At 40.0% G+C, this 121,073-nt stretch overlaps 3 protein-coding genes and 1 long non-coding RNA gene across 6 annotated transcripts in view; all 4 read right to left on the minus strand.

Annotated features, from left to right (window-relative positions):
* The window catches only part of LOC131678974 (protein yellow-like), a 342,660-nt gene extending 321,833 nt beyond the window's left edge, over window positions 1-20,827 (minus strand). Inside the window, exon 1 of the mRNA XM_058959470.1 lies at window positions 20,718-20,827. The gene's annotated coding sequence lies outside the window, so the exon portion shown is untranslated. The remainder of the gene's footprint in view (window positions 1-20,717) is intronic.
* The window catches only part of LOC131678975 (protein yellow-like), a 58,539-nt gene extending 37,682 nt beyond the window's left edge, over window positions 1-20,857 (minus strand). The window contains exon 1 of the mRNA XM_058959472.1: window positions 20,718-20,857. The gene's annotated coding sequence lies outside the window, so the exon portion shown is untranslated. The remainder of the gene's footprint in view (window positions 1-20,717) is intronic.
* A 25,058-nt stretch (window positions 20,858-45,915) lies between these two features.
* Window positions 45,916-58,204, minus strand: LOC131678979 (uncharacterized). The gene is made up of 2 exons (XR_009303778.1): window positions 53,572-58,204; window positions 45,916-53,040 (listed from the first exon to the last, which is right to left on the minus strand). It is a non-coding gene; the product is annotated as an uncharacterized LOC131678979 (long non-coding RNA).
* Window positions 58,205-64,285: 6,081 nt separating this feature from the next.
* LOC131678976 (BUB3-interacting and GLEBS motif-containing protein ZNF207-like) lies at window positions 64,286-106,628 on the minus strand. Of its 3 annotated transcripts, XR_009303777.1 has the most exons (8): window positions 106,333-106,627; window positions 105,829-106,148; window positions 105,484-105,715; window positions 105,010-105,415; window positions 88,045-88,203; window positions 87,703-87,841; window positions 85,403-85,666; window positions 64,386-64,523 (listed from the first exon to the last, which is right to left on the minus strand). XR_009303777.1 is itself a non-coding variant. In XM_058959474.1 (7 exons), exons 1-7 carry the CDS (start codon window positions 106,371-106,373, stop codon window positions 64,429-64,431), a joined length of 1,392 nt encoding a protein of 463 aa, XP_058815457.1. In that variant the 5' UTR covers window positions 106,374-106,627; the 3' UTR covers window positions 64,286-64,428. The 3 variants fall into 3 exon arrangements, 2 of the variants coding, with proteins under 2 accessions (XP_058815457.1, XP_058815458.1); XM_058959474.1 differs by lacking the exon at window positions 85,403-85,666 and having other exon boundaries at window positions 64,286-64,523; XM_058959475.1 differs by lacking the exons at window positions 85,403-85,666; window positions 88,045-88,203 and having other exon boundaries at window positions 64,286-64,523; window positions 106,333-106,628.
* Between the last annotated feature and the right edge of the window lie 14,445 nt (window positions 106,629-121,073).

The raw sequence follows: 121,073 nt of genomic DNA on the forward strand, positions 1-121,073 counted from the left end.
ATCCCTTCAAATTTGTGGAGATTTGATCCCCTTCGCCATGCTTCATACACACCACTGAAAATAACCAAATTCACACCAGAACAATTGAAGTCATTGTTGCCATAAAATAACAAAAAATACTGTCAAAAATGAACGCTTCATCGTACAGAAACTTAACTGTAATTGTTTACTACAGTATACGTAGCAACCATGCATCCCACATTTGACGTTCCTCAACCATAATAACGACATTGCACAGAGATTTGGGGAATTCGTTAAAAAATCTTGTGAGAGATGCGTAATATGTAGTAACAAAAATAGTAATATGTAATCACAACAATTTAATCAATACCACAATACATTTATAACATTGAATGGGGTTAGGTACCTATTTTTGTCCTATTAGGGAGAATACCACATTATTTCATTATTATTTTATTATTTCAGCTTCTTTGCTTTGTTATTAGGAGCCATTTTTTATTTCGATTATAGAGGTTTTAGCCTTAAGGTCATTCGCCTCTTATTAAGAGCCAATATAATAACAAAATTGTCTTGAGAATGGTGAATATCTTCTGTTTGAGCGCAGCAAAAACTCTAATCGAGTACCCCAATTATCGCAACACCATTTGAGCCAATGCGTTGAGCAAAGATGGCAGAAGCTGCTCTAACCAAAGGCTTCAGATGGGTAGGATGATAATAGAAAAAGGGTAAAAATAGGCTTACTACCCTACATGCTCTTTTAAACACGTTTTCAAAAAATAATCAAGTGTCCCCAAATTAGGGATCGAGTCTCCACTAATCAAAGAATTTTCCAGTTTTTTGTTGTTTTCCAAAAATGCTGATAGCTCATGTCCAGTATAATATTTCCATGTAATTTTTTTATGATTATCAGTCAACCCTAGAAACAATATAAAACTACAAAAAATACATAGTTTTTGTATCATTCCACGGAGTAGTATTTAAAAATAAAAAAGGGGATCAAGTCTCCTCAGTCTCCCCTACTGTTACTAGTTCCACAAGACGGGCAACTCCAGTCTGTCTCCGAGACTGCTCCAGTAACATTTGCGCACGTGAAATGATACCAGTTGTCGCAGGAGTCACATTGGACGATTCTGCTATTATCCCGTTCATTGCACAGGGAGCAGTGATTATTTCGTGTGGACCGGCGAACTTTGTTTATCACGTTGGCACTCGCGGCGCCGGCTTCCCTGTATATTGCTTCCTGATCCCGTGTTAAGTACAGGAACATTCATAGCAGTGTTGAAAGAGAGTGCAAGTACTCGTTCAGGTTGCGTGTTGATGGCTGCTGCATCGGTGTTAACAGCAACGGTATTAGCAATGGCGACGGTACCCTTTGTCTGAGTCGTCAGCTTAGCGGTTTTTACCTTTTTATTGGATTTTGTGTTGGACTGTTTGCCCGGCATCTTCTCAGCTCCAATAAGAGAATTTTATAATGTTACGCACGCTGCAACAACAAGAAATAATCCAATTTTATCAATCCTTAATTTATTTAGATTATAAAATTCCTAGGAAATAAATAAGTAGATGTAAGTTGTAGCTTTTAGATTATAAATTATAATGCTTACTCTTAGCATTTCTTATTGTCGTGCAACGCTTCTTATAGCCTTTACATATGTTCATACGTTGCAGCTGTTATAGTTCATGGAATCTAGTGGTAGATATGCTTAGGTGAGATGACTATGCCTACTGTGATAATTACTCACCTAATGGTAGTTCTCTCAAACGTTCGTATAAAGCGCAATGAGGAGTTTCAAGCTCTATCAATTCTAAATAAGCGAAATACTTCGTACCTTAAATTATGCATGTGCTGATTATATACAGCAACCCGCCACCTGTCCGTACTATTGTTCTTCCGTACTATGTATTTAGCTACTATTTCAATTTAGGTTAAGGTGTAGTTTTAATTAATATTATAATCAATATAATCAGTTTAATTTTCTTCAAATTAATCTCACCTAGATATTTTAATTAGATTTAAGAGCTGAAATAATCAATAGGAAACTCTAAATTTTAACTATTTAATGGAAAAGAAGGTGGGACGCCTATCTATCACTTCGCACGATATAATACTGTTCACCTTTTCTTCTCTGTGGCTTGCACTCGATCGATATAAGCTAGGTAGGTCACCTTCACCATCGCTTACGATCCCTCGGCTGGTGCACCCTCAGTACACTATCGGTGTCACTCTATGGACGGGGCAAATGGGGCTCGTCGGTCGGTGTAGCGTCATCAACAAGTAAGAAAACGGTGGTTCCTGAAGCCTACACCTGTTACGGACCAGCAAAGTAAATTTGGTGAGATCAATCTAATTTATAAATAATTTGTATTATCCAATTAGTTGAATATCATATAAATCACTTCAAACCCACATGCCATTTTCCTTTCCTACTAATCAATTCTAACATCCGTAATATCTATGGAGATTGCGTGGGTTCCCCGCATCTTCTTAAGTAGGTATTCAACTAACATATCCTTCCCTTTGGCGATCGTAAGGACATGACCAGGTGTGCAGTGAACTATACTATTGTATAAAAAGATTTCACTGTATCAGCCACCCATGATGAGTGCGGTCGTTTTTGCTATGCTATGCTATGCTAGAATTCCGGCTCCTTTACGGTTGAACTTTACTGGGTTCCGGTAACCATCCGATACCCTTAAGCGGCGCAAAGCCGCTAAGGATCCGCCGGGCGAGGTGGTCATCGACCCGCCGTCGGAAGCAAGCGAATCTGTGATCCACTCGTTTACCCGGCTCACTCAAACATAGGGGTTATCCCTACCGCTCAGTCGGACAGCACGCCCAAAAGCGATGTGACGTAGCCACATTGGGTGGTGGAAACAAAATAAAATTGGCAACGCTAGCAAAATCTAAACACAAATGAACACTCCGAATGAACCTATCGTCAATTGACATTTCGACGAGTTTTGATTCGAGCCAATAATATGGGCCCCTTAAGAGTGTCCCGAAAAACTATACTGTAGGTGAGCCATTCTTTACACCATGTATTAGTACGACCCCATTTTAAAACAATTCACAAAGTATACTGTACTTAAAGATTTTAGTAGGGAAGCACTATTGTATGTAACAGAAGTTGTTTATTTTTTTATCGCGCTGGAGAGAATATTTCGAGACGTCACGAGTCTCGGCACTTGTAATGAAAACGTTTCATCAAACCTGGCAACACTCATGAAATCACTTACCATACATATCTTTGAAGAACAATGTCATAATATTCGCAATTAGATAATAGAGCGTTTTCTAACGTTCCGTTTGTGAATTTATCAACTATACAAAAAAGGGCTTATTTTCCTGATAGTCGTTCAATGGTACTGTAGAGGTTCGGTGAATCAATTAAAATATGCATTCATCACGTTCTTGTTAACTTGCTCATTTTTGTAAGCAATATAAGAAATGAGAAAAGGTAAATATATAAACAAATAGTTTTTCATTCCTATTATTGTAATTTTTTTACTGCCAATAACAATACTGCCCTTGCGAGTACGCATGAGGGCATAGCTAAAGAAGTATGTTTGTTTACTTTGCACGATAGGTAGCCGGTGACATGTTCGATTGGTAGATTTTGCCTCATTCTGTGTGAGCCTATAACTAAACAACGCCTTTGGGAAAAGGGAGTTACCCAAGTAGCAAATCGCAACTAGTTTTAATATAGATATTCTATTATTCGGGATAATAGAATGTAGCCATCGTCCTAACTCTCTATTGCTCGGAGATGTCCGCCAACTTTCTAGCGTCTGAAATTCTTCACTCCATTCGGTATAGATTCGAAATACAGTAGGATTCCGTTTTTGGCAACAATTTTATTTTTTTCAGTTGCCGAACCGGAACCGGAACCGTGCCAAAAATGGAACCTTATTTTTTAAGTTTGTTTTTTAAGTTTAAATTTTCAATTTAGGACTTCAAAAATGTTTCAAGGATTTTTAATCATATGTGAAATTAAATGAGATGAAAGAAAAAATAAGCAAATTCAATTTTATTCATGATTTTATCAAATTCAGGCGTCGTACAGTGGGGCAAGCTTTCGACGCTCAAAACCTCTACCGCCCTGGGTAGAGGATCCTGGAGGATTAGTGTCTTTAGCAAAGCATCGTAGATGGAAATGATCATTATTTTAACAACTTTGGTTTTAATCTAGATAAGTAGAAATTGCTCTAGATCAGTTCTATCTTTTGATAGAAGTGTTCTATCAAAAAACTTTCTTCGGCAAAGTTGTTTGTTTTGATATTTCTAACACATGTACTGAAGACATTTATACTTTATAACCTATATAGATGGCGCTACATGACATTTAAAAAAATACTCGAGAAAATGAATTTTAACATTTGTTTGTGAAAAATATATCTAGAAATAAATGTTTTATTCCTAAATCTTCGAAAATATACAATACTAAAAATGCATAAAAGAGTGATAAATGTTATCACGACATTTTAAAGTTGTTTTCATCAAAAATATTAAAAAATATGTTCCACAAAATTTGTAATAACCCACGAAGCGGCAGATGGCGGCAACTGGAATTTTGTTTGTGACTAGTAGAAAGCTTTAACTTTATAACCACGAAGAGAAAAAAGTGGAGCAAGGTGGCCTTTTGCAGACAAATGAAATGAGGAAAAAAATATAATTCAAGTTAAATAGTTCTTACTTCGCTAGAGAAATTTTGAGAAAACTAAAATGTATGCAAATATTTTCTTGTTTTCGAATTCAAATATAATATTTCGAACTGAGAATAAATTTATCAAGTAATTTATAAAGTAAGCTTATTTAAATCACTGCTGTGTCTAGTCTTTTCTGCAGTTTTCCGAATTGTAGTTCAGTCACAAGGCTGTGCTTATTCTTTGCAAGAAACGTTTATCTGTCAGATGTCAAAATAATGCTCATTTTCATCCAAGATACTTTTCCGAAGACACAAATCCTTCAGGATACATATACCCAGGGCGCTAGAGGATTTGAGCGTCGAAAGTAGCATTCTGACCACTGTGTCGTCCTGTAGAATTCTCACAATCTTCGAGCACTTTTCGAGTGCAATTCCCCTCATTACGAATATGTAAAATAGCATTTAAATCGAATCGCTTTTCTTCGGCCCACTGAACGTCAAAACTTGAACAATTCACTGAATGGTAGTGTTGATTTCGCTCCTGGGGCTGTTATGTCTTCTTTCTGAAAATTATTGAACAATTTTGTTTAAAAAACACAGCTCTTTTAAAAAATTAATAAATTTATTGCTTCTCCATAACTATCCCATCTTGATCTTTCAAATGGAATTGATAGATTGAAAATCGAACTTCAATGCTTGAAGATATTTAGGTTCGAAGAAAACCATTTTTGTTGTAAAAATCACTTGCAACTTGTCCATATTATAGGGGAAAGTCGTCGGTTGCCGGCACCCCTATGTAGTTTTTGACAGAAACCAGATATGGACATTCTGATAAATATTATTTGTGTTATATATTAGCGCGATCTTTTTGTGCCGATTTCTGAAGCAGACTCGAATGTTCTCTTCTACAACCAATATATTTTTTGAACAAGTGAAACTCTACTCAAAAGTTTATTTGATGATTTGCTTAGTGTTACAGAAAGAAGTAAATCGATCGAAAAAGTATGCGCATTAAATATTTACGATGTGAATTTATTCTATTTTGTGATTCAACGTTCTTTTGATCAGTTTTCAAAAAGGTTACTAAAATCGGTTGTCGGCACCCATTTTTTTGTGGCAAATGCTCTCAATAACCTAATCAATATGGGTATTTTGGAACGGGCTTTACGAATAGATACCAGAGATCGATCTTTGGCACCATTCTGAAAACCAGGAAGGCGACTTCCGGTTTAGCGTTTTACATTTACATGAAGAAAGCCCACCTGGTCGTGTTTTCACCGTTAGGTAGCACCGTATATACCAGATTGTCACGACCCGATAATTTGGTGGGGGGCTCGGGGTTACCCTGATGTCCCCCTCCCGTTTTGACTGACTTCTATCTGATCTGTCTGAAGCTCTGGTAAAAACTGGAGTGCCTGAAACTAACTCAATGGCAGTGAATGCGATCCGTCAGTGCATTAGCAGTGCGTAATATTCGCACTAGTTTTTCACATACACATATTGTGGTTCAGATGAAGAATGATGTTCATAATGCCTTTGATGGGTATTGAACTGAATAAATTTCCTTTTCCCTTTGAATCGTGATGATCATCATTCATATTCTTCCATTTTTAGTTAATTTTTTTAAGGTTCCGACAACCGACCACATTTTTCAAAATGGTAAACAGTTATCATTTTACTAAATTGTTAATAACTTTTTTTAAGTTGACAAATGAAATTAAATTCTTCGATAAATTATTAGCTAAGGCCTCTAGCTTTCTATTGGTATGCTTATTCCCATATATTGTTCAATTGGAGTAATGTTGTGAGCCAAAAACAAAAGTGTTCCGACAACCGAACACGTTCCCCTACATAAATAATGCATCTCTACACTTATTGTAATGATTAAATAAAACACGTATAGTGTAAAATATAGGTAACCCTTAAATACATAACACTATTTTAAAACAACATTGCGAAAAACATCTCAAAATTATCACAGTAATGTATTGAAGCTATGAGACAATTTTCACAATATTTAAAAAATTGATTTGCGCCTTCGAGGGTTAATATGACTCTCATGTTTGGAAATGAAGTCAAATGTGATATAAATTGATACAAAAAAATATCTTTTGCACATTTCTAAAAGACTTGTTATGACCAACAAAAATGTTGCCAAAATCGGAGTGTGCCAAAAAGGGAGCATGCCAAAAACGGAATCTTACTGTACTACAACAAAAGTAAAGTTAAATCAGTTTACGTAAAACAGTTTTACATTGATAACAATACTGTCAGATTTAGGGTGAATTCGAACATAAATCTCACACAATTCTGTGAAATTTGTGGTTATGGGTAAATTTCAGTAGAGATCGACTTAAAATCATCACAAAGTTCGTTCGGCTTTGCTTCAGCGGTTATGCTAACACGAGGAGCGGCTCAAGTTCCTAGAAATATATTTTAAGCACTCCGATGGAACGAAACCTCCACTATTGATTGCAATGTTAATCGCAATCTCAATTTTAATTCTAACCAGCAAACGCTAGGAGCACTTTTTTGCCGGTACATAAAAATGCAGCTCAAGGCACTGCTTTGCTGGCTGCATAAAATGATCACCACACCTGTTGGATCAACTCGCAAATGTATTAATGTATGTAGAATGCGTAAGCGGATTTGTCATTGTTCGCGATGACTTCATTTCGAAATTCTCATAGGTAGGTAGGTATTCAAAATATTTCAAAGACCGCAAAAGGAATAATTATAAAACCTGTTGTTTGCTTTCAAGTATGGCGCTGCACTGACCACCGAGCGAGGTAACATTTCGTAAGGAAAGAAAACTCAACAACCCAAAACCGGCTGCCGCCTCTCGATGATGACGAATATTGAATTTGACAATAATTAACATATGTTTATCGAACGTTGCAACGTTAGTGACAATGAGGTAATATGTAATGTGATTAAGTTGAGTAATTTCAGATATTGAAATTTTGTTCTGAATGCTTTACCCAAATAGGTCCTCAAAAGAACGAAATGCTTAAAAACTCAATCAAAACATGCGAGTGGGAGTAGCTATGGAATCAGTCGAATAATTGAAGTGAAAACAATAGCGTTCATCTATTATTCAAAAGAGTCTGATACAAATAATTTGAATTTCGTGCCAGTCCATGGTAATAACTATCGATTGCCTGAACGACCTAGTTCTATTTTGGAAAGCTTTACAAAATATAATCAATTGAGTTCTCCAATCAACAGAAAAACATTTCAACTTCTTGCGAACTTCAATGAACACTTACACTTTCAAAGGGCGCGAGAACCTGCCCGGTAAGAGTTTTTTTTTATTTCTCCGTTCGATCCTGCCCAAAACATAAGACGAGATGATAAAAAATAAAAGCAAACCAGCCTGCCGGAGGCCAGCCACAGCGCGTACGGTCGATTTCAATTTGAATCTTAAATTCGAACCAATCAGACGGCGGCGGGAGAAACAGGTTTCCCTGCGAGCTTGTAGTCATTGAATAGTTCAGCCGAGGAGAGCTCGTGGAAATTATGATTACATTGACTGACTGGCAAAACTGAACAAAGGGGGACGGGTGTGGTGGAGGGGAAATTGCTATCCAATTCATTCACCACCAGTAGGTAACCAATTCATCGCAAGCGCGTGGCTTCATCGTCGTCGTTGTGGCAAAAAGCTGGTGGTTCAAGGGATTGACCTAACACGGCGGACAGGTGAGGTTGCTGTTGGGGGCTGGCAGGTAAATATCGATGCAAACTATACGGATTTTCCCGGATATTTACGGATCTAGATCGACGAAGTAACGACACACTTTGGACTTAATTTTTTGCACCTACTCTGCAAGTTGCATTCTATTGTTTACAATCAAACGACAACAAACCATAATCAAAAATTGAATAATATCCGATAAAAAGCGTCATTAATTATTATACTGCATTTAGGAAAAAATGTAACAAAAAAGAAAAAAAATCCATCATGTCCAATTTAAGGTACGGTACGACTTCGGCTCCCTTGTGCCATTCAGCACTACAACTTCTTAGGCGCTTTAGCCCCCTGTCCAGTGTCATTCAGCACCGAAACTCCTTTAAGCCTTTTGGGTCCCTTCTCGTGGCATTTAGCACCACTTTCTCGTTGAGTCATTCCGTTCCCGACTTGTTCGCGAACTGCTCGGTCTATTGTCCGACGGTGGACCTAGCCTACTCCAACGGAGAATTCCCCGGTGGGAAAAGTTTTTCGAAACCGAGCCAATCAGCCAGGTGGCGGGGTCAGCTCAGCGATTTCGGTAGACCAGAACGTCCGGTTCGCTGTTGCCCTGCCGTGCTGCAACTGATGATCTCTCGTCGCAGTCTACTCAGTCTAGTTCTCGGCGTTGAATCTAACTGAAACCGATTCTTCTTTTGTTTTTGCTATTGTTCTCTTGGGCCAACCGGTATGGTGCCGTTCCGGCTATGCCAGGTTCAGTGTGGAATCCGCATTGCTGAAGCCTTCCCGGCGGCCATACCCGGTGCTCTGTCGCGGCCTACTTGACTAGTCCCCGGCGGTGAATCTAGCCTACTCCGGCGGAGAGTTTCCGAGATACCGATAACTGCTTTCTTGTGGCATTTAGCTCCCAGCTTTATCGAGATCTATTCGAATGCATTCCGGCCGTGAAACTATTCTACTTTAACAAAGAGTTTCCTGGCGGCGGGATTCCTCTCGGCACCGATGTTTGTTTCGTAAACGTATTAGCTCGCAGCGTTGTCACGATATAGTCGGATAGTCCACGGCGGTGAATCTATGAATTCTCCGGCGGTGGATTTGCCCCGATACCAATGCCCGCTTTCGTGAGCCGTTAAGCTCCCCGCTTTGTTCCGATGTACTCGATCTAGTCCCCATCGGTAGATTTAGTTTACTCAACGGGCCAGCCAGTAGGTTCCGCGGTATGTCTGGCGACTCCGGATTCAGCGTAGCTTTCAATTCGCTAGCGCCCCAACGACCTGCTGCTAGCTATTTTACGCGATCTACTCAATCTAGTCCCCGACGGTAGATCTTGCTTGTTCACGAGCTACCCGGTAGGGTGTGATGGTCAGCCCGGTGATTTCGGTGTATCGCGTGCTATTCAACTGGTTCCCGGCGGTGGAGTCTACACTGGCTGAGAGTTCCCCGGCGGCAGAATTTCTCCTGAAACTTGAGTTGTGGTTTAACGGCGGCTTTCTAGCCGACTTTATTGGGCCATTCGTCACTTTCTCTGCAACTCAGTGAGTATAGTCGTAACCACTCTGTTGACAGCATCTCAGTTTACCTTCCTTTTACCGCGTTGTCTTAATCTTGTTGCCACTTAGCCAAATAGTCCGCTCTGACCGTTTTTCTTGCAATTCGTGTATTCCTTCGCTGGTAGCATCCCACGTCCTCAGCCAGAGTGATGCAGGTGGGAATCATCCCGGCAATGAAGCATACGACAACGTTCTGTACGCGCTCGCGACACGAAACGACACGTCCGGTTCCGCGTTGAATTCATCGCAGCAGCTCAGACCGGTACGCAATACCTCAATATTGAGGATGAGACACACGTCAGGAGATGTTTCGTGCTGCATCTTGCTCCACCGAAGCTTGTAATGTTTTTATGACGCTTAGAGCAGATTTGTTTTCTTTCCGGACATCACGTTGAACCTTATCAAATGAATAACGATGTTCGAGGTCCTAATAGTTTTCTTATATCTGCTGCCCGAACTTACGACTGGCCGCTAGCAGCTGGGCAAAGCAATATTGAGACTTGGCATTCTATTTATATAGGATGGCGCTAAAGCTGAGTACTTTGGTTGAAGACTATTAGGCGTTTTAATGTGTTAGGTACCTGTTGTATTGTCATTGTGTTGTTTGAGTGTGAAATAAATTATAAATTAAATTGACCCCCACCGGAACACGTTACAAGCTCGACATAATCCTAGCCAATGCGTTAGTTGGCCTCACAGCCCTCTCACAAACAAAGTCGACGTGGGTGTTGAAATTTTCCCGATCGTCGACCATCACACACACCCAGGTGCTTCAGCGGACGTATCGATAGAATTGAGTGTCCACCGACGCTGATCACGACACAGGTTGCTGACCCGAACTGCCTCCGTTTTGTCTTCCCGTGCTCGCGAGACTGTGCGGATGGCGTCCACCGTCGAGATACCTTTCCGGAATCCGAAATGTCTCTGTGAAAGTCCGTTCTCACTTTCAGTGTAGTTTGTCAGCCTTTTGAGGATGACCCTCTCCAAAAGTTTACCTAGAGAATCCAGTAGGTATATAGGCGGATACGATGCTGGATATCTTGGTGACTTCCCTGATTTTACCAGCAACACCAGCTTCTGAATCTTCCATCTATCCGGGAAGCAGCCAGCGTCTAGGCATTTCTGTATCGCACAGTGCACTGTCTTGAACATGTTCGGAAATGCCAGGATCGCGATCTACAAAGCCACGTTGGGTATATCGTCCGGACCGGGAGCTTTCTTCTCAGCTCTTTTGCCACAATAAGGAGTTCGTATTTGCAGACTAGACTTTCACCAACATTTCCACCGTCTGCATCAACGAGCGGTGTAAACAGCCACGCGGTTTGATGGACCTTTGATCTTAGCCATCACGACACGGTAAGTATTGCCTCTAAGTTTAGCGTCTACTTCTGTGGTGTATGTCCAAAATTCCTACAGCTCATATCATCGACGTTTTGTTGATAGAAAATTCCAGCCGTTTCCCCTAGGATTTGGTTTACAGTGCTAATAAAATTAACAAAAAGGCAAACGTAGATCAGATGATGCTTCAGAGTAAAAATTACCTGGGGGTTCTAACTTCCTTGACCTGATTCAAAGTCTGTACTAACAGGTTGTCGTGCTCAACAAAATTACAAATTACAATGATGAAAAGTTGCATAATTTGTTGTTTTAAGATAACTTGAAATTTTTCGGGCAGCAATTCGCGAGAATTTGCAATTTAGGAAAAATTAAATAACTCCGGCATTTTTTGACCGACCTACTGGAGCTATAAAGCTGGGTTCTCTGTAGGGCTCCCTTTCAGAATCACTCACTACAACTGCAGACGACACGGAAGAGGTCACTCACTCAAACGCTACCCAAGGCCAACAGCAGCGAACCCTGATTATGATTGTGATATTGAGTGTACGATTCAGAGACTTCACGATTGCGTGTGAATTGAGGTTTATTTGTTCGCGTTTGAGACTGCGTTGATCATAATGTAAGTGTAATAGCGTTCACCAAAACAAAGGGGTATTTTTGTGTTTTCGAAATCTTGTGCGTAGTTGTGCCTGGATGATCGCAATTGCATGTTCGCCTTTGTGTATCGTGGCGAACGGTTCGAGCGTATGTTAACGTGTTCGATCGCGGGGGCTTTTGTTTGTCGCATGTGCTAGCGTATATGTAACTTAGCGTGTATAAATTCGATTTTATAACCGTGTGACCATTCGCGTATTCCCGTGTGTTCTCGAATGATCGCGCGGACTGTGAATCTGATGCTTAGTTTTTAGTGTGCGGTTCTGCTGGTACAAGAATATTCACGTGTGTTTATGAATGATCGCGCGGATGGGATACTTAATTTTAACTTAATCATGTCGCCATAGAACGTGCTGTCTAGCCGATATGAGCTTTATTTTTTTATTGGTCGCAATATTTGCGCTGTCACGGTCAATATGACTGTTGACAACATAAACAAGGAATACGTCTATTGCATATTTGCCGCATAATGAGCCATTCCCTTTCGATGATTTCAAAAGGGTTGTATCGTTTTGTAGCAGAAATTTGGTTTCCCCTTATAACCGACAGTGATACAAATGCCCACCACATATTTTGTGGCAGCTCAGATATCAATTTAATCCTGCGGCACTCGCGCCGTTGTATTTAGTGCAACACCTTCAGAAACGCTAGCGAAATCTTCTTTCAGCACCAGCGGCTGCTCATTCGGTGAGTCATTCACGCGAGTTCCGGAGCGTAAAGAGGCACAAAATTGATGGAATACTTAATGTAGGAACTCACCCAAAATTTGCATGAGCTGGCAGAGAAGAAGTGTTAGGTGTAACTCTCTGCTCTGACGGTATTACGCATGGGTTGGCAAACTGGCTCATACGAAACGAGTTCAAACCACCGCTATCTGATCATGAGTACATCGTCACATATCTTAATCCTGAATCTATGAACCGGAACTTTTACGAGGAGGGCTTGGCGACTAGGGTTCATGGGTGGCTTCCGAAGATTGAATCTCTAAGTTATTTGGATTAGATCGTAGATAAAATAAACTCACCCATAGTTGCCGCATACCAAGAAGCTTGTCCGCTTCGAATTATGCGTGCTTCTAGAGGAACACCTTGGTGGAATACCGAACTTCTTCGACTTAAAAGGTTATGTAGAAGAGCATGGAATCGCTGACGCAGGGACGGGTCGGTGGCATATAAGTTGGCTCACAAAGCATACAGAAATGCACTTCGATCCTCTGAGCGAAATGGTTGAAAAAGCCTCTGCACTGACTTCCAATGAGTTCTATTCAGGTAGTTCTGATTCTTGGGTATTTGCTCGTAAATTGTAACAACCGAATCGATCAAATAGGCGATTGTTGGCTCCGTATAAGTCTCCGGGAAGATTCATTCCGGTTCTACTTCAAAGAGGATATGAACACTTCAAGCATATTTTGAAAAAGTTCTTACTTGTAGTCTTGCAACATTAGCGTGGCGGGTAGAACTCATTCCCAAAGGTGGTCCCGCTATTTTCGAGGAGGCAAAGAGCTTTAGATCGATCAGTCTGACCTCCTTACTTCTCAAATCAGTGGAAAGTTTAATCGACCACTACAATCGAGATGTTATCTTGGGCGAGCTGCATGCAATATGCATATCTGCAGCGGAAGTCTACTATCACCCTGTTACACAATGCTGTTTATAACATTGAAAAAAATTAAAGGGTTGTGTACAGGACACGACCACGGTGACATTAAAAATATAGCTTTTTTCAAGAGCGTGCAAATGAATTTTATCTACCACACATATCGACACACGTTCTTGTTCACTCGCCTGTTTTTATATGTTACAATTTGCTATATACCCTCCCCATTAAAACATAATTTATTGAAGGTCTTTTAACGGTAATCTATTAATTAATCAAGTATCTCACTAGGTGATTGGCATTATTTGGCTGATCCATCTAGTAAAAATAGGCTGGTCTGTCCAGAAAATATATTCAAAAGAAAAGTTCCATATTGAGAGCTGTGATGAGGAAACCCACGCCCGCCAACGGAAATATACAGATTCTCCATAAAATATGAAATTTCATTTTCCATTTAAATTTTCAATAATGTACTAATGAACTTAAGTAAACAATCTTAAGTTTAAGTATTTCTTAATCGATTAGTGGTGGAAAAATGAAATTATTTGATAAATTACATTGTTATGCAACGTTCGCACTACCAGTTAAAACGGGTTTTTATGCCATCTTGGTGACATTTTTCTTGTTGCTAATTATTAAAACGTGTTATAACTCTGTAGTGTAAACATTGTATTATTAAACCAATTCTGCAGCGTTTTATGTTATATAGGTGTTTTATGTGGTAATAGGACTGACATAATTATATCTTCAGTACAGCGGTTTGTTTCATAATTTGAAACAGATTTATTTTAAAATTTTAATTAGTATACCCAACCGTTCTATTTGTTGTATACTTTAAAACGCAATTAGAACTGTGTTTTAAATACTTAGGGTAGGACAGATATTCTGACTGGATAAACTGGGAAAACAATTTTAAGTCCAGTAACGCTTAAGACATGGCTTGAATTTGAATCGAAAAAGAACACCCGCTTAAACTGCTGCTGGGACGGTAAGTTCTGTTTTAAAATTTTCCGTTGTGTGCTGTACGAAACAAAAGTGTTTGAAATTAGAAAACAAAAAGTTCTGCTGGGAATGTGATTGTTTCCGATGCAATTTCACTCAGATTTTTCACGCAGGGGATAAAGGCCGTGTAAATGAAAACCGCGTAAATTTAAAAAAAAAACGCGTTAATGAAAACCGCGTAAATTTCAAAATCCGCGTAAAAAACCTGAGAGTACTCTCCTATATAAAATACTACGCTGCTGAACAGTGCAATAACTAGAGAAGCACGTTTTCAGATGCCTTACTGATAAAAAACATATAACCGAAATATGAAAATCAATAGGCTCTTTACCCTACGCAGCTACAAAGCGCCGTAAACATGGATTAACAAGTTACAACGCACACGCATGCATAAAAATAAATATATTTTTTTCAAACGCAACAGTCTTAAGCAGCACACACCGTATTGAATTAAATCCAAACCACCCCGCCCACCCACTTTGCAGATCATTCTGTGACACCGTGCTGGTACCCGAAAAATCCGCACACGACCACCGCTGCCGAAAATGCATAGCGTCTACCGCTTATTGTAGTTCCCAGACGCTGCAGCCATGATCTTACCCGTTCGACATAAGAACAAAAACTGATTCAAACGGGTACGCGTCACCTCTATTTATAAACTAACCGTATATGGTTTAGTCACTTAGGTGCGAGTGTGTGCAAATGCCAACGTTACCGAAAATCGATAGCGCTTATTGCATCGCCCGGAGACGACGTTGCTCGTGTGGGATAAGAGCAACGACTGATTTAAACGGACATGCGTTGCTTCTATTTATGACTTTTCGTGTTTCATTGAGCAACTAAGCTGCCCTCTTTTGACGGCTGTGTCTGAGAAATCTGCGTCACGAATGGTATTTTTCCCGTTTTTCGTGAACTTTTTAATTTTACCGATTTCCAAAAGTCTACTTTTATTGGGGAGATATTAAATTATTACCAATATTTAAGTTAGGTGTTTCTGAATCGGTTGGTGTATGAATGATTAAAATCCATCTAGTAATTTCGGAGTTATAAGCGTGCAAACCTTACATAGTTTCGTTACATGGGAGATAGTTTAGATTTTAGAATGACACCTAGCCCCAGATAGTGGAGTAAGACATTTTTAATGTCAAAAATTAAATTAAGTATGATGCAAAAAGCCTTATGTGTTGGACTATCAGTTAATCCAAATAAAACATCAATAGTGCTTTTCATGCAACGAAGGACTACAACCGGAGCTCATCTGTTGCAATACTTTGACTCTGAAATTATCGTCGCCGATCAAATTAAGTACGTTGGAGTAATTCTTGATTCAAAACTTAATTGGACAGCTCACATCGATTTCAGAATCAAGACAGCTTGCATGGCCTTCGGCCAATGTAGATATCCTGTGAGCAAATTTTGGGGACTTAAACCCAAGTGCATTCAGATGATATACACAACAATTGTTAGATCAATTTTGGCATACGGGTGCCTTGTTTGGTGGCAGAAGGGAGAAGTCACGCCAATTTAATCAATGTTAAGCCATCTTCAGACGATGGTCTTGATAGCGATGACTGATGCGTTCTCGACAACACCAACTGCTGCTCTAAAGACACTCTTGAACAGAGAACCGCTATAAGTGTTTCTGAAACAAGAAGTACTTTCTTGAGCATACCGTCTTAAGGTTACTGGGCCATGGAACAGTAACCCAATAGATCGTGCAACTAGCCATATAAGACTGTGGCCCCAAATGGTTACTAGGGATGATACTGATGATATACTTGCTCCCACCGACCTTACACTCACCTGTAGTTTTCCTTTTAAAACTGTCATTGTCAGAATTCCATCTCGCTAGGAATGGCTGTCTGGCTGGACGGAACGACAGCTTGAAGAATACGTAGTTTGTTATAGTGAGGGTTCTTTGTTGGAGAGTCGAGTCGGTGCTGGTGACCATTGTCGTGGAATGAGATTAGACTAATCTCATTCACTTGATAGATACTGTACCGTATTCCAAGCAGAAATCTTCGCGACTCTGTGTGGCGTACAATCTGAACTTCAAGAGAAAATTTGCGGTAAAAGAAACTACTTTTGCTCTGACTGTCAGGCCCCTCTCTAAAACACTTAGTTCGGCAGATTCAAGATAGCAATCGCATGTCGAACACTTACCATTTCAAATGCTATTTACCTTTTATGGGTACCCGGTCACTTCGGTATTACTGGAAATTAATGGGCAGATGAATTGACAAGAGCTGAAGCTGCCACTGACTTCGTTGGTCCAGAACCAGTTCTACCATTGTCGATAAGTTGGATGAAGCACAAGATTCGTTCTTGGGCTGCAACCGAACATGCCAACCATATTGACGTAACAAAAACTTTTCTGTCGGATGTGAGTCCTAAATGTCAAAGAATTTGCTGCATTTTTCCAAGCATAATTACAGTATTCTAGTCAGGGCACTAACTGGACATTGCAAACTCAATTAACACATAGCTACTATTCAGCGTGCTGAGTGTTATTCGTGTCATCTTTGTGAATCCGATTACGGAACTTCTTATCGTTTGATATGTAATTGCCCTGCAGTAATGCAATTGTGTATTTGGATTTTTAGTTCTCCATACATAAATCATGTCTTAGTTTTTAGTGCTTACTATCGAGACATCACTCGGTATAAGCCAGTTGTTTAACGACGCAAGACGTGTGACTTTTTGGATTTTAGTGTTTAACTAGCGCCAATTTGGTGCTGGTTTGGACTTCTCTAACTAGCATTAAGTTGGTGTTAGTTACTGACGAGGAGAATCCGAAACATTACAAAAAAACATACTTTATGTTGGGTCTTATGCAGTGCAGTAAAATTTCATTTCATTCAATCGAAACTGAATGAACGCAGTCAATCAGTCGTCTACGGTAGCATTCATATTCATTTAACGCATCAGTTGCTGTTGATCTGAAGCTCGGTTCATGATTCTTCACTCACCGTCGCTTTCAAATGAGTCGCAATTCATAGCCAACCTCCTTCGTTTGATCCTCTCAAATGAATAGATCCGCTTTCAATTTACCCAGTGAGCACCAGTCAAATGAAATCCGGGTAAACCTAAGACAAGAAGAGACAACTGGCTTCGTATTTTTGGTTATCTTGCCATTCTGGTGCCAGATGACATTTGAGTGCATCAAGCTAGCGAGGTTGGCAGCGCAGCCAATTTCTATGCCATATTTACATATGTTGCTATAATACACATAATAATGGTCGTTTTGTTAACACACATTTCGTCAAAATTTATCTGGTACTAATCAATCCAACATTTTTATCCCATACTACATGTTTCTAGCAAAATTGGCCAGCATAACAGCCTATTAATCAGAATCAAATTTGCAACAAAAATATAATAGAGATGAACGTACTACCAAATACGTTTTTCATTGCAACCAGTTCCAACAAGCTGTTATTACTAGATTCATTATTTTTCGACTGAAATCTGCGAATTTAAGAAATTTTGAGAAATAAATATGGTAGACGCACTATGCTACCATAATTGTACGAAGCTGTCAAATTCATTGCTAAAAGCAAATATGTAATTCATTGTATTGCTAGTGTATTTTCGTATCCCCAGCAGTAAGGTCAATATCGAAGTTACCAATATCATTATGAATCTCAAAGCGAAAACGAGTATGCGGAGAGAATAATGAAAACGCTCTGCTACATGCTTGCTTTGTCCTAGCCCGTTGTCTCATTTTCGATTTCGCAAAGTGCTAGTGGTATGGAAAGAAGCTTCGTTCTTTCGTCAGTTTCGCCTGATTTCGGCAAACGAAAAAAAACATTTTCCGACTCTGTTCCAGATACATTTTGGAGAAATGTGAGTTAATAAAACGGTCATTATTATGTGTATTATAGCAACATATCTAAATATGACAAAGAAATTGGCTGCACTGCTAACCTCGCTAGTTGCGTACACTCATCTGTCAACAATTATTCAGCAGGGTACAAGAAAGGCAAGAAAACTAAGAATACAGAGACAACTGCTCCAAGATGAAGAGAAATAAATGTTCGGAATATTTGTCATTTTTGAGTGTATTTGTTTTATACTTGTAAAATTAAGCATGGCCGCCGGGCCTCTGGTAGTAAACATAATCATCCGGACGAGCATCTCGATTCTTTGGCGCACGATGAAAATAGAGAAAAGGCAAGGTTTCACCTCGGATCTTCCGATTCGATTACTTAGGGACACTTTTTATCTCGAAACTACTAATAAAAATAATTATTACCAAACCAAAACTAAACTTATATTAACAGAAAAGCCCATTACGTCATTTGTTTATTCTTTTCTTTTTCATATCATCCCGATTTATCAGCTTCATCGAAAAAAATGACAACCTCACTCATATAGAGAAAAAATGTTCCTACCTGTATCCGTCTTGAGTTGTCTCGTCTTATCATAGCCTTTACCCTATAAGTATTTATTATCTTGGTTGGAGTTATTTTTATGTCAGTTAACGACACTGAATCCCTTTGGATAAAGACTCGACACGTCAATTGTTTGTTTACCATTTATCTGTCAGTGTTATTCCAATCGAGCACGACACTTGTCAATGGCCCTCGTTCCAGAAGAATTCGAAGCGATTTTCTTCGGATTGAGGGCTTTTGGCTGGTCTCGTGCTCAATTGGAATGGCACTTACTGATAAATAATAAGAATAAGATAGAGTTGGCGAGTCTTTATCCAGAGGGATTCAGTGTCTTTAAAGTCAGTGAGTGTTCATTCATATTCATTTGTGAGTGGGTAATTGGAATGGTTCACTTTCATTAGGGACCATCCATAAATGACGTAGCATTATATGGGGGAGGGGGGAGTTTTGTATTTTGTGATGATGTGTAACGACAGGGGGTAGGGGGTTGTCATTCTACGTAGCTTTTTTAAAGGGGAATAAGGGTTGACCTGATGTCACGACAATCTTACCCGTTTCATCTAACTAACATCGTTTTTGATTTTTTTTATATTTTTTACGGGGACAACGAGGGGGGGGGGTGAGTGTTACCGTCAAGCTATGTAATTACAAGGGGGTATTAGAAGTTTGTGACGAAATGCTATGATGGGGGAGGGGGTGTTAAAAATCAATCAAAAAATGTTACGTCATTTATGGATCATCCCTTAGCTGAGACCGTGCTAATGCAGGGTAGGTTTTCAATAGAAACTAATCAAGCAAAAACGTCAAATGACCAGAACCTGTTATTCAATTGACAGTGAACTCTGAGTCACTCAAACGAAGACGGCAGCAGAACTCAACTGATATAGTTGTGGTATGCTTACAGTGAAAGATTCGCAGTTTCACTTGAAACGAATATTTTCGTTTGAAATTGATATTTTACCGCACTGGTCTTATGCACACAAATTTGGTGTTATCCAAAATTATTTTCATTTGGGAATTTTGCAATTAAAAACGGTTATGAAACTATGTTTAGGGACAAAAGAAAAATATTTTACAAGAATTGGTTTTTTTTTAAAAAAGAAACAAAAAATATGTTCCGATTTTGTCAATATCCCCGTCTTGTCAGCCTACAATACACCTAAAGGGGCTGATAAAAACGAGTCTTCACTGTATTGTATTAGAATCCGCTTTTCGAAAGCCGTTTCTGAACCACATCAATTACATTCACCAGACAGAGCGGCACGACGGTGGCCCTGCGCTGGTACCAACCAAATAACTAGGAAGAGATCCATTTCCTTTCTATGATGCCTCACTTTAAAACAATTTGCAATACGTTCAGCGCTCCGCGCAAACGCTCAATTTGGTTTTCGTTCGATCGTTAAGCGATCAAGCTTTGGAGGACAAAAACGCTGCACTGCCCTCGCGAATTTGGTATGCAGTACTTATTCTTTATTATCATGAACTGCAATTATCGCGTTCCACTCTTTCAGATTAAATAGGAAGCTACAGTGCTTATTTAAAGTTTTCATTTTTGTTGTGCTTTTATCGTTCTACCTTTCACATGATCGAATGAAAGTACGACGTCTATTCATGTTCATTTATTAATTGAATTCACCTGGATCCACATTTTAGCATTATCTACTTAACTGTAGTGGTTACGTAAGTGAAACCTTCAGTTGTTGGTTATTGTTGTAAACGCTAATAATTTAAGCGACTGTACAGGCACGAAACACCAATGACCAGCCCGGCACATGATCGCACAAACCAAAGTGTTCTCATCATACACAAATCTGCCATGAAATTTCTCCCCATTCCGCTACATTATATAGGAGTTTGCGGTTCGTTTGGATTTCCACTTATCACCTACCTGAGACCCGTGGACTTGAACGAGCTGACGATCGACTGGCTTCGATAGCCCGAAGACAGAGTGAAGAGCAGACCGTCGTCAAACAATAAAGTATCGATGTAGGAACATAGTATGTAGGTATACATACACACTGCGACACGATCCGGCCCGGAATGTGTTTACAACTGCTTAAACAAATCACTATTTATGTTGAACGGTGTGTACTTTGGGCCGGATTACACCGATGCAAATGGCTGCTGTTTATTGTGCCAACTGTTTATGTAGTAACTGTACGTACTGCTTCACTGCGATGACGACCCGTGAATGGAAACTATTTTACATCGTGTGAAGCAAAACAATAAACACGTCACAAAGACCGTACGCCGAAACACTGGGAAAACCGGGTAGAACCAACCGGACTCCCGTGGGTTTAATACTAATGAACTAACTACATACACCGTTTACGCGTACATCAAATTGTTAGTTTATTCACTATGCTCTTATTGAGCGGTTCGGGTAACTACGCAAATGACCTGTTCGCGATGAGTGCAAGACGACGAATGAAATCACTGGAATGGAAAGTATTTTGTTTTCCGATTTGCCTCCTCTCGCATCATCACTCCTTATCACTGTGTTGTGTCTTTCTCTTGTCCCCCACGCGGCGGCGGAACACGCTGTGCCGGAATGTGAAGTTATTCGCAATGTTTTGGAGTGTGCTTTTCGATCCGGTTTCGTTTGTTTTGAATATTTATCTAGCGCCTCCATCGGGTGGAAACCGAGAAGACGCTTCGTTTTTCTCAATAGCGATAAAAACAGATTGAGTCACCTATGGCTGTTTTCGATATGTCAGTTGATTTTTCCATTTTTTTAGGTTCGTTTATTTGATAAATCACGTTTGCGTTAGCTTGAAGATGTCAATTTCTGTGTCAAATTTTAATTTCTCAATACTAGGAAAAAAATTAAAATATTTTTATATTGAATTTAAGAAGCTATTCTTAAGCTAGGTATACATCACGAGCCGGATTTCCAATAGTTAAGATCTGGTAGAACAATGCTCGCGCATGCCCAGATAATATGTTCGACGTCGTGATAATTTATTATTTTCTCGTCTTTGATATTACATCAGACTACTCTTAACTTAGCTTAGTTGACCGCCCGTGAGTTTCCCGTGATTGATCAAAGTCTGCTGAAATTGCATATTGAACCAATTGTATAATACTTGGGAGTAGTACATCATATTCAACGTGCAACCTAAAGAGACTAATGCTGTTTTCGGTATTAGAATCGAGTCGCCCTAGGTTCGCTCTAATGTTTACAATATCCATGCAAAAGTGACAGTTCCAAGCGAACCTAGAGCGACTCTGATCTAAAAACGAAATCAGCATAAGATAATAGTATGGTCAATAACGGCCACGCCAATGCAGGTCAATTTTGGGATGGGAAGGAATGTTAGTTCAACACTTGTGACTTTTATGACTGAGGAATTCTCTGCATCATCCACAAGTGTCGCACGATAGGATTGGTCTTAGTAGGTAGTGAGATGAATCGGGATATATCTTGGTAGATATTGCAGAAACATTTTGCATCAAAGTTTTCAGGTGTGCGAACTTCAGTAGAAATATGAATGCCGTTCGAATAGGCATTTTAATAATTATTCTTCCGCGGCCAAAACCTCAAAAAATTATTTTTGAAATGTTGATATTTTCTATTTTTCCTAAATTTCTCATGTATTGAATGATGTATGTTCAAAATTTTATGATCATTAGATAAGAACACGATTTTCATCAGTTTAAACGTAGCAAAGTCTGGACTTTTTAATGATTTTCATTTCCGAAACCACAATTGCTCTGTTCACTTCAAATGCATGTTGCTCTTTTAATTTTGGTTCGATTTTAGCACAACTAGTTTCATTGTGTAGAGGAACGAAAGAACTTGGTTAGCGATTAGAATATATTCGGTAAATTTGCTTGCAACTATGACTTTTTCGTTTAAATATGTTTGAGGTGGTCAGATCAAAAATACTTACTACTGTACTCTGCACAAATTTCGGAACGGTCACATAGTATTCATTTTTTATGATATTGCTGACATTGCTGAAAATTAACGGAAAATCTATCATGAAAACGGGATAATAGGGATAATAAGAAAGGTTCAATGACAAGGACAATGGCAAAATGCATTTAATATTTTTTGACATCAAAAATGAGCTCAGCACCTCAAAATTAGCTTAAATTGTGATTTTCAGCCAAAAAAATTTGAGGTTTTGTCCGACTTTTGTTTGAAGATGCGCCACTGTGGGGCGTTACATAAAAGGACAAAGCCGCGTGGAATATAATAGAGACTATATGATTTTAGTAATATGTACGCAAGTCGCTTGCAATCAATTTCCGATAATTCAAAACGAGCAATTTGAACTCCGAACAGCAGACCATCGGGAGTATTGCTTCTTATTAACACTTCAATGATCATTTCCAAAGTTTGCAGTACAAAGCAAGCGTACAAAAAGTATAAAAGATATCCCAAATGAATATGAAGAAATTCACTGCGAAATGTTAATGACAAGTTGGCATCTCCATTCTCCCTATCATACACGTTTCCATAATTGAGTTAAATGCCAAATTGCAAACGACATGCTTATTATGCGTAATAAATATAATAAAGACAACGACAAGGGCTCTTGATCCATCGGATAAACTAAAGATAAACTCGTTTATCTTTTAAAATATCTTGAGAACTCGCACATTTCAGAATTTTTTTGTTATGAGCATTTTGATTTGAAATGGCGTTAAGAATCATATTCAAAAATAAAATTGTACTTTTGACTGCAAATAGTATGAATTATAAAAATTTGTCAAAAGTTGTTAAGAAAACTTTTTTATTAGAAGCTTCTCCATTATCCAAATACACTGAAAAAGCTTCTTTTATGTCTGTAAAACGATAAACATTCGACTTTTGACAATTTATGATGGGGTAACGCGAATAACTTTTAAAAAGGACATAATTACATGAATTAATTGTTTTTGTTGGAGCAAAATTCCAAATATCTCGAAAGCTGTCGCATTTTGGAAGATATTTGTTAAATGCATTTTGATTTAAAATGATACTAAGAATTATATTCTGTAATAAAATTACAGTTTTGTATGTCAATTAGTATGAAATTTAAAACACATGTATAAAGTTGTTAGAAAAACTTTTTTGCTGATAATTTCTCCATCATGAAATTACATTCAAAATGTTTCTTTTCGCTTTAGATTTTTGTTGACAAAATATAAAAAATTAGAAAAAATGGGTTTTTTGCAATTTGAATTTTTATCATAAATTTTTGATTTTGTGAAAAATGACACAACATTTTTTTCAGTGTATATTTTTTTCGTGCAGAAACATTCATTACCTGTATTTGGTTCTCAGATAGTTTTACTGTATAAAATAGTGTAATCGAACAAAAAAAATGAAATTATTGCGCGTAGAAACGTCTACGCCCTTTTGAAAAATTGCTCTTGTATAAGAATATTGAAATTGCCAGAAAAAATCATGGAGATTCATAAACCGAACACAAATGTAAAGTTTCGTTCGAATCGACGATGATCATATTTTGCGGTCGTCCAGTTTCTCATGGAATCCCTCTAATGGTTACGAATCAAATCAAAGTAGTAAACAATGCTGTTATGAAAGACACGGGTAATCAATACGGGCATTGAAATATAATACAGAAATGATGACTACTAAAAGGCTACTAAATTAATAGAGCATTTACGGCCAGAGTTATTGAAGTTTACTCGCCAGTTACTAGCAGTTCGTATGCTGAGCAGGTGAATATGGTAACAATTACAACTAAGAAAATTCGAAGTTTAAGGTTCAATTGAGAACGCCTCATTAAGCGGCCATTTTGAAAAACGAAAAATGTAGTTTTCTCTCACACCCTTGGGAAAATCTTCACGTAAATGAATCAATGTATTCGGGGCATTGGTGGAGTATTACTGATTCATTTTCATGAAGATTTTTCAAACGATGTGAGAAAAAACTGCTTTTTTCGTTTTCCAGGATGGCCACTTTTTCAAGCTTTCTCAGTAGAACCTTGACATCCACTTGACACTACCGACTTTCGTTGCTGAAACTGCCGTAAAATATATCAGTTGTTAGTTAGCCCACTAATTTACTAATCCAGTTATCAATAGCAAAAAGTTATATTCCTTGAGACATCACCTAATTACCGAACTTTGAAAACCTCGAAGTTTGTTTACTTTCCTGCCGAAAATTTCCTTGTTCTTTTCGTAATTACTCATTGCCATAGATACGACGCAAAGATCGACGTTGTTGCTTTTTCGCAAAGCTTCGCTTCCGTTTATTATTGAGCTGTCACTCTGACGGTGAACCGGGTTCATCGAGGGGTCGCATTTAGATGTTACATTGGAAACATCGGACCACATCTATCTAGAGTTTATCTTTGGAGCTTTATTGGCAAAGACTGACTACCATATGAGCGCTTCAAGCTCGAAGTATCCCGGTCAAAAAAAAATGCGGACGAACATGGGCAGGTGATTTAAACAGTTTGACGTTTGACTCCACTCGCCTGTGCTAATTGCCCATAGGAACAAATGCAATTTGCGAATGCGATTTAAAGGCAATTTCAATACTTAGACAATTTTTCTGGCGGCTGAAATGGACTTGGTTGTTTTTCTCGTTTTTTCCAACATGGCGGTTCATGTTTGGCTTAAGCTTAAAATTGTTTTTTTTAACAATTTTGTTTGTTTCGTGTACTTTTGTTGAATTTTATTTGTTTCGTGTACTTCATGAAGCCAACGAATGTGGGAAATTGTGGAATCGTGTGTAAGTATAGTAAAACAAGATCTCTGATCCAAAATCTTAATGAACGTCAGATTGTGGTAAGTTTTGGTGCGCAATATAAATTTCAGCATTGATTGTTCGAATAGTTTGGTTGTGTTTATGTGAGTAGATAATGGATCCGAAAATAAGTCTTATTTGAAATTTGCATATTAGGCTACTAAGGACGGTTAAATGGCGCGTTCCGTGGGCGTTGTGGGGGCGATTTAAAGGCAGGTAATGCGGCAAAAAATAACGGCGGCAAACCGCCCAAATGTTGCATTTGAAATGACCCCCTAATTGCCAGCAATTTGCTGGCAAATTGAAGGGCTATTAGCGCATCCGAGTTGGCAAATTGCCCCCCGTTAGCCAGCAACTTGCCCTTTTTGACTGGGATGTGACGCAGAGTACTGCACTGGACAATTTTGAAGAAAGGACCAGGAGTGTGATTTTACGAAGTTTTAGCTCCTGATGGCCCTACATTTTCTGACAGAGTGAAGTTCTGTAATGTTCAAATGTTTACCACTGTTTAGGATAGCAAAAGTAGTACAAAGCTAATGTCAGACCTTCATGAGACCTCAAGAAGTCACTTTTGGAGGTATTTGTCAATGTAGATTTGTCCGTAGATAGTTCCAGATTTATAATAAAAACTGGCTTATTTTGACACATCTACAGTTCATATTACATCATACAGACTACTACTAGATTAAGTTAAATTCTGTTCTTAAAAATAGATTTTGTAATGTCGAAGTCAAGCGCAAAGAAAACATTATTGAATGGTCTGACACATGAGCTGAGCGGCTGGTTGTACGCAGGGTGGCCAGACCTACCGATTTATCGGTAGTCTTCCCTACCGATTCACAGACGAACAAGGCAAAACTACCGATATTTTGTTATTCCTACCGAAAACTATCGATTTTTATTGATTTTGGACACATCCTACTCAACATTCATTTTTTGGGTTGGATTTGGTCAGAGATCTGTGTTGTCAGTATTTTACAATTCTATGTCAATACTATGTTTTTGGGACAACAACCCGGCCTACCGATAACTACCGATAAACTTTTAGTGACCCTACCGATATTAAGGAATTCTATCTGGCCACCCTGTGTACGGTTGAAGTCAAGCTCAGTTACATAGTCATGTAACAGGGTTAAGAGTAATAACATCATGTAAGTTAAGTTGCAACACGCACGGTTTGTGGTGATGGTCAATTTTTAAAATAGAATGTGGCATATCAATGATCTCAACGCAATCTGGCTTACTGACGAATGCCAAATCGAGAAGCCTACCATTCAGTAATTCATTTACTTGATGTAAACCAATGGATAGCAACGACTCTGTGAGAACAATTTCCTGCTCCAACGATGCAACGATAATGGGTAGCAATGTGTTTAAATCTTCGTCGAGAGTCCAGATGTGGTTTGGAAGATGTACAAAGTTGGATCAGAGTTCATTAGGTGTGCTACACGTATATGGCACCCTTATCCCATTTGTATTGAACTGACACAAGTCAACGTCTCAGCGGGCACACAAATTGTGGCCCCACTGACAGTTTAAATTGTACTGCTTGTTTTGCTCGAAGCTCGATTTTCACTAGTCAGATACCGTACCGCATGACTCAATTTTTAGACATTTGTTAAAAATCGAAAATATTTTATAGCTAATGGAAGGAATGTGTTGTTTTGGACATGTCGGTGAATAACAAAAACTTTATACCATGGTGCACCAACAAATTAAAAGAACTCGACTATCACAAAATTGTGTAGAATAAAATTGATTCTGTTTATTGTACATCGACCCTAACGCGACGTTTTAGATGTTGGCATAGAAATCATGGCGGCGTAGCAGATACCTACCTGGTGTGCTAACTGCAAACGAATAAAAACTTGTTCCAGTTTCTGGCAATCATCCAGGGAAACTGATTTGCACTTTAGTTATGTTTTCACAGCAACCACCACCACGGGTTAGTGTGCTTGTGGATATATTGTGATCACAGCGAAAAATTGAATACGAAGATGGGAACTCTGAGTTTGCAATGTCTGATCGAAGCCATTAGATTTTACACCAACCGACATAACCCCACAAAATGAGCCGGATGAACATCGTTTGACAATTCTCGGTGGTTTATTTACATGGGAGTTACGTGAGTTCGAATGTAACAGATGAGCACCCGTTGCACTCGCACTCACGCAACTGGCAAAGTAAACAAACCACCGAGAATTGTCAACCATGAACTACATTCATCATGAGTTCATTAGTGTCGTTATCTTGTAGAACTCAATGTTTCTGCCAACACTATCACACCGTAGTCGTAGCCCGAGAGTGAAATGTAATTTGTTTTGGTTCGTATACCTCTGGTATTCTGATAGTAAACAGTCAGGCAATTGGAAGGAAGCTGGGTTACTGGTTGAGTATTGTGAACAGGGAGTGGTAGCTGAGAATCATTATCAGCATTATAAATAGGTCTAGCGGTATGTTCAGCAATAAACGAAGCTTGCGGTTCGACTGGCTCAGCATAACAGTGCGTTTCAAACATTGTTAGGCAGCTGTATGATGCGCTATGGAATGAGGTCCTGTTACACTCGGCCCTGCCGGTTACCAAAACTGCTGATTTGTGGCCCCTACACCATGGTCAGTAAACTCGCGAAATTCTACACCTTGCGGCCACGTTGAAGGAAGCATTGATTTCTCCCACAGTTCTGGTTTAACACCTACTTTGAAAGACACAAATGTCATCGTAGATATATGTCGGCTCCTCGGTTTTAAGCTTTTCACGACTACGTGGTCAGAGAGCAGACAGCCTTTGCCAACTGCGAGAATGTCCGTTTATGTTACCTACGGTGATATTTTTGTCAGGTACACCTAGAATCTAGACGTCGGATGTTCAATTGTTGGTAGATTGACATTAGTCGTCTCCGAAGTACCACGGAGAACAGTCTCGGACGAATCTCATTTTTCATGGATAAGTCGAAGAATACAGTTGAATCAGAAGCATGCGAGATTGACACAGTTGGGATAATACAAAGAGGAATTGATATTTTGTGCCATGTAATCGAAGTACAAGGACATAAAGCGGATTTGAGAATTGAGCTAAACAAGCCTCTCGAAATTTGCAATTACTAACGGATTCAAGAGATCGCATCGGTAGTGGCTACATTCGATAATCCCTAAGGTATCGACGAAACCTTGGTTCAGGGGGATGGATGTGGGTCGGGATTTCATTCGCGTGATGTCTCGGCTCATGTCCAATCACTACACGCTGGACGCACATCTCCGGCGTATTGGGCTCGTGGATAGCGGTATCTGCGCTTGTGGTAACGGTTATCACGAAATCGAACATGTTGTCTGGGCATGCGCCGAGTACTATTCTGCCAGATCTCAACTATTCGATTCCCTTCGGGCCCGAGGAAGATCACCCAATGTCCCGGTTCGAGATGTATTAGCAAGCCGCGATATTTTCTACATGTCCCTTATATACACGTTCCTCAAAACCATCAATATCCAAATTTAAATGCCCCTATCTTTTCTCTTATCATTCCCAGAAGTGCCCTCTTCCGACTACCGTACCCCAACGATGGTTTGATACCACTCCAAGACGAGACAAAACATCTGTCGAATGAACCAACAACACGAGATCTACAGTACAACATTACACACGCAGCGCGGTGTGTTCCCGATCCGTATCTGAGCCGTACTACGAAATCGTCTGGAGCAACCCCTGCCGGCTCGAGGAAAACCGCCCGGCGTCCCAATACTTGATAAATCCGTTCGAATTTGTAATCCTGGTCGTTGATTCCTGATGCCGGAAACTGAAAGTTTATATCCCCCCCCCCGTTCAGCCTTGTCCACCCTCTCTCCCATGTCTCTGATACACAGATGTATGTCTTCACCCCCTTCTCCCCTTGAATATCTTCCCAAAACTTATGTGCCCCCTATCTTCTAGTTTTAGTTGATCAATATTTAATCTCGTTAAGAAATGCACAACAGTACCACTACTTTAAAAAGAGCCCTAATTAATTCCCCTTAATCTTGAACCACTCTCTCTAGTTATTTCTAGTTAATAAGCTTGTAAAATGTTCCGCTTAGTTAATAATTAATTTCTCCTACAAACTCCCTTCTAAAAATCATAAAGTGAATTACAATACAAAGAACACACAAAATGACCCGTCCCCCAAATCTTACGAATATTATATTATACCCTCTTTTATATGTATAAATTAGCTGTAAAGTTTTTTTTTTAGTTTCATTATATAAAACAAAATAATATTGAAATGTGTAACCCCCTAGTTTTAAGAAATTCAAAATGTAAAACAATAAAAAAATGGCACCTTTAAGCTAACGCATGCATGCCTTATCAAATAAACAAATTGAAAAAAAAAATCGCATCGGTAGGTACCAAAATCGATTTTTCAGTGGAAGGACTAAACTCATCGTATGGGTCAAGTGCATGCAACCCAAAACAATACGCAATCAACAATAATGGATTCGCTTTAGTGAAGTGTATGTTCACAGCCAAGCTGAACCATAAACACCCGTACTCCATCACCGACAACATTTTGTTTGGTACAGCCTGATCAAGTCTCCTGGGTGGGCACCCCACCATGTTTCGGTTATTGTACGGAGAAAGTTGATCCAATTCTACTTCCCCACACCTCCTTGTCCTTTCCTTCCGCTCAGGAAATGATGAAAACACAGGGCAAGCCACAAATCCCCGACTACATACGGGGGACGTGCCATTTAAGCCAATATATTCTGATTCCTGAGAGTAGATCCGGTGAAGGTCGCCAGCACGTTTATAGTCCAGTATCTTCACTGGTTGATGCATGGGGTCTTTAAAACAGTAGATCCGGTGAAGGTCGCCAGCACGTTTACAGTCCAGTATCTTCACTGGCTGATGCATGGGATCTTTAAAACATCCAACACAGCAGCAGATCCACACAGTTCAAACTCGAATCGGTGATGACTCTTTCATATTCAACTTGATTAGCTGGTACATATACTCTGTACTCCTTCGTAAAAGGCCCACAATATTATTCGTCTGCTTACTGTCACGGTCGAATATCGTTTCGAGAAATCTGCAACAGATTTAAAAAAATGTCTTTGGCCCGAAAAAAAGATTACAAATGGCCCGGTTCCGGAGGGCGGTTACAATTTCAGTCGGGAGGTCCATTTTATTTCGACAATTCGACATTTTTGCACGGGCCTATTTCCCAGTGCAAGATAATATTGTAGCGGTACTTATTTCGTATAACGGTATCCAGACATACAAGCAAAGAAACATTCCGCTGACCGGGTGTATAAGGCTCTGCCCACGGAAACATTTTTCCATAAGAAAGGTGAAAAGTAATTTTTTTTCTATTAGCAAAACAATATATTTTCCTACACAGTGCTTTATAGATGCGGTGCGTCATGGTGCAATGTGTCCATATTATCAAACATCCGACAGGAGCATGCAAAAACGAACCGTAAACTACATTGTTGAATTTGTTAACTCCATTTGATTTTCAATGTGGTCAAAATACAGACAGTGAGTCCCCACCATCCATATAGCAAAATGCAACGCAGTGCAAGTAAGTTGCTGTGGGAATTCCCATCAGTCATGGGGTAGATGATCTGTCCCTCGTCAGTGCAAGTGGGACGGATTCTGATGAATTGTGATCAGTAGAACTAGCATGACCAATGGCCTAATTAATGCAGAAATGGGTCTTTATTGATCTAAGTGACATCATTCCAATAAGGGATTTACATGGAAGTTTTGAAATAAGAAAACACCGCATATAAATAAATTCAGGGCAGGAACAAAACATGATTCAATTTAAGGGGGTGATTTGCTTTAGGAGGCAAAAAAGAAGCTGCATTTCGCCATTTTTTTTGGAAGGGAAAGAAAAGATTACTGAAAGATGCTCCCTTTTGGACGCCAGGTGGCTGGAGCGATATAGCGTTACACTGCACGGACTGGGAAGAGCTTCTAAGCGGTCCGAGAGTCATCGTACAAATAAAATAGAATAAGGATTGATGATGAAGGACACTAGACAGAGCCGGGTGGTATCCGGCGGATTGAATTATCTCGGCCAAGAATTGATCCTTCCGGCTCCTGCTCCCATGTCGTAAAAAACGACTGAAAACAGGAGTCCTCTAGTCGAGGTGTTTCATCATACCGAGGATTGAATGGCTGGCAGAATTATAATATGCCAGTCACGCACGAAGTGTCGTGGTGTCTTACCTTTGCTGTGGTAAGGGGTTACATACCTCTTTATTTTCAAAAAATCAAAAAAAAAAATTATTACTTCATTTGAAAGTACAACTCCTTGAGATTATTTTCCCAAATTTTAATAGAGATCTGAGAAATAGATCCAAGGTTACAGTGCTTCCAAGCGAACTTCGTCTACCAAGAGCAGTGGTAACATGAAATTTTAAACTCGATTATATCTAAATGTTGTTTTTTCAAAAAAGGTTTTTCAGTGATCACGATTACCGAAAAGCCACTCAGCCGATTTTCTTATTATTTTTTTTTTTTCAATTGATCGTAATCAATTTTTTTCGTACCTCAACGATTCCTTTTTTATGCAGAAATTTTTGTTTTGAATATGAGAATTTTTTAATAAAATTTTTATAGCTTAGAACTACGATTTTTTAGGAAAAACGTTTCCGAATGCAGGAAAAATTATTATTTGTTCAACTAATCGTTAGTTACGAGAAATACTCATATACTAATGGAATTTTTTGAGTTTTGGAGTTTTAGTTGATCTATTGGTCTTCAATCGTGATCAACGCAAGCATCTTAAATAAAAAATTGTATTTCCATAAAGGTTGGTTGGTTGGTTGTTTATTACGGGCTTTAACCTACTTGGTCATTCACCCGAGAAGATAATATTACACTACATTATTACATTTCATTGTGAATTTCATTGGCGATATTCTAAAGGTTGACTGATAAGTTGTTCGTTCTGGGTCGCTGGCGTGCTTTGGAGTTTGGAATACTGCAGAGCGGATGAGGCGAACAGTCCGTGGAAGTACCTACAATTTCTCGAGCAGCTCGGCGTCTCTCAAGAACGAGATAGTTGTCTCCTCGCTTGACGGGTCGTTGGCCAGAATGTCTCGGATTGAAGACGGTAGTTGATGAAGGTTTCGGAGGTTTTGAAATTCTAGGCAATCTACCAGAAGATGTTCCACGGTGAGTCTGGTTTGGCATGCCTGGCAGACGGGGGGGTCAGTTCGAGTGATCGTATGTGCGTGAGTTATTTTGGTGTGCCCCACTCGTAGGCGGGAGAGGGCTCTCTGTTCGAGTCTGTTACTCCGGTCGATCCATCGTTCCGGTCCTCCCTTGATTTTTTGGAGGTGGCCGGGTTGGCTCCTCCAGTGGTTAATAAAGTGAGCCATGGTTTCTGCTTTGAAGTAGGAGATGATATCCGTCGATGGGACCAATTTGGTCAGCAATCTTCGGGCCTGTCTCCCACAAGCTGCCAATGAGTCGGCTTCCTCATTCCCGCTGATCCCGCAGTGACCGGGTACCCAGCATATAGTAGTCAATGAATCGCAGGTGTCCTCTATTGCCTGTATGTAAGGGTGGCGTGATGTTCCCATTTCCAGGGCGGATATGACCGACATAGAGTCCGTCAGAATGATAGTCGGTATTCCCTCTGGTCTTCTTGCAATCGCGAGACTGATGGCAGCAGCTTCTGCCGAGAAAACGGAGCAGCTGGTGGGGAGGCGGTAGGCCAGACCAGTTCCTATTCCGCAGACGCCGACTCCAACTTTTCCTTGCAGCTTAGAAGCGTCAGTGTAGATCCGGACGTGGTTCGGGAATCGTTGGTTCATCAGCTCTAGGAATTTGGCCTGAGCGACCTCGGGGAGGGGGCCTGCTCCCAGTGACCTGGATAGGTTGGTGTTGGTGTTCGGACTTCTCGTGTACCAGGGACGGTCCCGGGTCCTGTGGAGACGAGCTATTTCTGGGAGGTTTGTGCCGGTGTATTCCAGGAATATATTTTGAGCCGTTTTCAGGAGGGCACAAGAGCCACCGGAGGTCCTTTCGAGAAATCCTAGAGCGCGCCTGAGTATGATGCTAGCGGCCGCCCACCGAAAGGGGAGAATGCCAGCTTCGACACAGGCTGCTTCGGCTGGAGTGCTCGGCAGTAGGTTAGAGGCCAACCGAGTCGTTCCGTTGTACAGGGGAGCAAGGATCCTCATAAGCCCTTCCATATTTTGGCTGGTTATTTCAATACCGTAGAATATTTTGCTGTTGATGAGCGCACTGCTGACGTTCAGAGCAGTTCTCCTGTTCCATGTCGGATGTCGGGCACTGATGGTACGAATGAGGCGTTTCCTGCTTTCACAGTCTCGTTTGACAGTCTCGAAGTGCGATACGAAAGTTAAACGGCGGTCCAGCGTGATACCGAGTATTTTTGGTTCTCTGCGGAAAGGGATAAGTGTATTTCTGAGCTTGACCGGTCTATCAGTGGCTAGATGATAAGAATTGCAACAGTGTGATACTGAGCATTTGGCGGCGGCTATGTTGAACCCCACTGTTTCAGCCCATTTTCCGATGGCGTTTACTGCAGCTTGAAGCTTTATCCGCACTCGAGCGGTCGATCCTCCCACTACGACGATTATGATGTCGTCGGCGTAGACGAAAACATAAACTCCACCCGGTAGAGATGCAAAGAGGGAGTTCATGCTGACGAGGAATAAAGTGACGGCGAGGACGGATCCCTGTGGGATACCGTTTTCTTCCACATACGTTCTGGATTGTAGGCTACCGACTCCCACTCGGAAGACACGATTGTTGAGGTAGTCCTTGATGTAGTTTCCAAGGTTACCGGTGACTCCCCAATTAACTAGTTGCCGGAGAACCCCCTCGCGGTAGACTGTGTTGTAGGCCTTGGCGATGTCCAGTATTGCTATGTCGGCATGCAGGTCGTCCGTCAGAGCCTGCCGGAGAATTTCTCCAAATGATCCGAGGTGGGCTCCAGTCCCTCCACCCTTGCGAAATGCGAATTGGCGCTGGTCAAGATGGGAGTTTTCTTCGAGGTAGGTCATAAGCCGTTTGTTGACCATCCGCTCCATAGTTTTTGCTACGCAGGGGAGCAGGCTAATCGGCCGGAAGTCTTTCGCCGTACGAGGAGTGTTACTCTTCTTTGGTATGGGGATTACAAGGGCCGTTTTCCAAGAAGATGGGATGGGTTGACCATTCCAGATGCGGTTCAAACATTCCAATAGCACTCTTCTGGCCTCGGGTGGAGCATGCTGCAGCATAGGGTAGCCGACATCATCTAGTCCGGCGGAGTTGCCGTGCGCGGTAGCGAGTGCCGCTGTTAATTCTATCCCAGAGAACGCTCTGTTGAAGTCTTGCCCTGAGTCCGGTGGGAAGGATATGGGCGCTCTTCCGAGTCTACTGCATCGTGCTAAAAAGGTTGGAGGGAGGGCAGCGTCAGAGGACAACGAACTGAAGTGTTTGCCGAGTTCTTTGGCAATTACTCGGGGTTCGACTGTTGTGGTTCCGTTGACTTCGAGGGAGAAGCCGACTTGCCTTCTTTTCCCGCTGAGAGCGTTAACTCTCCTCCAAAGCTCAGTGGTGGAAACATCGGGAAATATCCCTTGGAGAAACGCGTTCCAGCTCTTGATCTTCGCAGCCTCGATGGCCTTGCTGGCCCGGTTTCGTGATCTACGAAACTCTGCAGCCCTTTGTTCTTTCATGGGGTGGTTAGCAGGGGTCTTTTTCAGTATCCGGAGTGCTTTGCGGCGGTCTTTAATGGCTTGCCTGACTTCCGGGTTCCACCAGTGGGTGGCTCGGGGTGGAGGTTTGCCACTTGTACGAGGAATACTGCGCTCGGCGGCTTGAACCAGTTTAGCCATTAGTTGGTCGGGCGTGTATTCGCGGCCTGGTGCGAGAAAGTCCGAGACTGCCTCTTCGTAGGCTACCCAGTCCGCCTGATCGTATAGCCAGCGCTGACGGCGAGTCGTGGTTGGTGGTATGCGGTCGTACGTTATTTGAATTGGGAAGTGGTCGCTATTTCCGGTGTCTGCGAGAACGGACCAACCACAGGCCCCAGCGAGCTCCGCGGAGCAGAAAGATATGTCCAAGACGGAAGAGTATTGGCCTCTGATATAGGTGAAGCTTCCGTTGTTAAGTATAATAGCGTTACATTCTTCCATGACTTTGGCAATTTGGCTGCCCCGTTTGTCGCTTCTACCAGATCCCCACAGCGGATGGTGGGCGTTGAAGTCCCCCATCACCAGGAAGGGGGTGTCTAGTTGCTCCAGCATGTTCTTCAGTTTTGAACCGATATTGCGCACTCCGGCGGGGATGTAGACAGAGGCCACTGTACATCTGACCGGATAGGATATGGTTCGTGCCACGACTATAAGCTCCGTGTTGAGTTGTACCGTGGTTGATGGTATGTCGGTCCGGATGCCGAGGCCAATGGTCTGAAAGATGTTATCTCCGCTTCTAGCCTCCCACGAGTACCGGTTGCCCAGCCATAGTCCGGGATTGGTCCCGTCCCGGATATGAGTTTCTTGGAGAGCCAAGCATATTGGTTGATGTTGAGCAATTTGCAGCTGTAGATCTCCTAAGCAACCCCGGAGGCCGTTCATGTTCCACTGTAAAGCGAGTGTGAGCCGGAGAGTGGAGTCGTTCTCATTGATTGATTTGCTAAAATTGTCCGGACTGAGTCTGTGTTCCGCGGTTGGTTGGATCCGGTAAGGTGTGTGGTCGGACGCTCTTTCCTTGCTTCCTCTGACAGGAGCGTTACCATGGGGTTCCGGCTCGATGATAATATTGCTGCTTTGTGAAATGGGACTCCATTCTGTTGAGGTTAGCTCAGTGGTCCTCCTACACGGACTTCCGTTCGTGAACAGGGGAGCGGACGGGGAATGGTTGTATTCGATGGACTGTGAGTGATCGTTGCAGTCTGGAAAGGCGCCAGAGGCGATAATCTGGTCTAGGTTGTGTGAATTGGGGAGGCGACTTACCCGGATGGGAGCCGGGTCCCCTGCATCGGCAGCCGCCGGAGGCTCGTCGACTATGGTCGGTACTACCCCGGACAGGGCCGATGCAGGGGGGAAGGCTTTCTCCCTGACTAAACAGCTGGCAATTTCGGATAATGTGTTGGAGGCTAAATCCTCTGTCGGCCTTCGATCAGGTCTGGTGCTACAAAGGTCATGAGGGGCGTACCTCGGTTGGGGGTGGTGCTCGAGTGGGCTAGCAGACTGCCCTTCCAGGGACCGCAGTGGGTATGGCAAGGGGCCCGCAGGGGTGGGGTTAGGTGTTACTTCGATCGGTTGCCAGTTGTGGAATCTCATTGGATGCCAGGAGCATCCGGCGATGGGACTTGGTGCCCGGTGGGCAGGGCTTTTGTTGTGGTCCCTTCCATTCGTTGGTTGCTTTGTGTTGGTGTTCGTCCTTAGGCATCGGTTTCCTTTCGTTGTTTGCCCGGCGACAAGGTAGGAGTGTGGATGGGCTGGATTGTCTAGAAGCGGTTCAGGGGCGTACGGCTGTTCTTTGCTGGGAAAATGTATGTTGCAACTTACCCGGTGGGAAACCGGTTCCCCTGCACCGGCAGCTGCCGGAGGATCGTCGATTGTAGTCGGTACTACTCCGGACAGGGCCGATACAGGGGAGATGACTTTCTCCCTCTCTAAACGGCTGGCGGTTTCGGATGATCTGTTTGAGGCTAAGTCCTCGGGCTGTCTTCTGTTGGATCTGGTGCATCTGGGGTTAGATGAGGCGTACCTCTGTCGGTGGTGGTGTTTAAGTGGACTGGCGGACTGCCCTTCCAGGGACCGCAGTGAGTATGGCAAGGGGCCCGCAAGGGTGGGGTTAGGTGTTACTTCGGTCGGTTGCCAATTGTGGAATCTCATTGGATGCCAGGAGCATCCGGCGATGGGGCTTGGTGCCCGGTGGGCTGGGATTTCGGTGTAATACTTATTATTTGTTGGTTGATATGTATTGGTGTTCGTCACTGGACGTTGGTTTCCCTTCGTTGTGTGCCAGGCGGGGGGGCAGGCGAGTTGATGTGAAGACCTGTCTGGAAACAGTTCAGAAACGTACGGCTGTTCGTTGGTTGTAGAAGGTGTGTTGCGACTTACCCGGGAGAGGGTCGGGTCCCCTGCACCGACAGCTGCCGGAGGATCGTCGACTGTGGTCGGTACTACCCCGGACAGGGCCGGTACAGGGGGTAAGGCTTTCTCCCTGACCAAGCAGCTGGCTGTTTCGGATGGTTTGTTGGGGACTATTTCCCTGCGTGAGCTACGGTGTTTCATGGGTTTGTTGGTATGGTGGTTGTTGTTTAGAACAGTGTCAGTTGCAGTTGTAGTTGGATCTTTTGTTCTTGTTGGGTCATTCACTTTTGCTGTTTGTTGTGTTTGTTGCATAGTTTGGTTTAGTGTTTTGTTTTGCTGGTTTGCGATTTAACTGCTGTTGGTATTTTCGTTGTTTTTCAATCCGAAATGAGTTCAGTGCAGTCCACGGGGTTTCCGCATTTTTTGTTCTGCGATTGATTAGGTTTTGGTTTTTTAGGTGCGGTTCCCTCCTGGGTGTTTCCGGTTGGGTTGCTTTGGTGTTCTTTGTTGATAGGGCTGCGAGATTTGTCTGTGCAATCGACACGGTGCTCTTGTTTGCTTCTGTTACGGCTGGATCTCCTTTCACCGGAGCCTGGAGTTTCTGGGGTTGCTAGGTAGGTTTGCATTCTATCGGTCGAGGTTAATCTCGGGTCTCGGATGTTTGCCGGGGGGCCCATCGGCTTGGAGGATTCGCCTGCTTTTTTGGCAATAAGATGTTTTTTAATGTCTTCGAGAGATTTTCTTAACGCCGCCATTTCAGTTTTTAGTTCCTTATTTTCTTTTCTCGAGGAGGTTAATTCATCGTTGAGTCTTTTGATTTCATCGTCCTTGGGTGCCGCCGTCGATCGGTTTGCTACCAGTTTCTTGAGTTTGTCGACCTCCTCTGTTAGTGCGCGTATGGTTATGTCCCTTTCATCAGCTGTGGGCGTGAGGTTTTTTTTTGAGAGCATCTGCAAAAGTATTTTTGTTGGTTGTTTGGTTGATCAGTGCTCTGGCTTCGGGGAACGTTAGATTTCTATCCGTTTTAAGTTTAATTATTTGGGCCTCCTTCATCTGAACAGGGCACTGTCGATCTCTGGCTGAATACTTCTCACCGCAGTTAATGCATTTGCTCTCCTCATTGCACTTGACCCCCTTTATAACTTGGTGTTCCCCGCTGCAATTGAGGCAAACCTCCTTTTGATTGCATGCCTTTGACCCATGCCCAAACTTTCCGCAACGGAAGCATTGCATCGGGCTAGGGTAGTATCGTCTAATTTTTACGCGCACCATACCTAGAAAGATTTCTTCTGGCAAATGGGACCCGGAGAAAGAGAGTACCAGGAGCGGTGTGTTTACAGGGCTCTTGTCAACTATTTTGGTGATCCTTCGAACCTCTATGACCCTTTGCTCTTTCAGCGCTTCCAAGATGGACGACGTCTCCATGTTGGCGGTGTCAAGGTCAAATAGTAGGCCTTGGACTTTATTTAGGAAGGGATGCGGAATAATTTCGACCTTCTGTCCATCGGCTAACTGATCTATTTTCAGCAATCTGTCGTATGCCCTCTTGGAGGAGGTTCGGAGGGCGTATTGGGTACCTCTTGCTTCTTTCACCGCTGAGACATATTTTGTTGGTTCCGTTCCTAGGGCGTTCTTGAGGGTTAAGTGGATCAAGAATGGGTTAGTAGGGAGCTTCCCGCTTATCCCATTTTCGTCTCCAGCTGCGCGCAGTAACAGCGTTTGCTGGTCGATATTGTCGCCGGAGTTTAGGTACGATGGGATCGTCTGACTGGGTGATGGCCCCCCTCCCGGGGGCCATTGATTTGCACTCATAAAATCGGTTACACGATAATTTGTTTTCTTTGGAAAGAAATTACCTGGGAGTTGTGTGTTCCTACGTAGGGCAGTCTCCCCTATGTAGGTCGGTTCCTCTACTGTAGCACTACTGTACCCTAGAAGGTAGGACTCGTCCTTCTATAGTACCTCGTTCGGTTGGGGTTCGTCACTAGATACTCATAGAAGTCACTTCACACGCGCACACCGATTATCCGATTTGAATCTTTCCCGTTTAGGGTTCGCCACTTCACACGCGTACAAGTCGCCGACGGACAACGCTATTATGGGGGGGCAAGTTTTTAGTTAGTTTGAATTTTTAACTTGATGGAGTTCACCGATTTGAAATTCAACTTTTTGATGGAGGCGCGAGCAGTTTGCCTACTTACGATTCTGCGCTCCTGATACCTGCTACGATTTTCACTTCACTTTTTTTTTCGCGGAAAAGCCGTAGTATGCCTGGAATTTGGCTGGTTCGGATCGGAGGCGATCCTTTGACGGCTTTGCCGTCCTTCGGGATAGCGCAGACCCGCCAGGAGGCGAAATACGGAGCAGTTAGGTTTCGCACTACTGATCAGCTGATGGGGCACTTCACTCGCGTAACTATTACTGGGGTATCGAAATACCGCGGCTATTGGTGTTGGATGGCTGAGGCCGAGATTGAAAAAGAAATCCGGGTGGCGCAGGCCGAGCACTTGGTTGTTCGAACAAGAACAGGGCCAGAGCAAAAAGATTACTCAACCGATCACTCCGGGTGGTTGATACGATCTGATATTTCCATAAAGGAATCTTCCATGTTGGAAAGCTACTTAACCCCGTCTTACTAGTTTTCAACAAAAATGGCATGACAAATCCATTTGAAATGCCTCGTGCATGTAAAGGTACTTGTGGATAGTACTGAGTATTGACGTGTCTTATATCCGACATCGCAACTCTCTATATTTGAACTGTCACAGTTAATATGACAGTTGATAACATAAATGGGGAATACACCTACTGTTTGGCGTGTTTGCCGCATAAAGATTCATACTGTAGCAGGTTTCACTCATAATCGGCAGTGATGCAAATGCCCACCGCATAATTTTGGGCAGCTTAGATATCAATTTGAGCATACCAAAAGGCTTGTCCGTTGAGAGTTATGCGTGCTTCTACAGGAACCCGTTAGTGCAAGCACTGCATGCAATGAAGCATGCATATCAGTGGGGAAGTCTACTACGATCCTGTTACACAATGTTGTCTAGAACATTGAGAAAGCTTTTTCTCAAACGCAATCAAGCTCAGCCGTTTTTGAGGATATTGAAGATGCTTTTGATAACGTGTCCTTCGAATCCATTTTGGAAGCAGCACGAGGTCATGGAGTTCCTTTAACTGGATACACGCAACACGTTAAGACAAGTAGAGATGAGGAAACTGAGTGTTTGCGGATGTCCTCAAGGTGATGTACTGTCACCACATTTATGGTACTTTGTCGTCGATGGCTTGTTGAGGAAATTTAATAAGCTTGGGTTTCTGACATATGGTTTCGCCGATTTTTATCACAAAATTAACACACTTTTTGATTTGATGCATCAAGCCTTATGTGTTATTGAGCAATGATGTCTTCAGGTCGGACTACCAGTTATTCCAGATGAACATCAATGGTGTTTTTCACGCAACGAAGGATTACAACAGAAACTCGTCCGTTACAGTTCTTTGACTTGTAGATGAAGTTAAGTACGTAGGGGTAATTCTTCATTCAAAAGTAATTTGATCAGCTCGCATCGATTTCAGAATAAAGAGAGGTTGCATAGCATTCGACCAATGCAGACGGGCTGTCGGTAAATCTTGGGACTCAAACCCTTTAGTGAATCTACGCAACAATTGTTAGATCAATACTGGCATATGGGTGCCTTGTTTGGTGGTAGAAGGGAGAAGTTATGACAATCCAATCGAAGTTAAATGGAAGGATGATCTTGATGGCGATGACTAGTACGTTCTCGATAACACCTATTGCTGCTCTAGAGCAGCGCTCTTGAACGTAAGACCACTATATGTGTTTTTGAAATAGGAAGCCCTTTCTAACACATACCATCTAAAGGTTACTGGGCTCTGGAACTCGTGCAACTAGCCACACAAGACTGTGGCCCCAAATGGGTACTTGGGATGAATATACACTTGCTCCCAGTGACTTTACATGTAGTTTTCCTTTGAAACGGCATTCTGGCTGTATGGACCAACAACTTGAAGAAAACGCACACTGGTGGTTCTTTGTTGGAGGAACGAGCCGGTGTCTATTGTCATGAAATGAGATTAGATTAATCCCATTCGCTTGGTAGATGCTGTACCGTGTACCAAGAAGAAAGTTTCCTGATTCTGTGTGGCATACAATTTGCGCTTCAACGGGGAATTTGCGGTAAAAGAATTTATTTTTACTCTGACAGTCAGAAGCTGCCCTAAAAGCACTTAGTTCGGCAGATTCGAGATCAAAATTAGTAGTCGCATGCCGAACTCAAATCGAAGATTTTAGCATTTCAAATGCTATCTACATTTTGTGGGTACACGGTCACTCCGGTATTAATAGAAATGGGTGGACGAATTGGTTAGAGCGGCCGCTACGATTGATTTCACTGTCTACATCTTGGATAACCCGAACAAATTCTCATGGGTTCAAACACCATACCGCCCCATCAAATACCATGAACATGGTCCGCGCCAAACAAAACACCATGAAATGGTCTCAAAACCCATGAATACACCACAACATTTAAATGCGATCTTCAGGACCATATTTTCATGGGTTGAACCCATTCCAAACACTATCAAAACACCATGCAGTGGAGATAAATTTGGACCATCATGGAGGCATTATGTGCTTTTCGTTTGCTCGGAAAAGCACCAGATACGCTCTTGGGCTGCCTTCAAACTTGTCAACTATTGACGAAGTTTGCAAACTTGCATTCAAACAAAAACTATTCTGCCAGAAGCGAGACCAAAAATGTCAGACTTTTTCGCATGTTTTTAAGTACAATTGCAGTATTCTAATCAGGGCACTGACTGAACATTGCAAACTCAATTAAAACAAGGCTACTATTCAGAGTGCTGAGCATTATACGTGTGATCTTTGTGAATCCGACTACGGGACTTCATATCATTTGATATACATAGATGGGCCTATGTACAGTGTGGAAAATAGCTATAGGTTTTATCAGTAGGGTTCATTATACCATTGAAAGAGAAGAATATAAGCTGTTTATTGTTTTGGGTTGTAATTTTATTGTATTATCATTTTCTGTTTTCCTACCTTTTTCATTCGGCTCCCTTTATCTTCCCATCAGAAAAGTGATGAGACGACATGGCAAGGCACAAATTTCCGAATGACATAGAGAACGTTCCTATAGAGCACACATATTCTGGTTCCTGATGCACTGCACGGACTGGGAAGAGCGTCTAAATGGTCCGAGAGTCACCGTACGAATGGGTTAGAATAAGGATTGATAATGAAAGACAAGCAGTGGATCCACCCATGCTAGACGAAGTGTGAAAGGTTATTCAAAAGCTCAAAACGATAAGGTTGTTGGGAACTTTCAAAAGTCGGGAACGGCCGGTTGTAAACAGCCTGGCGAAAGAAGAAATGCTTTTGCCTTACATGGCCTATCTACAAAAACACGTACGCCACACACTCGAGTGTAATAACAACGTCCAGGGGAAGCCGGTAAAAACGGTCACTGAGGATAAGATGGACACTAATTTTTTTCTCCAAAACGGCAAAATTCAATAAATATGTTAATGATACCGCCAATAAATATTTCTAAAAAAAATCAAAGATGTTTTTTGTAAATCGACTTTAAATTTTGTAAATCGATTTTTTTCAATGAAGGAGTCGATTTTCAGTGTTTTGACTAATTTTGTGAAAATCACTCTTACAACATTTTTTGTAGGATTTGTCATTTTAAGACTATAGCCATTTGAAAAAAATTGGTAAAAAAGTTTGACCCTTTTCAAAAAACAGTCTAGATCATTTTTGGAACAAACATTGTATGCAAAGTGGCTTTTTGTGACAAGTTCTCATGTATAGAAAGTTTCAATAAAATCTGAGAGGGGGCTGCCAACATTTGTTTGAGTTGGCGCGAAATTCGTCCTATCCGACGTTTTTCCACGATATAATTTTACCCCTTTGGCAGTTGACCTTCCGCTACGAACTGTCAGTTGTTCATTAGGCACTGTGTGGTACAAAACAGTGCGTTGCGCTGTTTCAAACAGAACCCAAATCTCCAAAATGTCGCACGCAAGCTGGGATCGTCGTCTAACGGGTCTAACCTTTTTGTAATTAAAGTATTTTTTTTTCTCTTCAAGAGTTCTGGACTCCCTAGAAATAGTCTATCAGTTCAATCGAAGATGGTGTCGAAACAGCAAGCACTCCGCGAGCGTGTTGTACGGTTTTACGAAACGCGTTGTCATCGTGGAAAAAAATTACGGTAGACCACTTTCGAGACGAAAACGTGCCCGTGAGTACAGTTTTCCGGATCTTGGCATCCATGAGCGTGGAGTGGAAGATCGGTAGCGGCCGTCCGGCCGAAAATATTACTGCTTCCATACCATGATTCATAGAAGGAGGATATCCTCTGTCGGAACAAGCGGTCGTGTAATCGCAGTGCGGTGGATTGCAAAAACTACCGCGGGACGTCGTTCGTGCTGGACGACGAAAGTTACTTTCCGCTCTCGAAGACCCACATTCCAGGAAATGACAGCTACTATTCCAGCGACAAGTCGGCCACACTCCCCGAAGTAAAATATAAGTTTAGGAATAAATTTGAAAAAAAAAGTTATGCTGTATCGGACACAGGGATTTCAAAGCCGTGGTTCAAGCCGAGCTGTCTGGTCATCAATCAACAAGTGTACCAGGAGAAGTGTCTTAAGAAAATTCTTCTGACCGTCTTGAAGAAGCATCATGCGGATGGAGAGTAAGTCTTCTGGTCAGACAAGGCGTCTTCCCATTACGCCAAGAAGACGCTGAAGTATCTTGAGCAGAAAGATACCGTACGTGCTAAAAGAAAGGAACCCGACCAACTTGCCCCAGTACCGTCCTATTGAGGATTTTTTCGACTCCCTCAGTGACCTAGTGTACAAAAATAATTGACAGGCCAAGGATACGAAGCAGTTGCCCACCAGAATCCGTTATTGTATCCAGAAGATGGATGATAGTGCCGTCCAGCGCTCATGTGAGAGCATCGCGACTAAGTTGCGTCGTACGGTTGACCAGGGCCCCTTCTCCAAAATTCATTGACGTTGTTTTTTTGAAGAATAAACATTATGTTTGATACAAAAACTACTGAATTCGTTTAAAAAAATACATGACTGAATTTTTTAAATTTTTTATTGAACACCCGTTACAACCGTGAATCTAGCTAAAAACAAACCGGACTATCGACTTACATAAGCACAACAAGCCATTTGTATCATTTGGAAATGTGTAATCTGTTGATGCAAAAGATGAGGAAGTTTTATGCCGTTTGCAGAACGAGATCAGAAGGTTGCAAGAATCTCAGCTCCAGGAGAGTTTTCCCTGCTCCAAATAAATAAACAAATAAACAAGATAAAATAAATAAATAAACAAGTCGATCAGAGCACGAAGCTTGATTGCGTGGTGCAGGATGCCGAAATTTACGTCAAGGCAAACTTTAAATAGCTTTCTGAACAGGAAAATTATAAGTTGACTGGAAGAGGAAAGGTGGCAAAGATGTCCAAACACATTAAGCTATCAACATTCGCAAAGAAATATCTCGTGTGGCAGGCCATCTGTTCCTGCGGTTTGAAGAGCGACTGTTACATTACTACCGAGACCATCAATCAGGAAATTTATGTGCAGGAGTGCCTGGAAACACATTTGTTGCGTTTCCCCAAGCAACACTATGGTTGCGCACTGTTTTGACCAGATTTGGCATCTTCCCATTATGGTAAAAAGAAGTGTTATGCCGCGAACAATTTCCAGATGGTTCCCAAAACCTAACGCTCGAAGGTACGATACGTAAATCTGATTTGCAAAGAAACTAAATCATCATCATGGAGATTCACATGCTTCTCGGTTTCGCTGATGACAATCGTCGGAGTCAATCGCAGCGAAGTGGAAGAGGTGTTTGAACCTTTGAAAAAAGGAGACTGCGAGAAACGGACTAACTAAAAACTTCAACAGAACCTGGTAGCTGGTAGAGAGCGAGGTAGTCCGAATGGTGTTAGATTCGAGGTGAAAATGGATGGGCTACGGGGTGAGATGGTCGACGAGTTCATATATCTAGTAATACTCTAGATGTTGGCCACAACATGATAGCCAAAATGCGTGCTACAGCTGTGAATTGGCCTACCTACGGTTTGCGCAGTCAGCTGAAGTTCCTTAGCCTACAAAACCTGCTATATACAAATCGCTGATACTCTCTGTGGCTTAATTCGACAATGAGACGTGGTCGTTGAAGACGGGTGTGGTTTTAACGAGAACCTTAAATAAACATTTCTGGCTGTCATCTAACGTAAAACAACACAAAACAAAGCGTTTAATCCAACTTTTTTTTTATTCTTTTCTTGTATCATTATTCCGAGGACTAATTTGTATTTTTATTAAAGTTACACTACAGAAGTGTTTGCCTGTCAGCGAAATTAGATTAATATTGTTGATTTATTTTCTGATTATGGTAGTACGAACCTGCCAACTCGTGGAAACGACCGGAAGGAAAACATTCATTGCTTTTGTGGGGCTCAACTTGAGACCTGTGTGAGCCAAGTTTCACAAGTTTGATTATTTGCAATAGTAATTAACGATTACGATTAACCATATCACCTACTGATGTGTGAATTTGTTATGTACTGAATATTTTGCCGTGTTGCTAATTACAAACCATTACTAGTAGGGATATATGTAGCAAAGAAAACGATGTTAACGAATGCCCTCTACGAAGAACCCCCGTACCGGAAGATGATTAGTTTTTTTTAAATTTGTTATGCTGTTAATGATGGGCAAAAATTTTTGCTTATGGATAGGGTTTTAGTGGGGAGTCTAATAGATAAACTGGTAAACGTTAAGTCAGAATGAACCAATTGTATGCCAACACAAGTTCACTCTAGCTTAATATCGACCACGTGTGCCGGTGGGAAATTATTCTACGATTTACGCAAATTGGGAAAACGAACAGTGGTGGATGACGTGACGAAAAAAATTCAATCATAAATGATGAGAACATAAACAGCATTCCGCGATGAAAATGAGAAATGTATCCTTAAAAAAATCCATAGGCAATTATTTTTACTAATAATAGGTAATATTTGACCTGAGTCACTCTCACTATAGCAAACACCGACTTATCCTTGTATTATAGACAGAATATGTTTCGGAACTCCCGATCCATTGCGTTAAAAACGGTGCCTTCCCAAAGGGCGAATGCAATTAGTTGTCTAATGAAACAGAAAATACTCAGGCAACTGATTGTTCGAACTAAACCTATGGAAATACAGTAGCGGTTTATATCAGTTCTGAACTCGACGCCGAAAGCCCCCAGGCAGGGGATGAAAAGTCCAACAGCCCTTCGATCGGTTAACATTATATGCCTATTGTAATATATGTATCAAATATATGGGAAAAATAACATACAGTAAATTTAAATGAATATAAATAGAAACCTTCTCCGTCACAATTAAATTATGTATGCGCTAAACTTGGGCTGTGAAATTCCGCGGAGCGAAATTTCGCCTGCTGGTTTGCCCGGCCGATCGTTCCCCCACGATTCCGGCGGCTTGGAACCAACAAGGGACTTCTCACTCAACAAAATTGATGTGACACACGTAACCTTCCCGGGGGAAGATTTGAAGCCGGCTCCATCTTCTTCGCTAGTTGAAAATATTCTCTGCTCACTCACCCACAGAGAGCAACCGTCCTTCAACTCTTCCCCCATCGATGAAGTGTCGCCTGCCGATTCGGGGTTGGTTCAAGATTTCGGGATTCCAGCAATCTCCCCGGTTGATCTTCAACGAACCCCGTTTTGGGCAAGGGATAAACTAATATCCAACATCAAATTTGTGATACCGAGACAGCGCCTGTTTGGGACGCTTCGGGCTGTCACCTGCCTTAGGGTTCGGGTGGGAAAAAGAGTAGCAAATATTTTGACGCGAACGATGTTGTCCAGTATTTGATTGAGTAATGAAAAAAAAAAAATAGTAAAATTTGTGAAGGTACTTATCAATTGTCGTTTCGAGCAGGTCCGACTTTTTTGCGCACTTGTTCAGAGTCAGATTAGGTTCGCGAAAGGGCTTGGGCTTATGAACGAGCGCTCACAGTATCTTGAAGAAGGAAAAATAAAGCAAAAGAAAGTAGTTGAGGTGAGTCTTGACGTGGAGACGTACTGCGTACTGGGGTGGTGGTGGTGATGAGGGTGGCATACTTATATATTACTACTTATATAATTGAATGGTGGGATGAGTTAGTCTATGAAACTGCCGAACGGTTCAGGGTGGTTTTGTGTGTTGTGCGTTAGTTCTGAACTAATGTTTGTCACAAATGAGCAGAAGTACAGATTGTCAGGAACTCACGGTAAATTTCAAAAGATTTTTGAATTTCCCAACCTCGAAAACAATATAATAAACTAAAATTGGTGTCTTGCAGAATTTACTCTTTTAGAATCCGTTATTGGACACCATAATCCTTCAGCATTACATTTTACCTTGACGTGGAACGGCGGCTTTTCCACTAAAGCAGTATTACAGTGATTATACCACATAAATGCTTTAGGTACGGCATGGTCGAAATAACGTACAAAATGGGTTTAGGGAAAAGTTCTCTCTAGAGATGCCCCGGGCTTGACAATTAGCCCTGGTTTGGGACTCTTTTAAACTTGAAGTGTCCCATGCCAAGACTTCCGAAGATGACACTGTACCAGATGATCGCGATCATCCACGCATACCTACGCTCGCTGTCTTCCAAGCATAATAATACCCCGGTGATAAAGTGTACCGTCTAGCACCAAGTATCATTGAAGTGTCTACCCTCGGCCCTAGCAACATACGTCCATCCATTCCGTTGAACCAATAAAAAAATAACGCTCATATTTACTAGATAACACATTCCATGACGACATGACAGGGAACTATCTCCATCAACATGGCCATTAGGACTCTGTTTCCGACAATTTCACGAAAAGTTTGACATTTGGGAGCCCCCACAGCGCTGAATTTGTAATTAAATTTTGTTTGGAATACTGTATTGTTACCTTTGCTTGTTGCTCGATTGTCTGTGTTGTTATATATTGTTACTGTACATGTTGAATAATTTTAAGTAACAGTCTGTATGGCAGAATTAGCCAAAGACGAAGGAATAAATAAATAAAAAAAAATAAAAAACTAGTAATATGGGTTAACCCACTCTTTTCTAGAATCTGAACTGCACACTGAAGATTAGGTATCGCGATCATTCAACAACACACGCGAATATGTGAATGGCCACATGGTTACAAAATCGAATGTATACATGCGAAGTAACGTAAGCGCTAACACACGCGACAAATACGTTAACATACAAACGCTTGAATCCTTCGCGATCACCTACTCTCGCGATATCGAAAACCTGATAACACCACAGGGATAAAATGAACGTTTTAGCACTTGTATATTTACAAACGCCGTCTCAAACGTAAATCCACAGATGCCCGCGTTCGCGCGACCATGAATCGGTCGCGTCTGGAAGTCTCTACACTCGGTCCTCGAACCAATCCAAAAATAACGCTAATATCCACGAGATAACACGTTCCTTGGCGACATAACCGGTAACTATTGCTATTTTCTAGCATCTGAACAGCACATTGAAAATAAAGCATCATATTCACGGTCCTGGCGATTATTCAATAACACACGCGAATATACAAATGACCACGCGGTTACAAACCCGGAAGTGATAGTTCATTTGTGGCAGGAGAATAAAAAGGTATGGAATATTGTGTTCTTTCGTTTTTCTAGAAAAAAAAAACAAATTTTCACCTTCCATCGCGTTTGAATCTGCTTCGCTTCTTTTTCGTTTCGTAAAGCTAAAGCGAATTAGGTCCCTCAGGGGTCAGTTCTGGCCGTCACCCTTTTCCTGCAATTCTTTGTTCTCAGTTGTAGTCTTCGTCTACGCGGACGATAGCGTCTTCGTGGTCAACGTAAAGCAGGTTCATAGGCAGCTCTAGTCGGAAGGTAAAAGGGGGAGGGGGTCACGTATTTTGGCTAAATGTATAAGATGCACGATGTGGAAAATGGAATTTCGACTTTTGGAAATGCGCTTACTAACATGCGTATAGAGTGGCACAGAATTTGACAAATCATGTACCGAAACTATTGAAGATATCCCCCAAGGAAGCCACTAAGAATTACTTGTATCCGTTCCACCCATCAATGATATTTATTCTATCAACTACAATGCATTACATAAACATAAATTTCTGGTACCTACTCTTCAAGACCATTCCGACAATTCCCATATTGCATGGGTTGTAGGGAATTTCCGCTAAACCAGATGACGCCATCTTGGATTTCAAAATGACGTCAAACATAAATTTTTAGCACCTACTCTTCAAGACCATTCCGAAAATACCCATATTGATTGGGTTATAGCGAATTTCGCTAAACCGGAGGTCGCCATTTTTGATTTCAAAATGGCGTCAAAAATCAATTTCTGGAACCTACTCTTCAAGACCATTCAGAAAATACCCATATTAATTTGGTTATAGCGAATTTTGCTAAACCGGAAGTTACCATCTTTAATTTCAAAAAGGCGTCAAAAATCAACTTCTGGCGCCTACTCTTCAAGACCATTCCGAAAATACCCATATTGATTGGGTTATAGCGAATTTCGCTAAACCGGAAGTCGCCGTCTTTGATTTCAATATGGCGTCAAAAATCAATTTCTGGCACCTACTCTTCAAGACCATTCCGAAAACACCCATATTGATTGGGTTATAGCGAATTTAGCAAAACCGGAAGTCGCCATCTTTGATTTCAAAATGGCGTCAAAATCAATGTCTGGCACATATTCTTCAAGACCATTCCGAAAATACCCATATTGATTGGGTTATAGCGAATTTCGCTGAACCGGAAGTCGCCATCTTTGATTTCAAAATGGCGTCAAAAACCAATTTCTGGAACCTACTCTTCAAGACCATTCCGAAAATACCCATATTGTTGGGGTGCGGGCCATAAGGAATCTTCCAGATCCGTCTCTTCCATCTTTCCGAAAATCTTTTAAGTCTTTTGCATTCAAAAGGACTTGCATTTTTGCAAAAACCGCGTTGAGTGGATAATCCGCGTAAAAAAAACCGCGTTAATTGGAAAATCCGCGTGAAAAAAAACCGCGTTAATTGGAAAATCCGCGTAAAAAAAACCTTGTAAAAAACCGCGAAAAAAACCGCATAAAAAACCTGGGTGTATAACTTTTCTGTGTGTTGACTTAGACGACGCCATCTTGAAAACTAAAAGCTTTTGTCTAAACAATGTTCACGGTTGTACAAGTATAGGTTAAGAGCAAAAAACGCGTTTAACAGTAGTTTGACTCAGTAACAATCTTACAACTGTGTCCAAATTTTGATGTGCACGGCCTTTACTGTTACACGGCTACGTTAAACTATGGCAATCAGCTGTGTCAAAGTGACGAATTATTACAAGATTGTCAACAATTTGAGGTTGTGTAGATCAGGACCGTTGGTGATTTAGAAATCAGCTGTTTCAGTCTTTAAAAATCAAAATAAAAGCTTCATACTAGCCGACGTTTCAGCCTTTGGTGATGGTCTTTTTCAAGGTAAACTATAATTTTATTAGAGAAGTGTTATGGTTTTGTTCTCTAATAAAAATATAATTTCCCTTGAGAAAGATCATCACCATATGCCGAAACGTCTGGTAGTAGCCGACTTCAAAATCACCATTATCAACAATGAGCATTCCTAATACACACATTAAAATGTGATTTTTAAATTGTTTTAATCCAACGATATTTTTCAGAATCCAGCCAGAGATGTAGAATGATAGTACAAAGAAAGGAGCTATTTTTATTTTATGAGACAATTTCTTTTTCTTGTATGATGCTGAAACACTTGGAACGTTAATTCTTTGACAATTAAGATTACAAAAGGACGTTACTCAAAATATTATTCATCGATTATCTTGAAACTCCATCCAAAAATGTAGAATGATGTAATAAAATAAAACTGGCGTTAAACGTGTAACTGAAATATGTTATGTGTCCATTTTGGTTTTTACTTTTCGTAATTGATCTTTTGACCTGAAACTCAAATAAAAAGAGCCTCAAAAAAATTACAACTCTAACCCAGTTCAAAAATAGAAACGGCACAATAAAGCAACCTCAGTCACGATTCCAAAACATGTTGGAATTCCAATCCTGCCTTGTTTCGGCCCCGATTCCTTCCTAAATCCACTCATTTGTGACAACGCATTAATTAGTTATTTGAAAGTGTCAAAAATACTCTATTGTGGACGGATTACATAGAATCATAAGTTCCAAACATTATTCATGTAATACGAAGCAAACAATATGATTTGTACAAGCACCAACCATCCTACCATCGGCGAACGATTTTGATTATTACAATTATAGATAATTACTAACTATTACCAATAACGTTTTACTTGCCTGTAGTGATGTGTAGATGTAAAGTAGTGAAATAATCGAAAAGAATAAAATAAAAGTATAAGTGTGAGTGAAAAAAGATGTGTGTACTTACGCGTTGAAACCATGATTTTTTTTTAGTTTCATGAAATAATAATATAGTTCTACAGAATTTGATAAAACAACAAATGGCGTGAGGATGGGTGACTAAATGAATCTTCAAGCCTACAGCTACGATTAATTGCCCTATTGATTGATGTACGGGTGATAAATATTGACAACCCAAGCCGAAAGATTTGACCCAACATCACTACACCTTAGGAAACGAGCTGCTCTAGATGTTTAACAACGGAACTCATCTCAAGTGTTTTTTTTTCTTGACTTTATGTAAAAAACAAACGGAAACAGCATAGCAGAAAACCGGAAAAGTGAAACAGAAACCAGTACGAAAGATGTGTCAGAAATAGAAGAAACAAAAAAACTAAGTTAAAACTTTGATACGTGATTCCATTCAGCAAAAGATAAATTTCATAGGACAAAACACACACACACACACGAACAACGAAAGCCTTCACCATCGAACGAAAAATGACCCAATATCGGTTACGGACCCTGCCAGGAATCAGTTTAGCAAAGTTGCAATTTGTTTTACTGTGATTTTTGGTTGCTTGCTTGCTATAAGAAATGCTATCAAAATTGATGTGACGGACCGAATAGCAGAGATGCATTTTCGCGCAATCAATGAATATGGAATTAACTAAAGTATAACAAACTGGGTGCATACTTGCTGGCATGTTGCACTCTTATTCGGGAGTCTCTGCTTCTTTCCCTTTCCCACGCGGACAACATCGAAATAGAGGTGATGACTTGATTTTACTGTTTTTGCTTGGCTGTTTTGGTTTCGGGTTTAAATGATTAAATTGAACCCCTTACCTTGTGACAGAAATGGTTACAGATTCATAAACGTGTACCTACTTTTTTAGGGCGTTTCGCAGGGGTCATTCACACTAGCGAGTTTTTTTTACGTTTTCTGAGATAACTCTGTTCGAACGAAACATACAGGATAAATACGATTATTGTTGGGTTATCGCTTACTTCTAAAAAACAGTTAGTATTGTGTGGTTGGGACACTGTGGTTATTTGCATTCTAGAAGGTAATAGTGAGTTACGATACTCTTTTGATTGCTCTGAAACTAGCTGCCCTGCAACGGGTGCTTTTAATGTTCTGCTGTTCTCAGTTTTGTTTTTTTTCGATAGCTACTTTACTTAATGGTTTTGGTAAAAAATTTGCTTTTTGAAAAAGGTTTTCAAAACACGAAGAAAAATATGGATGGCACTGATCTGTAATTGATTGAGCAATTGTTCAAACGTTTGCCGCCTTCCACTTTCACCGAGGGGTCCATATTTTTCTTCGCAGTTAATCATTCCGAAAGAACACCTTCAACTTTGTCTCTTTACTGATTCTGCTGATGTACCGTTGTAATATTTAGTTACAATTTAACAACAGTGGATAGAAACCTTCCTACCAACATACATATACATAGTTATAAAAATAGTTTGTGAGTGACATACCCCTCGTGGTTTGCGCCAAGAGGCAGGCCTTCGCAACGTTTTTATGAGGCGTGCTAGTGGCGATTAGTGCACCGGAAGCATTGCTTTTTTGCTGGCTCAGCTTCAGTGAGTGTTAACGCCGAGGAAGGGATTTGGAAAAGAACCTGTCGAATATATGTGTAATACGCTACGGTTAGGAATAATCACGACTACTGTGTGCTACTTTATCATTGGTATAACAACTACTAGGTGTCGAAGGTTAAAGGTATGAAACGAGCTGTCACTGTGTGCTTCTGTCTCACCGCGGGTATCAACGTGTTTCGTTTTATAGTTACTTAGACATTATCTTGAATCACGACAAGCATTACTGAACCAATAGGAGCGATCAATGTGTTGCGTTATGAAATGAGAGAGGGGAGCGGACAGAATGGAGTACCGCTAGAAAAGGTGAAGTACGAGAAATTTCAGGTTACTGTAAACAGAGTATGCATACGCTGACAGAAAGATTACAAAGAGCGTAACGACATCAATAGGGATATGTTGGGCAATATGAACATCATAATGTTGACATATCTGTAAAAACAAAATAAATAATTCGAAATTTATAATTCATAGTTCAAGCAACTCAGTCTTGCGAATTTTCAAAATTAAAATATATGTATTGAGAGAAAAATTAACTCTTAATATTCAACTGAAAAATCGCATAGTTGGCAGTACTGCCAGGAAAAAAATAATATTTTTTCTAGATTCCTTGAACAATTTTCTTTAAAAGCCATCTTGCGGTTTGATTCTAGAGTAAATAGAACCGGAGATATGATCAAACGAAAATCAAGAGCTTTGGCAATTTGCCAAAACGGGGGGTGCTCACATGACCCGAGGGGTGGTTCAATTGTCACAAAAACTTAGGTTTTTATATATTGGCCCTAGGTGAACAATTCCTCCAAATTTGGTTCAAATCCGTGAAGGTCGATTACACGTGCCTTGATCACTTCGCATGGATCTTCATTAAATGGCAATGAATTATATTTGAAAATTCTAGGAAAGTTCTCATGTATTGTCCATCTGTTTTTTTTATTATTACGCTAAACAAATCGTGTCTTGCGCCTTGAAAATAACCCCAAGCTTTCAGACTTATTTTGAAATATTACAAGCTGTGATATTCAATATCAATTCTTCAAAAGGGCTAATGAGATTTTTGTAAACAAACTTATTTCGCTTATTATTCCACTATCGAGTTGAATTTCATGAATCAACATCTTTACCCTTGGTAGAATTAATTTCAAATATCTTCTGTGTTGAAATCACAACAAATTAAGAGAAATAAGCAAAACAAAAGTTTGTTTACAAATCTTATTAGCCCTATTCAAAAGTTGATATGAAATTGCTGTATTAACGAATGTAATTTGGATTGGATCTGATACCCGTTTGATTTTGTTGCCATTATTTAGCTTAGAAATTGTAGAATCAGGAATCAGAATCAAAAATAATATGCGCAACAATATATGGGCTACGCAAATTATGATTTCCGTCTGCTTATCGCACCGTCTAACCATGCATCCACAAGCTTCTCATTCGATTGGTGAGCGCTGAATGAAACACATACCTCAAAAATGCACGCGGGACTAATCGTCGCTGTTGTGCTATCTTATGACAAACGCCATTTTGGGGTAAACTGAGTTAGATATGCCACATTACTCGTCTAACGAATCTCTACAAGATGGCGTTTCCAGAATTTTGAAATTTTACTTGGTTTCTGAAATATAGCGAGAAAAGTGATTAGAAATTGTGAGTTTTTTGCTTCAAATCATTATATCTTGGGATTGGCTCAAGTTATAATAAAATTTTAGTTGCTTTTATGTGTAAAATTGTCGTAGGAACACAATGGCATAATAATTTTCAAAAGAAAAATACATGTATTGGGAGAAAAACGCAGTTTTAGCTTTAAACTGGAAATATTGCCTATTTGGCAACACTGCAACTAAAAATAACTATTTTTTCTAGAAATCCTGACTCATTTCCTTCAAAATACATCTAACCGATTGTTTATAGACCAAATGAAGCCAAAGATATGAATAAAAGTTAATAATTGATGGTTTTTTCTATGGAAAATTTTCCATGCACGGTTATGACACGCCATACAAATTTTGTCATAAATACACACCTATGACACGTGTGAGTGCGACTTTTGTTTATATTTTTAGTGAAAACTCGCAACATAGTCAACCGATCTTCGTAATATTTGAGAGATTAGTACAGAATAGGTAGAAGCATCAATTGTCTTCTCTGAATTTTTTCTACCATTTATAAGTTTCATGATATTCAATCTCAAACTTTAAAAATCGTTTTTCTCGAAATGTGCACAATGGCGCTTGTCATAAGATAGCACAACAGCGACGTAATATAGCTACCCAATATTCGATTAGGTATCTTAAGTGCACCATATCAATGGTTCTTTCTGAAATAGAATATCAAATTTCAGGTTATCCGTGTCACTTTCGAAAGCTTTTGAAGTAGAATACTTCTAACGTTTCAATATAGGGGTTCCGTTTCAAAGTTTCTGCTGAGATATTTTCCCAGTTTTCAATTGCGAATAACTTCTGTTGTACTGATCGAAATCGCTATATTTTTGCACTATAATTATGTATTTTGTGAAAGTGGTAATTATCAGCGCTGATTGGTCCGAACAATTCAACCAAGCAGCGAGCGTTGCTAGAACCGCCTTTTTGCCATCCAATGAACCGCGATGCACATATAAATGCAGCCCATAAGAAAAAAATTGTCAGTTTGCTTTCTAACCTAGTAGTAGTTGCTACGTTCCGTCAACTCGAAGCAATATATTCCATGACTGCTGTCAGGCATCATTTCAATGATGTACAGGCGCGCCAGTTTTATGCATACAATGATCACAGACTACAGAAAAAAACAGAACGCTCTTTTTTTCGAGCTAAATAAACGAATTTTAAGGCGATGGGTTGGTTGGGTGCGAGAGACCGCGCACACTTTCTCTTTCAGTTATGTACACGCAAAAATAAAACAACCCACAGAATAAATTCTTTTAACCTCAATTTAGGTACTTTTGAATTGTGCGTCGCTTTTGCACTTATTAGTGTTATCAAAAACAAAATGAGAGATTCGACTCAGTCGAGGTCGTCCGTGCAGTAATGTACTTTTAAGTTGTTTGGGGTGGACTCAAAATTAGGTAAATTCAACTTAAATTTAAGCAAATTGAACTCAAGGTTGAGTTAAGATTTTTGCCGTAGTTAAATGGAAACTGTCTTCAACACGGTTTACCTAATTTTACCTTCCTGCACGATACCACGAGATTGAGCCAAAAGTACTCAATTTTAGGTAGTTTTTCGGTGGCGTGTATGGCATTCTCAAATAAATTCACCGCGGCACTCGCTCCAGTCCAGAGTGCACTGCGAAGGAGTGTGGTCTTTTATTAGTTTTCTTCTAGTGTATTAGTAGTGTGGCTGCGATTGACAATTTGAAGGAGATTATGTTGGTTTGTTGAATACTGATATAAGTTTCTGTTGATGGTTTGATACTGGGGGCAATCTGCGCAACGTGAAACGGGATTTTCATTTTACTTATTTTGTTTGCGAATTTCACTGCTCTACAAGTGAAATGCTTCGTTAAAAGTAATCTCCTGGTACTACATTTGTTGTCGGTTATTATCATACGTGACAATTGCAGGGTTAATGCGAAGAAACCTGGTTGGTTAAGGCTTGAAAATATTATTTTATAGGACATTCGCCTGAACTCTCTAATGCTGACATTCCACGCGCAAACGCCCTTCTACTGCCTTTTAACTGTGGAGTGAGTTTAACTTCCAGTGAGTCCAAATCAGGGTTGTTAATCGATAATTAATCGTCATCGTCGATAACGTTAACCACCCGTCAACGTCATCGGAAACTCCGTTAACGATAATGTATCGTCGGATTCATCGTCATCGTCGATAATTCATCGGTGGTTATCGCGATACATTTTGCGTTACTTTCCCGTTAATTGGAGTTGAAGTTGATACGGTTAGCTTTCAATTGTTTGAAAATAAATAATTATTAAAGGACATGTTGTTGACAGTTGAAAATCAATAGTATTGAACATTTTCTATGTACAGGGGGGTTCGACGATGTGTCAAAATGGAATCTTTTTTTCAACTTTTCGGGAGTGTTTTATATTGAAGGGAAAGTTATTAGCAGTTAACAATCAATAGTTTTGGACATTTTCAATACACAAGTGGTTCGATGATGTGTCAAAATGGATTTTTTTCAACTTTTAGGGAAAGTTTATTATACTGAAGATGTTATTAATAGTTTTGGACATGTACCGTCGGTGCGTAAAAATAGAAAATTTTTCAACTTTTCGCGAACTTTTTATATTGAAGGGCAGGTTGTTGGCAGTTGAAAATCGATAGTTTTGGACATTTTCAATTCACAGGAGAATCCACCAGTGCACAGTGTTTCCAAAATGGCAAAAAGGTGAAAGAAGTTCTTTGAACCACGAAAAACATTTTTTAGCTATAGTGTCTTCAGCAAAGTTTATTTATATTTTTTGCATTTAAAAAGTATTAGTTAGGTGATTAATCCCTCTAAAGCTGTGAAGCAAGTTTTTGTTTGGTCATTTAAATGAAAATAAAAAAAAAATTCTTTGGCAAAGTTGAGAGAGAAGAGAATGAGAGAATATCTTTAGTATTAATTTCGCTGAAGAGACTATGTGTCTATCTGTCGATTTAATTATACGTTTGTGAAGATTTCTTTGATATACCCCACAAAATTGCTTATTTCAAAATACTTTTCCTGGTAATTTTGTAGAATTTCAAAATGTTCCAAGATTTCGTTCAACATAAGAAAATACAGAATTTTTGTAATGTTAGTTTATTTGTATCTCTTACAACTTAGAAGTTATCGAATGATTTAGTGTCCAAAAAGCAATGTTTTGGTATGGAAGCCACAACTTTCCGCAGGTATAGCTTCACCAAGACGAATCTGTAAAACAAACACTATATATACTGCAAAATAAACAAAAATAATACTACTGTACTGTAAGACCTCCTAAGGGAAATTTTTACTAAATAATAAGAACGGGTTATGAGGCTTTGTCGAGGGACTAAAGAAGATTATTTTAACCACTGCGGTTTATTAAAAAGAAAGGAAAAAAATATATTAGTCTTGGTGTTTGCGTTTCGACATCGTCTCTTCAGAACCAGAAAAAATATGTGCCGATTTAGTCAATGTCAATTCTCCAAGGGGCTGATAAAAACGGATCTTCGCTGTATTCAAAAACGACTAAAACTCTATTATGAGGTCGTTCATAAATTACACTACATATTTGAGGGTAAAAGAAGGAAGCATGAAGCATCTTGTTACATAGGGGAGAGAAGAAACGGAGGAGGGGGCTAAAAGCTTCCCAACTAGACATTGGAAATATGTATATTCTCCTTTTTAAAATTCAAAATCTTCTAGTTTAAATTAAAATTATAATAAAATCTGTTAATCACCACACCACTTAAATGTGTAGTATAATTTGGGAATGGTCTAATAATAGTGGTTTAGTAGTTTTTTCAATATATGTCTTTGCGTGATAAAAATTACTAATTACACAATAGCTCAAAATTTGTTTTCTACAAGGTCAAAACAATTTTGATCACCTTTTTGCCGCACTGTGCACCTGGGACTCTTCTGTGCACCAACTTATTCGAAAAATTAAAAAAAAATCCATTTTGACACATCTTCGGACCCTTCTGCGTATTTAAAATCTCCAAAATTATTGATTTTCAACTGCCATCAACTTTCCCTTCAGTATAATACACTTTCCCGAAAAGTTGAAAAAAAATTCACTTTGACGCATCATCGGACTCCGCTGTGCATAGAAAATGTCCAAAACTATTGATTTTCAACTGCCAACAACAATAGGTATTTATTTCTAAACATCTGAAAGTTAACCGCATCAACTTCAACTCCAATAAACGGGAAAGTAACGCAAAATGTATCGCGATAACCGATGAACCGACGATGACGATGAATACGACGATACAATTATCGACGATGACGATGAAGGCGACGATACATTATCGTTAACGGAGTTTTCGATGACGATACATTATCGTTAACGAGTAACGCCGATAAATTATCGCGAAAAATGTATCGTATTAACAACCCTGGTCCAAATAGTATTTTTTATCCGATTTGGCTTTTAATTTATTTTATTTGTGCATGCCATGCTTTAAAGTGCCCGGTTTCTAAAATAAAGTAGCTAGACGAATGCCTTTTGATCCCACTGTACATATGTGTAATGAAATATTCAATAATATGAGTAGTAAAGGTAGTACTATCCACTTGAACGCTACCCACTGGAAACTTGGAAACAAACCTAGCAGTTGCATTTTGCCAAACATGTGTCTCGGGCGGACGTTTGCAAGTTTCGAGGAAGGACCGAAATTTCATTTGCATAAACGCATCGCAAGTGATGTACGTGTAGGTATTGCATATATATATATATAAATAACAGAAATATTTGATAGCTGAATTTAATGCAAGCATGTAAAAGATAGTAGAAAATTACAGCATTCGAATTACCAGCCTAAGTGTATTCTACTACACTTCGGTTATGTCTCTGACATTACCTACCCATCTTTTTTGTGTTATTCATAGAAGTCATACATACTTCGAAATTTAATACAAAAGTGGTGGACGTTTTTCCAACTGATCAGTGAAAATTTAAAGTTACAATAAATGTTGCTAACGTTCAAAAACTTTCCCTCCCGTTTCTGCCGAAATGTTTAAAAGGAACCTCTATACGAAAGGTAAGTGGTTGTCACGACAAAAGAAAATGAAAAAAAAAATGGATAATTGTGAACTCAGTTGACTACATACATCTAGAACACACATTCAACTTTAGCAACTTCCGCCTACGAGTGGTTTAGAGGTTGTGAATAGCAGTAACATTAGTTTTTGTGCACCGATCTTAATGAAATTTGCAATTTTTTTAGAAGTATGTACGTTAGGGCATTGCAAAAATTTTTTTTTTTGAATTCTCAAAGGCCCCCCCTCTCATATTGTGACAAATGTCAAAGTAAGCTCAGATGCCAAATTTCACATCATTTGGACAATTTTAGACCCCCGCCCACTTCGCTTGAAATTTTTTGTAATTAATACTATGGGAAAATATGGAGGAAAAATACATTAAATGCTGTAACTTTTGAAGTAGCAATCAGAAAATTACAATTTATACCTCTTTTGAAAGGAAATAATCTATGTATTTGAATGGAGATATTTTCGTTTCTAGGAAATTACGGGAAAGTGGGGTACTGGGTCATTTTGGCCCCAAAATCCCCTATTTTTAATGATTTTTCTACTCCATGATGCAAATCATACATATTTTGTAGTTTTCCAAATGTGAAAAAATCTCAGAAGTCGAACGGAACCATTTTGACCTAAATCCGAATACGAGAAGTTGGGGTTGTTGGGATTTTTCCCATTCATATTAAATGTTATCATTTTCTCATACATAGATCTCTATTATTCTTCAATCAATTTTCATAAAATGTAACTTGTTGAACGTGTAAAATTCTGAGGAATAAAACAGAAATAAAAACGTTAGAGGTAAAATTCAGAAACATCAAACTTTTTGATATTTACTCTACAAATCTCATTTCTTCATTATTTGTCCTAAGACCTCAACTTCCCCTATTTTCCAGGAATGAAACTTTGCTCATGTGATCCCTAAGCATATTTTACACTAAAAGTACTAAATTAAATAAGAATTTTTTTTATTAAATGGAGTTAATATGTGCGAATTTATGATAAAAATGTGAAATCGACGCTATATGTCAGATAATTTGATGTTCCTGAATGTTACCGGTAACGAATCTATGTTTGTTATAATCCTAAGGATTTTCCACGTTCAACAAGGTATAGCTTATGAAAATTGAGTGAAGAATAATAGAGATATATTCACAAGAAAATGATGAAGTTTAATATGAATGACATAAGGCCATTTAACCCCAACTTCTCGTATTCGGACAAAGGTCAAAAAGGCTCCGATCGATTTTTGAGATTTGTTTACATTAGAAAAACTACAAAATATGTATGATTTGCATCACGGAGCAGAAAAATCATTAAAAATAGGGGATTTTGGGGCCAAAATGACTCGGTACCCCATTTTCCCGTATTTTTAGAAACAAAAATATCTCCATTCGAATACTAAGATTATTTTTTTTTTTTCAAAAGAGGTATAAATTGTAATTTTCTGATTGCTACTTCAAAAGTCATAGCATTTAATGTATTTTTCCTCCATGTTTTCCCATAGTACCAATTTCAAAAAAATTCAAGCGAAGTGGGCGGGGGTCTAAAATTGTCCAAATGATTTTGGCATCTGAGCTTACTTTGACATTTGTCACAATATGAGAGGGGGGGCCTTCGAGAATTAAAAAAAATTTTTTTTTGCAATGCCCTAATGTACGTAGCAAATTACAAACCAAGCCTCGGAATGAAACTGTATGTCGACCTCGTCCAATAGCAAAAAAATTGACGATGGAGAAACGGAAACTAAAGTTGACGAGTACGTCGGTTGGTCGGTTGACAAATTGGTGGAATCAGCGGGCCAAGACCGTGACTAAAGAAAGTGTGCGTCGGATGAAGAGCGACATCAACAAATAGGTGCGTGGACTTTCTCGAAATAACGATGAATGATTTGTTTCAGTTATACTCACAAACAAATTTTTGTTTACCTTTGTTTCATCCTTGGAATCTAGCCTTTATGGTTGGTTACAGGGTTTAAAAATTTCCTGTACATAAACATATAGCGATGCGATAATCTGGTTACCGTAAAAGGGGGGAACATTGGTCATTTTTAAAGAGCTTTTTGAATAACTTTCTAGAAATCAAGCAGTTGCAATTGTTTGTATTTTTAAAACAAGTACCGGTACCAGCAGATTAAAAATATTCCAATTTCTGGGTGATTTATTTTATTTTATTATACAAATAAAATAATTTTACTGTAAATTTTTATTCCTTGCTGTTGGGGTAACATTGTTCAGGAGAATGATTGGATCGAAGAGAAATATCCCAGGAAAAGTTGCCTAAATTGCATACCTTCAGGATATTCCATGCACATTATTGTTACACCCCATAAAAAACAAAAACACCCACTAGAATACAGATGAATTTACCGAGCTTTTTAGGAAAATAGTCTAAATTAAATACCTAGTTGAAGTCAGAAATCTCTAATTTTCTGTGGATTGTTTGAGAAAATATGTATGGTTTCCGAAAAACAGATCAATTCAGTTCTAGAGGCTTAATTTCATGAGTATACAAGGTGTTGTGTGAACTGATCGAAAAATTATAGGGAATTTCTTTTATTTTCAATTTGATTTTTTGGTTATAAACAGTCAATTGAATGACCAAATAATCGTTGCCGATATAAGCTGAACATGTTTAGAAGCGATTTCGTTTTTTATGATGATTTTGTTATAGAGAATCATAATATCGAACAGTCACTGAAATAAGTATCATGTGATCAAAGTTACGCCGGTGATCAATGATACCCCGCTTTGCGGGATACTATACTTTTTGAGGTTAATGTTTTAATATTTGCGGATCGCAACAGGGAAGTATACTTTAATATTTCGTAGACAGCACGATCTCATTTGAAAGCATATTCATACCTAATTTGAGTATTCAAGGCAACTCTCATAATATTGCTTCGAATAAAATATTGATATCTATTCCAAATGAACCTTAGCGGTTAATGGTATAATAAACATAAAAATATTTCAATGTAAAGAAATAAAACTTTAAACACTGTGCTACTTTCAACAGAGGTGAACAAATATTAGATAATAATGTTCATGGGAAAAGAAGTTCTTGGACTGAAAAAAAACAATTAGGGGAGGGTAGTTAACTCCAAAAAAACCACAAATGTAGTTGTAAACTCAATTTGGATGTACAGCAACCTTCTATTTCGTAGGGCGGCAGTGTAGCACGCTATTAGTGTATACAGGAAATTACAGGGCTAGTTTTGTGATCCTATTGACATTAAAAATCATTCCTGATTGGACTGCGAATATATCTACTGGCCTATGAAACCAGTACATTCTAAACCGCCACACCATCACTTTCATTCCAAAACAGCTGCAAATAAGCTTTTCTAGGCTAGGTCTAGCAGTAACGAATATTTAGCCAAACATGGTTCTTCCAATCAAGATGATTTTTATGCTTATTATTATAAAGATTGTAGTTTTTCTGAGTCTTACGCAAACAACGTTCCTATTGGCTAAATACGTGCCGAAGTGATCCAAGATAATGTCATTAAACTGATCTACGGGGTCGATAAAACTGATACTCTTCCTATCGATGAGTATTCTATCGTCAATAGCAGACATGAACAGCACCTACTATATATCAGCGATCAACCGTAGAATATGTCTAACGCCTCATTTCCCTGCCTATCCTAGTCAACACTTCACGGTAAATCTATCATGTTCTGAAGAAGAGAACTAAACAATCTCACGAAGAAACAACCCACGCTCTTAGAAGAAAGTTGTGTAAGACCTTATAATCCTAATAAACACTACCCGCTAGTTGGTAAGATACATTTTTAAAATAGAAAAATTGCCACTTGCTTGCAGTTGAGAAATGCTGCGTGCGATTTCTCGGCGTGCTTCCTCCTCTCCCGATGCTGCTGGTGGTGGTTGTTGTTGTTGTGGTTGTTGTAGTGCTGCTGGTGACGCTGCGCCGTTGTTGACATAGTCGCTTTGCTTACTTTGCTGGAAGGGGGAGGGCGTCCCCAGCTTACTTAGGGAAACACAATCGGTAGCGCCAGATTGAGCAGGGCAGGCCCGGCCTGCAGCATCAGCGGTGGCGGGCCATAAACTGATCACCGGAAGCGGGGCGGTAACATCGGTAGCATCGGGTGCCCCGGGAACATCATGCTCATACCTGGCATGCCTGGAATCTGCGTGATCAGCCCGCCTGAGAGCGTGAAGCAAGTGTACAAAGCACACACACACGCGATCACACGGACGGACGAGCCGATTCGAGCAGGGCAGAGGTAGAAGAGAGCGAACGAGAACGTACGGAAGAGAGAGATACAGAGAGGGAAGAGAAAGCAAATCGGTACAGAAATTAGTACTGTTGGATGATTGGCTGAAAACGTGGCGACAAAGCAAACGAATGTGTTTTTTTTATTTGTATCAATCAATTCAATTCTAATTAAGTATAGTTTCTCATAATATCAACTGTAAATGGATTGCTTGGCATTTCATATCATTATCCTTGGGAATACTGCTTACTCTTATATACGATATAACAACGACAATGGTACGTGAAAAAAAAAAAGAAAACTGATGATGCAATGGTTTAGAAAACCCACAGGAAGAAAACAACACTAATTAAATAGAAGAAAACGAAACTCGAATCACTCGTGGTAGTAAGGGTGAAGGAATATTCAAACGACTAATTAAAGTGAGGTTAGCTTCAAGTGAAATCACACAAAACGATTAAAATATTTACTGGCAAGGACGATTACATATAGGAGGAAAGGTGAGATCTAATTCTAAAATGTGAATAAAGTTCAAAAACATGCCATATCCGATGTAACCTAATATAAAAACCTCGTAGATAATACTGGGAATATTACAACAAGTATTTATTTAAAATATGTTTTTGTCTATTGTAAACGTGATGCTTCCGAAAACTGTGTCCGTAAAACATTTAGCGCATTGTTAACATTTCCAAATTCCACGATCGCTATGAATAATTTCAATACGAAAAATGTTTCAATACTTGCCACAAAGATACCATTTATCATTCGTTTGGGTTTCACTAGTTTTTGGGGAAATTGTGGCAAACCACAGTTTCTGGCATTTAATACTTCAGAGCAAATAAAAAAACTTATCACCGTAAACTGTTATACATACGATGTTTACCTACTCTTTATACAAGAAGCACAGCTGATTACTACTATCTTGAAGCATAACAAAATGAAGAAATATTTTCACTCGCGTGTTCTGCTTAGTTGAACTCTCCCATATTCGGTTTAGCGGAATGCGCCCGATCGACGGCGGACCAAATGTTTACTTACAAATCCTGGTTGCAGATTTCATGGCAATGAACGATTCGGTGAAACGAAACGAACTGTGGTAAATACTACTGGAATATGGCTTTCCGACAAAACTGACCAGGCTTATTCGTATAAAAACAAGAGTCCAAATGAAGACATCCGACCCGTTTGTGTTTATTGTTCAATACATTTAAATAAATTTCTTTTAAACGATTACTTGACCTAATAAATTGAAACAAGTGAGGACATCATTCAATAGAAAATTTTCTATCCTTTCCAATGGAACTGAAAGATTTGAAAATATGATCCTCTATCACCCATCGAGATTCTTAATCATGAACTAAACACCCTGTATATACAAACATCATTCTACCTTCTATTTAAGCATACGGCAGAACTTTAAACGAGCAGAGTAAACGACAGCAAGCGGTCTTTCTAGCAGACCAGTGCGTTGTCTCAAGGACAAAGAAACCCTTTTCCACGGCTCAAAGAAAGAAGGCTTGCTATTCCGCAAATTGACAGTTTTCGGTGACGTCAGAGAAATCGTTGAGATAAACAAGCGGATTTCTCGAAAGTTGTTAATTGACAATATTCGATCTCCTACGGTGGAAAAAATAGTGTGTAATGGTTTTTTGACGTAAATTACGCCATAATTACACTAGACACAGTGGATAATCAGTGCATCTGATTATTAGCGTAAATCGGGAATTTGGATGCATGCCATAGAAAACATATCCCACCGTAATTTTATGATCATAGCAAAGGTTTTGGACATCCGCATAGCTTCCTTGTGATTTACCAGGTGCCGATCATTCGTTAGCAGCAAACAATATTTGAATTTCATGTAATTGTTTTCGCCGACGATTTCTATGACGCGCTCTCGTCAAATGTTTACACTCTAACGAGCTAGCCTAGTATATGTAAGCCGTGCCCTTTTCTATATAGCTGTTCCAATGAGTCTGGTAGGCGAAAATGCGCTGCCATATGACAGTCTGCATGAGGTGGAATATTTCCCAGACAGCTTGGGCTTACGGAAGCTGCTTTTATCCAATTCCATCACCTGAGAAATTCCGTCCGAAAACTATCTGAGAACGAGTATATGGCATTTTTCACAAACACAAAGAAGTGCTAAAAATGCAAATTGCTAAAAACCCATATTTTTATATTTTTTGATATTTCGTCGACGAAAACCTTAAGAGAAAAAAAATATTTTGAATGTGATTGCATGATGGAGAACTTATCAGTAACAAAGTTTTTCTAACAATAACTCCACACATATATTTAAATTCCATGCTAAATGACAGATAAAACTGTAATATTATTAAGAATACGATTCCAAATATCAATTCAAATCAAAATGTATTTAACCTAAATCTTGCAAAATGCGATAATTGTTGAGATATTTGGAATTTTAGTTAAAAAAAATGAATTCGTGAAATTATGCCCTTTTAAAAAGTTATTTGCATTTCTCCATCATAAACTATCAGTAGTCAAATGTTTATTGTTTAAACAGGAAAAGATTATTTCTAGTGTCTTTGAATCATGGAGAAGCTATCAATAAAACTTCCTAACAAAATCTTTAATATATTTTTATAATTCACACTGTTTGCAGTTAAAAGATACAATTTTCTTATACAATAAAATTCTAAATATCATTTCAAATAAAAATGCTCCCATCCAAAGCTTTCAAAAATGTAGTCATTTTCAAGATAGTTTTAATTTTATTTCAACAATTATTATTTTATTTTATTACGATCTTGCCATAAAATATTCTTTTTGACAACAAGGCGATATTCTAAACATTTAAAAACTACATAAATACTATAAAAATATGATTCTACTGTATATAGTTTAATCACCAGACAATATGGTTGAATCATATTTTGGTTATCAAGTAGCTTTCACATATGGTTTACAATATCGCCCTGATGTCAAAGTTACAGGAAATTTTATGAGCATTTAAAAAACCTATTGTTCTTAATGGAGAAACGCGAATCACTTATGAAAAGGTCGTAATAAAACAAAATAATTGTTTTCGTTGAAACAAAATTTAAAATATGTCGAAAACAACATTTTCGAAATTTTTGGTAGGAGTATTTTGATTTGAAATAGCATTTAGTATCATATACAGTAAGAAAATTGTATTTTTGGCTGAAAATAGTATGTATAATTCATAATATGTTAAAAATGGTAAGGAAAATTTATTGAAAACTTCTGCATGTTCAAAATACACTAAAAAACACTTAGGGAGAAATATAGCATAGTGCATCTCGCATTGGCTTGCTAAGCCGAACCAAATGTTTTGATTTCATTAGTTTTCATCAGCTTAAAATGAGCTCCTTTCTTGCGGGACGTCACTCTTAACAAGGGCAAGTAGTGTCAGTTTTTGGAGCCCGCGTCAATTCGACGATAGCTTAGTCCTGTCACTAAGTTAGTGTCGGATTCCGATGAGACAAAGTCGAAACGCAAATTCCATAAATAATTTAACTAAAAAAGCTTTTTTTTCACCTCGATTTACAATGATAAACATTGAATTATTGATAATTTGTGATGGTGAAATGCGAATAACTTATAAAAGGGCAAACAAAAACAAATATGTTGTAGAGTTGTGCAAACCAGCTTTTTTTAGTTCGAGGCTCCGAACCGTTCAGTTCATTTAAATGAACCGATTCTTTCGAACAGCTCTTCAGCTCGTTTAGTTTTAGCAAAGCTATAACATGCATCGGTTCATGTTTTCTCGCTCTTTCCAAACCGATGACCTGATCAGCTCTCATTTCGGTATCGAGTATTTTCTGTCCGCTCTTTCACGATTTTCATACATATTGTAAATGAATGAAAACCCTTCTGTGCCATTGAGTCCCGGCAAAAAGCCACGTCACAAAACTTGCTGGCATCGGCAGGTTTATAACACGCGACAAATTACAGTGGGAAAAGCATGTAGCGAATGCCGAAAAAAAATAGGGATGTCCTGGTATTCGTCCATGATTCAGCACAGTACACACGGATTCTTCGGCCACTATAATAATATTGATTACGTTTAACAAGTGAATTTTCATATAAAACGAATGAAAAAATACGCGGATCTCCCATATAAAATTTCAATCGTTTTGTGGCACGTGTTATATGGTCCAATACCCTGGTTCCACCTTTGACCAGGAATGGATAAAATTCCAACATCGCAAAAATAACTGCCACCCTAATGTGCACTGCACTATAAAAATCCAAACTAATCACCGTTAGTTTTCGGCTCCCAACTTCCGATGTCGTTAGTGTGGTATCGACAGTGTGGATTAGATCGATCGAGATGTCATTGATTGTTTGTGGCGAGTTTTCTCGGCGGTGTTGAGGACTTCAGGGGCGTCAAAATTAGACGTTATTCGTAATGTTGAGAAAAAGCGTATCGATGAATATAAAATTAAACAATTCAGTTCCACCATATTAGGAATGTACTGATAGGACTTAAATAGGAACTCTTTGTTGTCCGTAACAACATGAGACACTGTGCTGAAAGTGACAGTGTGAGAGTCAAGATCCCCGTGTATATTGAAGATAATGCGGTAGACGTACAACTATATGATCTGTTTCCGGATTAATTGGACACCGCCACTTGCAAATTTATATCACAATGTGGAGAAGTTTCGCTCCATTATGAAGATTAAATGGAATTTTTTTTCCAAACATTCTGAACTAGATACCAGTGATGAAAATGCACTTGAAACACCTTATTCCTTCTTTCATGCTTCTGTCACCTGGTTCAGCCTATTCTCAGACTACTATGTATACTTATGACAATCAGTCGCCCAGGTGTATTCAATCTATACACAAAGGAAACCCCAGCGCGACAGCACATAAGGCAAAAACATATTCAGCGATTTCGGCATTTTTAGTTTAATTACTAACTGTTGTCCAAACGTTTACCGCCAGCGTTATTGCAACAGCATCACCAATGAGAGAACAGGAAACGCGGAAGAGAGATTCATGATCGTAATTCGCAAACCGAAGACACTAATAACAGCAATTAACAATCTTCAAGACAGCAATAGTTATGAAAGTGTAGATAGAACTGACAATCAAGGAAGCGGATTAAAATAAACCATAGGCGAAACTGATTAGACTGACGCGTGTGACGTTGGATGGTTCAAAATTAAGTATTCAGATTGCAGATGAGATCTCAATCTCATTTATGACCTTAGATGGACTGAAGCAGCGCGATGCACTTTCAAATTTTATGTTCAATATTGCTCTTGAAGGAGCTATCAGGAGAACTGGCGTGCAAAGGAACGGAACTATCATCACAAGGTCGCATATGCTCCTTGGTTTTGCGGACGATATTGATGTAATTGGAATCGATCGTAGAGCAGTGGAAGAGGCCTTCGTGCCTTTTAAGAGGAAGACTGCGAGAATAGGTTTAGTCATCAACTAAGCCAAGACAAAGGTCGCAGGTAAATAGAGGCAGGTCCAGTGGTGTTGGTTCCGAGGAAGTGCTTGATGGTGACGTGTTTGAAGTTGTCGAAGAATTCGTTTATCTTGGTACACTTGTGACTTGTGACAACGATGTTTCCCGTGAGGTAAAAAGGCGTATTGCAGCTGCCAACAGGGCCTTTTACAGTCTACCGAACCAGCTGAGGTCCCGCAAGTGGCAAACGTCAACAAAAATTCGCCTTATACAAGACACCGATCTCTCCTATCGCTCTTTATGGCCACGAAGCGTGGACGTTGAGGGAGGCAGATAGGAGAGCATTCGGAGTCTTCCAGCGTAAAGTGCTGCGGACAGTAGTCGGCAGGATATGTGAAAATCGAGTGTGGCGCAGACACATGAATCATGAGTTGCACCAAGTATACAAAAATGCGGATAAAATAAAGCAGACTCCAATAGGCTGGATAAGTGATACGAATGCCGGAAGAAAGGATTGCAAAGAGCAGGGAGCCAGGAAGTGGACGCCGACTTCGTGGGAGGCCTCGAACACGTTGGCTATATATGCAGTGAAGGAGGCCCTGAAATCCCTGAACGTGCAGGGGAACTGGAAGGAAGCCGCCCAAGATCTACAAAGATGACGCAGTAGACAACAAGGTACTAGGTAGGTATATAAAAGCCACACGGTTTACGCATGCCGAACGCAAAGATATACAGCTCATTTAATGTGATCTTGAAAAGATTATCACAAGTTCAAATGGGAAATCCAACATACTTTCGAGTTTTTAAGTAGTAAAGCTAATGGTGCTCATTTCAACCACAATGAAGTTCATAATTAAACTAAGCAGGTTTCATGTTTCACGGATGGGCACAGTAGAAACATTTCAGAAGACATCCTAAGTAACTAATAACCATTAAAACGTAGCCTTATCTTTAGATCTGCATACAAAACAGTGTATAATGCTGGAATAATGCAAGAAATGGCGAAAGTATGCTATTACAGTGCAGGGATGGACAGCCGGTTTTCTGCATTACCACCGCTATTAACTTCTTCATGCCCATGTTGTTTATAAACGTTTTTCAACATCTATAACTTTTGATGTATGTGAGATTTGTTCACAAAAACAAGTAAGGCTAACAACTGTGACTATTATCTTTTATTTGAGCAACAACAGTTGTACGTGCACATGTTCGCCTGCACATCCCAACCTCATATACGTACACGATGTGCGTACACATAGGATCGTAGCACCGGTTTTCTCTTTCTCGTTCTCGTGTACGAACCAGGTGTACGTACACGGATGTTTGAACTAGAGTTTGTACATCGTTCGCTTGGGTTCGATGTTCGAGGCGAACCTGTACATCGGGATGAAGTACATTTGAGGTTGAACGCGTGCGCGAAATTTTGTACACAGGTACAAACTTGTCGATGTTCATGGGAAGTCTGCACGATATGAATCTAGGGGGGGGTCACTTGTGATGCACTTTTCAAAATGAACGAAATTAAATGCATTTCCGTCTAAATAGAAATTTAGAAATATTCTCTTCAAAACACTAGCTCTATATCCAACAAAACATCGAACGAAGAGCATAAGACGTTTGCTGAACAGACTTGTCTACGAGGATGTGCAAAGTTGACGCAAAAACCGGATTTTTTTGATTTGATGCACATTTGTTATACATTTCTAGAGTGATCAGCCACTAGATTTGAATATTCTTTTAAGAAAACTAGTAAATCTCGAACAGAGGTACCTTGCCCAGTCATTCACGGTAAGTGTGCTGCTTTTACTATCTAGGCTATATTGCATATATAATATGTAAGAGGAGATGCATGATGAATAAACCCAAAGCATTTAATTTCGATTATATTGGCTTTATATGTTCTTTTCAACAAACATCCGTGAAAATGTATGCGTTATATCACCTTTATATACGTACACCCAAAAAAATTCTCTGGAGCGCAAACGCGTCTGTTTTTGTCCGCTCTCAAACTGCGAGCGAAAAAATCCCAAATGGTTCGTTAGTGCTCAACTAAACTCATACTTGTTTTATACAATATCGACGTGTACATAGGTACAAATGGTTCCAATACGTGAAGGTCGATTACACGTGCCTAGATTATTTCGCGCGGAATTACCCATATTGAGTTCTCAAAAAAGTGAACTGAGAAACATTTTTAAAATGTTAGAAAATACACATTTTCTAGTTTTCGTAGTTTGCAATTCTACTGCTTTTTGAGCAGCTTTTTAGTATCTATCGACAATATTATGAAAACAAAAGTCGCAAGGATAGAACATGCTTCGCAAAACCCGTTTCAAACATATTAGAATATAAAAATCGGAAATAAATTTTAAGCATAAAAATCGGTAAAATTCGGCAAGGATGAACCTCCAGTATAAAATCGGTTAAAAATGATTAAATCGCTCGTAGGAGCATCCGTATATCTTGTTATTCAAGATTAAAAGCCGACTAACAAAAACTACTTTATAACAATCGGATATATTTTTCCGATTTTTTTACTGAAGGTTTTTTTATCCGACTCTTACAAAGGAAGGTCCCAGTTCGATTTTTATGCTTGAAGATTATATCCGATTTTTATATTCTAATATATTTGAAACGGATTTTACGAAGCACCTTCTGTCCTTGCGACTTTTAATTTCGGTCGCTCATATAATAATAAAATATTAGCAAAAAGTAATAAAGAAATATCTCATTTAAGTGTTAGGTGAACGTTGAAAGTAGAAAGTAAGGATACGTATTCGTGGAATTTGGAAACATGCGTGCACACTATCTTTAATGCAGATTGCAGGTTAATATTTTTTGAACTCAGTTTCGGAAAGCATCAATTAAACTGCACTGGATATCTCTTTTCTTGTACAAAACCAAAACCTTCGATTAAAAATACACACATCCTCAACCAACGGTCGCTTGCACCTTGCTACGCTCACCATAGTAGTATAGAGACACAGTAGTGAAGAGTACACTGATTAAAACTAAACTGTCCAATAATAGGGTAGTAAAACTAAACGAATAAGTGTAATAATAAATATAAAACCAACTTACGTTGAGCGCACCGCGAAAGTAAGGTTGAAATGAAATCGGCAACTAACCTTGCTTTTGGGGGCAAATGTGTATGTGTGTATGAATGTGTTCGGTTCTACTTGCTAAACTTCTTCTAACATTACTCAACGGATCCAATTTATTGCATCGGTTCATATCACTCATTCCATCCGAACACCCATCATAAATATTTGTTTCCAGGATATCATGTACCAAAATTGTTGAAAGTGTCTAAAATAGCTACCGGGGTGGGGGAGGTTCTAATTTACTAAAACACTCATATTATACAGAATAGTAAAAGAGGGCATTATACCTAGTTTCGGCTGTGGTATTTCATATTTGTGTTGACTTTTTGTTTAGTTAGAAAGGGTGAGGAGTTCGCTTTGTTTTCAATTGTAATTTTGCTGAAAGTTACCAAACATTAAGGAGAAAGAAACATCGTTTACATGTTCTAGTGGTGGTATGTGGCTACATCAGTTTGTTTGGGGGACAGGGGTGTGCAATGTTCACAGTAAATCACACAAGTGTAGGCATGCAGCTCGTATTGACGACTTAATATAAGACTACAGCTAATGATGATTATCGATTGCGATAGGTTAGCTACACAAATTACAGATAAAACTACAGCGCGTTATTGAACGACAAAATATTACACTACAGCAGTTTACTCATATCAATGCGATGCTCTCAACAATTGACACTGATAACAAACTGCCACATTTACATACATGTTAAGCGAATTGGTTTAATTCAATACTGTTAAAGAAAAGAGTTGCAATATCCATCTAAGCGCACGATTTTTCTCGAATGAGGCTATAGTTTAGTAAGGCTTGAGAGAAACACTGACAAAGTTGGACCTGTTTAGGGTTGCCCTTTATGCGGTCGTAACAAATAACTCAACGAACTGCCGGAATTTGTAAAAAAAAGGAAAAAATAAACATAAAATGTAAACACAAATGTAACTGGTACAAAGTTAGTCAAATCGAAGACAAAAACCTAAATGCATGAATATTTCCACACTTCTGCTCACAAACTAAAGAAAAAAAATTACTTCAAGCTCGAAGTTTTGAGCTGCTTTAATTAAAGCTGTACACATACGAGGCGACAGGACGTACGCCACAAAACATATTCACTATGGATTGTGTTCTAGCTTTTCCAACGCGGCAACAGGAACAGTGTTGCTTTGAATCTGTGGTCCTAGGTTCGAAGTGAAATTTAATATCATGTTCACACTACAGAGTTAAAACACGTTATAATAATTAGCAACAAGAAAAATGCCATCAAGATAGCGTTAAAACATGTTTTAACTCGTAGTGTGAACGTAGTGTAAGTTTCATTTTTAATCTAACGTAGTTTAAACTTCTTTGATTACATCGATAATTTATGAGCAGTAGAGTACTGTACTTTACATTAGTGTTAATAACAAAAGCTACAGGCGAATAGTTATAATCTACAACATACAGCCGAAAACGTGGGTAGTGACAATTGTGGAAGCTTCCAATGGGCGCCAACTAATTGATTAATGGTATAGTATTGTTTCGTGTACTCACCATAGAAAGTAACTAAGAAAAAAAATAAAAATAAAAACAAATCATACCGCATGAGGTTTACTATGGACAAATCTATTATTCGGACGCATTTTTTGTCTTTCTCATATAGTTTTTTCTCAAACATAAGATCCTAATAAACAAGCGAAATATTTCTTTCGAAACAATGTATAGCAAACTCAAGGACTGAATTGAAAATTAGTTATAAACATATTTCTTCTAATCACATAAATCACACTGAAAATTAGGAACTAGGAACAGTTTTATCATGTATTTTAAAACTTTTCCTTTAATATGAACAGTTTCACACAAAAAAAAATATTATTTGGCGAATTCTCTGACTTTAGCTTTGATCCCTTTCCTAAAGTTTTGGGCAGTGGTGTCATCGAATTTTTTCGACGCAGCATTCCAATATTTTGGTTTGGTCTTAGCTACTTTATCTTCCCTATTGAAGATACGCTTCATGATAGCCCAATATTGTTCAATAGGACGAAGTTGTGAACAATTTGGCGGATTGATCTTTCTCGAAAAAATCTATCTTATTCGCGTGTAACCATTTTACAGTGTTATAATGTGCTGATGCCAAATCAGGCAAAATAATGGTAGAATAGCGTGCAACGGAAGCATCCTTTTTTTTGCAAACACTCAATACGGTGGTAAATATCAACATTTATGGTTAATTTGGCGCAGAAAATTGATGGCTTCAAGTTACACGAACAGATTGTCTGCCACACGAGGACTTTTTGTCCAAATTTTTCCACCTGGATTGACTTCTCGAGGTCAGTGACATGAATGAACTTCGAATAAAATTAAAATATAATAAAATGCCCAGGAAGCGTCCTGGAATCATCTTCTCGATATTATTCAGTGTTTTTTCGTGATTTATTTTTAAATTTATGGTTAATGTAATACTAACCAGTTAAGAGGGTCTCCTCATCAGCTTCAAAAAATCGTTTTTTTTTGCTTCAATGGTTAGAATTATTATCAGAGAATATTCTTGCGGAATTTTAGAGTATAGCTCTCATTAACATCTCATGCCTATAATTTTCCTCCAATTTGTTTTTTTTTATCTTGCAAAAACTTGTATTTAAAGAGAGAGGGTTGAATGTATCAAATAGTCCTAACAGTCGAATGACCGATGCAATGAAACTACAGGAAATAGAATATCACATATGATAAAAAGTGGAGCCGTAAAATTGTCGTAAGCGGCGACCCCCTTCGTGCGCTCTGTTATTCGTAGCGCTTGTTGATCGATTTCAAAATATTAGTAAGGTTAGGTGACGATGACTATGTGACGCGGCTTTACTGCGTTATCGAGGCCAAACAACCAAAGTCACGTGTTTACTCATACACAGGGGTTGATTCCTTCTTTCAAACATGAGCAGTTCTTGGATTATGTGTTGAAATCGAAATTAATTTTAACATTTTGATTGAAGGATTGGGGACTATTTTTCCTTCTTTTGAAATCAAACTGTCTCGTGAACGTACCTACGATCGGTTCGGTTTACTCATCCAAATTATACTAACTACTTTTAAAATTAGTACGAATATGTTGATCTTTTATGCCACATGTTCTCTATACCGAACAACCGTTATGCCAAATCCGTATCAACTTTTGAATAGGGCTAATAAGGAACCCTATTCTCACAGTCACGTCACGTAGTGACTAGAAGAAAAATCCCTTCTAGTCACTAGGTGACGTGACTGTGAGAATAGGGCCCAAGATTTGTAAACAAACTTTTGTTTTGCTGATTTCTCTTAATTTGTTACAATTTCAACATAGAAGACATTTGAAATTCTACCAAGGGTAAAGATCTTGATTCATGTGTATCTTTCGTGAAATTCAACTCGACAGCGGAATAGTGAGCGAAATAAGTTTGCTTACAAAAATCTCATTAGCCCTTTTGAAGAATTGACATTGAAATGATCTTCAATGCAATGTGTTATATTCGCACGTAATTTTTGTTCCGTTAGCCGAAGCAAACAGTTTGGTATGTTCTGTTTTACAGCCAAAATATTAAAATCTACTCAAAAGTTTTTTTTTCTGAACATTTGCTTAGTGTTATAGAAAGAAGTAAATCGATCGAAAAAATATGCGCATTGAATATTAACGGCGTGAATTTATTCGATGTTGTGATTCAACATTGAATGGCGACGAAATCTTCGCCACAATTTTTTTGGTTCAGTTTTGAAAAAGGTTATTAAAATCGGTTGTCGGCACCCAAACATGGTCAGTTGTTGGAACCACATTTTTTGTGGCAAATTTTGAATTCTCTGTAACCCAATCAATATGAACATTTTTGGAACGATCTTGACGAGTACCAAGATGGCGACATCCGGTTTAGCGGAATTATCTATATCCCAATCAATATGGATATTTTCGACACGGTTTTTATGAGTCGATGCTAAAAATTGATGTCTGATGCCATTGTGAAATCAAAGATGGCGACATCTATTCTAAAAGCACCCAGATTAAAGGTTTTCAGATTTGTCTATAGTAAAAAATCCTTCATATCTATTATGACGGATTTTTTTTTATAGCTTCGACATGTTGGATTTTTGTATGGTGACGTATATCAATTTTGGATATGGAGACATCCTTCTATTACTTTAATATGATAACGCGCCAAAAAAAAGTCACCATTTTGAATTTTGAAGTCTCCGCCATCTTTGTTTTTAGAATGACGGCAAGCATCAATTTTTGAGCTCATCTTGAAACCCAAAATTACCCAAGTACTAGTATTAGTACTAGTATATGCAGTAAAGTAGCATTTAATTTGAATTTCAAATGCTTCTTGCAGCATATTAGCATTTTCATTCAAACTATTTAAAAACTTCTTATCATTAATCAGCATTTTGAAGAAAGAAAAGCCGTAAAACATATTTTCATGGCACAGCAATAATTGAGCGGTTTATTTTTTTAAAAAAGCACTTTCCATGCCTGTTGGTGACTTGGGTAACATATTGACTTTTAATAAATAATCTAATTCAACTATGTGTGGTATAAGTTGGTCACCCTGTAAATATGAATGCGATTCGCCAGTGCGTTTGTGGTGCGTTCTATGCGTACCATCTTTTCACATACACACATTAGGCTTCCGATGAGGGATGATGTTAAAAGTAAAGTAAATTTTATTTTCTTTGTGAATGTTGGTGATTTTTATTCATATTGTGCCAGTTTTTTTTTAATTTTGTTAAGGTGCCGACCTCATTTTTCTATATGGTATAAAATTATCATTTCATTAAATTGTCAGTACCATTTTTCGTATTGACGGAATAAATTGAATTGCTTCACTAGATATTAGCTAAGGTCTCTAGTTTTCCATTGGTATGATTATTTCCCTATATTATGCAATTGGAGAAATGTTATGAGCCAAAGACAAAAGGGTGCCGACAACCAACCACATACCCCTACAACTAGAATAAACGAGAACACATTTTGCCATAGCGATTGCCCTTTTTCCATTGATTTTATTTGAATGGTTTTTTTTTATTCTGATATTTAAATTATTTTGTTCCAGTATGCATATTTTAATGGTTGTTTTCCAACAATCAGATGTAAATCTTCTTACTAACTCGTCCGAGAAGGAATTTATCCGACGTCCAACTTTACTGGGATATGATTCACCAAGTTCTCCGTTTCCACAAAAAGCGCTAGAAAAATTTTAAGTTTAACTTATAAACTCCCTTTTCACCACAGAGGATGAATTTTTTTCATTTTCGTGGAAATAAAAGTGTCAAAATATAGGGGAATGTCTTCGGTTGTCGGCACACTTTTACCAAGATGGCCCATAGAACAGTTCTACCAGATGATCGACAGGCTCTCATCAGATCTAGTGGGCCAGAAACCGGTAGTTATAGCGGGAGACTTCAACGCTTGGGCAGTAGAGTGGGGCAGCCGCTGTACAAATAGCAGGGGCCAAGCGCTATTGGAGGCGCTTGCGAAACTCGATACTGTGCTAGCTAACAATGGCTCCGCTAGCACATTCCGTAGAAACGGGGTGGAGGCATGGATTGACGTAACATTTGCCAGCCCGGTCTGGTTCCAGGCATGGCATGGAGGGTAGACGAGGGCTACACCCATAGCGATCATTTAGCAATCCGCTTTAGGATCAACTATGGTGAGCAGCATCCCTGTCAGGTACGCGGGTGGAAATCCAATCACTTCGACATCGAAGCTTTCACCGCGGCCCCGGGACTGGAGGCCAACACCGACAGTCTAAGCGGGGATGCACTGGTAGCCGTTCTATCACGCGCTTGCGACGCCACTATGCCGAGAAAAACCCTGCCAAGAAACGGCAGATGCCCGGTATACTGGTGGAGTGCTGAGATTGCAGCTCTACGGTCAGCCTGCCTCAGAGCTAGACGTAGGATGCAAAGAGCTCGCACCGAGGATGCAAGAGAGAACCGCCGTGAAGTGTTTCGAGCTGCGAAATTGGCCCTTAACAAGGCCATTAAAAGCAGCAAGAGAGCGTGTTTCGACAACCTATGTGAGAGTGCCAACGCGAATCCGTGGGGTGACGCCTACAGGATTGTGATGGCCAAGACCAAAGGGGGCTCTTCATCCCCAGAACGGTCTCCGGACCGGTTGGAGACGATTATCGAAGTACTCTTCCCGTCTCGAGCCACAAGCCCCTGGCCACCTGCACTACGAGACAGTGCGGGCACGGCCGAAATGGTGGCTCCAGTGACGAATGAAGAACTACTCGCAGTGGCGAAATCCCTAGCAATGAACAACGCTCCAGGGCCGGATGGAGTTCCAAACAGCGCTCTCAAGGCAGCGATCATAGCAAACCCGAACATGTTCAGGCTAGCTATGCAGAGATTCCTTGATGAGTGCCGTTTCCCCGATAGATGGAAAAGGCAGAAATTGGTGCTGTTGCCGAAGCCCGGGAAGCCGCCAGGCGACCCATCGGTGTACAGACCAATCTGTCTGATCGACACGACTGGCAAATTGCTTGAGAGGATTATCCTCAACAGGCTAACCCCGTACGCAGAAGGTACGGACGGCTTATCAAGCAACCAGTTTGGCTTTCAGAAGGGTAAGTCCACAGTGGACGCTCTCAACTCAGTGATAAAGATTGCCAAGATAGCGATCCAACGAAAAAGGCGAGGCATTCGACACTGTGCGTTAGTGACACTTGACGTGAAGAACGCATTCAACAGCGCAAGCTGGGATGCCATCGCGCTCTCGTTACACCGGCTTAGCCTACCGGTGGGTCTGTACCGGATCCTGGAAAGTTACTTCCAGAACCGCGTACTGCTATACGAGACCGATGCCGGTCAGAAAAGGGTTCCGATTACCGCCGGAGTCCCGCAGGGCTCGATCCTAGGCCCGGTGCTATGGCACCTCATGTATGACGGGGTTCTGAGACTGAAGTTCCCTCCTGAGGTCAAGACCGTCGGCTTTGCCGACGACGTAACCTTGGAGGTCTACGGGGAGTCAATCCCTGAGGTAGAACTAACCGCAGAACACGCGATCAACACGGTGGAGGAATGGATGAGCGCGAGAGGCCTGGAGCTCGCTTATCATAAGACGGAGGTAGTTATCGTCAACAACCGCAAGTCGGCACAACATGCAGTTATCCATGTGGGAGAAGTCGCGATCACTTCACAGCGAATTCTGAAGTCTCTCGGAGTCATTATAGACGACAAGCTGACCTTCGCCAGCCATGTCGACTATACATGCAAGAGAGCGTCGACTGCTGTTGCGGCTCTATCGAGAATGATGTCCAACAGCTCAAAGGTGTGCGCCAGTAGACGTAGGTTACTGGCACGCGTTGCCGTAACTATCCTCAGGTACGGCGGCCCGTCATGGTCAAGAGCACTGAGGGTAACCAGTTACCTACAGAAACTGGAGAGCACCTACCGCGTGATGTGCCTCAGAGTGATATCTGCCTACCGCACGGTATCACACGATGCATCCTGCGTGATAGCGAGCATGATGCCAGTCGGGCTGGTCATTCGGGAAGATGAGGAGTGTTTCGAGCTACGTGGAAATAGAGGAGCCCGCGAGCGCACCAGGGTGACCTCGGTCGCCAGATGGCAGCGTGAGTGGGACAACTCCTCGAAAGGTAGGTGGACCCACCGGCTGATACCTAGCATATCAAGCTGGGTGGGAAGACCCCATGGGGAAGTTCACTTCCACCTGACACAATTCCTGTCAGGCCATGGCTGTTTCCGACAGTACCTCCACAGGTTCGGGCACGCGGAGGTCCCAGCCTGCCCGGGCTGCCCAGGTGTAGACGAAACTTCCGAACACATACTGTTCGTATGTCATCGGTTCGACGTTGAAAGAAGAGCAATGCTTGACGTCTGTGGCTGGGACACAACCCCTGATACCCTTATTCAGCGGATGTGTCAATCGGTGGAGAAGTGGAACGCAGTCTCGGCTGCTACCACCCAGATTGCCTGTAGGCTACAGGTAATCTGGCGAACCGAGCAACAGACGACGGGCACGGTTAACTAGTGATTGGTTAGTTGGAGCGAAAAAGGTCAAGCACAAAAAGGGAGTGAATGGTCTGTTCATGCTAAGGCAGGTTTGGCGCAGCGACTGGCAACCGCGTAAGGGGTAAACCCAGCCACCCCGAAGCAAGACAGAAGAGTGAGTGTATAGGCGTAAAAGTGGACTGCCTCATGCCAAGACGGGAGGGTCGTAGCGTAGTATGTTGGGACTTAGCTATCGATGTCTCATGGCGTCGCAGAGGAGTGAAAGGGTGAACATCCAAGTCAGTCTCACACGGCATGTTAAGAGTGAGCACAAAAGTCAGCCTCACATGGTATGGTAGAGGCGAGCACAAAAGTAAGCCTAGCAAGGAATGAGTAAGGTGAGCACACAAGTCAGCCTCGCAAGGAACGAGAAAGGTGAGCACAAAAGTCAGCCTCATGTGGAGTGTTTGAGAGTGAATCAAGGTGCGATAGAGAGAGCACCCAAGTAAGCCTCATACAGGACGTATGAACGAGTGAGTGAGAGTGAATGAGTACATTAAGTACAGCCATCCCCCCAGAAGTAATACCGAGAGGTAGTTCCTGGGAGGAATGATGGCGGAGCCCAATGGAGTTTAGTCGGTATTAAGGTTGCACAGAGAATGCGCAAAATTCGCAAACGAAAGAAGCAGTTTTTTTCCACACCGTATGTCAGATCTTCATAAAAATCAATCAGCGTATGTAGAATTTTTTATTTTTTATTATAATTCGTTTATTTGACACGGCTCATAGCGGTAGCTTAACGGAGCCGTGGATCTTTTATATGTTTACAAATGTAAAAATAAAAATATAAACAAATATTATAATATTGGATCTCACGCGCGCAACTTTTTATTGCTAACGGAGACCTTCTTTCGCGGGGCTTGCTGGCAATCTGCATCTGGGGGGTCGTTTAATTCTTGTTTTTCACGTCCAGGTCGAAGCCGGCTTGGTATTCGCGATCAGATGTTTTTCCCTGTTTCTTGCACTTATTGTGGACCAACGTAAATCCGTCACTGTTATTGTTATCCTTGCCAATGTTGCTTACAGTTGATTTTGCAGTACTGGATGCTTCTTTTGTGGTTGTCATTATGGTCTGTGTAACTGCTCCCACAAATTTGGCCACCGTTTGTGGTTCAGGCATTGGTATTGAAAACTCTGTTTTGGGTTGGTTTGCCGTAGATGAGTTGGCAATCGGTTGAGATGCGTCTTCCTCTGCATCTTCCGCGCAAGGTTGTCCATGATGAGCTGTCTGATTACAATACTTGCACGTAGGAATTTGCCCCTCATGGGTGCATAGCGTAGTTTGCATAATTGTAGTTCCGTGAGTTTTGAGTTTTATTGTCAAGTAGGAGGGTATAGGCTTTTCAACCCGCATCCTCACTACAAAAACGCCGTTAGGAGTACCCGGGAAGAAGTTTCTCCAAGTATCAGGTGTAACGGATTCTACTTCTCCGTATTGCGACATGCATTTTGCAATTGGCTCAGAAGGGGTACGAGGTGATAGGTCATATAACCTTACATCTATGTAATCATTCTCAATATATACGGGAATCTTAATTCCAACGTTGTCACTTTCAACCACGTGTTTTAAGTTGTTCTTCAAAACGAAACGCTCGGCTTGTGCTAACGTGTTGAATGATATTAACACTGCACTGCGAAGATGATGATACTGAAGGTACAACACTTCCGTAAGTCCTAGTTGCATTTTTACCTTCAGAAGGTATTCCACTTCACTAAAACTCGGTCGTTTTAAACAAAATTTAAAGCCAACGACCGCAACGTTGGGCCGAAGTAGAGCTTTTTCGTCAACTTTACTCATGATGACAAGAATAATCCGATGTTTCCTTTGTTCTCGAGGCAATGCACACTAGATCGAGAGGCCTGTTGTTCACTTGGCTCGATTGTACGTCTGACTGCGGCTGAAGTAGAAAGTAGACTGCGCGTATGCAGAATGTTGTTACAGTACTGCTGATTGATTTTTATGAAGATCTGACATACGGTGTGGAAAAAACTGCTTTTTTCGTTTGCGAATTTTGCGCATTCTCTGTGCAACCTTAATGGCAGCGTCACCATTCGAGCCCGACACGCCCCCAGTGCACCCCGTGCGGTAGCTTGGACCCTACCAATAGCACGTGTACTGGGCTAGGACGTAAAGGTCTTCTCCATTGTAAAAAAACACGACAATTGCTAGACCAATAGAGAAGTTATGACATACCAATCAAAGTTAAACCACCTTCAAAGGATGATGCCTGGTGCACACATAGTTTGTTATACCGGGAGTTCTTTGTTGGAGGGCAGAGTACCGGTGCCTATTGTCGTGAAATGAGATTAGACCAATATAATTCGCTTGGTAGATACTGTATCGTATTCCAAGCAAAAATTTTCGCAATTCTGTGTGGCGTACAGTCGTCCCTTCAATAGGGATTTTTTTTTGCAAAAGAATACATTTTTGCTCTGACAGTTGGGCTACCCTGAAAGCACTTAGCTCAGCAGATTCGAGATCGAAATTAGTAATCGCATGTCGTACTCAAATCGAAGAACTTAGCATTTCAAATTCTGTTTACCTTCTATGGGTACCCGGTCATTCTGGTATTATCGCAAAGGACGATTTAGCTAGACCTGGCGCTGCGACTGACTTCGTTGGACCAGAACCAGTTCTACTTCTACCAATGTCGATAAGCTGGATAAGGCATAAGATTTGCTCTTGGGCTGCATCCGAACATGCCAACCAATGGGGTAGCTTGCAAACTTGCGTTGAAACTAAATCTTTTCTGTCGGATGTGAGTGCGAAAATGTCAAAGAATTTTGTTGTATTTTTCCAAGCACAATTGCAGTATTCTAATCAGAGCACAGACTGGACATTGTAAACTAAATTATTACATGGGTACTATTCAGCGTGCTAAGCATTATTCGTGTGGTCTTTGTGAATCCGATTACGGAACTACATATCATTTAGCGATTTAGCGAGAGTTCCGGATTTTGCAAGATTTTGTAGGTCTTTATTAGTAGGGTTACTGTGCCCTAATTCATCTTAGCACCTCTGTTCATCCCACCCATTTGAACACATTAGTTAGAGCGGTGTCTGCTATCTCTATTCAACGCATCAGCTCAAATGGTAGGATGAATAAGGGTGTGTTGTACTCGACTTTTCGCTTCAATCTAACGACAGTATTTTATATTTTTCAAGCCAGATTTTTTATTGATCGTCTTCTTAAGAACAAAGCAAAGATGTTGATACCTATTTAAGCGCAATCTAATCAGTTTAAGCCGATTTATCAGCGAAATAGTGTGACATCGTGACTAATGAGATGAATAAGGGCACGTCTACCCTAGTATAATTTTGGAATAGATTGAAGAAATTGGGTAATATAGTTCAAAATTGGAAGTGCATTAAAATGAATCGATATTGAAAGACTGATCTCGCAGAAAAATGGGCTGAATTGTGGAGGATGTGAAAACATAAAGAATGATTTGGCGGGTGAAATTGAAGAAACAAACAAAAAACATTCACGGGGACTGCCAGTTCCAAACCAGCTCTTGCATGCATTCAAAAAAAAACTTGTATTCGAAAACAATTGTAAATTTACACACATATTTAAAGATTTTAACAAAAGTTAGCATTTTTATAGGAGCTAGCGTAAAAAAGATCTATCTGTATTAATTATATTTTGTCAACCAACTTAACATGTATATACTTTTAAGCATTGGAGCAGGTGGTAACTATTAATTTTAAAATTGCTTTATACTTTCACTATCACTGTTGTAGTAAGTAGGTATACATTATAATGAAAAATAATCATACCTCGGATTTATAATAAGAGCAACCGTATCAGCACTCGCACGGATTGTCTTATTGAATATTTTCTCTCGGTAAACATATGTACAAAACGGTATGAGATGGAAATCCTCAACACATGCAACAAATGCTAGGAAATGAGTAAATGCTGTACCTTGCTTTTGTATAACGTCATTATGCCAAAGTGATGTAGCCGTCTTGAGATTAGTTTTCTGTCAAACATATGTCAAACTTACAATGCAGAAGGAATTCAGCCAGCAAAGGCTTTATATAGTTTCCATCAAGGAATACAATAAAACAGTGTTCTCTCTTCAACTGTTGAAGCACTTACAACTAGGACCAACTAGCGAAAAGTACGTGAATGTCAAAAATCTAGAAAAAAGTTCGAACGAAACAAAAAAACACACGCACAAACTTAAAGAACAAGTAAAACACGGTGTTAGGGTAAAACAAACTTGTCACTTGTACTTGAATACGGAACTAGATATCAAGATATTCACTCACATGACGGCGACAAATCGGAGTCGGTTCGGTTTTTCAGTTTGCGCTGTTTCCGATTGGATGATTCAAAATTTAAATTGGAAAACACAATCTGGCCGATACAGCAGTAGTGCGGTGGTGGCAGGTTTGGTGCATGCGTTCGTTTTGCTTTTTTTGTTTTGGGTTTATGAATTTTGCATTGTACAATGAAGCGGAAACGTATCTTCTATTGCTTCAATCATCGTTACAGATTGGCGAGAAAAGGCGGAAGATTTACTCAAATGAAGCCTAAGGAGTAAGAAAAGAGTAAATGAATAATAGTGTAATAAAGTTAGCTTATTTCGATTTGGTTTCCATCCTTTCGAGAAACAACCGTTTCCAAACGTTATAAAATAAATAAGCTAAACTTCGAAAAACTGTCAGTAAATTTTGTCCAGCGCCAGCCAGAACAGCTGCTTAAAAATCACATCAGCATTGTATAACTACTGTAAACAAAGTAAAATTTTTTGGTGCTGTTGCATCATCAATCAACAAACTCCACAATTCGCAGTGTATACAACTTGCGTGCAAGTTTCTTTTTATAATTCGTTACAGGGAGCGACATGTAACTAAGTCTGCTCTGATGTAATAAACCCTTGACAAAATTATGCGTATACATATATAAATAATTAATTTTCAATAGAACGACCCGAAATGCAGTCCAAGATTGACTAAATAATATTACCCAAATGAAGGATATTTCGTTATAACAATCTCGAAGTGCTGAAATCGCCCCACATCAAAATTTCAAGTGTAGTGATTCATATTTCTGACGACTTATTTAAAAAAAATCAAATCACCTTAAACTACAGCTACAAGTTAAGCATATGTCCTGTCCCTATCCTTAAAAGATATTGAAATATTTTCTATCACATTAATCATATGCTAAAATAGCACGTGGATCCTGATATGTGCGACAATGATTTAGACGCTCCAAACCATGCTTCCTCATGTACTTGCGTTCATTACTAGTGTAACTTTTTCAATCATTCTCCTTTGTTGTTTCATTTCTACAAATCCCTCCCAGTCAGACATTCAACAGCATTCGGCTTTCCCGTGCTTTTCTGCCGACGAGACCAATGTTTTAGATGGAATCTAGCCCACTTATTCAAATGGTCCTATGTGCAAATCAGAGCTTCCGTTATCTCGATCCTTCCTACGTATCCTCCTTGACTGTGCACAATTGGTCTGCTAGTCGAAATTAAACTCTTTCGATAAATACTGAGAAATTATTGGTAAAATGGAGCCGTAATAATCGAACGAGAACGAAAACAAAGAGTGGTTCTCATTCGCGCATAGGACACATAAATAAGTTTGCTTACTAACTCAACTATCCTCGCTAAACTGTTTGCAATTCTACAGCAAACCCTGTTCTTTCGGATCTGGCAATGACAAACAAAGCAGGACAAAGATGGACACATTTAGGCGAGGGGATCGGTCATTCGAATGGTAACAACGAAAGAAAAGACGGTGGTCGGATTTGGTTTGTTTTGAGCGACAAACTACATGTGTATTCGATCTGTTTTTTGTTATGCTTGTTTAATACAATGAGATATTGGATACAACAATCAGTGGAAAGCTGTCGGGTGACACTGAGAGCAAGTAAAAAAAACAACAACATAATAAACATATGAGAAGCAGTTAATGACCATCAAACGTGCTGCGATGACTCACTTCTAAGCGAGAAACAAATATTGATTTTTTTACAGCTGTCCTTACATCACTATGGCATAATGCAGTTCAAACGGAAATTATGAAACCGATAATGGAGTTAGTTGTGGGACAATACTTTGCCAGATCGTGTTAAAAATTTACATTGAAAAGTGACACAGTCTCACAAACGAACAAACCGCGAAAAGTGTGCTACGTGTATTGCGTATTTGCTTGTAAAGTGTGCTACGTTAAAAAACGTATTACTGTATTCTACGATGTACAATGCGGATACTACTACACACACACAGATGGGTTGTGTTATGGGTGGGATCAAATGGCCGTATTCTGGCAAGTGCCTACTGGTTGAACTTGCACGTCTGGCGCGTTCATTGGTCTATATTACAAATCCTACTTGTATATGATTATATTTTCATGTCTTTTTATGTTACGGTACACTTTAAGAGAGGAATATGTGGAAATAAACAATAGATGTAAAATATTTTAATAACTTGTAGTATAATCTAGAGAATGTGCGTTTTTTTTTTCTGTAGTCGAGCTCCATTCGCGCGTGGATTTTTTTTGTGTGTAGGCGTAAGGTGTAATCTATCTTCGATAGTATTGGTTGTACCTACCTGGACCGATACCCATTTGTGGAGGACCAGGACGGAGCATGTTTCCGCCTATCAACGCTGCTCCTGGAGGACCAATAGCTAGCCCCTGTCGCATCATCGGTGGCATGAGCTGCATCTGGTGATTTAGTGAAACTGGTACCTAAAACAGAAAAACGAAAATATCAAATCATTGACTAACTAAAACACGCCCTAAATTAGTATCTGCTAGTCTGCAATATTACTCAAGCTTAGTGTTGATTTGTCTGACTGAAACACAACAACTGTTAACACACATTCTACTAAATAGAAGTTAAGATCTTTAGTTTTACTACTACCCTAACTACTACATACACTAAAACTGACCATTCCCATTGGTACGCCGGATCGGGATGCTGCAGCGGAAGCGGCTGCTGCATTCGCTGCCTGAAACCGTTGGATCATGGCAGCCCGATTCAGTTCCTCGATCTGCTTCTGGTGGTGGTTTGCGGCGGCAGCTTGAGCGTGCGCTATCACGGCTGCTTGCTGAGAAGATGAGGGAAGAAAGAGAATAGATTTTTCCGGTTGGCGATTCATACTGGTAGGTTACGACAATAATGGCCATATTAAAATTAAACTGGGTAAATGTCACTGGTAATCAAGATTTATAAGAACGAAGTGATTTTTAAACTTATTAGAACGAAGTGATTTTATCTTAAAAACTATTTTCAGTAAAATATTTAGACAAAAAAACACAAAAATGCTGCAAATTAAATGTGTTCGTTCCGTAATTAAAAAATGGATTTCGAACCCACTTATAGCCTGCGCTGATTGCTTCCTACGATTTGACCGACAAGCGAGCATATTGTTGCGTTGTTCGCACCGCCCCATGGATGACTATGAACAGCATTTCGGTATTTTTTGGTTCGTTTTTTATGCTTTGATCGCTCCGATTGTTTTTATTATTCGACGTATTTTATAATGGTTCAATTGTTATGTTTCGCACTAATTACAAAGAACTCAAATTATTTTTTTTTGCAAGCTAGTTCGTTTTCACAGTTTTATAGCATCGAAAATGGGACAGAAAATGGGTGAATATTACGAAGTTGATAAGTGGATTATCTTCTTGCACTACACCTGGGTTAGAATCCCAACCCAGCGAATGACGACACAGCATAAATGATCCTAAGGATTGAAAAACTCTACAAGGAAAACAAAACATAGTACACAAAATTTGCTTATGATCAGTAGAGTATTTCATCTCCTTAAAGCTGTAGCAAAGATCGTGAAGAAAGTTAGATCAAGAAAACAACTCGATGCCGTTCAATTGAAGCCTCTTCAGTGCCGGACGAATGTGGTCCTTGAAACAGCCAACACCATTCACCCCACGTATGATCAAATTGAATCGGTAATCACACCGTCGATTTCATCTATGTGAACGGACAGGTTAACGCGGTAGCTCTCATAAAGGACTTGTCGCCAGTAATGTCATTTGCTTGCATTAGACTGGAGAATATAATTCTGAGCATATGAGGGCAAACTTTCGAGACATTTGCAACAGCTGATATTTTTGCTTCAGTTGTTTCAAAATCTTTGACCGAAAGAAAATCAGATATGGTCTGACCGAGGTGAAGGCGTCTAATTTTTAAACGGGAATCAAAGTCTTCGATGACGAATCTTGTTCGACATCCATTTAACCCGCTTGGTCTTTTTTACGAGATTTCATTTATATGTCAGCATAGAACCGGCGCAAAGTGAAAACTTGAAGAATAAGAATGAAGAGACAGAAATGACGAAAGATACGAGAAATTGAAAGATGAGTCACGGGATAATAAACCAAACATGTGGTCACTTATCTTTACTCGATGTATGACTAGATGCTAATTCATGGCAATTAAAATGTAATAATATGCACCGTAATCAACAATCCACCAAGCAGTTCACCGTCCCTAAAATTTTTTGGACTGTATAGTGACCTGGAAATATCACCCGAATGAAGATCCGTTTTTATCAACCCGGTGGTGGATTTTAGGCTGATAAAACGGGGACACCGACAAAATCGGGACATACATTCTTCTTTCTTTTTAATGAACCAAAACTCTTAAAATATTCTTCTTTGGACCCTAAATATAGCCTCATAATCCTTTCGGATTATTTAGTTGAAATTTAGGGGGTCTACCAGTGGAATTTTTTTTTCGAGAGTTGACCTACTGGAGCTGTAGAGCTAGGTTCTCGGAAGGGCTCCCCGTCAGAATCACATACCACAATTTGCGGACGAGACAGGCAATGTCGCCCACTAAAACACTGCTTTAGGCCAATTGTAGCGGGCCGTGATTCTGAATGTGATATTCATTGTACGGTTCAGGTATGTGCGGGCTCAGGGACTCGCGATCGCGTGTATCATCGCGAAGGGCTCGAACATTTGTACGTTAACGTGCTCGATCGCGTGTGCATTTGTATGTCGTGTGTGCCAACGTGTATGTAACTTCGCGTGTGAAAAATTCTATTTCATAACCGTGTGCCTTTCGCATATTCGCGTGTGTTATAGAATGATCGCGTGCGGATCGTGAATCTGATACTTAATTTTTTCGTGTTCGGTTCAGAACAAAAGAAGAAAGTGGCTTTTTCCATATCACTAGAGTTTTTTTCAGTCATGAACGTGTGGTCTAGTGGATATGAGCTTTATTTTTTTATTGGTCCAACTGAATGTATGGACCTAAATTGCTAGAATGAAGGCTAAAGATTTCCGGACGTTACCGATTCATTATCGCGCGCGTTTGAGGGTTCGAAATTAAACTTTCGTTGCCCTGAAAGTTATGAAAATAGTGCTGTCTTTGGCTACCCGGCGAGTTGAACCTTCAATCAAGTGAACCTTGACGTATTTGTTATGGTCACCAGTTATACCGTTGGTGATAAGCGGAAATATAGTCCAGATGGTATCATCCGAAACATGTGATCTAAAGGGCTTGGGATCGAATTTTTTTTTTATCCCTTTATGGGCAGCTAGGGCCGAGGGTGGTGGCTAGCAGGTTTCATACATCCTTGACCTGACGGACAAAGCTATGGTGCCTTGAACACAGGCAACGCAGATCCAAGGCCATCATTGAAATGATAAGTTCTGCGTTTGAGATGTACTTCCCCCGGTTGCCAGACGACTACCTGTAATTATTACTTGTTGCTTTGTATGTATGAATCTAATGTTCAGTCCTGGGTGGTGTATGCGTGAAAGGTGTGGTTTTTAGCGTTCGAGTCCAGGAGTGCATATCTGTCTGGGTTAGCGTGGGCGTTTACTAATTGTGTAATAGTGTGATCGCTAAAGGCTCGAGCATTTGAATGCTAGCGTGTCTCTAACTTTGCGTGCATAAATCCGGTTTTAGATCCGTGTTGCCATTCGCACATTCACGTGTATTCTCGAACGATCGCGCGCGGACCGTGAATCTAATAATTAATTTTCAGTGTATGGTGGTATGGTGTATGTTGTCTAGTGAATATGAGCATCATCGGTCCAACTGAAGGCATGAGTCTAGGCTGATCGAGAGTAGAGAATTCCGAACGTAGCCGGTCTATGATCGCGCGAGTGGTGGGTTAATGCTTGAAAACGCGGTTGTAAAGTTATAGGTGCTGAAAAGTTCACTTAAGTAAAGGGGTGTTGGCGAAATTGCGAGCGTAGGTGTGTGTGGATGATTGAAATTGTAATGTAAGTTCGCGTTTTTGACCAGGTTTTGTGTTATCGCGAAAGTTAGGGGCGTTTGCACGTTTTGGATGTGAATGTATATGGGAGAATATCAGTATGAACCCAACTCAAGATACAGTAATAAAAGGAAAAATACCATGCCGAATGTTTCTTTTTTTAGGTCAATAACCGTGCATTGAAGAATGCTCAAAAACTCTGAACTAGGCCCCGTCGAGTCCAGTCTGTCCGTCTCGTCCTGTCGTGTCTGGGGTTTCCAGGTTACATGCATTCACCAGATGAGACTAGCTTATGTCAGCTTACTTGTGCACTGGTTTCGTAGAATCGAGGCGATCATAGAAATGATAGATCCTACGAGTGAATGCACTTGGCCCAGTTACCTGTCAAGCATGTGTGTATTTGTGTGTGTTGAGATATGTGTGGAGCCTGTAAATAATATTTTAATACGAATAATATTTTATACGTTAAAATAAGAAATGTGTAACATACTACTTGCAGTTTGTTGATCGTTCCTACTTATCTGATTCCATCGAGTATGAGAATACATCTCCATTATTCTAAAACCTGGCAACGTCTGATGGCAGAGAAGAATCATTGTTGGCAGCAATGTTGCTCTTCTTGGATGTATGAGCTCGAAAATGTCATCACAAGAATATAACGCATGAGATCGAAAATAAATAAAAATAAAATAAAGAGAAGAGTTAGTATTATTATTGAGTATTAATAACATGCTGATTTTTTTTTCGAGAGTTGTCCTACTGGAGCTGTTTCAATTGATTCAATTAAGGTATGGACCTAGACTTCTGGAATCGAGGATAGACTCCCGGACGTGAACGATTCATGAATGCGCGAGAGCGGGGGACTGTAGGTTCACGCTTGAGACCGCGTCCGAGTGATTACAAGTGCTGAGACGTTCATACTATCACCGGGATGTTATAATGTCTGGAAGAGCGCGAGTATAGGTTGCGTGGATGGCCGCGAAGGGCTCAAGCATTTTTATATTTGTCTGTTGCGTGTATGTGACTTTGTGTGTATACATTCGATTTTTATGTAGTTTAGTGGATATGAGCACTATATCTTCGATTGATCCACCTGAAGGCATTGGACTTATGCTACTAGGGTAGAAAATAGGGGATTCCGGACGAAACCGATTCATGATCGTGCGAACACGGGCATTTGGAGGTTCACTCTCGAGACCGGGATTGTTAATTTATAAGTGCTAAAGCATTCACTGCAGTCACCGGGGTGTTATACTTTTTACGAGATCGTGGGTGTGGTCGTGCGTGGATGATCGCGAAGGACTGGAGCGTTTGTATGTGGACGTTTTGTCGTGTGTGCTAGTATGTGTGTAACTTCGCGTGGACACATTATTTTTATAAGCGTGTGGCCATTAGAGTGACAGGAAAAAAACTACCCCTGTTGGCCCACCCCTGAGTCGATTCCTAGTCCCGTCAGGAGTACTTGGACCAAATTTGAAGCAAATCGGACAAATCTAGCTACCGGGCCAACGTTTCTGAAGTTTGTATGGGATTTTTCGACAATTTATATGGAGAAAACCAACTAGCTCGCATTTTCGCCGTTAGGTGGCACTGAATGCATCGTATTATCACTGTAAGTGAAAATAAGAAAGATAATTTAATTGTCTACAACTTTGTCGAAGACTGCTAGTCAAACCGGCTTTGTTAAAAGAAGTTAATAAATTGTTAACGAAGTGATGTCTGAGTCAGTTTTGCATGGGGCTTAACAGCACTTGGTTTTGTATCAGTACTCGATTACTATTGAGCTAAACCTAACGATTATTTCACAAAAATGTATAGTTCGTGGAAATCGAGTACTGGTACACAACCATCCACTGCTAGGCCCCATGCAAAACGGACTCAGACATCACTTCGTTAAAAGTTTAATAACTTGTTTTAACAAAGCCGGATTGACTAGCAGTCTTCGTCAAAGTTGTAGACAATTAAATTATCTATCTTATTTTCACTTATAGTGTTAATACGATAAATACAGTGCCACTTAGCGGCGAAAATGCGAGCTAGTGGGTTTTTTCCATGTAAATTGTCGAAAAATCCCATACAAACTTCAGGCACGTTGGTCCGGTAGCTAGACTTGTCCGATTTGCTTCAAATTTGGCGCAAGTACTCCTGGTGGGATTAGGATTCGACTCAGGGGTGGGCGGATTGAGTTTTCAAAAATTAATTAAATTTCTGGGCAGTCTAGTGGCCATTCGCATGTTCGCGTATTCTTCAATGATCGCGCGTGGACGATTTGTCTAGTTTTTATTTCTATTGGTCCAACTAAAGGCATGAACTTGGGCTGCTAGGATCAAGGGCGGAGACTTCCGGACGTGACCGATTCATGATTGCGCGAGCTTAGGTTCTTAGGTTCCAACGTTCACCTAATCAATCGGGGTGTTTGAATATTGGCGAGATTGCGGGCGTTCGTATTTGTGACCATGTTTGTGTTATCGCGTAGGCCACGTTTGTACGTTTGGAATGAGAGATTGTTAGTGTATATGAGAGAATAAGCCATTTGTGTTAGTGAGTGTTAGCATGGATCTAATTGAAAATATAGCAACAAAAGAAGGGTGCGTGTAGAGAGAATTGGGCCCTAAACCCACATTGTATATTATTTGACCATGGCAGTGGATAACAAAGGTTAAGTTCTAAAATTGATCACAATGTAGAAAATAATCGTATTCCAAGTTTCTGTGATATAATAACTGTAATACTGCTTTGGCGGAAAAGCACCCGGACCACATCAAGGTACAGTATCATGCCGAGGGAGACCCGTACCCATAATTGGGTTAAATAACAATTGCAAACGACATGTTTATTATGCTTAACAAATATAATAAACACTACGACAGGGGAACCCTCGGTGATCCAGAAGAAGAATGGATGGGAGAACAGCAGTACTAGCAAATACCGACTACCATATGAGCGGTGCAAATTCGAACGAGTGACGTAGAGTACTGCACTGGATGATTTTGAAGAGAGGACCAGGAGTGCGGTTTTACGAAGTTTTAGCTTTCGATGGCCCTACATTTTCTGACAAAGTGAAGTTCTGGAATATTGAGATTTTTATCACTGTTTAGGAAAGCAAAAGTATCATAAAGCTAGTATCAGGCCTTCATGAGACCCCAAGAAGTCACTTTTGAAGGTATTTGTTAATGTAGATTTGTTGGTAGACGGTTCCAGATTTAATAAAAAACACCTAATTTAACACATCTACAGATCGCTTGCAACATAAAAAACTTTTTGTGCAATTCGACAGCTCCATCTTAGGCCAATTCAATAAATTTCCTACGTGAAAGTTTACTTTTTTAAAAAAAGTAAAGCTTTGGAAGTTAAACCGCGGCGTGGAAGAGCCGGTATATTAATATATGCTGTTACTTAGTGTAGAATTAGATTTCGTCCTTTACGGCTATTATACAACCGCTAGAATAAACTTAAAACGTTGGTATACAATCGAGAATAGCGAATCAGAAAAGGTGACTATATGTCAGTGATTCACTAAATACAGAATGGATAAAGGTTATGATGTAAAACCTTAAGGTCCGTCCAGGTTAAATCTTCGGTACGGATCAATACCTCGACCTAGGAACTCCTTAAGTCTTCGGTAGGGAGCAATACCTCGACCTAGGAACTCCTAGCATGTTGGCGACTAGCCTCTTACGACATGGGAGCAGTTCCCAGAGGTTCTATTCTTGGCTGGTAATAGTGCAAAAAGATTTCAGCCCGCCGGACACCACACGGCTTGACTGGCACAGGAGTCTACAGACCAAAAATTAAAGAAGTGATATTAATGGGAAAGTGGCCCACAGACTTCCAGGCAGAGCTATATGCTATATACACCTGCTCGGAGGTCTGTAGGAAACGAAACTACAGACATGCAAAAATCGCAATCTTCTCGGACAGCCAAGCAGCACTGGCAGCAATAGCGTCATCGAAATGTTAGTCCAACCTTGTTTAGGAGGAATAAAGGAATGAGATTTTAGGTATCAAGCCACCAAGGAACCGTTTCTAGTGAAATGGTCGATTACATTGCATTCAGGCAATTTGTAACATGTAGATCGAACAAGTGCAACCACAAAAGATTGTTTTAGGGGAAACTCCGCCAATGCGACCACTATTCAGGCGGAGTTTCCCCTAAAACAAACCTTTTTGCAAATGGCCGCATGCGATGCCGAACTTTGAATCTGCTCACAAAATGACGGAGACCAGCGATCAATAAAGAACAAGATGGCTCTACCCTTCGTTCAGGATCAGTAATCTTCTACACAGATGGTCAAAATGAACCACTGGGCGAGATCTGGTGTTGATATATCAGGAATAAACGCTAGTATCCCAAACTGGGCGATAGTGTTTCAAGCAGCAATATATGCCACTTGCACTTACGTATGTCTGAATAGGAAATACCGGTATGCAAACATCTGCATTTTTTCAGATTGGCTGCGCTCAATACATTATGTCGATCAAAACTAGTATGGGAATGTATTCTTGCACTCCGACAATTGACGAAGAAAAATCATGTCAATTTATACTGGGTTCCAGGATTGTGTGAAATTGCAGGGCATGAAAAATCCTATGAGTTAGCAAGAAGAGGGCCTTCCGCTAATTTTATCGATCCAGAACCATTTTGTGGAGTCTCATTGAGTGGAACTATGAAAAAAACTCTTGGAATGTGTTCTGCCATCACTGCAACGATCCTACCGTATACTGAGAACCTTGGGCCGAATGACAGCAGTGTGACACTGGGACAAGAGGCGGGAGCTGGCCAGGTGACACAGCAAGTCGATAGAAGCAACGTGTAACAGAAAATTGCGGTTAACATCATTTGTGAGCAGATTAAATTTGTAATATTTCATTATCATAGTTAAATATTTCTTTAAACACCTTTAATTTATAGGTGTCGATTGATAGATATTTATTTGAAGGGAATTGAACTAAGGAGAAGACTAAATGTAAGCAAATTTACGATATTCTGAAATTAACCTAAACTAACAATAAAATTGAATTATAACTTTGAGCTACCGAGAAACTAATCGTCGCTACGAAGAACTCTTCATCCCAGCGAACAATCTCAAAGATTTACTTCAATATGGAAGATTTGGTAGCGTGTGTATGCGGCCGACCAAATACAGCCGATGTTGGAATGGTAGCATGCGATACCTGCAACACTTGGTATCATTACTCATGCGCCGGTGTGACATCTGGAGTGGAGAAACGTCCCTGGATGTGCTCAAAATGTCCTCCAAAATCTCCACCACAGCAACGCAAAAAAAAAGGACGACTTAGAAGTCTTCAAAACTGGAAGGCAATGTTGACAGTCGGAGTATTCGGAGTGGCTTTCAGCTAGCAATACCCGGAAGAGTGGCTGGAGCGGTCTCGGAAGGAGCGACTTCTATAGCGAGTGAATTCACACCGAAGGAGAATCCTGAAACGGCAAGATTATCTAACATCGACATAAAATCGTTCGCAGCTAGTGCACGTATTCGAGCGCAGCAAGCGCTGCAGCGATTGGAAGATGAGCGTCAGCTAGAAGAGCGGAAACTGGCAGAAGAGCAGATTCGTCTCGACGAGGGAAGAGCACCGCAAAAAAGGAGCGCGACCTCCGAGCTAAACGAATAGCAGCACATGAAAAATACCTTAAAGAAAAGGGCGAATTGGAACAAAAGCTCGAAGATGATGATGGAAGGACACGTATAAGCGAGTTCAGCGGAGCCGATAAGGTGAAAGGATGGGTCGATAATCAGCGCGGGAAAATCGAACGTCACATGGATAAAACCTTAGTGTCGGATAATGATTCGTATGATTCCGAGGAAGAGGAAAGATCCACTTACTCGCGAACTCTAAAAAACAATGCCTTTTGTGCAGCGGGACCGAACAGAAATCAAATAGCTGCGAGGCAAATTTGGCCTAAAGGTTTACCCACGTTCTCAGGAGAAGCGGAGGAGTGGCCGATATTTTTAAGCAGCTATGAAACTGCCAACGAAGTATGTGGTTTCACAAATCTAGAGAAAATTTTCAATAGGACGTAAGTAACATTGAGAGCCTCTCTTTGTTTACTTTCTCTTTGGGGCCGTACACAAATGACGTAGCTTTTTTTCGGCGATTTTTAACCCCTCCCTCCCCCCTCGTAGCGTTTGGTCACAAAATTCTAACCTCCCCCTCGTAAATAACGTAGCATTTACCAACCCCCTCCCCCTCGTCCCATGCAAAGCGCCCGGGTGATGAAAAAAATACATATGTTTTTCAATTATTTTAGATACATCTTTCAAAATGTTTGACGTCTTTTATCAACATTTTCATTATAACAGCAAATTGCGTGCAAAATAAGCCCATTTCATGACAAATATAGTGTTGATAGTTTTGTTTTGAATTTTATATGTCAAGGAGAGCATGAAGGCAATTTCTCTCAGTTCACAATCGTGTAGCTGCCAATGATTCTAAGAACCATACGTTCATCTAAATTACTAATGTAATGGTTAGATTTGGGACCGATGAAATCAACCCATTACAAAGTTTGTTTGATTGAATCCGAACTGAAAATTTAATTCAGCTTCCAAATTAAGCCTACTAGTTAGCAACATTAGCTAACTAATGTAGCAAGTTAAATCCGCATACAATTTTTTTTTCGTATTTTTGCGAACCTGTAATTCCGCGAATCGTAAAATTTACCTCATGAAAAACCGCATTAAAAGTAACTTGTTTGAATTTAAATTCATTTCTCTTGGAAATGGAGGATCATTAAATTGTTTTCTCTAAACAATGGGTTTTAAACTTAATGCTACGTCGCACAACTTCTGACCCTACCCTCCCCCTCGTCACACTTCGTCACAAATTTGGTATACCCTCCCTACCCCCCAAAATGCTACGTCATTTATGCATGGCACCTTTCGTTTATTACGACGTCATTACAACACTTTGCACTAATTTTCAGGTACATATCGAAAGCCGACGGTTTTTACTAGAATATTACGCAAAGAGTAGAGTAGTAAATGTTGAAATGGCCGAGTAATGAACAGAAGAGAAAGACCCCAAAGACAATCTCTCATTGTTACTTACGTCCTATTGAAAATTTTCTCTAGAAATGTAGAAAATTTGATTCGATTGCGTGAGTGCCTCCGTGGTCCTGCCCGTGAAGCAGTAGTCTCTAAATTGATGTTTCCTCACTCTGTACCATCTATTATTCACACCCTACAACGGCTGTATGGGCGACCAGAATTGCTCGTAAAAACATTACTGGTTAAAGTACGGCGAGTAGAAGCCCCAAAACCTGAGCGTCTCGAGACATTGATTAGTTTTGGGATGACAGTACAACAACTATGTGATAACCTTGAATCGGCGGAGTTGCAGGAACATCTATCAAATCCGATAGTACTCGAGGAACTCGTGGACAAGCTTCCGGCAACTATAAAGCTGGATTGGGTACGTTTCAAACGCGCAGTCAGAAAGCCCTCATTAAAGCACTTCGGTGAATTTATGGATATGGTAGTTACAGACGCGAGCGAAGTGACTACGCTGATACAGCCAAAATGCGATTTTCCGAAGCCAGATAAAATGAAAGATAAAGGTCACTTTCATATGCGCAACAACGTAGACGAAGCAACGAACAGCGAGACGGAGAGGTACCCCTGTCCAATATGCGGGCAAAAGTATCACCGGATTAGAAACTGCGAACAGTTTAGGCAATTGAACTTGGCAGAACGCCTGAGAACAGCTGAACAGTTCAAATTATGTGAAGTTTGTTTATACAACCACGGTACGTGGCCGTGTAAGTCAAGATACCGATGGAACGTCGGTGACTGCCGTGCACGTCATCACCCGTTGCTCTACCGAGCAGAATATGTTAAACAAGCGAACACACGCAGTACCTTGTCTGAGTGCCACACTCATGGGCAAAATGATAAAGCAGTATTGTTTCGAGTGGTGCCAATAACATTATATAGTGACAATCGTAGTTTGGACACATTCGGATTCCTTGACGAAGGGTCGTCTTTGACTATGGCAGAAACGAGTATATTCCAAAGTCTTGGCATTCCTGGGAATCCTGATCCTCTACAGTTAGTGTGGACATCAAACGTTGTTCGTAATGAAAAGTCATCGAAGCGAGCTGACGTAGTAATTGCTGACAGAGGTCAACAACAGCGCTTTATTCTAAAATCTGTCCACACTGTTGACGAACTCAATCTACCCACGCAAAGTCTACCCATCCAATATTTAACGCAACGTTTTTCCCATCTCAGGAATATCGCCGTGGCACTGATGCAGTACCAAGAGTGCTTATCGGTTTGGACAATTTGGAACTGTTCGCTCCACTCGAAAGCCGTACTGGTAAATCGGGAGACCCAATTGCTGTACGATCGCTGTTAGGTTGGACAGTGTATGGACCAAACGGGACACAGCACTCAAAGCAACAATATGCTAACATTCACGTTTGCAAATGCGAATCCGACGAAAAATTAAATGAAATGATTCTACGGCGGTTTGTTTTGGAGGATATTGGGGTATCTCTGGTCCCATTGCTAGAACCAGCTGAAGAAAAGAGAGAGCGAGATATATTAATGAGGACAACGATTAGACTAAATGGAAGATTCGAAACTGGGCTTCTTTGGAAAACCGATGATATACGGTTTCCTGATAGTAGACCTATGGCAATGCGAAGAATAAGAGGCTTGGAGGTTAAACTGTCGAAAGACCCCGAATTGCGCGATAACGTATACAGACAGATACGGGAATATGTTCAAAAATGCTACGACACCCGGCAACAACCGATGAGCTTGCTAGTGCAGATCTGGGCCGAATATGGTATTTACCACTCAACGTGGTTGTTCACCCAAAGAAGCCAGACAAAAAACGGTTGGTTTGGGATGCGGCGGCACAAGTCAATGGTGTGTCACTGAACTCCCAACTCTTAAAGGGTCCCGATCTACTCACATCACTGCCAGCGGTAATCTGCCAGTTCCGCGAAAAGCGCATCGTATTTGGGGAAGGGAAATGTTTCACCAAATCCAGATCAAACTCGAAGATAGACACTCCCAACGATTTCTCTTCCGATTCAACCCCCTGATGTAAATTTCATGGACGTTGCGACCTTTGGTGCTGCATGTTCTCCTTGTTCCGCTCAATATGTGATGCACCAAAATGCTGACGAATGTGGAAACATGTTTCCTGAAGCCGCGGCTGCTATTAAATCTAAAACTTACATGGATGACTATTATGATAGTGCTGACACCCCAACAGAAGCAGCTGAACGAGCGATCCAAGTCAGAACTAGCCACGCACGAGCTGGTTTCGAGATGCGGCACTGGGTCAGCAATAGCAGTGAAGTTTTAATGAGACTCGGAGAAGTTGATGAACAAAAACCACTTCCGTTAAGCAGTGAACCTGAAGAAGGTTGGGAACGAGTCCTAGGGATAATGTGGGACCCAATTGGTGATAGGTTCACGTTTTCCACTAACTTTCATCTCGACTTGATTCCGTATATTGAAGGAACTCGCAGACCTTCTAAACGGATAGCGCTCAGGTGCATAATGAGTTAATTCGACCAATTGGGATTGTTGGCACCATTCCTAATTCACGGGAGAATGTTAATTCAGGATCTTTGGAGATCCGGGATATAATGGGACGAAGAAATGCGGGATCCAGAATAAGAGAAGTGGATGCGTTGGACGAAACTCCTCCCTGAGAATAGCAAACTACAAGTGCCTCGATACTATTTTGGAAGCGCTCACGCCAACCAATGTAAATCGTTATAACTACATATATTCCCCAACGCCAGTGAAACTGGGTACGGATGCGCAGCATACTTTAGAATTGCAAATGGTGATGAGGTGGTGTGTAGTCTGGTGATGGCAAAAGGTAAAGTCGCACCGCTTAAGCATCAGTCTATTCCCCGACTCGAATTACAAGCTGCTGTGTTGGGTGCTAGGATGCAAAAATATATAAGCAATAATCACGCACTAGAAGTCCGCGAAACGTATCTTTGGACTGACTCGACCATAGTACTTTTTTGGATTCGGTCAGATCATCGGAAGTACAAGCAGTATGTCGCTAATCGTATTGGAGAAATCCTTTCGCTAACAAAACCCGAAGATTGGCGGTGGGTGCCCTCGAAGGATAATGTGGCTGACAGCCTAACTAAATGGGGACGAGATACTGAGCCAAATTCAAAAGGAAGGTTGTTTAAGGGTGTGTCAGAATATCAAAATGGAACGTTCTGGTGCGTATGATGGCATTGGTTAGAAGGTTTATCACTAACTGTCGACGACGAATGAGAGGACTACCAATAGAAGCTGTGAAAGCCTCGAATTTACAAGGTCAAAATTTGCAACATCTAAACCCATCATTGAGGGTCGACATACGTCAATACGAATATATTAAAGCGGAACAGTATTTATGGAGGATTGTACAAGGAGACTATTATCCGGATGAAGTTAATGTATTGATAAATAATTGGGACCACCCAATCGAAAATTGGAGCAAACTGGACTCCTCTAGTGAGCTTAACAAATTAACTTCGTTTGCTGACGAGTATGGAGTCCTAAGAATGGAAGGTAGAACTGCGAACGCGGCCTACGCAACGTTCGACGCTATGTTTCCAATAATATTGCATAAAAACCACGTAATCACTCATAGACTGCTTGAGCATTATCATCACCAGCTCGGGCATCTAAGTAAGGAAACGGTAGTAAACGAGGTACGTCAGCGGTTCGAAATTAATCATTTGAGATCGGCCGTAGAAAAGGTGTTCAGAAACTGCCAGATGTGTAAAGTGAAAAAGTGCAAACCTAGTTTTCCGAGGATGGCCCCACTTCCAGAACAGCGATTAATACCCTATGTTAAACCATTTAGTTACGTCGGAATAGACTATGGAGCTATCCACCTCGAAATTGCATATGACTTATCTACAGTCATGTATACAAGCCATTCGACGATTTGTTTGTAGGCGAGGACCACCTATAGAAATCTTCTCCGATAATGGCACTAATTTTGTTGGGGCAAATAGACAACTAAAGGAGCAGATTAACAAAATCAACACTGAATGTTCCGCGACTTTCACCGATGCGAGAACGAAATGGACCGTAGTTGGAAAACTGCAAAGGGCGGTTGTGAAACTTGCAGTGATGGAAGTAGGTGAATCCAGCGATCACCCACAGGAGGTTCACATGGATTCACGGGGCGGGGGATGTTCTGGCATCACTGCACCGATCCTACCGTATCGTATACTTAGAACCTTGGGCCGAATGACAGCAGTGTGACACTGGGACAAGAGGCGGGAGCTGACCAGGTGACACAGCAAGTCGATACAGTCGTGATTCGCTGGTTGGGCGACAGCCTTGTCCAACTAACGAATTTGATTCGCTCAAAAACTCTCCAAAGGAGATGTTGGCAGTGTAAATGCATCTGTTCACATCTCTAAATATCGTCAGATTGATTGTCAAAGTAAATTTGACACGAGATTTTGACGTTCAGATGCTTTTTAGTTGGACAATGGTCCAACTAGCGGAGGTCCAACTAAAAAGCGGTCCAGTTAAAAAGTGTCTAACCAGCGAATCACGGCTGTAGAAGCAACGTGTAACAGAAAATTGCGGTTAACATCATTTGTGAGCAAATTAAATTTGTAATATTTCATTATCATAGTTAAATATTTCTTTAAACACCTTTAATTTATAGGTGTCGATTTATAGATATTGGTTATTTACATTATTTGAAGGGAATTGAACTAAGAAGACTAAATGTAAGCAAATTTACGCTATTCTGAAATTAACCGAACCTAATAATAAAATTGAATTATTGCTTTGAGCTACCGAGAAACTAATCGTCGCTACGAAGAACTCTTCATCCCTTCGAACAGGAATGCCATAACTAAACTACGACAGCCGAAGAAATTCATCTCACCCAACGATAAGAAAGCCTGGGGTTGGTGAGACTAAAGATGAATACGGGTTCCTGGACAACCAAATACGATTGATCAAAGAGACAAGTGATTTGTTACGACCGAGTATCTGACACACTCAATTCCTTTTGAAACTCGGATAAGGCTACTGTACAAAATCGCATTGGAGGATGTGATAAGAAGAGCGAGGATTGTTGATAGTGTGGCACGTAATCTCAAGACGATGGTAGAGACCAGAGAATGTATAGGGAGAGTGAAGACAACATTAATAATTATTTGTCAGTGATATTTCAAACGACCTCTCAAAATATATGGACTTGACTCGTTTGGAATGTAATTATTGTTCTCATTTTGACAGTGTTGTCACTCTCCTTATATGCACTCAGGTGGAGACATACATCCGACTAAAATTTGAATCAATGCGAATTGGAATATGTACCGAGTATCGATTGAACATTAGGATATCAAAGTGGCTGATGAGTTCGTTTATTTTGCCCCATTATCGTCGATAATGACACCAACAGAGAAATGTAAGGATGCATTCTAACAGGCAATGGTACTTACTTTGGGCTTTAAAAAACCCTTCGGTCAAGCATAGGACGCTACCGCATGAAGTTAACCATTCTACAAAACGCTCGTTATACCGGTTGTCCTCTATGGCCATAAAACCGGGACAATGCTGGCGGAGGACCAACGCGATCTAGCTGTTTTCAAACGATCTATTGGGGAAGGGTCGAGGGTGCAGATGGAAGCGGAATGTGAAGACGACGTATGAACCATGAGTTGCGTAGAGAACCTGTCATAGTTCGAACAGCAAAAACTTTAGGGCAGCGGTAGGTTGGGCATGTTGTTAAAACGACAACCCGTAAAAAATGTTTTCAAAATGAATCGGTCAGGTGCAAGAAGAGATATGGATCGACCAAATTGAACCGAAACGAAAACCACTGTCTTAGACACCCATAACGATGCTCGTTTTCAAAACTTTCGCGGTAACCGAAAGCCGCCACTTTGGATTTCGAAATGGAGTCAATCATCAATATTCGTCAACCTCCGACTACCCTCTTTTCAAGGATACCTACATTGAACTTGGTTTTCGGTGCTTACTGGTAAATTCTGAACCCATTTTCATAAGTAACTTCTTTGACCTGATTCAAAGTCCATACTATCAGGTTATCGTGTTCAATAAAATTAAAATAAAATATTCTGAGCTTTCAAGCCGCCGATCAATGTAATTTCAACATATGTATAATTTAATGAACGGAAAACTGCTGAGTAAAAGAACCAATAAAAATGGTCAGTTCAACCAATTAAACTCAATAGGTAAATCAATCGCATTAAAATCAAAGCTTTCTAAATAAACCAATTACAACCCACACCCATGCACGAATAAAAACGATAATAAAAAACATAATAATTTAGAAAAACTGATTACTTTATGAAATATGATTCGGTATGTTGATTTTTGGTTATTTTTCCCCAAAATAAGTATCTCTTAACGAGAAAAAACAATAAAAGTTAAGTTTTTAAATTGATAATGTTAGCTCTTCCTCAAGTGCAACAAGTAAAACTGTCTGATTTCAAGCTACCAACAAAACGACTTTCGGAAATCAAACGAACAAAATACCATAACACAAAATTATTACAAATTCTAAACAAAAATTAAAATCTACTGAGGTGAAAACAAAAACATGCTGATGATCAGTCGCCAGCGGTTGATTGCAAAACCGAACCCATGACCAACATCCCTTCCAACTTACCTCGTGCGCGGACATCATCCGACTGTCCTTCCCCGGATGGCTGGTGACAATCGAGTTCGTCCCACTGGCCGCAGCGGCCGACGAAAAGGCTTTCAGCTGGGCTTGAACCTGCTGCTGTTGCTGCTGGGCAACTGCCGTAGCTGCTGCAACGGCAGCTGCCGCGTGCTGTTGCTGTTTTTCCTGTTGCTTCTGCTGCAGCAGCTGCTGCGTCGCTAGGCTAATCTTTTTGTGGTAATGAGGCTTACGGGCCCGAATTTCCTCCAGGCTGAGATCTTCCGGCGGATGAACAATCTTGGAAGTTGTACCGGTGGCGGGTATCACAGTCGAAGATTTGGACGCATCGCCGGAAGCTGCGTTCGCCGCATTTGCCGTGTTGGTTGTTGGCGGGGCGCTGATCGTCGCACTGCTGCAAATGCAATAAAAAAAAACTTAGGTGATACGGAACAGAGCCGAACTATGACAGTTCGCACTAACCTGTAAGCGGGAAACGTAGGCTTTTGGATTGCAGGGTTTGCTGACATTGTCGTAGCGGAGGCAGCCGCCGGAAACAGAGGCCTCGCGTGACCTCCCATCATGGGAGGCATCATTTGCATTCCCGGCGGAACCATGTATGGCATGTGTCCCATCTGTGCCATCATAGGATTCATTCCGTACGGCTGCATATGAGGCGGCATCATGTTCGGCATTACCAAACCGTGGGAAATGGCTGCGGTGAAAAAATCAAACATAAGCTGAGTACATCACGGAATTCTACGTTGTGTACATTTTCACAAGGACAAGGACCTTTTGAAAACATCCATTCGCATTGCTTCAACTTACCGTCCGGTTTCGTTTTCTTCGCTACCGGTTCATCATCGTCCGAGTCCGATCGATTACCACCGCCACCGTTTTTCTGTTTCTCGTGCTCCCGGATGTCCTCCGGTGGGATTCCTTCCATTCCGTAGATCTCGATCTCGATGTTGGACCGGTTCGGCAACGAGTTCGGCACTTTATCGATCGATTCTTTGTGCACCTGCATACAGTGAATGGAAAGGCCCGGTCCAGTGTACAACTTTTTGTGGCAAATGTGACATTTGAAATGCTTTGCTTTTTGGTGCTGCACCAAAATTTTTTCGTCGTCGAATTCTCGATTGCAGTACCTATAGTAGGAAAAGGGGGAAAGGCGAGGGCGGAATAGCTAAGGAAAATGTAGGTTCTTTATTGCTGTTGCATATCGTAATGCTATTATCCAGTTATGTAATGCAATCTATCGTAAGCAAATGACAAACGATACATTACGAATCAAAACAAATCAACTCAGAAACTTTAATCACAAAAGGATACCAGCACCAGGGCTTCGATGCCTTCTTCTTTTTGCGACCCATTATTGGATTTTTGTTCTACTGCTGCTAAACGAGGCACAAGGGCGATATTCAGGTAGAGAAAAATTGAGAATTTAGCCCCAAAAACGATGTTTCTGGGATTCCAACTATCTACAAATGTATATCACAGCACTAGCAATAATAGAAACTAAAAATTTTACAGAAAATCAACAAATTCTGAAGGATTTTTCAGCAAAAAAATGCACTCTGTAAATCTTTTTCACTTCCACTCGAGCACGATCAAAAATGGAGACGATTTGGGGCGCGTTGCTTGATTCAGTGTTCGGGAATTTGGCTTTGACAGATTAATGTATGACACCAGACGAGGGGTCTGCACATGTTGCTTATCCACTCGACGCGCCAGCTAGGTTTCATTATTGGTACCAGTCAAATGATGACAGTATTTTTTTTGCATTGATGACTAATGCTGATTTCGTTTTTAGAATCGAGTCGCTCTAGGTTCGCTCTGAGCTGTCACTTTTGTATGGATTTTGTAAATATTAGAGCGAACCTAGGGCGACTCTGATCTAAAACCGAAATCAGCATAAGACATAACGTGGCAATCGGCTTCTTATGTTTCCTTCGACATTCTTCTTTTCGCATATTTTCACCCTGCCGAAATCTTCCAAACAGTGGTACTATTTTTATTAATGAAAATGGATTCTTATTAATATATTTTATGCATGCAATATTTTGTATCTTGCATTCATTATATTTATGAAGGGCACCGTTTTTCCATGTTGTGGGTGTTTAGTAAGGTTTTATGAAGCCTTTTTTATTTCGATTATAGAGGTTTTAACCTTAAGGTCATTCGCCTCTTCGGGTTAGAAAAATCTCTAACCCTATGTGCGGGGTTGGGATTCGAACCCAGGTGAGCTGCGTACAAGGCGATCAATTTACCAACTACGCTATGCCCGTCCCCAAACATTTTATGAAGCCATTTTCCGACAAATTTGTATGGTTTGGTTACTCTTTAATTTTTGTTAAAATTAATGAACCACACGTACGGCAAATGTATGGTAGATATTTATTCTATCTAATATTGTAGTTGTAAAATGGATACACATTTGATGTAGTAAAAATATGGGAACAGATTGTAGAAGTTTATTCAGATACTTACTTGAAAATTTTCAAATAATATCTAAAAAATTGTTTGCGCCCATATTTTTTACATTAGTTTCCACCAAGAAAAGTTGAAATGCTTTCTCTCACAACTCTCTGTTTCACTCGTTTTGACAGCAGATTCCCAACTCATCACAATCGGAATGTTTTCTTTTAGAATGTATGCGTAAATGTAACAACCGATTCAAAAACCATTCATTCATTCAGGATTGGTTGTTGCATTCGGTTGGAATTCCATCATAAATTAGCCCAATGAGTACTTTTTATCCATTTCACTACTGCTCGATGAGGCAATGTCAATGATGTTGATCTTAATAATGGGTGAAAAATCCTTAAGAAGTATTTCAACCGAGTTAACCTGTAAACTAAGGATCGTAACGGATCGTTAGAAACAAAAAATACCCATTTTTTGACAGCTCGAATAACTTCCGAAAATTAGCCATTTGAATACATAAAATGGGTAAAGTATTTTTTACCGTGTAGCGCATATATTTTCTGTAAACATTGATAAAAAAAAACTTTTAAACATCAAATCACCGATCAATTTGTTGATAATTGTTTATGAAAATAAAGGAAAACCGTCATTTTATAAGATGATGAGTAAACATCTTGCGAAAAGGGTGTAAAACGTAGTGGTTTCTAATATTATTGCGAATCTTTTCTAAAATCCACATCGTGACATATTAGCCATGTGCCGACAAGCCGTGTGCCAAATCACGCGCCTATTCACTTTGCATTAGTGCAAGGGAAAAAACGATTTGACGTTTATTTTTGTTTCGTTCGCACTCATGTGTGAAACATATAACAACAAATCGACGAAATGCTAGTTTATCTCGGGATAAACAATATTCGCAGAGCTATGTGTGCTGTTCCGAAATGTAATTTGTTGAACACCGTAGCCGCCGCAACATCATCATTTCCCGTTCCTCCTAAGTTAAGCAAAAGCTTCATGAGATGGTGTAAATTCACGAAACTCTCCAGATTACACGAGGTTTGTTACAGTACCAGGAGAAACTGGAAGGACTCCGGAGAAAGTCGTTCCTGTACTCTTATCTTCTCTTTTTTCTTCTTCTGGTAGCAAACCGAAGTACAAGGGAGCAAGAATTTGTTGCTCCTGTTTACTCCGGAGTGACTTCCGTGTACTGGAACAAACCCAATATATCCGGCTAATAGGTAAGTGTCAGCTTTGTATCATACACAGCCCATCCTTCTCTCTGATAGTCTTCACTGAATCTCCTACGCTCCAAAAAATAAAGGAGTTGGTCATTGATTTCGAGTTGGAACTTTATTTATGGAACGATTTTTTATAACCACAATAATACCCCAGTTATATTTCGAAGAAATGTATGAGCCCAATAGTTACAAATGGCTGTAATTTCAGAATAATTGCAAATAAAACTAAATTTCTTACTCGTTTCATTCATATTTTGACAGTGGTAAGCTTTTTCCGAGAAGAAAAAGAACTGTTTGTTGTAAGCTACGACTCACTTACGGGTGAAAAAAGCAAACTGTATCACTTTGTTAGTACATAAGCTGAATCATAGGTGCCGCATGACTAATTTTGGTTTTGCCGTAATTTACCGATCTTTTGTTTACCATATATCTGTCAGTGTAATTCCAATCGAACACGAGACTTGTCAAAAGCACTCATTAGAATCGCTTCGAATCCTTCTGGAACGAGGGCCATTGTCAGGTCTCGTGCACGGTTGGAATGACACTGACACATAAATCAATAAATGGTAAACAAACGATAGAGATGGCGAATCTTTATCCAGAGGGATTTGGTGTCATTAGCGGTCAGAGTGAAGCCAAATCTACCAATCAAATATGTCAGATGGTTGCCTATCGTGCAAAGTAAAGACGCTGAATTACTTAATAAAGGCTCGCCTTCAGTTGACTCGTATACTACAGTTACTGCAGAGTTGCAACGTCGATAATTTTTCATCATGAAGTGCTGTGTGAAGTTTTGTACCAATAAAACTACCGCCAGTTTAAAAAATATTGTTTTTTTCGCTTCCCGGTAAACTATGACCTTCGTGCGGAATGGATTCGGTTGTGTGGTTTACCAGAAAATTACAACATTACGGATAGCTCGAGGATAGCTGCAATGGTAGAAGCCTGGGACGGGACATGCGAAGACGGTCTTCTTTTTCCCTCCCGATATTGATGTTATTTTGCAGGGAAAAATCCGCTTGCTAAATTATTTCAAGCAAATGCCGATGATAGTGTTGTGCCGATGCGGCATAGATTTCTGCCGATGAGGTACTGAATTGTGCCGAAAATAATAGAGCTCAAACATGACATGAATTATGTTATCGTTTGTCTGAGCTGTGGAAAACAACATTAACCATAACTGTTGAGCAGAATATTAAAATTGCACGTGTCGTCGGTGCATTTTGCATATTTATTTGTGTGCATCTACATGCATTTGAGTAACATGTAAAATTTGTTTCCAAAACACTTTGTATATAGCCAGGATATTACGATACTACCCAAACACTGTCCATTCTAAGAAAATAAAAATCGTCAAGAAAGGTCCGGTTCGCAATGACAGGCCATTGCCGGTTCGCGGTGACAGTTACTTTTTTTCACTTTGCACGTCCCGTCCCAGGTAGAAGCAACTTCTAGTAGGCATCGTAATGATGACAGTTATATATTTTACCTTGCCTTAGAGATTTGATTCAGAAATTTATTAAAAATATTTTAACTCACTATCACAATACTTCCCAAAATTCATTCATCAGATTGCAACATTTGACAAGTCTTCTGCTCGATTGGAATGATATTGACAGGTCTCGAGCTCGATTGGAATGACACTGACAGATAAATGGTAAACAAACGATTGACGTGTCGAGTCGTTATCCAGAGGGATTCAGCATAGTTATTCCAAACCCAAAGAAAAGTCAAGCTACAAGAATTGATGTATCGATTTTGTTGGTTTTTTTCGGCAAATTAGGTCATTAAACGAGAAAAAAACTTTTTTTATTACATACATCGATAACGCTGATTTTCGTGATTGCAACCATGTTTTTTTCCAACTCAAGAAACGTGAAAATAATATTAAAATTTTAAATAAAGAAATATGTTGACAGTCTGGATTTGACACTATCAGAAGCATTTGACATATCGAATTTCACGACAAATGATGCCCTGCCAGAAAAAATTAATACATGTTTTCCCGGTTTTCCCGCAGGGTAACTTTACTGCATATAGTTTTTTTTTCATTTTGGGTGTTGTCCTCATAGGTCAAATGTAAACAACCGCAGTTTTCCTAGGTATGGTTGCCAAGCTTACATAAGATTTATTTTAAAAAACAAAAAACTCATTTTTACGTATTACAACGAAATTTTTTACTAAATAACGTTATATTATGTATATTGGACCTAAAATTTATCGAATGGAACGGAAACCTATATATAGTTTAATGACCCAATTGAAGACTAAGAGAAACGAAAGCAATTAAATTGAAAGCCGGATTTTAATAACCTTACAACGAAAAACCAGGGCCGTCTTAAGACTACACGGGGCCCCTGGGCACTCTTGAGCTAGGGGGCCCCTACAATTGAAAATCTATAAGCAGCTGTAGTAGTACGATGATTAAAAAAAAATCCCAGCTTTTCGGTACAGTTTCCACTCCATAGCACCCTGAGGCTCTTTTCCAAATTTAAACCAAATCTGTGAACCGTGTTGACATTACTTTAAAAATAAAGTGGGATTTAAATTATACCGAGAACAAAGACGAATTTAGATTTCCACAACCTGGTGTCGTTGCCGATGTCCAAATATCGTCATGGACTTATTAACTACGCTATAGTATTCCCAGTTATCTGACCTTCATGGTTGGTAGACGTTGTTTGAGGAATAAGAGTGCATCCATCAAGAAGAAGAAATGTCGGGGTTGGGTTACGCTACCAAATGTCCGATGTTCTTCAAATACCCTCAAACACATGCACATTGCCGTGACTCATTTATTCAAATCTAGGGGAAAGTCAGGGTGTATGTATGTAAATACTTTAAAAATGCTATTTTCAACTTTTTTATTGGGATTTCATGACATTTGTCTACAAGATGGTTTATTTATTCTAGATAAGGCGGATGCATTACAGAGCAACATTATTGGTATTGTGTCAGTCTAAGACTGACCATGCAAAATGAAACTTGCCAAATCCGACCGATTAGTGTCGAGTCTTCGTAAGACCTCAAGAAGTTACTTTTGGGCATTTCCATGTGAATTTGTTCATTTACAGACTCAAATATGACATAGAAATAAATATGTTTCCACATTCGCACATCGCTTGCCAATCAAAGTTTTCTAGTTGGTTGACTAAGGTTGGGTACCTTCCAAATTTTGTATACGTAGTGTGCCGAATTTTTGTTTGCTGTAGTTAAAAATAAATTGAAACTTGAATCGAAATGTGGAATTGACGTTTTAACTGATTTAATAGTCATGCAGTGCCTCGTTTTCTACCGCTCTGATGCCCTTTAAACAACTTGATCACATGGGATACGGTGCAATGTGGGATTCCAAGCTGCTACAGATCTATACTGCCGCTTTACGCATACCAATCAAATCGGACGGTTCGTTGACCTAGTTTTCTGCTCGAAGGAATATTTTGTATTTCGGTCGAGAAGTCAGTATCCCCCTTCTGCACGTCGACACGCACCACCCACCGCTAGTTATCATGATGCAATCGCCCGGTTGCCCGGTTATGTCGGTAGTTGTTCCAGCTAGCCAACTGCTGAATTATCGTAAGATTGAATTTTCCGAGCTGTGGGACTATTTGCTCCATCTGGACTGGTCAACGCATCTAGGTAACAGCGATGCAGATGCAATGACCATAAACTTCTGCCGAGTAATTCAGGACTGGTTACAGAATAATCTCCCAGTAAACGGGAGTGTTTCCTCGGCATGGAGTACATCGGCGCTGCGAGTCCGTCGCAGAAAACGAAATGCATGCCAAAGCAAACTTCGTTGCAAACAATCGCCTGCCACGACCAACGACATTCACGTTGCCAGTGAAGCATACCGGAATCTCAACGCTGTTCTGTATAGATCGTAAGTATAACGAGTTCAAGTAGGCTTACGAAGTAATCCTAAAAGATGTTGGAACTTTGTAAATTCCAAACGGAAAAATTATACTAGTAACTGTTCCGAAAGATATCGCTGTCTTAAGCACCTTTTCGATTTCACCCGACATGTTAATAGCAGCTGCAAGAAAGCTAAAAAGCTCTTTCTCCCCTGGACCGGATGGGATTCCAGCTGCTGTCTACTGTCGCTGTGCCGTCGCTTTGGCTGAACCTTTGTCTCGCATTTTGAACCAATCATTTGACCAGGCTAAGTTCCCCGACGTTTAGAAACAACCCTACATGTTCCTGGTGTTCATAGAGGAGAAAACACACGTGGACACTATATACACAGATTTGAAATCTACTTTTGGCCGAATTGCCCATGAAATTTTTCTCAAGAAGTTGTACAATTTAGGAGCGCCCGACAAGCTTACGTTGCGGCTACGCTCCTACCTACCTACGCACAGAACGCCTTTACCGTTTACCAATAGATCAGGTGTACCGCAGGGCAGCAATCTGGGCCCACTGCTTTTTTCACTGTTTTTTAATGATATAACAGTAGTGTTAGATTCCGGGTACAAGCTCATATATGCCGACGACCTTAAGCTGTACTTAGTCATCCAGTCAGCCGAGGACTGCTACCAACTGCAAGCAATATTTGATCGATTTGTGAAGTGGTGTGGAATGAATTAGCTTACTGTAAATATTGCCAAATGCTTCGTGATAACGTTCCACAGGAAGAACGATCTGTTAATCTTCGATTACAGTATCGATGGGGTTGCGCTACAGAGAGTCAATGCAGACTATGATTTGGGTGTAATTTTTGACCACAAGCTGTCCTTCAACTCTCATATGACCAACATAATTGTGAAAACTAATCGCCAGTTAGGACTGATTTCGAAGATTTCACGGGATTTCACGCATCCGTACTGTCTAAATTCCCAATACTGCGCATTGGTCAGACCAATCTTCCAGTTCGTCTCGCCGGTTTGGAATCCGCATCACCTAACTTGGTGTTTAAAATTGGAGAGAGTACTGAAAATGTTCGTACGCTTAGCTCTTAGGAACTTGTCTTGGCGTGACCCGCAAAATTTACCACCGAATCGTGACCGTTGCCAGTTGCTCAATTTTGAGACATTAGAATGTCGTCGTAGTATCCAGCAAGCTACTACCTTGGTGAAAATTTTAAACGGAGAATGTGATGCGCCTGAATTGCTGCCCGGCTTAGATTTCCGCGTAGCGAGGAGAACACGAGATACATCATTATTATTGTCGAGGTTCCATCAGACATCTTTTGGATTCCATGAACCACTGTCTTCAATGATTCGAACCTTTTCTCGTGCTAATTGTGCCTTTCAATTTGGTGACTCCTCGAAAATATTTGCAAACGATATAAGAAGATTGTGTTTACTGCGATTATTGTGTGTATTAGTAATAAGAATCAGGCCAGGTACTTGTAATTTTACTTAATTTTGTCCATTTAACCTTGCGACAAGATAGTGGTTTTTACGCCCATTTGAAGGTGGTGCCTGGTAGGAGGAGGCCAACTCGAACGGACCTTTTTCCACCCAAATCATTTGAACTATTATGTCCGATGATAAATAAATAACTGTCCCATGTGCTATGGGATTCCCAATACACGCGATACAATTATGCGTAGAGTGACAATATACTTGCCCCTATGCTAAAAAGTTACAAACATTTTTTTGAAAATTAGTCTATTGAATGGTTTTATATTCATTCTACGTGCGGGGCCCCCAAAATCGCGGGGCCCCTGGCCCTGGCCCAGTGTGCCCATGCGTAAAGACGGTACTGCGAAAAACTAGGACTAGGAAGGTTCATTCGTCGCTAGCTTGGTGACCAGGGTTGTTAATGCGATACATTTTTCACGATAATTTATCGGCGTTACTCGTTAACGATAATGTATCGTCATCGGAAACTCCGTTAACGATAATGTATCGTCGCCTTCATCGTCATCGTCGATAATTGTATCGTCGCTTTCATCGTCATCGTCGGTTCATCGGTTATCGCGATACATTTTGCGTTACTTTCCCGTTTATTGGAGTTGAAGTTAAAGCGGTTAACTTTCAATTGTTTAGAAATAAATACCTATTGAAGGACATGTTGTTGGCAGTTGAAAATCAATAGTTTTGGTCATTTTCTATGCACAGCGGGGTCTGACGATGCGTCAAAATGAAATTATTTCAACTTTTCGGGAAAATGTATTATGTTGAAGGGAAAGTTGTTGGCAATTGAAAATCAATAATTTTGGACATTTCAATACGCAGAAGGGTCCGACGATGTATCAAAATTGAATTTTTTCAACTTTTCGAGTAAGTTGGTGCACGGAAGAGTCCCAGGTGCACAGTGTTTCCAAGCGGCAAAAAGGTGATCAATATTGTTTCGACCATGAAGAAAACAAATTTTGAGCTATTGTGCAATTAGTAATTTTTAGCACGCAAAAACATATATTGAAAAAACTACTAAACCACTATTATTAGGCCATTCACAAATTACACCACACATTTAAGTCGTGTGGTGATTAACAGATTTTATTATAATTTTAATTTAAACCAGAAAATTTCGGATTTTGAAAAGGAGAATATACATACATATTTCCAATGTTTGATTTCCTTTTCTAGTTGGGAAGCTTTTAGCCCCCTCCTCCGTTTCTTCTCTCCACTATGTAACAAGATGCTTCATGTTTCTTTCTTTTACCCTTAAATATGTAGTGTAATTTATGTACGGTCTCATAATAGAGTTTTAATCGTTTTTTGAATACAGTGAAGACCCGTTTTTATCAGCCCCTTGGCGAATTATAGGCTGATAAAACGATGACATTGACAAAATCGGCACATATTTTTCTGGTTCTGAAGAGACGAAGTCGAAACGCAAACATCTGGACTAACATATATTTTTTCTTTCTTTTTAATAAACCGGAGCGGTTAAAATATTCTTCTTTAGTTCCTCGACAAAGTCTCATAACCCGTTCTGATCATTTAGTAAAAAAAATCCCTTAAGGAGGTCTTACAGTACAGTATTATTATTTTTGTATATTTTGCATCTCTAAGATAAGAAACATATGCTAAAGAAGGAATTTACTCGAATTTGACTTGAACGTAAGCTAGAGCCCACCAAACGATTTTGATAGTGTTTGTTTTACAGATTCGTATTGGTATTCGTCTGCGGAAATTTGCGGCTTCCGTACCAAAATATCGCTTTTTGGGCACTAAAACATTCGATAACTTCTAAGTTGTAAGAGATACAAATAAACTTACATTACAAAAATTCTGTATTTTCTTATGCTGAACAACATCTTGGAACATTTAGAAATTCTACAAAATTACCAGGAAAAGTATTTTGAAAAAAGCAATTTTCAGGGGGTATATCAAAAAAATCTCCACAAATGTAAATTAAAATCGACAGATAGACACATAGTCTCTTCAGCGAAGTTAATACTTAAGATATTCTCAACAACTTTACCAAAGAAAGTTTTTTTTTATTTTCATTAACATAAGCAAAAACTTTCTTCTCAGCTTTAGAGGGATTAATCACCCAACTAATACTTTTTAAATGCAAAAAAAATATAAATAAACTTTGCTGAAGATACTATAACTAAAAATGTTTTTCGTGGTTTAAAGAATTTCTTTCACCTTTTTGCCAATTTGGATCCTCGAGTGAATTGAAAATGTCCAAAACTATCGATTTTCAACTGCCAACCACCTGCCCTTCCATATAAAAAGTTCGCGAAAAGTTGAAAAAAATTCTATTTTGATGCACCGACGGTACATTGAAAATGCCCAAAACTATTGATTTTCACTTACCAATAACTTCTTCAATATAACAAACTTTCATCATAAGTTGAAAAACTCCATTTTGACACATCGTCGAACCCCCTGTGTATTGAAAATGTCCAAAACTATTGATTGTCAACAGCCAATAACTTTCCCTTCAATATAAAACTCTCCCGAAAAGTTCCAAAAAATTCCATTTTGACACATCGTCGGACCCCCCTCTCCCTGTGCATAGAAAATGTCCAAAACTATTGATTTTCAACTGCCAACAACATGTCCTTCAATAGTTATTTATTTCTAAACAATTGAAAGTTAACCGCATCAACTTCAACCCCAATAAACTAAAAAGTAACGCAAAATGTATCGCGATAACCGATGAACCGACGATGACGATGAAAACGACGATACAATTATCGACGATGACGATGAAGGCGGCGATACATTATCGTTAACGGAGTTTCCGATGACATTGACGGGTGGTTAACGTTATCGACGATGACGATTAATTATCGATTAACAACCCTGTTGGTGACATTCGCCGCTAGCTTGGTGATATTTCATCAGGAACATCGAGCGAAATTTCTGACAGTTACAACCAAAACATTTTATCTTCGTTATTCATAGCAATGGATGATGACAATGAACCGGCGGCATCAATACCTCGTAGCAGCTTAAGAAAGATTGGAGCCTGTATCGTCGTTGTCTCTCTTTCTTTTAGCAGAATTAAAGGAAATTTACCGTGGTCCAGGAAACGGCGTTTTTGGTACAGCGTCGCTCGTATAGAAATGTACAGTAACAAAACCATGATTTTCACTGTGACAGTACAGTAATTTTACAATAATTTACAGTAAGTTTTAGTGTTATGCTACAATACAAAAACAATAAACTTTAACGTTTTTACAGTAAATTTCAATGTAAAATAGACTTTTACAGTGAAAAAGGGGTGTTGTTATATATCTTAACATTAAAAAAATCAATCAATCCTTGCATTTTTTTTCTCGAAAACAGTAAAATTTAATGTGAATGCACTGTATCAGTTTTTTGCTGAACAGTGAAATTTATTGTTACATGCACTTTTATTATAAATCTACCGTGAGAACTTGGCATCGAACAATGTTGAAACAGTAGTAACTATAATATTTATTGTTTTATGATTGTTTGTAAGGTAAATGCTATTGTAAAATTCTATCCGGGCGATTAACGTTTTGAAGTTGGTCCGAATTTCCACCTTTAACTCCTCCAATATGTCGTTGCGAATAGGATGGTGGATATTTTTATATAGAACATTGCATGAAAATGTATAACCTCACTTTTTTGATCATTCAGAGAGCTTGTTTACTTAGAAAATGTTTGATTCGTGCCAGTACAAGAAATTTGTCATTTTTCCGAGCATTTTAGTCGCATAACGTTATCTTTCAATGCCCCATACTGCGAGTGGAAGCGATGGTGGCGGAGTGGAGAGGTAGCGGTGTAGCGGTAGTATGGCTGTTGCGGTAAATCAGCAAACTGTTTTAGCCTGTCCAGATTATTCTTAGATGTTGCGTGGGAACAAAACACTGTCATTCGGCAAGTGAACACGGTGGTTGGCTATCAAGCCTGAACAGTTTTGCAGGATACTGAGGCGGATATTTACAACGATAAAAACAAAAATTTAAGAGAACAGAAAAACAGCGTAAACAATCACAAACACTGCTGGGAAGTTATCATACCTAGAAGACGGTTATATCAGAGTCGCTAGAAAACACAAAAAACACCAAACATCCAACAGCGAAAACTATAGCTACTCTAGTGACGACGACATGGATACAAACACAAGCGAGGGAGAAGGCAGACGGAACGGCAAGAAGCGGTAAGCAGTGCGCCCAGGATAAACGATAGCAATAATATTCGGATATTTTTTAAATTTACTTTCCGTAAATTGTATTTTTCGTTTCTTGGGATTGTATATTATTTCCCAAAAAGGCGAATGACATTTGAGGTTAAAACCTTAATTAATAATAACAAACAACCGTTCTGGGTTTCATTAAACGTGGTAATCACAGGTGAGAAAGTGCAGATGTTTGTAGAATTTTAGTGCTTTAGTGCTGGTGCTTTCTCTATGATCTATGTTAGCGAGAAACCATCAAGCTGAACTATTGTGAAATTCGTGAACTGTTTTATACATGTTTTCAGTCCCTCGTGCGTTTATAGGTGAATGGCCCATTATGGAAATATTGTCAAAGTTATGCATAGTATTACAATAGTCAATAATAAACCTTATTATGTATGTCAATGTCGAACTGCATGTTTCCAGATTATTTCCAAGAATAAATCCGTGGTCTAATTAAATCGTTCACATTGCACAAACGCTTCTCATTACCATTTCGGACATTGAATTTCGAAAGCCAGTCCGGCATTAGACAAACAAACAAATACGGTAAAATGTATCGAAATGCACAAACGCTGTTTCCGATACAAACCGAAAGTCATCGGTTAGCAGCCCGCAGCCATAAGTTCACTGTTGGTTTTCAGCACGAGAACTTACACTTGAAACAGGTAGACCCCCCAGCGGGACGACTTTAACAGAACAAAGCTCTTATTATGCTCAGCTGGACGTATCTACAAAACATGCCTGGGAGAATGCGTTCATCGTACGTCAAATGAGTAATGACAAATCGATTGCATATGATTCATACCCGAGATGATTGTTGAAGCAACACACAACCAAAGGACCGTTAAACACCAGGACTCTCCACGTGGTAACACATATTAAAGGGAAAGGAAAACACTGTTAGCTTAATTTAATGTTATAAAATGACTCGAGCAACATATTGAGGCAGCTCCGGTATCATTTCTATTTGACATTAGACCGGAATATTTTCTGATTGAAGAAAGTCTGTGTCTCCATCCAGAAAGTTGAAACCGCGAGTTGCCTACATTTCACGTTGCATAGCTGTGAGCCTGGTATATAATCAACGCGTGAGTCTGTTCTCGATTTGATAACGACCGTTAATACTGTTCGAATCGCACGAAACAAAATGACGCCGATGGTAACGGTCGGAAACAGAAATTGACACGTGTTTGTATGACGGCGGCTTGTGAATTGAGGGTGTTCAACTGAAGTAACACGGATTCAATTTATCATCGGAAATGATTGTCATCTCGTGGAGTCATGTTCAGGGGGAGAAAAATCCATCAAATAGACAGCCGTGTGGAGTTAATCATAATTTTAAAGGCCATCTTTTCTGCATCGGTCTAGATACTTGTGACTCAACACTTTCTAAGGAAATAGAAAATTTCGGCCTAAAACGATCTTTGCTTCCCACACGAACAGCGAATCAATCATTTAATTTTTGAAAAGCTTTAGGTTAAGGGGATTTATTATTAATGGTCATGAAAAAATAATTGAAAAATTAGAATTCAGAACAAATTCAAAATTGTACAGTAAGGTCGAAACTTAAAAAAAAATAAAATAAAAAAGCCACTATAAAAAAGTTTGACAAAATTTGCTCGAAAATTGTACCAAATCTATCTTAAATTATTATCCCTCCGGCTCCCAACTCTGCCTTTAAGGGTTTTGGAATATTTGGAATATAGAATACTCAAAACATTACTACAGAAAACCTTTTCAGAATATTCACAACATAAGACAAAAAAACCAATTTGGATACGTCATGACAGTTATATCTGTCCTTGAAAAAAGTATAGATAAATGATATATTAAGAAAAATTACTTCAAGTTAAATGCTATATAAGTTAACAAAAGCAAATTTATTTTTTTAATGATCGGTGAAAAAGATATTGAAAACTGGTTAAAACACCTTAATAAAAATTAAGGTGTCCATCTAAAAATGTACGTTAACAAATTTTATATAACTTTTCTGAAGACACTAAAGCACTAACATTCATGCCCGTCCATTTTTCGATTTGGGACCACAGTGTGTCGTCAAGGACCGTGTTGTCTAGTAGTCGCCATATTGACGTGTTGAGCGTTATTGATCCTAGGCTTCTAGGACCGAATGTAGAAATTTCTGGACGTGACCGATTCATTATCAAGCGAGCATGGGTGTTTGTAGGTTCTCGCTTAAGGCCGCGTTTATAAGTTTATTGGTGCTATTACATTTAATTGTTTTAATGGCGACGAGATTGTGGGCGTAAGTATGTGTGGTTGATTGTAATTACATGTTCAGGTTTTGCGTACAGGTTTGTGTTATCGCGATATCATGAATGCCACGAGCGTTCGTACGTTTGGAATGAGAGAGAGATTGATTAAGAGTGTATACGTGAGAATATGCAATTGATTGTGTTGTGTTAGTATGAATCTAATTTAACATATTGTAATAAATTATTTCCGGTATACAGCAGTAATGGAAAAGCAAACGAATGGAAATACAACAAAAACAGACTAATGAAGTAGAAGAATGCCAACAAATGGTCAGGCTTGTTATTTACTCACACAACATGCCACAAAGAGCGAAACACACCGATAAAAATAGAGTAGCACAAAAACACTGCGATGTGCAGAACGACCGCACAAAGAGAAACTTGAAAACGAAAAAGAGAAAGTGTGCACCAAGAGCTGCACAATTTCGATCAAAGAGTCACTTTGGAGAGCCACTTTTTTGTGCCTCCCCTCACTGGCAAGCAGCTAGAAAGGCGAATCAAACCACAATTCATTATTTGCTCTGAGGTGCATTACATCCCTGCAAATGGTACCTTATTTATTAAATGCAATCTTCCT

Source organism: Topomyia yanbarensis, chromosome 2 (genome assembly GCF_030247195.1).
Source record: "Topomyia yanbarensis strain Yona2022 chromosome 2, ASM3024719v1, whole genome shotgun sequence".
NCBI classification, from domain to species: domain Eukaryota; kingdom Metazoa; phylum Arthropoda; class Insecta; order Diptera; family Culicidae; genus Topomyia; species Topomyia yanbarensis.

Excerpts from the sequence above, each read along its gene's own strand:
- LOC131678976 (XM_058959474.1), bottom strand. The coding sequence starts at position 106,373 with ATGGGTCGCAAAAAGAAGAAGGCATCGAAGCCCTGGTGCTG. Across the intron at positions 88,204-105,009 it reads GGATGATGTCCGCGCACGAG|CAAGCAGCCGTGATAGCGCA; the intron begins GTAAGTTGGAAG and ends TCATCTTCTCAG. Across the intron at positions 87,842-88,044 it reads CCGGCGTACCAATGGGAATG|GTACCAGTTTCACTAAATCA; the intron begins GTCAGTTTTAGT and ends TTTCTGTTTTAG.